Source organism: Chrysemys picta, chromosome 1 (genome assembly GCF_011386835.1).
Source record: "Chrysemys picta bellii isolate R12L10 chromosome 1, ASM1138683v2, whole genome shotgun sequence".
In the NCBI taxonomy this organism is placed as follows: domain Eukaryota; kingdom Metazoa; phylum Chordata; order Testudines; family Emydidae; genus Chrysemys; species Chrysemys picta.
In genome coordinates this window covers 273,731,423-273,853,318 of record NC_088791.1, presented here as the reverse complement: position 1 = coordinate 273,853,318, position 121,896 = coordinate 273,731,423, and the positions used below count along the sequence as shown (strand labels likewise).

The following is a 121,896-nucleotide window of genomic DNA, read 5'->3' as shown; positions in this document are numbered from 1 at the left end:
TTTCTCTGATAGACTGAAAAGCCCGTTATCAGATATTTGTTCCTCATATTTTTATAATGGAGATATCCTATCTCCTAGAACTGGAAGGGACCTCGAAAGGTCATCGAGTCCAGCCCCCTGCCTTCACTAGCAGGACCAAGTACTGATTTTGCCCCAGATTCCCAAGTGGCCCCCTCAAGGATTGAACTCACAACCCTGGGTTTAGCAGGCCAAAGCTCAAACCACTGAGCTATCCCTCCCCCCAATCATGCATGATTTTAAATATGGATACTCTAACAGTATCAAGTCATTAATGATAAGCTGTAACCCCATCTAGCCCCAAAAGGCACACCTGGAGGAGTATGCATTCTTTACTTTTCATGCATCTGTGATACAGGCTATGTGGGTCAAATAATGCCCTCAGTTACAGGTGTAGATTAAGAAAATGCAGCTGCACAAGTGCCTCTGAGAGCATAATTTGGTTTTATTATTAATATTATTGGTGATGATGATGCATAAGAAGGAAACAACCCTCTGTGAATGTTAGAACTGAGGTTGGGTTTTCAGTTGTAGCATTTAGGGGCAGGTGGGAGGTTAAAGAAATTATTTTAAAATTTGATATGGAATTGATGAGACAAAATAGAAACCCTCCCCTCCCCCCATAATCCATTATTGCAATCACTTTTCACAGTGCAACTGTACTTTAAGAATATCAGCAGACCTTGGCCTTACCTTCTATGTTCTGATTTTAATGCAACACATCCCTTTGTGTAATTAAGACTGGATTACTGCAGGGCATTCTATCTTGGGTTGCCTAAGAAGCAGCTTCAGGCTGCAGCTATTACAGAAGAGAGCAACATGCTTATTATCAGGGATGGGCAGATGGGATTCAGTCTCCCTGCTGCTTTGTTCTCTGCAGTGGGTGTCTATTGGTATGTGTTTTAATGTAAAGATTTGTACTATACTACATGAAGACTGAAGTAGTTTAACTCTACCAATGTTTTGACATCCTTTGGGCTATCTTACTCTTTCAGGACTGGGAGTAGCAGGTGGTAGGCACACATTACAATATTATAAGTTTGAATCAGACAGATTGATCAATAAATAAAAAGGGAGGAAATATGAAATGACAAGGACTTCATTGTGGTATGGTAAAGTTTTTTCTGTTGTCCAACCTTGTTGGCAAATATTGGGTCCCTGACCAAAGCTGTTGATCCCTGTTGAGACATTAGTCACGTGAATGCTGGAAAAATGTGCTAGGGTACAAAATGTGTTAACTGCACTATTTAAAGAATATGATGGTAAATATGATTTTTGTCATGAGTGTAGACAAGGACATGTGTAGACAAGCACTGAAGCCCCCATAACCACTGCTCTAGCACAGATATTTATTTCTGTTTATAAAAACGTGCCCATCCACAGCTCTGAGTGCATGCACAATATTATTAAAAATAAACACACATTAAAAAGAATGGTCAGAAAAGAGCAGAACCTCTTCCTTACTCAATGCATCCCTTTAAGGAATGCCTGGGAAAATAAATAGGCTGGCTCTGTAATATTCCTTAATGGTCAACAAATTCAAGCTCTGCCCAAGAAAGGGGAAAAGGTAGGTCAGTGAATTCCAAACTTGAGGACACTTCCTGGAAAAGAACCTGCCACAACACTCCTTCTGTTTAAACGTGGGGGCTTTTAGCTCCATTGCCTCTCGCTGTGGTGTCACACGAGATGGCATCTCCAAGGCTGTCTCTGCAATGGTGACAGCATTAGTCCAGTCTAAGGGGGACCATTCATGTCATGTCCATACTGGTACCTCTCCTTCTTGCTACCCTGATGGTGCTGAACTAGTGGTAACAATGGTTGGAAAATTTAGAAAATGTCTAATGCAGAAAAGAGCTAAGGTAGTCAGATATTCAATAATCTATTCTCACTAGTTGACTAAATTGCTTTGGTTGTCTGGTTCAAGGAGAAAAGTTCATTTTCTATTTCAGCATGCCTATCCACACACACACACTCCTTCCTGTTTCAGAGCAGTAGTCTGTTTTTGTTGATACAGACTAACACATGAGGAGTCCTTGTGGCACCTTAGAGACTAACAAATGTATTTGGGTATAAGCTTTTGTGGGCTAAAACCCACTTCATCAGATGCATGCAGTGGAAAATACAGTAGAGAGATATAAATACACAGCATATGAAAAGATGGGAGTTGCCTTACCAAGTGGGGGGTCGGTAAGGCAACTCCCATCTTTTCATATGCTGTATATTTATACCTCCCTACTGTATGTTCCACTCCATGCATCTGATGAAGTGGGTTTTAGCCCACAAAAGCTTATACCCAAATACATTTGTTAGTCTCTAAGGTGCCACAAGGACTCCTCATTGTTTTTACTCCTTCCTGTGTGTGCACTGCTGATGTTAACACTGATGTTTAGTCTTTGCCATTGACTCACATACACTTCTGGTTGTCTTGTGATAATTTTAAAATTCTACTGGGTTAATACATGCATACTTCTGAATGTTGGTGCTTACTGCTTTTGTTAGTGGTTAAATGCCTAATGGCAATTGATGCATTCCTTTGTCCTTGAATATATTTCCATTTCTGCTTCTCATAGAAGTGCATGCATAACTGAACAATTTTAATGTTACTTTTTGAGTTAGTGCAGAACAAAGAATAATAGCAAGTATTATAAACAAAGAGGTGCTCACTTTTGTTCTCATACTAAAAATGGCTAGTTAACACTTTTAGCAAATTTTGATAATTTCTTAGCAATTCAGTAAGTTACTTTGACATCTTCAAGTCATTTGACCTTAGTAATATTAACACCTGCTTTTCCAGATAGGATTGTGTTTTCTCTGATGTTGATTTTATGATTTGGACCCTAAAATGCTGCTGAGATTTTATTAAAGCAATTGTCTTTGAAGAATTGTTTTAATCTCACTACCTCTCCAACCTCAAGTTTTAAGATGATGAAATTTGTTAACTGTCAGACCAGTTCAAAAGTATCTAAAAGTGAGGAGCAAATTTCATGACAGTATAAAGTGGATGACAAAGAAAGACCATCATATGAGAGATTTCAGAAAAAATAGAAACAGTATACAATTTGCCTTTTTAAATTAGATAGCAACTGCTGGATAGATTACTTGAAGGTAAATGAGAAAATCAAGTATAAAATTTATTGCAGTATAATGAGAGATCAGCAATTTGCCTGGAGCTTGCATCTATGCATAGGCAGATATGTAGGAGCTTATTTTTCTTCACCTAACTGGAATAATGATTGTACCTATTAGTAGCTGAGAAAACTGGAATGTATTATTCACTGTGAGTAAAGATGGCAGAATTGGGGCCTCAGTAATTTTTTTTTCTATTAATATTTTGAAATGTCCTTTACGTAAGGAGTAGAGAGTATAGAAAAAAACAACACCCTTTTAAGTTGCTTGTTTTAAAGGGTATCTTGGTACTGTCCCCTACACTGGGCATTATATTCATCCTACAATGATAAAACTTACAGTATCTGGCAGTCAAAAACTTTCAGAACCTGTCATATCTTCCCTTCCACCCAATTACAGTTACTGTTGTTGTTGTTATTTGCATCACAATAGTGCCTAGGAGCCCAAAGCAAGATCTGGGGCCAATTGTGCTAGGCGCTGTACAGGCATAAATTAAGATAGTCTGACTCCAAAGAATCTAAATAGACAAGACAAAATGGTGCTGGACTGAATGAGTCCAATGTCTACTTGGGTTCTGGACAAGGAAATTAGGGTCAATCCTCTCTTCAGATCAAATCCCAGGTAGGAAGTTGGCACTGTTAACATGCAGATTAAAATAAAAATATCATTGTGATTGCAGGGTACCCATCAGTGCTAATCTGTCCAAAAAAGAGGTGTTGAATGAATGGGTAGCTGCCACTTAATTATTTTTAATAATGTGCTAGCACTTGGATGTATGCTGCCTTCAGCAAATCTTGGGTTTGTACTCCATGTTCATACTTTAGGAAACGTCTAGCTGTTCATATAGTAATATATCTGGTGTAAACTGGTATACATACAGCATGGTTTGGACATATTTGGCTCTATAAGTAGCTCCTTAAGTGACCTTGGGCATATAACATCACTACTGTTGCTTTCTCATTCTATAAAATGGGGTAGTCGTCCTAATTTACCTAAGAGGGATGTTATGCTGATTAATTAGTTTAATGTTTGTTCAGTGATTTGAATAGGTCAAGTGCCATTTAAGTGCAAAGCATTATTCATTTAACTATTGCTTAATAGTACTGGTGCATAGCCAATAATCTTCACTGTTAAGAGTGAATGAGCTGGAGTTAGTTTGTATCTGTGTGCTCTTTAAATTTCCGTTATTAGACTCCCTAAATGATCGCTACCTTCCATCTTGGAAGGGCAACATGCAAACATACTCACTACATTTTCTGAGCGCCAGCATTCAAGTATACTCCCATGTGGAACAGGCATAAGCTTTCAGTCCAACTGCCAGTAGGAAGTGAGTAAAGCAACAATAGTGTGGTTTAAACACTGAACAAATTCCGCTCTATGAAAATTATCATTAATCATCCCATTATTAAAACAAGACTCAAAATGTTGTATAAGATAATCGAAATGTTTTGAGCAAAGAAAGGAAATCTATCTCGCGGGGAGGGGAGGAAAGTTAAAATCAGTGACTCTGAAATGTATAAATAGTTGTTTGATTATTTAATATTTCACTCAGACCCGATTAAATTTCTTTCCAGCTTCATCTATGGCTACTATTTTTTCTCGACCACATACTTGCACATTCCTTATGACCAACTCAAAGACCCTAACTCACTCCAGGCACACAAATACATATATTCTCCCACTCACCCATATACATATACGTGGCTATAGTGTGACAAATGAACATCTGGTTAACGCATTTATTTCAAAATAAAGGCTTCTATGTGTGATTTTTTTCATTCCTACCAAGCTAAATCTGCAGAATTATAACCCCCACGCTCCCAGACTCTAATTATATAGTTTTATAAAAAAGGAAATGCCAGCATAGGAGCCACCCAATTCGGAAGCAGAGTCGGGGAGTAGCTATCACAGCTGGGTAGATAGGCTATTGTTTGAAAGACTTGGGTTTTAATACTTCCCTATGGCCGCGGGGATGAACCGTTTAATTCTATTTTAAACTACCAGGTAGTTTGGCCCGAGTGAAGACTGCAGGCTCAGCGTGTTTAAAAAACAACAACAATAAAAAAGGCGGTGTCCTTCCTAGCAGGTCCATTGAGGGTGGAAGTTTCAGGGGCTAGATACAAGAGCGCGGGGGGCGTGGCGGGGCCCAGAGTGTAAATCGGGGCAGAAGCTGGGTCAGCGACAGATCTCCCCCACGATATTGTTTTGTGCCCATGATTCAACAGCTGATGTCAGTGTCTGGTGTGTGCGTGTGTGTCTAGGGAGGGGGTAGGGATACAGGAGGCTGCAACCACATCAAAGCCTAGGTGGGTGATTTGGGGGCGAGGATGCTGCCGGGCGTGGCTCCCGCTCCCCTGCCTCTCTCTAGCCCCGCTCCTCCTCAGGCGCTCGCTTTTTATCCCCCCGCGGCTAATGGCTCTGGAGCCGGGCCGCTCTTTGTTCCCATTGTGCGGGTGCCTCTCCCGTGCCAGAGTGGGAGGGGAGCCCCCGGGCTGTGTTGTCGCTGCTGACAGGAGGCGCAAGAGCAGCTGAGGCGGCTGCCGCCGACCAGGCTGAACGCGAGCTGCAAGGGGGAGAAGCCAGAGCCGCCGCCAGTAGCGGGACCAGGGAAGGAGGCGAGCGGCCGAGGGAGCCCGGCAGCCTTGCGGCGAGCAGGTGCCCGCGGGGCGGGGCGGGGCGGATGGAGGCTGCCTGGCTGCAGCCGCCGGCGATGGCGGAGGTGCAGGCGGCCGGGCCCGGGGCGGGCTCGGTGGTGAGCGCCGAGCTGGAGGTGAAGAAGCTGCAGGAGCTGGTGCGGAAGCTGGAGAAGCAGAACGAGCAGCTGCGGAGCCGCGCAGCGGCCGCCGCCCCCCCGGCCCCGGCCAGCCCGCACCTGCTGTTGCTCCCGCCGCCAGCCCCCGCAGCGGCCGGGCTGGCCTCGAGCGGCAGCCCCGGGGCCCTGTGCATGCCGAGCCCGGCGCCCACTCTCCTGTGCACCGCTAGCCTGGGCCCGCCGGAGCCCTTCGTCTATTTCAAGCCCGCCCTGGCTGGCCTGGCCGCGGCAGCAGGAGGCGGGCAGGAGGCCGGGAGCATCCCCGCGGCGAGGGAAGCCACGGTGCTGGACGAGGTGGAGGTGCTGGACCTGGAGGACGGGGACTGCAGCCAGGACGAGGACACATGGTACATGACCCCGATATTGTCTGAGCGCCCCAGTCCCGGGGTTGGCCGCTCCTGTGCCCCAGGGCAAATCCCCCTCGCCGGGAGCACCAGGGGCCTTGGGAGGGACCGGACAGCAACGGGATCCTGCCCCCGTTAAGCATGGAGAGCCCGGCTGTAATAATGCAGCCTGGCTAAGTGCCGCCCTCCCCAGTCTTCCCTAATTCTTACACAGCTGGTGCTTTCAAGTCGCTGATTAGCATTAACCCTAAAATCCACTTGATCTTATTTTGCTGAATCTTAAATCTGCTTTTTTTAAACGTGTCATCTGGTTGGTGTGATTAACTCTCTCAATGAAAAGGGGCCGTTTCTGAGACCTCTGTTGTCTCCTTCTCAAGTCTAGAGTTTATCTCCTAATCGCCCCTTTATGCTCCATCTCCTCTGCATGCCTAATTTCAAGCCTATCTATATCACTTGGGAAGAGCAGGACTACAGGCTGTCTCTGCTTCTGTAACCTACTCAGTAATGATCCAAAAACCAGGGAGCAATATTTTGCACTGAATTTTATTGTTCCTACTAAGCACATTTATCTTCTTTGCTCACCTCTCACACTTGACTGAGCTTCTAATATTTGGTGACCTCCCTAGCCATTCATTCAGGACGTTAAATTAACACTGTCACAAATGTGGCAATTATGAAGTGGTAGATGTCAGGAAGGAAGAATTAAGGTGAAAAATCTGGTTTAGGTTAAAACCTAGCTGGGTAAAAAATAATGAAAAGATTTTACTGAAGAGCAACATGACTGGTAAGTATATTGGTTTTTAGTCTTGATACTAAGGCTTTTGTTGCTTCCTTTAAAATGGATTTACTACAGTCATTTTAGGAAGGACTAAGAAAGAGATTACAGCCTTCTTTAAAAAATAAGGAATGCTTTCAGTTCTACTTGTACTGGTTATACTCTCCTTAAAATGCTACCCTTTCTCAAGTTGAATTTCAGTCCTCAGCAATATAGTGGGGCTTTGGACTTTTGGGCATTGTTGTTGTGCAGTTATATTGTTCAAATATGTACATGGTTCCAGAATAATGTATGAACATGTGTCAATAAACTGGAAGAAGCAGAAAATAAAATCGAACTAGGGGAATATTTGTGGCTGGTTCTTTATGCCCAGGAAGGGAAAATGATAGACAAAGATATGCAGTGTTGTTGTAGCTCTGTTGGTCCCAGTATATTAGAGAGAGAGTGTGGGTGAGACAATATCAAAGAAGAGCCCCATGTGAGCTCCAAAGATGCTTCCTCTCTCTCTTTCACCAACATAAATTGGTCTGGAAAAAGATATTACCTCACCCACTTTGTCAGACCAAACATACTCAGAATTGTCTAGTGTCTTGTAACTTGTATATCTCAACAGCTTGTGTAGTAATCCTCAAGAGTGCTAATAAATATTACGGAAAATGACCTGAAAGGCCGGATCTGCACTACAGAACTAACCACATTTAATCGTGGTTGTAGCTCAACTGTATTAAAATATGTCAGTGAGAAAAAGAATGTTATAATTATGCTAAAGAGCCATATATTAGCCTGGGTGTCTATCCAGGTGATAATGTTTCCTTAACATGTTCTAATATAGTTTTTAAATCCATGCAGATAAGAGCATATCATGATATAATGCAGTTGAGCCAGAACCATGTTTAAACATAGTTATTGTGGTAGTATAGGTAGGGTCTTAAGACTCATCAAAATGTGATTATCTCTATAAAGATTTTTAGATAACAGGCCTAATTTTTGAAGCTCTTCTCTTGGGAATCACCAACAATTGTAGATAGTTAGTTTATTAGTGATTATTATACTTGACTTATCAATACCAGTTGATTCTGCAGATGATTAGATTGTGCTGGATTGTTTTGGGAACATGACTGGGATGAATCAGTTTTATAATTTCAAACTTCATTGCTCATGACTGATAATATGATAGGGTGTTGTTTCTCTGGTATCATTTAGTTGATTTGGGGTGACCACTTTGCTTGGTTAGTTGCATTTAATAATGTTTTGTACATGCTTACATTTTAAGGCTGTATTGGATCGGTATTATTGCAAGTCTTGCAGTCCAAATGTCAATTGTGATTATCAGGTTTGGTTTGCTCTTTGGAAAGAATCTTGCTATTTGGAGACAAATTCTACCTATGTATGGTATCACCGGGGACTGAATGTATGTATTGAGGTGCAGAATTTGGCCCTTGGTAACTCTGAAGGACAGTTACTTAGTTTTATTAATTTAAACAAGGCACATTGCATATTTCCTTCAGGGATGAATCTCTAATGACCTGCATTGCTGGTCAGTGGTAGTTTCAGTTAGCTGCTGTGGGGTTATTGTTTAAATCTTTTTTTAAATAATGTGTCAAATCTAGAAAGCCAAAGGCCAGTGCAATCCTAATTGTTGACTTTTTAATATTGGGTCTAACTGCTTTTGTAATATTGTTCTAAAAAATTGCAGTTCAAAAAGAAAAAATACCCTATGTTACAAAAAAGTAAAAACTTTTTTCCTTGGTTGTCATCTTTCTGCATAAACATCAAATTATTTGCAAAAAGAAGAACAGGAGTACTTGTGGCACCTTAGAGACTAACAAATTTATTAGTGCATAGGCTTTCGTGGACTACAGCCCACTTGCTCTAATAAATTTGTTAGTCTCTAAGGTGCCACAAGTACTCCTGTTCTTCTTTTTGCGGATACAGACTAACACGGCTCCTACTCTGAAACCTATCAAATTATTTAGAACTCGTCAGTCACATGTTTTACTTTCAAAATACTGCTGAAAGTTAACAATGGAGCTGAGACGTTATTTTCAGTACATATGCAGCTCATCCTGGTTTTTAATTCTGAGGATTAATTGTGTAGCCAACCATTGTATTAAGTGAGAGGAGGTCAGCCCTATTGTCCAGCCAATTCAGGTCTGGAACTCTGCTGGGATTGCAAACAAGGGTACCGGTTGTGATGAGGACACTTGTCCATTAGGAGCTGGATCGCAATTTATCTCCCAAACAGTAGGCTACAAAGCAGGCATTACATAGCAATAGCTCACTACTGAGCTGAGCAGGTTTTGCACCAATAACCTAAATGTGAAGGGCTCTGTCGCTAATTAGTAATCATCTGAGACTTAGTCCCTTTGTCTTGACTTTAGCCTTTTTATATCTGCTATTCACATTCCACTTCCTGGCCGGTTGTGCCTTTTTGCCCTACTTCTGATATTCTATTTAAGAGTTTGTATAACCACACTGTGCTTTAGAAACAAACAGGGTATGGTGTCCAGTGAGGAAGGTGAGAGCTGTCTTCAGCAGCTAATGATATTTCATCCAGGAAGATGTGTGCTTTCCCAGGTGAACCTATGTGTACATGCATGTCAAAATCTGCGAGGACTCCAATAACAGTGGACACCAGCTTAGAGAATTTAGCTGTGAAAACCATCAAGCCCCCTACTGTGAGGTGGTTTAAACACCGGTAGAACCGTAAACTCTACCCCAGGGGCACAGAAGATGATCAGATACTCAAAAAGAAGAACAGGAGTACTTGTGGCACCTTAGAGACTAACAAATTTATTAGAGCATAAGCTTTCGTGGACTACAGCCCACTTCTTCGGATGCATATAGAATGGAACATATATTGAGGAGATATATATACACACATACAGAGAGCATAAACAGGTGGGAGTTGTCTTACCAACTCTGAGAGGCCAATTAATTAAGAGAAAAAAAACTTTTGAAGTGATAATCAAGCTAGCCCAGTACAGACAGTTTGATAAGAAGTGTGAGAATACTTACAAGGGGAGATAGATTCAATGTTTGTAATGGCTCAGCCATTCCCAGTCCTTATTCAAACCGGAGTTGATTGTGTCTAGTTTGCATATCAATTCTAGCTCAGCAGTCTCTCGTTGGAGTCTGTTTTTGAAGTTTTTCTGTTGTAATATAGCCACCCGCAGGTCTCTCACTGAATGACCAGACAGGTTAAAGCATTCTCCCACTGGTTTTTGAGTATTTTGACTCTGAAACCTGTCAGATACTCAAATATTCTTGTCTCTGGTTAGCTGCCTATTGTATTCCAAGCCCAGACAAAAATAGAACAGCTTCTCCTACACTTCTTTTTCTGCACGTTGGTTCATCTGGCTGGAACCAAGAGTGTAAAAATCATCATCATCATCCAGCAAACTTTTTACATTTCCCAAATCTGTATGTAATGTACAGTATAATATATAAAGTCTTTGTATCATGTGGGAGAGATACTGCCTGTGAAAACTGTAATATTATATCAATTCTGACATGATTGGGTAAATCACTGAAGGAAAGAATGTAAAAGATGTTACTATGAAGTTCTTAAATACAAAATTAACCACTGCAATGATTTAATCTACAGTGAGTATTAAATATTCACAGAAAATATTATAAAATCTGTCTCTTTGGGGTATGTATACTGTTTATGAAAACTGTACTATTACATCACTTTAGTGTTAGAAACATGAATTCTTAATACACAGTCAATCAAGTATACAAAAATATAAAGCTTATGTACTGTGTACATGCTAATATTTCTGCATATTTTAATTGAGGTTGTATGTCTCGCCTACTAAGACCCTCACACCACAAGAGAAATCATTGAGTCCTCTGCAATGGTGTAGACATATTCTGGATCATCCCACTCCTGAGATAGAAGCTGCAAAACGTTCCCTATGCTTTAGACTGGAACAAGGTAATCCTATGATCTTTTTACTTGTTATATTTCTTTGAATTTCATAATTAATCAGTTAGCATTTGTGCTTGGCATGCAAGTTTGAAGTTCTATATGCTGATCGGTTTCAGCAGTTTTCTGTGTTTAGCAAATGGTAGATGCATAGTTTTTGTAATATAAGTACACTGCTACCTCGATATACCACGACCCGATATAACACGAATTTGGATGCAACGCGTTAAAGCAGTGCTCCGGGGGGTCGGGGCTGCGCACTCTGGTGGATCAAAGCAAGTTCAATATAACACGGTTTCACCTATAACGCGGTAAGATTTTTTTTTTTTGGCTCCCGAGGACAGCGTTATATCGAGGTAGAGGTGTATATACAACTCCCTCTGTTACATGAGTGGCAGCTATATTTTTAGTTTTTGCTTAGTGTGCATTTTTAAGCAATCTCCTTTTTCTTCTCTTCTTTTTCCTCCACTCTCCAAACCCTAATTTTTAACTATCTTATTAATTTTCAGATGTCCCCATTTCCTCTAAATAAGGGCCCATAGACTTTAATGGGAGAAATCTTGGTCCCTAACTTAAAGTATCGATCCTGCAATGAGATGTCCACAAAGCACCTCTGTACTTGCACAGAACCTCATACATTGCAGTGGGACTCTACACAGGGAATGGAGTCTAACTGCACACATCTCATTGTAGGTTCAGGGATTTATTATTTATAGGACATGCAATAAGAAATCTAACTTGATCACGAATAAGACTGTGTAGGACTTTCTATTGCTCGAATATTGGGGGGCCATGTTCATTGCTAGCATAAAATTGCTCAGTTCCAATTAACTTTGTATGGAGTTATGTCTACCAGTGGTGAGTCTAGCTCCCTGGATATATTACAGTTCTAAATAGAAATCAGCTACATTATTATTTAATTATTTTATTCATTTGTTGTATCAACCCCAGACCCCAGTTAGGATTTCAGTGTGTTAGATGCTGTACAGTTGTTTGGTTCCTGCCCCAAAGAGTTGATAATCCAGTTTTAAGCAAAACTTGACATGGGAGTTCAGAAAACAATTGGGGGGAAGCAGGGAGGAGAGGAGAAGTAAGACAAGGTTAATGTTAATATAGCCATATAGTTTTATAAACTAGCTATGGCCATGCACCTGAAAAGCACTTAAGCACATGCTTAAGATTATGCATGTACTTGTGTGCTTTGCTGAACTGGAGCCTGTGAGTCCGATCCTGTACCACTGAAGTCCATGGAGTTTTATTATTCACTTCAGTGGGAACAGGATAGGGACCCATATTTACAACTCTATGTTTTCCAATTTGTTTGAAAATATATACGTTTTAAAATTAAATATTGGATATTCCTGACTATCCTTCAACCTAGCCATACTTAGTTGCTGACTGAATGTGTGTGTGCACACATGTGTGTACCAAAGCAGTAATAAGTCTTGGGGAAGTATTTGAAATAGGAGATGGTAGTGTTCTAATGGATTAGTTCAGGAAGTTTGTACCCTGTCCAATAGTTTACTTAACAATTCTATTGATGATGCACGAGCTGGAAAGGAATCCTATTTAGACTCCAGTTTTGGAAAAAAACATCACAGAGCAGATTTTAATTAGTAGTAGTTTTACATTTAAAAAAAATTAAAAATACAGATGCAATACAAACTGTCTTCTGCTGCCATTCTCAATTTTAAATAATAATGCGCAACAGAGGCGGCACTCAAAGGTAAGACTGCAAATTCATAAAAAAGTCATTCACTAAATTGTGTGTTAAAACCTGTCAGAGATGGGTAATCTATTTTTTTTCTCCAAGGCATTGTTTACATTTACTAGGAAAGCAAATTGCTTTCACATTTTTCTGTATATTTAAAATGTAAGTGAATTGCTATCTCTCTGATTTTAGTTTGTACATTTTTCAACATCTGAGAGATCATAGCAAATTTTAATGTATAATGTAATATTTTATTCAAGGCTACCTGTGACAGAGTAATTTTACTACATATTCTAATTATGGTTATTGCTCCATGAAGTTCCATTATTTTAAAAATAATTTGAGGATTTATATTCTCTTCAAAGGCCATGTGTAAATCTCATCTTGGGAGCTATGTGTTCAAGGAGAGAATTGTCTCATAAATGTTTTTATTGCAACGGTTTTATAATAAAATTGTTTTGTTGTTACTAATTAACTACCTTTGCTCAGATATGAATTTTTTTAATTGGGCCATTCCCCTATAAGTAATAGTTAATCAACAAATGTCAGGTATTAAATATTAACATTCATTTCTAATTGTATTAAGGTAGGATTCGGTTTTATAGGAGTCTTTCCCCCTGTTTTGGAGCCGGATGAGACAATTGGAACAACTTAATAAATCTGTTTTATAAAGTAAAACTAACTTTCTGTAATGTCTTTTCTTGTTTTATTCCTCATTTTGTATCCCTGTCTATTGATGATCCCTTTTATTTATATATTACAATTTGATTCTTCCCTAAAAAGTAACTGTGAAAATGGCATTATGGATTTCCACAATAGTTGTATTTCAAGTGATAACATATACAGTTTACTCAGTTTAAAGGTAAAAAGTCTTTCCCCCTTAGCTACCAGCCCTTCAAATTCACCGTGGTATCAGAAAATCAGGTTGTGCTCTTTCTAGCTTGCACGTCACCACCAGTAACCCTGATTCAGCTGATGATTATTATTGTGTACTCAATGTGCAGTAACAATGTACAAATCTGTACTCTGAGATAAAGTTTGCTGCTGGAGTTTACTTAATAATTTTGTTGTTGATCCATGAGCTAGAAAGGAATCCAGTGTAGCCACTCATAGCTATCTTAGCATTATAGTGGTAACAGGAATGAAAAGCAGCAAAAACTTATTTTTGCCTTGGCTCAGTTGTTCCTTCTGCTCTTCATACAGGCCCTAGTACAGCAAGTTAGATGCAAGGACATGCCCAATTTTAAGTGCATGAGTAGTTCCACTGAAGCAAAAACTACTCGGACTTGGTGAATACAGTGCACAAGATCCAACTGCAGCTCCTGGGTTCTCTTCCTGAGTTTGCACATCACTCAGGCTTGTAGCAGTGTCTTTTCTTTTCTGGGTGTAATGGTTGCAGCTCCTCCTTATAACTTTATATTGTGGGGGAGGGGGGTGAATAGTGCTCATGACGTTTTAGAGGCATTTGGGCCTGAATGCACAAAAGGAGTTAGGACTGGTGATGCTGAGTGCCCTAATGCCTAACTTTTAGACACCTAGAAAATCACTGTGATTCACAAAGCCTGAGTTAGGTGTCTAGGCTCCCATACAATGAATGAGGAGCTTGTGATTCACAAAAGCCAGCATGTTAGGAAGGGAGCTGCCTACACTAGCCAATGGGAGATGCCAATGAGATGGATGCATGCTAAACCCTCCTGCCCGCAACAGATGCCTAAGTCTGGGCTGCAGGAAGACACTTATCTCTTCCTGGGATTCTCAGCTGCAAACCCTCTCTTGGTGTTAAGCATCTATGCTATTAGCAAGAAGCTAGGGGAGAGGAAAGGAGAGGAGGAAGACTCTTAAGAAGTTGTGTGTGTGTGTGTGTGTGTGTGTGTGTGTGTGTGTGTGTGAGAGAGAGAGAGAGAGAGAGACTAACTCTATAATCTGGTGGTTAGAGTGCTCACGTGGGAGGTGGAAGACCAGATCCATTTTCCCTTTGTCAGTGACTCTCTAATTTATCCATAATGCATCAGCTTCAACAGGGAAGATTGAGGGAGCAGCATATCAGAATAGCCTATAGCCCCGTGGTTAGAGCACTCTCTGGAGAGGTGGCAGATCCCTGTTCAAATCCATTCTTCCCCTCAGGGGGACTTGAATCCATATTCCATGTGAATAACTTATAGCACAGTTGTTAGGGTGAAAGGAAAGTCCTCTTCCCCACTCCAGCTATTTTGTGTGAACTCACCTTCGGGGCCTAATCTGTTTGATGCCCTCTGAGCATGCCTAGTGGATTGGGCCCTAAATGTGATTTAGATGGAAGAATGTCTATTCCCCTGGTTTGTGAATAGCTCTGGGGCTTCCAAGAGGGTAGGTGGTTGGGCGCCTACAGTGAGACAGTAGTTTGCATGCCCAGAGACAAAAGTTAGGCAGCTAGGGAACTTTTACTGCAGAGATTTAGGCTCTGAGTTTAGACAGCTCCAGGGATCGGTGGGAGTTTTGTGCATCACAGTGGTCCCAAAACTGAGACTTAGGTGCCTAAAACAGAGATCTGGGCACCTAACTCCTTTTGTGCTTTCAGGCCTTGCTACCTTTTTACACTTCATAAATTTCTCCATGTCTTAAGTTAACTTGTTCCACATGTTGATTTGTCAGTCAGAAAATTGTACCACGTGGGTGGAGTGGGTCGAACAGTACCTTTCCAGGCGAGATTTGCCACTGCAATGCTGTAGCCAAAGTACAACAAAAAAACAAATGTCCCAATTCTGTAGTGTATGGAGACTGAGGGAGATGTATGGTTCTGAAGACACTAAGGCCTGTAGTGCAGTCATGACATAGGACATATTCTAGAGTAGGGTTACCATATTTAAAAAATAAAAAAAGAGGACACTCCACGGGCCCTAGCCCCGCCTCTTTCCCACCCCCGGCCCCACCCCAACTCCGCCCTTTCCTCGCCCCTTCCCCAAAGTCCCCGCCCTAACTCCCCCTCCTCCCTCCCGGCTCCAGCTGCTCTGCTCCGGTGGCGCAGGGTCCGGAGGCACGGGGGCTGCCCGAAGCCGGTAGCGCTGGCTCGGGCAGCTTGGCTCTTAAACAGAGCCGAAGTCTGAGTCCGGGGAGGAGCAGAGCAGCCGCGGGAGAGGAAGTGCCCGGCTGGTATTTTTCCCGGACATGTTCGGCTTTTTGGCAATCCCCCCCGGACGGGGGTTTGATTGCCGAAAAGCCGGACATGTCCGGGAAAAACCGGACGTATAGTAACCCTATTCTAGAGTATTTGCTGATGTTTCATATCTTCCCTGATTGTGCAGTTTGATGGCTAAAAAAATCAATCTTTTGGAGGCCTAAACTTAAGAATTGGCAGTAGATCAAAGATCATTTATAAGCTGTGCAGATAAGACTGCTGAGCCTCACTCATGTCATCAAACGTTTATGCTCTATTTGTCTGAGATATGCTTAGCAATGGAAGACTTCCAACTGAAGACTGTTAGAGTTTGGGGCCAGATTTCTAGTGGAAATTTACATGTGGGGGTGGAGCAGAATTATAAGAATCCTGTATTTTCCCATTCACCTTGCTTTTTCTATTTTGTGTGTGTTTGTTTCCCAATTGGGAGATTCCTGCAGAATCCTTTCTAACCTAGATAGTGGCATAGAACACATACAGTGCAATGCACAGAAAGAGCAATAGCACGAAACAAATTAGGATTGAACAATTCTAGTGAATTTAATGGTGCTGGGGAAGCACTGTATGACTGTCCTTTTGCTGCAGTGGGTGGAAAGGTCAGATGAGCAAGGAAGAGACATTCAGAAAAAATAGGAAAAGGTAGGGTGAGTGTCATATTTTCGCAAGGAAACTATTTCTCTTTGATCCTTTGCTTGTCTGATGCAGGGCCGGCTCTAGCTTGTTTGCTGCCCCAAGCAGCAAAAAAAAGCGCCGCGCCCCCCCCCCCCCAGCCGAGCGCCGCGCCCCCCCCCCCAGCCGAGCGCCGCGCCCCCCCCCCAGCCGAGCGCCGCGCCCCCCCCCAGCCGAGCGCCGCGCCCCCCCCCAGCCGAGCGCCGCGCCCCCCCCCCCAGCCGAGCGCCGCGCCCCCCCCCCCAGCCGAGCGCCGCCGGAACCCCCCCCCCCAGAGCAGCGCCGCGCGCCGGAGCCCACCCCCCCTGTGCTGAGCGCCGCCGGAACCCCACCGAGCCCCGCGCCGCCCCCCCCCCCGCCGAGCGCCGCGCCGCGGGAGCCCGCCCCCTGCCAAGCACCGCCGGAACCCCCCTCCAGCGCCGCGCCCGCACCGCACCCCCACCGAGCACCGCGTGCCGGAACCCCCCCCCAGCGCCGAGCCCTGCGCTGCCCCCCCCGCCGAGCGCCGCGCCGCCGGAGCCCGCCCCCCGCCTAGCGCCGCCGGAACCCCCTTCCAGCGCCGCACCCGCGTTGCCCCCTCGCCGAGCCCCGCGCAACCGGAGCCCGCCCCCCCAGTGCCGCGCCGCTGGAGCACCCCGCGGAATGCTGCGCCGCGCTCCCCCCGCCGCCCCTTACCAGGTGCCGCCCCAAGCATGTGCTTGGGTGCCTGGTGCCTGGAGCCGGTCCTGGTCTGATGGTTTCCTTTGTTTGGTCTGCAGCAATTTGTTATCCACTTTTAAATTTGTACCCCCATTTTTAACACTGCTCTCCACCTTTTTGATTCTGTCAAGTCACCAGGACCACATATTAGCCTTAATAGTGTGATGGAGTCTGTTTTACATGCTGTTAGTAATGATGGGAGGTTTGGGAAACTGCTGTTTAGTACCAAATCCTCTGAGGAGGAAGATGTGATGGGCAAGCTTCCCATTCCCTATGCTGATTTACACCAGCTGAGGATTTGGCATGTAGCTATACTGCAGGAGCATGCCATTGAAGAGCCAAGTAGATAAATTGAGGAACTTAGAGCCATAGCAAAGAGTCACTCTACAGGAGTTCAGTTAGTTTTTGTGGAGGGCTTGAAACTCAGCCTTCCAGACAGCAGAGCCCATAGGATCTGTGTCATGCCCCAGCTTTTAACAGTCCTTTGGTATAGTGATATGTTTGTGGAAGATTATATTTTGGAGATGCTCCCTCATAAGGGACAGTATTATGAATATAGGAATTTAGAGACGTGCCCTGGAAACTGGGGTTGAGAACACAGAGTAGCTGTGCACAGCAATTCACCACAGAAGTGCTCTTAGTTTGTTTTTTATTAAAAGTGTTATTCCTTTCTTCTTCACTGGTTTGTTGATTAACTCCAAGATCTTTACACTTGGAGGAACCCCTGCAGTGTGCCAGACCTTCAAGGGGGTCTCCCTCTTCCTTAAGGGTAGGCCAGACAGCCTCAGTGCCTCTGAGACTCAGCCTCTGGACTGCAGCACTCCTGTTTCACAACGTGAGCTCTTCCCAGTGAGTCCAACTGAGATAAAGTCTCTGACCAGGAGTCTCATATACTTCAGGGACCAATGCACCTCTGCAGTTACTTGTAGTGACACCAGGAGGCTTTTCAAAATAGAGTAGGTTTTATTAGTGAACTGGAACACAGCATCAGGAAGTCCTTAGGTTAGCATAGAGAAATAAAAGTTTGGGGCACCTGGCATTGGCCACTGTCGAAAGACAGGATACTGGGTTAGATGGACCTTTGGTCTGATCCAGTATGGCCGTTCTTACATTCTAAAAGGTTAAGACATAGTCCACTGTGGCCAAGCCAGTATTCCACCCAGCCAAGCTGCTGTGGAATCCATTTTTGGCCCTCTTTGTCAGTCCCATGTGAGAGCTAATGTCTTTCCAAAAGCTAGCTGTGTTCCAGCCACTTGACACCTTTCAGTCCGTTGTCCAACTCCTGTAGGCCCTGTAGGCTCCAGAGTTCACATTTTCCACCTCCTGAAGTTTCCTTGTTAGGTGTTAATTGTTCAGTCCTTGGGACTCCATTGTCTTTGCCATTTGGATCCTCCATTGATGCCGCCCTAGGATTGGGCGGAATGCCGCCTCGAACAATCTGCCGCCCCAAGCACCAGCTTGCTCAGCTGGTGCCTGGAGCCGGCCCTGGTTCTAAGGGCAGCTTTTTAACCCATTGCACTCAAAGGAGAACAGTGCAAAGGACAGAGGGAAACTCGGGCATGCAGAGGAATAATAAAAGTACAGAAAGCTCCCACTTTGTCACAATATAAAATACCGTTTAAAGTACACAGTTCATCCTAGATTTGTTCTCTTTTAAAGAAATGTTGCTTCAGCTGTTTAAAAACTATAGGGTCCAATCTTGGTTCTATTGAAGTCAGTTGTGGAAGTTTTGCTATTGCCCACAGTCTTCTTTTATGGTCTCTGTTTTTTTGTTTTTGTAAATGATAGAAACAGTACTAAGTGTATTATAATGAATAATGTGCCTCCAAACTAAAAAATACTGTCTGTATGTGATCTTTTTAAGGGAAGGCGTATTGTGACACTGAAACAACTATTCAGGAGCTTGTTTCCAATGGCTTACGATCCTGCCAGAACCTCTCAATTAAATTATAGACTTTACCTGCATAAATATAGTAAACACTATGTTGTGTATCAGTTGAGGTTGCCCTGAACATAACATACCTAGCACAAGACTTCAAAAACAAAGAAATGAAAAGCTAAGCCATCTAAGGATATGTATCGTTTACTCCTCCATCCAGCGACACATACACCTTACCACTAGCACAACCACAATGTACCACAACCATAATTTAGTTGGGATGCTAACCTTTCAGCATCCCATTCATCAAACTTCCTGCCACCACAGAAACAGATTCTGCCCCTCCTCTCACCATTATCCCTTCTTTACAGTTCTGGGAAACCACACTCAGGTAATCACAGTGCACTTCATATAATTTTGACTCTTTAAAATACAAGGCAATATTTGTGAGCAGTTAAACAGTTTAATGATATGGTAGCTCTTTGACAGCAGAATAGAGCAGAACATATTGGAAGGGAGCGAGAGTTGTATTTTACGTGCTTGAACTGAAGCAATACTGTTTGAATTGCAAACCATTTTGATTTTCATATAGATTTAATTGATGTTCTTTCAGACATTGGAGTGTACAATTTTATGGAACTCAGGAACTGATTGAGATTTAATGCCATTTTATCATACATATTTTTCAGATGAGATGGGGATTGGAATCTTGAGCAAAATGTTTTCAGATTATGAAGAGTAGTGTGCTGAAGCATGCGGTTTTCAGGATGGTTGTTTCCATCATAAAGAATACAGAGAATATAATTGTAAAGCTCTAGAAGCAATCGAAGAAGCTGCAAGACTGATGCAGTTACTTTATGTCTATGGATCTGATACTGAGTGCCCTCAACTCCTATCAGTATCAGAACTGGTGCTCAGCGTCTTGCAGAGGCACTCCACATCTTGCAGAATTGGGCCTGTAGTAGTCTCTTGCGTAAATGCAAGGTCTTGTTCTCCAGGCACACAGTATATTTTCAAACATCTGAGTCATCTCTGCTTAGACTTCATTAATTTGGGAGACCCATTTACTGCACATGCATAATTCCAGTCAGTTATTGGAGTTTTCACAAATGCTATATTACTGGATTTTTAAAAGCAACTATTGAAGCTGTTTTGCTTATTTTATTTATATGAAAAAACTCTATCCTTTGATTTCTACAGAGACATGTTTTTTTCAAGTGTTTAAAATAGAAAATTTCTCTCCAGCTTTGCAAACGTGCTGCAAGATAGGTTTTGCAATAGAATGTTTCTTACAGCAGTGAATGTATGTAAAATGAGAGATACTGACCTTAAATCTTTCTTCTAGGGCTGTGAAATGACTAAAAAAAACCAAAACATTAAAAAAAAAAAAGTCGTGATTAATCACACGGTTAAACAATAATAGAATATCAATTGAAATTTACTATAAATATTTTGGATGTTTTTCTCCCTTTTCAAATATATTGATTTTAATTACAACACAGAATACGAAGTGTACAGTACTCACTTCATATTATTACAAATATTTGCACTATAAAAAAGATAAAAAGAAAAGAAATAATATTTTTCAATTCACCTCATACAGGTACTGTAGTACAATCTCTTTATTATGAAAGTGCAACTTACAAATGTAGAATTCTTTTTTTTCCATAACTGCACTCAAACAAAACAATATAAAACTTTAGAGCCTACAAGTTAAAGCATGAAGGGGCATACACATTTTTTTTTAGCATATCTGGCATGTAAATCCCTTGCAACACTGGCTACAACAATGCCATGCGGGTGCCTGTTCTTATTTACAGTGTCACCTGAAAATGAGAAGCAGGCAGCATTATCTCACGTAAATGTAAACAAACTTGTTTGTCTTAGCAACGGGCTCAGCAAGAAGTAGGACTTAGTGGATGTGTATGAGGTGAATTGAAAAATACTATTTCTTTTGTTTATCTTTCTTAACATGCAAATATTTGTAATCAAAAGTAATAATATAAAGTGAGCACTGTATACTTTGTATTCTGTGTTGTAACTGAAATCAATATATTTGAAAATGTAGAAAAACATCCACAAATATTTATAATAAATTTAAATTGGTATTCTATTCTTGTTTAACAGTGAGATTAAAGCTGCAAGCAATCGTGACAGTTTTTTAATCTAGTTAATTTGTTTTGCATTAACTGCAATTAATTGACAGCCCTACTTTATTTGCAGATAACTTTTCTTCTGATCTTACAATCGTTCTTGAATATCACACCTACTTTTTTCATGACATTATAACTAATACAATACACAATCAAATGATTTCGTGTTTTGGAGATTGATAGGTAGGTAATTTGTATAATTGATAGGTAGGTAATTTGTATGAAAAGGTTTTCTTAACCCTCCATTTTTCCATCTGAATTTGTGTTTAGAGAAGGTGCTGGATTTGCAGACTAAAGTCTTATATTTACTGGGTGGTATGCAAGCAGCATTATAAATAACTTCACACCATGCCCATCCAATCCTTGAATGAAGGTGCTTATATAGTGTCCACTGCCAACTGAGCTGAGACTACCATCTTACCATGAATAGGTCATAGGACAGCCAGAAATTGAAACGGTCTTTGGTATTACCATTGGGTTATGCAGTCACTTTTTTGTTCACCTCATGTGTTTGAGTATTGTTGCATGCTTTCATGAAAATAAGAATGTATGCATGCAGTGTATTTTCAAGATCTACAGCAGACAATGGAAAGCAATAGTAATAGGATCAAGCCTATCAATTATCCTGTCTAGGAGTATAGGCAAGATATTATTATGCAATGTAGCACAAACTATGACTTTTGTTTCCAAAATCTACAAATAGCTTTTATAGAGAGAGAATACAAATAAAACGGATTTGTATTAGGAGATAGATGCATTTGGTGGTTCGTCCTTTGCAAGAGAAATCATTCAGATGCTATGGTTTCTTCCAAAACTGAGCTTCATATAGTTTACGTGGGGGACACTACCTTTTAATTTTCTTTACCTGTTGACAGTGTTCCTAGCATTTACCAATCTTCAAATCATCCTTATAGCTCTTCTCTGAAGTCTTTAATTTTTTTCAGTGTCCTTTTTTGAGATGCATACACCAGAACTGGACATCTCCTTACTCTGACTCTGTATATCCCAATATGTACATCCAAGGATTACATTAGTCATTTTGTTTATAGTATTGCACTGGGAGCTCATGTTCAGTTAATTGTCCACTGTGACCCCTAATTCTTTCTTTTTCAGAGTCACTGCTTTCCAGGATATGGTTCACCATCTTGTGTGACTTACATTTATTGCTAGATGTATGACGTTGAATTTGGCCATATTAAATTAATGTTGTTTGCTTGCATCCAACTTACCAAGTGATCAAGATCCAGAACATCTGTCATTTTCCTGCTGCCAGAGGGCCTGGAAACATTAGTTTCCATAAGGAATTTGGGTTAACCTTGGCATCTGTACAGATGTTGTTAAACTGAGCCCTAAAAGCGATGAGATTCTTTCTTTTACAGTTATAGAAACTTCTTTAAATGTTGTTTTGTGTGAAAGTTTACTGTGCCTGATATTCCAGATGAAACTACTTTTTTTAATACGCCACGTGTTTCTCCAATCCTTGATAGAACCTAGGTATTTTGTAATGGGGTGCTAAATAGTGCTACCTTGGGGCTATGATTGAATTATTCGAGTACTATAGAACTTTTAGAGTGTTAACAATAATACTATAGTACTATAGCATAACTCTATGCAGAACAGAGATGCTATTGCAGTTTGTAAACAGTATTAATTGAAATAAAAATATATGATTTAAAGGCCTTGCTATAAAAAGCACAAAAGTATTTCTAGGCAGATTTAGAGGTTGGTTGATGGCTATTTTATCATCTTTTTCATTTAAAAAAAAGTCATGGGCATATAGTTGGCAAAAAGGACACGTGCTGTGATAAATGAAGAGACTTGAATGTAGTAGTTCCCATACCGCAATTAGGTTTTGTAAATGCAATCTAACTCAGGATGAATGAGAGATTTTACCATCTCTAGAAGAAATAAAGTTTTCCTAGGGTTCATTTGACTAGTCCTTTGTGTAATGGCAGTGTTGATTTCCTGCTTTCTATTAGTCTTGCATGCAGCCTAGGATTTAACTTGTCAGTACACGAAGTTCTGATGTGATGTGTTTCGGCACTGATCATCCATTTAGAAAAAAATTCTAAAATATCAAGTGGTGGATTTAAAAACAAAAACAAAACAAAACAGAATCCATGATTATCATGACAGACTGTGCAACCTCTAAGCCGAAGAAGAGAGACGTCATTTCAAGTTTATTTTGGATTTGATAAAAATAGAACCTCCACACAGGGGAATTTTGTCTTATGTCCTTTCGGACTATGTTTAGTTCTTATATTCATAGATTCTAGGACTGGAAGGGACCTCGAGAGGTCATCGAGTCCAGTCCCCTGCCCGCATGGCAGGACCAAATACAGTCTAGACCATCCCTGATAGACATTTATCTAACCTACTCTTAAATATCTCCAGAGATGGAGATTCCACAACCTCCCTAGGCAATTTATTCCAGTGTTTAACCACCCTGACAGTTAGAAACTTTTTCCTAATGTCCAACCTAGACCTCCCTTGCTGCAGTTTAAGCCCATTGCTTCTTGTTCTATTCTTAGAGGCTACGGTGAACAAGTTTTCTCCCTCCTCCTTATGACACCCTTTTAGATACCTGAAAACTGCTATCATGTCCCCTCTCAGTCTTCTCTTTTCCAAACTAAACAAACCCAATACTTTCAGCCTTCCTTCATAGGTCATGTTCTCAAGACCTTTAATCATTCTTGTTGCTCTTCTCTGGACCCTTTCCAATTTCTCCACATCTTTCTTGAAATGCGGTGCCCAGAACTGGACACAATACTCCAGCTGAGGCCTAACCAGAGCAGAGTAGAGCGGAAGAATGACTTCTCGTGTCTTGCTCACAACACACCTGTTAATACATCCCAGAATCATGTTTGCTTTTTTTGCAACAGCATCACACTCTTGACTCATATTTAGCTTGTGGTCCACTATAACCCCTAGATCCCTTTCTGTCATACTCCTTCCTAGACAGTCTCTTCCCATTCTGTATGTGTGAAACTGATTATTCCTTCCTAAGTGGAGCACTTTGCATTTGTCTTTGTTAAACTTCATCCTGTTTAACTCAGACCATTTCTCCAATTTGTCCAGATCATTTTGAATTATGACCCTGTCCTCCAAAGCAGTTGCAATCCCTCCCAGTTTGGTATCATCTGCAAACTTAATAAGCGTACTTTCTATGCCAATATCTAAGTCGTTAATGAAGATATTGAACAGAGCCGGTCCCAAAACAGACCCCTGAGGAACCCCACTCGTTATGCCTTTCCAGCAGGATTGGAAACCATTAATAACAACTCTCTGAGTAGGGTTATCCAGCCAGTTATGCACCCACCTTATAGTAGCCCCATCTAAATTGTATTTGCCTACTTTATCGATAAGAATATCATGCGAGACTGTATCAAATGCCTTACTAAAGTCTAGGTATACCACATCCACAGCTTCTCCCTTATCCACAAGACTCGTTATCCTATCAAAGAAAGCTATCCGATTGGTTTGACATGATTTGTTCTTTACAAATCCATGCTGGCTGTTCCCTATCACCTTACCACCTTCCAAGTGTTTGCAGATGATTTCCTTAATTACTTGCTCCATTATCTTCCCTGGCACAAAAGTTAAACTAACTGGTCTGTAGTTTCCTGGGTTGTTTTTATTTCCCTTTTTATAGATGGGCACTATTTTTGCCCTTTTCCAGTCTTCTGGAATCTCTCCCGTCTCCTATGATTTTCCAAAGATAATAGCTAGAGGCTCAGATACCTCCTCTATTAGCTCCTTGAGTATTCTAGGATGCATTTCATCAGGCCCTGGTGACATGCAGGCATCTAACTTTTCTAAGTGATTTTTAACTTGTTTTTTTTTTATTTTATCTGCTAAACCTACCCCCTTCCCATTAGCATTCACTATGTTAGGCATTCCTTCAGACTTCTCGGTGAAGACCGAAACAAAGAAGTCATTAAGCATCTCTGCCATTTCCAAGTTTCCTGTTACTGTTTCTCCCTCTTCACTAAGCAGTGGGCCTACCCTGTCTTTGGTCTTCCTCTTGCTTTTAATGTATTGATAAAAAGTCGTCTTGTTTCCCTTTATTCCTGTAGCTAGTTTGAGCTTAGGGACACAGGAGAAGAGAAACCAAAGCAAGGAGTGCCTGCAGCACCACACTAGGTCAGGAGAAGGTGCCAAAGGGCAGCATGCTCTACGACACTAAGCATTTTAAATGGGTTTGACCACTAGAAAATTCTCTTTTGAGATTTTTGTACTATTGATGTGACTTCTTCACCTTGGCACAAGATAGCCTGTGTCACATGGATGAGCTAAATGACTTTTTTGTTTCAGTTTTCACCAAAAAGTTTAGTAGTAGTAGCAATTGGACATCTAACATAGTGAATGCCAGTGAAAATGAGGTAGGATCAGAGGCTAAAATAAGGGAAGAACAAGTTAAAAATTACTTAGACAAGTTAGATATCTTCAAGTCACCAGGGCCTGATGAAATATATCCTAGAATACTCAAGGAGCTGACTGAGGAGATATCTGAGCCATTAGTGCTTATCTTCGAAAAGTCATGGAAGATGGGAGTTATTCCAGAGGACTGGAAAAGGGCAAATAAAGTGCCCACCTATAAAAAGAGAAATAAGGACAACCCAGGGAATTACAGATCAGTCAGCTTAACTTCAATACCCAGAAAGATAATGGAGCAAATAATTAAGCAATCAATTTGCAAACACCTAGAAGATAATAAGGTGATAAGTAACAGTTAGCATGGGTTTCTCAAAAACAAATCATGTCAAACCAACCCAATAGTTTTCTTTGACAGGGTAACAAGCCTAGTGGATGGGCGGAGAGTGGAGATGTGATATATCTTGATTTTTTAGTAAGGCTTTTGATGCTGTTGCATCATACATGACCTTCTTGTAAACAAACTAGGGAAATATAACCTAGATGGAGCTACTGTAAGGTAGGTGTGTGTGTGTAACTGGTTGGAAAACCGTTTCCAGAGAGTAGTTATCAGTGGTTCACAGTCAAGCTGGAAGGACATATAACATGGGATCCGACGGGAATCGGTTCTGGGTCCAGTTCTGTTCAATATCTTCCTCAGTGATTTAGATAATGGCACAGAGAGTACACTTATAAAGTTTGTGGATGATACCAAGCTGGGAGGGGTTGCAAGTCCTTTGGAGGATAGGATTAAAATTCAACATGATCTGGACAAACTGGAGAAATGGTCTAAAGTAAATAGGATGAAATTCAATAAGGACAAATGCAAAGTACTCCACTTAGAAAGGAACAATCAGTTGCACACATACAAAATGGGAAATGACTGGGTAAGAAGGAGTACTGCAGAAAGGGATCTCGGGGGCATAGTGGATCACAAGCTAAATGTGAGTCAACAGTGTAACACTGTTGCAAAGAACACTGTGACGGGGTGCGACTCACCACTCCAGCACCTCCTGCTGGCTGTCCTGGGAATTAGCACTGTATGCCAGTGTGTCCTCCTCTGGTGGCCTCTTGCTGCTGTCACTTCTGCTCCAGGGACCCACATTACTCCCAGGACCACGGCTTCCTCTTCGTGACACAGACCTCCGGCAGTGCCACACTCTGTGCTTCCCCCTTCCGGGGGACAGTATTGCAGTCCCTCAGTCCAGCCACTTCCTCAGTGACGAGTGGGGGTGGGGACCCAGACCTGCCCATGCTCCAGGTCCCAGCCCAGGGACCCTGTAGATTGCTGCCACTTGCTGCGTCCCTTCCAACTCCTCTGTAGACCTCCCTGGGCCAGTTCCCCGTGGCCCCCCAGCACCCTCTTTGCCCTTGCCGCAGGGCCTCAGCCTGCAGATTCCTGCAGCCTGCCAGGAGCAGCCTTTAGCTCCTTGGGTCTTTGCCTGCAGCACTGCTATTTCCAGGGTGCTTGCTACCCTCCACCTGCAAGGCAGCCATTCCTCCTCCTCAAGTTCCAGGGAGTGACTGAAGGTGCTCTGCTCCCCAGCCCTTCTTATATGGGCAAGTCCGGCCCTGATTGGCTGCTCCTTGCAGCCCCTCTCTAATTGGCTGCCTCCTGCACAATCTCCTTAGGGCTCTATTAACTCCTTATGGGCCAGTGTGGGGCAGACACCCCATCACAAACAGGAGTAACATTCAGGGATATATTAGCAGCAGTGTTGTAAGCAAGACATGAGAAAGTAATTCTTCCACTCTACTTAGGGTGACCAGATGTCCTGATTTTATAGGGACAGTCCCAAATATTGGGACTTTCTCTTATATAGGCGCCTATTAACCCCCACCCCAATTTTTCACACTTGCTGTTTGGTCACCATAGCTCTACTCCACTCTGATTAGGCCTCAGCTGCAGTATTGTGTCCAGTTCTGGATGCCACATTTCAGTAAAGATGTGGACAAATTGGAGCAAGTCCAGAAAAAAGCAACAAAAACGATTAAAGGTCTAGAAAACATGACCTATGTTAGGAAAAAGAGGACAAAATTGGGTTTGTTTAGTTTGGAGAAGAGAAGACTGAGAGAGGATTGTTTTGGTTCTATACTGTAACCTCTCTTGATCAGTGTGTGTTATGGCTGTTGGCAATAAAAATGGTGAGACTGGGTGAGCTGCGGCACCTTCAGTGTGTGGATGGCTCCCAGATCTAAATGTCCATTTATCAAAACCAAATAGTGCTGTTGAACAATTTACTCCATGTCTGGCTGGAAGCTCATTGTCCTTGGATGTCGTGTGTGTGTTATGCAAATTCACCAGAGTCAGTATGTTTCTCTCTGCTATTGCACGCTCTAGGGTGCCTTCACTTGAGGGAGTTAGAATATTGATGGAAAAACCTGCTGAATTTCTCTTGTTCCTGTTTAATGCAAATGTGTGTATTCTGTTTAATTTTTTAATAAGCATTTGAATTTACAATGAAATGTTGAATGTATATGTCTCTGGAATTTAATTGCACTTACCCTGCATGTAGCTGTTTAATGCCTCTTCTATTTGTGAGAGTTTAAGGGAAAGCATTTTACGAGTTTTTGAAGGGGAAGTTGTAATTTGTTCTAATTATTCAGTCCTGGATTTAGTTAAAAGCTCTTAAATTATTAGTACATTGAGATGTGGTTGTCAAGATTTTGTGTACCAGCATTTGACATAAGGCAATGTATGTTAGTTTGTTTTTGTTTTGTTTTGTTTGTTTTTCAGTGTACATAAAGAAGAAAAGATCTGTCTTGCTTACTTAAAACTTTAATATTATATTATTATTTGTCATAGTAGGACCTCAGTTTTGTTGGCCTGTAGGTGCTACCACAATATAAATGTTAAATGTGCCTGAAATAATAAAATTCCTAAATAAATCTTTGGTGCATGATTGCAACATGAGCTATTATTTAATTTTTAGAAGTATTTGGAATTTGTGTATATATGTGCATATTTGTGAATTTGACCTAAGATAAATCCTACTATTTCTATCAGCCAACTCAGCCTTTTGTGGAAATACTAGTAAATCCTCTCTGCACACACCTATTCACCCCATTACATCCACTTCCCAGCAAAATGATAAAGCTTTCCCTAGTTGGAAATGGACTTACACTTTTTTTATCATAGTGGAAAATTAAAAGCACAGCTATTTTCTGTGAAGCAAAAATGTATTCCTATAAAGCACTAAGGGTCAGATCCTGAATCCTCCCAAAAGGTGCTAAGTACCTCGATTCCCAAGACAAGGCAAAATAAAGTGAGGAAAGTACAACAAACATTTTTTTCATTTCAGAATGTGTTAAACTCTTTTATACAGTATTGTGAATCTTCGTGATTTTTATCATGAGTCTCGTGATATTTGGTTTTTATCCTAAAGTGTTCTGCAGACAGTTGATTACCTGAGAATCTAACTTTTTTTTTTTTTTTTTTTTTTTTTTTTGGTAATGATAGCTAAGTTTGTAGCCCTCATGGTTGGAGAGAAGCTTGAAATTGTGCCTGACAGCACATGAAAGGCAAATAAAATGAATCCCCAATAAATTATTTTAGAAACTTTTTGGCTTAAAAAAAATCTAGTGACTCTTGTGTTTTGGAGGGCGGGGGGGCCTAACATGTGACTTTTGATGCTTGGGATTGGCAGTACTCCTTTGTATAGTCTCCCAAAAGAACTGCAATTACTTTGAATTAAGCTTGCTGGACTCTGTTTCCTACCAACAGCTTCAAAAGCAAGGAAATAAAGAGTTTGTTTACTGAGGATCCTCTCATCTCCACTCATTGGTTCCCCTTCTTAGCCTCAACTAGCTCCTTTCCACAACCCTCAGCCCATATCTCCAACGCTCATACCTGATTTCAACTTATTTTCGTTATATGTTCATGTATTTTGGTAATTAATACAGGGTTAGCGTGGCTTTAGGAAATTACAGTGCACATGATTCTGTACATGGATTTATTCTGAGGTGTGTAAGTGAGGTGTAATGTTGAAAATGGCAGTGGTAAGGTGGTTTTCTGTACTATTTAGGAAGTTATGTGAATCGATGATCTGTGGTGTTAATGATCTAAATTGGGTATTAATTTTTATGCAGCAATTGTAGATATGTGTGTTTTGTGATAGCCAGCATTGCTGCACATGTGTGTTTTTGTGATAACTAGCCAGCTATCTATTGGTTGCCCACGGATGAGGGTTAATGTATGTGGGTGCTGGATGTCATAAAGGAGGTAGCAGCAGGCTCTAAGTGTAAACTCTGGGGGGGGAAAAAACCTCTCCTGCTTCACTAGAAAAGAGGATTGGGAACTATAAGTATTAGTTATAATTAAGCACATAAGATAAAAGGACATGAAAAAAGTAGGAAGAGAATCTTTTTGAGAGTTTGCTTTGACCTGTTCCTGGATGGCTTGTGTTGTCTCATTTGTCACTTCAGCCTAGGCTGTTCTAGAGTTTAGCGCATCCAACATTAAATCTGGTTCCATCGTTGTTTTTATTTCTTTTTCAGCAATGGGCATGATAAACTTTATTGTACTTGAAAGTCAGTTTTTAATTTAAATATATATTTTGAAGACCTGGTTTTCTGTTTATAATTGGATAAACATGTTTCCAGTGTGTTGGATTTAGTTAAGAAGAGATTTTTTTATTTAAGACCTGTGTATGTGAGGAAGTTAGATGGTTGTGTGATGAATCTAAATATCACTTGATACTTCTGAGATTTTTGTTGAGATGAATTTGAACAAACATCCCATAATGATATAAAATGAACATGGCACACATTAAATGGATTAAAAGATGGCTTATTTGGTAGGTCCCAAAATGTAATTGTAAGTGGGGAATCATCAACCTCAAGAGGACGTTATTCTAGTGTTGTCCCTCACGGATCTTTTCTTGGCCTTATGCTATTTAACATTTTTTCAGTTACCTGTAAGAAAATATAAAATCATCACTGATAAAGATTACACAAAAATTGGGGGAGTGGTTAACAATGAAGTAGACAGATCACTGATACAGAGCAATCGGGCTTGCTTGATAACCTGGATGCAAGCAAACAATGCGTGTCTTAATACTGCTAAATGCAAATGTATACATCTAGGAACAAATAATTGTAGGCCATACTTGCAGGATGGGGGAATGCGATGGAGTGTCTGCCCCACACTGGCAAGAGCCCTGGGGGGGCTGCACAGAAAGAAGCCAGTAGGTGAGGGGCTGTGAGGAACAGCCCATCGTGGGCCCAGCCATCCATATAAGAGCCGCAGGACAGAGCAGAGTCAGTAGCGGCTTGGAGTGTGAGGAGGAAGAACTGTGTTTGGAGTAGGCTGCAACCCTGTAGCAGCTCGGACAGAGCAGTGCAGGAGAAAAGAAGAGAAGGAACTCCGGATGGGCTGCTGAGTCTGAGAAGGGTGCTGTGGCTGTGGGTAAATGGTTCAAGGAAATGCAGTGATAGTAGAGGAAGGAAATAAGGTGTACATTTTTAACAGTGAGAGTAATTAACTATTGCAGTTTTCAACCTGTGATCGGTCGACCCCTGGTGGTCCGCAGACTATGCCTTAGATTTCTGTAAGGGTCCACTCCTCTATTAAATTTTTTTGAGGGATCCGCAAGTGAAAAAAGGTTGAAAACTACTGAATTATTGGAACAACTTACCAAGGCTCATAGTGGAGTCTCCATCACTGGCAACTTTTAAATCAAGATTGAATGTTTTTCTAAAAGATCTGCTCTAGGAATTATTTTGGGAATTTCTATGGCCTGTGTTATGCAAGAGGTCAGACTAGATGATCACAATGGTTCCTTCTGGCCTTGGAATCTATGAATCTATAAAGTTTTTAGCTCAGGCCTATCTCTAGTCATATTGGAAATGACTAGAAAGACTGTGGTGATGGTAACTTTTAAAAACCCTTAAAATAAACTGCAGAGTGGCTTTTTCTCAGCAAATGTCACGGGAGTAAAAGGATTTAGCAGCAGTGCATTAACTATATTGATATACTTCAGGAGTTGGACAGCAGAAACATTAATATGCAAATGTAACTTTATCAAATGCATGATGCCTACAAAAGAGTTGACAATGTTCAGCAGCTAGTGTGCTGTGACCACTGCTTATTGTGATGCTCTAACGGTCTGGTGATTATGCTGTGCTCCCCAGCTATTTGTTCTATCCATCTTTTGTCTGTCCTATGATTAGACTGCATGTTTTTGGGGGCGGGGACTGTCTCTTTGTTGTATGTTTTATGCAGTGCCTAGTACGATGGGATGAGAGCTTCTGGGCATTGCTACAATACAAATCATGATAATGCCATATTTCATCCCTCTGATCTACTGTTGTCTTTCTTTCCATAAATGCCAACAGATCCATACTTAAGACTTGAAAATGGTGTCAGTGAGAGACGTGTGTGTATGTGTGCGAGAGAGAGAGAGAGACCTGATTATACCCACTGGTATTGCAAATACATTCTCACTAAATTTAGTAGTCCTTTTAGCCATCAAGGTTTTTCTTTAGCCTAGACTTTCATGATTTTTCACTGTTTGATGTTTAGAAGTATGAAAATCAGATTTTACAGACTTTTACTTCTGACATTTCTAGAATGGATGTGCATTTTATGCACATTGCCCAGTTTGATTCTTATGAGAAAGTGTGGAGATTTTTTTAAGTACTTCACTGTGACACCAGTTATTTTTAGCCTAGGAGCACTGAGGGTGCCATAGGGCACTGCTGTACATTCACCTGGATTTGAGTTTAACTTCTAAATCTTGCAGTTTGGTTCAGCAGAGACATCAAGTGTTGTGTAGAATAACAAAGTATGTGAGAAACAGGGTTGCAGACTCCAAAACCCTGCATAGAGTATTCAGGGCTCTCTTGCTATCAGGGACTTGAACCCTGCATAAAGATGCTGAGTAATTACTGTTAAGCCATAAGGGCAGCTGGATCTTGTGGTTGGAGTGTGTCTCTTGGAGGGATCTTGGGACTGACCTGCACAGAAGTTGTAGAAAGAGCTATGCTTAGGGAGAAAGCTTATGCTGAGATTTGATACTTTATTATTGGAATTACTAAGAAAGCTAACCCCCCAGCAAAGGGGTGAGTTTGGATTAGGTGCAGTATGTGAATATATTAAGAGAAGGATGGGAATTCCACCTGCTTACAGTATTATATTGGGGGGGGGGGGTCATTCTATAATGCAGGAATTTTACCTTGGGCTCCAGATCCTGCAGTGACTCCCATCTCTCTCTGTTTTTGGGGCAAGCAGGTCTGGCTGCCTATAGCAATAGTAGTGGTAACAATGCTATTAAAAGTAGCAGAGGAAGTACTAGCTTTAGCAGTGCTAATAGCATTAGTGTTAATGTGACTGTAATGCTAATAGAGATGAGGAGAGCCACCTCTTGGCTGAGATATGCACATGATCACTCACATACATATCTCCACTGTCACCCTTCCTTGTGGCACAGTTCTCTCTGGATGTGCAAGGAGGCTTCAGCTGCAGGGGAAGGGGTGAGGCTGAGGGCTTGTCTTCACTATGGGAAGATCGATGTTGCTGCAATCGATGCAGCTGGTGTCGATTTAGCAGGTTTACTGAAGACCTGCTAAATCAGTAGTTCTCAAACTTTTGTAGTGGTGACCTCTTTCACACAGCAAGCCTCTGAGTGCGACCCCTCTTATAAATTTTATATATTTAACCCCATTATAAATGCTGGATGCAAAGCAGGGTTTGGGGTGGAGGCTGACAGCTCATGACCCCCCCATGTAATAACCTCGCAACCCCTGAGGGGTCCCACCCCCAGCTTAAGAACCCCTGCACTAAATCAAGGGCAGAGCGCTCTCTGGTCAACCCCGGTATTCCAGCTCCCTGACCAGAGTAAGGTAAGTCGACCGGAGAGAATCTCCTATCGACGCAACGCAGTGAAGACACCGGGTTAAGTCGACCTAAGCTTCGTCGACTCCCGCTACGTGAATAACATAGCTGGAGTAGCGTAACTTAGGTCACCTTATTCCAGTAGTGAAGACAAGCCCTGAGAGTATAAAACAAAAGAATATTACAACAGCACCACCACAGCAGGAGGCTTAATTAGTGATGTTTTACCAGGAGAACAATGATACCTCTCTAAACTTCGATTTGAGTTGGTAGTAGCTTAATCCCTAAAGAGTATAGGACCTGCCTACCTGAAAGACTTCTCCCAGTTCAGATCTTGGGCCTCTTCTCTCTCCTGTTTCAAGGTGGAATCATGCAATTCTTTTGCTCTTAGATTGGGACTTGGGTATAGGACCTGGTGTTTACCAGCCTGCTATCCCCCTGCAGGTCCAACTGGGTTTCAGGCACCTGTGTTTCTTCCCTTCAGTAGCCTGTGACAAGTGATATAGTGAACAGCCTTCTTAAAACAAATAATTTTTTATTTAGCAGTTGAATAAAGCATTAAAGAACAAAGGATTTTAAAACAGCGAACAGACATATTTAGTTTCATATAAACTTATGCTTCACTACAAACTAAGCTAGATAGGCTGCCCTCTTAAGTTACAGGAAGTGCAGAAGAGAACCAACTTTTTATTTGATTGTGTTGCTGTGTTGGTCCCAGGATATGATCCAATATCTTTTATTGGATCAACTTCTGTTGGTGGAAGATACAAGCCTTCGAGCTTCGCAGAGCCAAGTTGGTCCAATACAAAATATTACCTCCCCTATCTTGTATCTTACATTCTTACATTCTTTTAGGAAGCCAAGGAGCTCTTCAGAGCCAGCCTGGTCTCAGTTTAACTCCCAAATACTCTATTCCCAGTCTGTTTCCTCTGAGTCCCCACCCCAGTGTATGTCTGGGCTCAGTTACCATGTATCGCTCAATGGATTTTGTTACAAGGCCCAGGTTTGATGTCTTCCTTTTGTATCAGACTGTTTTTTCCTAATCAGGCAGGCCAACTGGGAGCTTGCCCCTGTGAGACAGTTAGACTCATTCAGCCTTAGTGGCTTGTGATCAGTGGTCTTGTAACAGTATGTACCTGTTGGGGAGTGTGTTGAAATTGTCTGTTCCCCTCTCAAAGACCAACACACTATCTCAGAAGTTAGATACATGAACCATATTGAGGAACAGATCTGTGTTAATTATCAAGCACTCCCACATTCATCACAGTGAGATTTGTGATTTTTTTTTATGTCCGTGTCCCCAGAGCATTGGCTGGACACACATTTATAATCCTAAAATCAATACAATAGCCTAACTTTGCCAAAAAAAAAGAGGGGGAAGGGAGGAGAGAGAGACATAGAATTAATTCATGTGGTTTTAAACAAAACAAAATCTAGGTGGGAGGTTGGGGGACGGGAAGGGACGGTGTGTACTGAAAATTAAATCCCCAGGCTTTTGCCAATTACAAAATCAAAGAGATTAAAAAAGAGAAGCGTAATTTTCTCCGGGGGAAAACAATTGCCAAAATTCCTTGGAAAAGGTATTAGAAAAGGGCTATGATACACATTTCGTTTACAATGTAAAGTGGGGGCTGTTTCTGTCATATGTGAAAATTGTTTGCCTGGAAAAGAGGCTACAGTAGACTAATGCTTTCTGTAGTATACCCAACACTGTGCTCCAGTCTATGTACTCTTGTTATACAACAGACAGTCATAACTTTGAATCTGAACAAGTCTCCTTACAAATTTTCTTTCTGACAAAGGCTTTTGGGATAAAAGAAAACCTGTAGCCTGTATGGGACTGATTTTTTCCATGGCTTAAATGGTGGTTAGAACTTAAGTACCTGGGGAATTTCTAGTACTTAGGGTTGCCAGGTGTCCGGTTTTTGACCGGAAAGTCCGGTCAAAAGGGGACCTGTGCAGCGTCCAGTCAGCACTACTGACTGGACAGCAAAAATATGGTTACTGCAGTAGGCCTCTGCCACTGGGAGGGTGGGAAGAACTGCTGCTGCTGAAGGAGGAGGGATCCTGACAGCACATGGCATTTGAGGAGCAGGGCTGATGGTCAGGCTCACTGCCCATGACAACTTGTCCTACCTTCTCAGTCTCCTGGGACCCCCGGCTCTCTCCGGCCCCTTACTCCAGAGACTGACCCCTGCTCTGACCTGTTGTGCCCCGATTGGATGGACAGGCAGGCTCCCCATCAGCTCCTCCCATCCCAGCTTTGCAGGCAGCACGTGAGTCCCAGGAGAGCGAACGACTTTGAGGGGAGTGAGTGATGGGGGGTGGGTGGAAGTGAGTGACGGGGAACATGTAGTGTCTGGTTTTGAAAAACTAGAAAGTTGACAACCCTACTAGTACTCAAAACAGACATGTTGAGACTCCTAGTTATGCCACTCCTGACTTCTCCTGCTGTCCATTCAATGTCCATGATTAAAGCTGCTACAAAAAGGACTTCCCCCCCCCCCCCCCCCCCAAATCAATGATGTTGTGACTACTTGTGATTGCATTACAATGCAAAAGCAATAATATGTACCATATAGAAAATGAATGGGAAAATAAGTACTGGTGGCACTGATAACTCTAGAACTAGCACTCTGGAAAAAATATTAGGACACTGGGGATCATAAAGCAGCTGTTTCTCAGGGGGTGATAAATAATGTTGCCGAAACTATGGAAAAGGCCATTACAGACAAAGTGCCATCATTGTAGGTCTAAAAACTGTTTCTTTGTCCGACTAAACTAAACCCTCCCAATAAACAGACACAAGAGATTAATGAGGCTTCTGTCTGGAAAAAGCAAATGAACAAAAACCCCTAGTATTGATAAGGAAAAGAGGCCACATACTTCACAAACTATGGCTAATGAAATGTGGGACACTTGATTCTTAGATATAGAAAGCAAACCGATGACAAGATGAAGACCTCTCCTGGCTTGAAGATGAAAGCACATAAATAGGCATGCAGAGAACAATCCCTTCATGCTTGCTTAGTTGATCCAGAGGTCATGTGAGTAGCTTAGTGCCCTCAAGTTGAACAGAAGTTGGAGGGTATCCTGCACTTTGCAGACTGGGCTTCAAGTAGCTAAAATTCAAATTGGGTGTCAGACCCTTTTGTCACCCTTACTGGACCCTGGGCTGGAGCCCAGTGGAGTGGAAGGATCCTGGCTCCCCTACCACAACCACCTCTGCAGGTCAAAGGGCCCATGGGCAAAGACTATCACGACTTGGTGGAGAATGCGGGCAACTTTCCCACCTCTGGAGAGAGGGTGGACTGATGGATCCAGACGGACAGACAATCCCAGATCAGAAGACCGGGGTTTGGGAGGTCAGTCAAAATGACCTAGAGTGTGTACTTAAGTGGATGACTGAGAACCAGCAGCAGGAACAGGTAGCCCAGCAGCAACTCCTGCAGTAAATAGCTCCCCCGGAAGCAGTAACAGCTGGCCCAAGATTTAGGGGCACAACAGCAGGAATAGCAGCAACGATTGCACAACAGGACATGGCCTTAATGCAGGACCAAGGTCCTGCCAAAGCTTCCCCTCCAGGGGCTATAAGCCCGAACCAGGGGACCCCTCCCATATCCATGAAACTCACAAAGATGTGCCTTGAGGAAGACTTAGAGGCCTTCTTAATAACATTTGAATGGGTGGTAATGGCAGCCCAATGGACACCTAGCCAGTGGGCCACTTGTTGGCACCATACCTAATGGGACCAGCCCACTTGCAGCATCTGTCCAAGATTGTGCCTGGTGAAAGCAGCTATATTGGACTACCTCAGCATCATGGAGGAGACCACCTGACAGAAGTTCTGAGGGAGAAATACCCCAGGGGAGCCCGGCCCTGCATGGTTGCCTAGAAACTGAGGGACCTGTGCTGGTGGTGGTTGAAGCCAGAGATGCAGACTGGACTCAAGGTGTCCAAGCTAATTCTGGTGAAGCAGTTCATCTGTCTGCAGATAGGGACTGGGTGCTTAAACACCAGCCAGAGTCCCTACCTGACACGGTATGACTAATGGATAATTACTTAGCAGCAGAGACAGCCCTAACTGCCTTGCCCGAGCAACTGCCGGAGGCCATGGGATTCCCTTGTCTCAAGGGAGAGTACAACCTGGGGAACTGGTGAGCAGACAGGGTGGTGCCTGAAGGACAGCCTCTAAGAAGGCCAGCTGGCCACCAAGCCTTCCACCCATAGGAAACCCCAGCCGCTCTGACCCAAGCCCGGACAAAGGACCCTGCGACCACTGTGGACTCTCCTGCCTGAAGGCCGGGAGGGAGAGCTGGACAAGGCAGCTAGGGAAGGGTGCCCCCAGATATCAGGCCCGTGGCCAGTGGCTCCTTGGCCCCTTGGCCAAGTGCAGGGGTATGCTTTTCTCATGGGTGCCTGGGTCACCGGTATCACAAATGCTTCTATAGGGAATGCGACTGAACAAGTGTGGATGGCAGAAAGCCATGCCCATAAGCACACCCCAGCGAAAGTAACAGTCCCTGTGCAGATAAATGGATCTGAGGTTATGGGACTTGTGGATTCTAGATGTGGGCATGCCCTAGTCTGCAACAACTTAGTCTCCCCGGGGCCTTCATGATTTGGAACCATCTTCCTGCAATGTATTCATGAGGACGTTAAATCCTATCCCAGTGCACGAATGCAGTTGACTATTGGGAAGAACGTGAAGTTCCTTGTAGTGAGGCTGGCCTCAACTCTAACCTACACCATTATCTTTGGTTGGGATTGGGAGTTTTTCTCTGAGGTATTGACCATCTCCCGAGACCCCAGAGGAAGTAGCCGAGGAGATCTGGGGAGATGGGAGCCCACAGCTGATGACATTGGCCAGTGTAGGTGAGAGCTGGACCCTGACGAAGGGGGATCCAGCCACAAGGAAACTCTGCCAGAAGGACGTCTTAATTACGAGGTCCTATTGACTCTCTTACAGGAGGGGGACATTCTGACCAGAGAGACGGATGTCATAAAGGATCAGAAGGAGGACAAAACCTTAAGCTGGGCATGTAACCAACTGCTGGTAGCTAATTGGGAAGTGATAGACCCACCAACGAGTGGCACAGTAACCCAAGTTTGAGCTCCAGAGGAAGTGACTGTACCAACTGTAGAAAGCCCTACTGACCGGGGAAGTTCTGTTGCATCGCTCGTCCCCCTGATGCATTGGTGCAAAGTCACATGACTGGCACACACTATCCCCTCTGCGGGTCATCTCAGACACAAGAAAACCCTGGCCTGGATTTTAGATTGCTTTTGGCTTAGAGTGCATCAGGAAGTTTAAAAACTTGCTGCTGCTGCCCTGAATGCCAACTAATGGGACCAAAAACGGTGGGGAGGGCAAAAACCCTTAATAGAAATACTTCTGAGAAGGGTCACATTCCTGGATCTCATTAGGTTTGAATTTTGTAATAACTGAAAGGTTCCAGAAACACCACTGAACGTATTGCTATGCAGTGCCAAATAAAGGTGCACAAATAGAACAATTTAGACAGACATTCTGATTATGCCTTTCCAGGAATGTTATATTATGCATATTAGGTCAGATCCTCAGCTGGTATATCCATGGACTTAAATGGAGGTACACCAGCTGAGACTCAAAGTTAATTCTGAGGCCTTATACAACAATTTTATAAAGCAATTGACTTATGTGTAATAACATCTGAAATAACAAACTTCTCCAGGTACTCCCATCTTTTATGTGCTCTAGGACAGACAGTTTTGTTTTGTTTTTTCAAAAAATGTCTTTGTACAGTTAGAACTGAATTGTTCTTTTAAAAACTTTTTCTCAGATATCTCCTAACAAATATTCTTTAGCTTAACTAAAGTTGAAAAGTCATTTCATCAAACATGTTCTACTGTATTTGAAGCTGTATTTGACTGTACTTGATTATATTAAACTAGTGTGGGAAGAGGATTTTACTCCCCCCCCCTCCTCCCCCCCCAGCCATAGCAACCTCTAACTTTACTTGGATAGAAACTTCCCTGGGTACTTAGAATTTTGGAGGTAAATTATGTTGTTGCAAATGAGAGAAACAAATACAGGGATTATTGTATGGTTCCTCAGTAATCAGACCGTCTGAGAGCCTGGGGAATCTCAATATTTGGATGCCGCAGGGATACGTGCAATATAAAAGTTGGAGAGTGTTTATTCTTAATAGTTTCATTTTTAACAGCTTTCAGTTTGGGGTTTAGGCTACAATAATATAATTTTCATCTGAGTATACAAAAAGTGCTTTGGGATACAATTGTTTTGATGATTACTGCAAAGAATTTAATTTTATGTTTGAAAAAATATTCTGTAACGCTTTGCTTGTCATGTCATTATGACCATAGATGACTATGTATTTGTGTATTCAGCTGCAGTACAGTTCTGGAAAAAAACACAACAAAAGCAGGCTTTAAATGTAGGCATACTTAACCTGTTGTGGGAAACAAAACAACTTTTGACTGGGCCTTTTAATATAGAAAGTACTCTTCAGTGTAAGTTGCACTGGCTAAAGTTGTGGCAGTTAAATCTAATAGGAATTACACTGTCTGTTTAAAATAAAAATACAGATGTGTCAAATATTTTCTCACTGTGTTTTACAGGCTGTTTCTTTGACAATATCTATGGTCATGCTGGATTGTTATAGGTGGTATACAATTGTTAGGTGGTTCAGTCTTTTTAAAAAAAAGTATTTAAAGGCATAGAAGAGGAAGGATGGTCCAGTAGTTAGAACACTAACCAGGGCCATACAGTCATTTTTGGGGGGCCTGGGACAAAATATGAAACTGAGTCGTCGTCCCCCCTACTATTGAAGGGAAGGGAGGGGACTGGGTGGGTTGGAGAGTGAGCTCAACCCACACTGACCTGACAGTGGCAGCTTGGCTTCTGTCGTAATGGGCTGGACCAGCCTCCACACTCTGGGTGTTGTGACCTGGTGTGAAGGGTTGCAGTGCCACTCAGGTTTGGCCTGGCTGCTCCTCCATCGTGAACTCCACTGCCCCTGGGTCACAGAGACGGGAAGATGCCCTCCACCGCCTTTAACAACCCAATGAATTTTTGAAATGCCTTTTCCTGATTACCTAATTTGGCAAGCACACCTAGAAGCTCTCCCTTGTTGTGTGCAGCTGCCCAATCGACCATGCGAGCTACACAGTCCGGATGTGATCATGCCTGGAGTAGACAAGAGATATTGGATTTCCTGAGCTTGTGGAAGGAAGATGCTGTGCAGGCACTGTTACGAAGCAGTGGTAGAAACATGGACATCTATGAGCAGATTGCCCAGGAGTTGCAGGCAAAGACATACAACAGAGATCAGCAGCAGTGCTGTGTGAAAGGAACTGTGGCAGGCATACCAGAATCCAGTGCCAAGATGCTGTCCTGCTGCTTTTACAATGAGCTGCATGCTTTACTTTGTGGAGACTCCGCCAGCACCCCTCAGAACACTGTGGGTACCTCAGAGGAACCCGAGCCACAACCCCCCCCTCCCCCCCGCTGTGAATAGCAAGGTGGAGGAGGATGGGATACATGCCAGTGGGGGGTCCAGCTATGCTACAAGCCAGGACCTGTTTGGGACCTCAATCCAGTCAGTCCTGGCAGTTTAACACAGACAAGCCTGATGCAGGGGAAGGAACCAGGGTAAGTTTGTATATGCATTTCCCATTACAATGTTTAATGAAAAAAAAAATCAATAACTATGTCCTGCTATGTGCCTCATCAGTACATTTAATTTACTTGTACTAGAAGACGTAGTGGTACAACAAAGGAAGGTAGAGCTGTTATCTGCTTTTCATTCCCCTCTAGAGTTAGGCGAGGAGGGGGATACAGAGAAGGTTGTTTATGTATTGTGGCACGGTACCTTCTCAGTCTCACCAGCCTTAGCTGTTTTTAGCCTTGCTGAGACGGACTTGGGTAAAAGTCCTTCTAGGATGCACAGGGGCAGTCCATTCTTTCTCTCCGCCAGTCTCTGGGCTTGTTTCTCTTCCCTTCTGGGAAGGAATGCAGCCTCCCCTCCTGGAAAGGCTCGCTGTCTTGCTGCACCTAGCCTACTGGCAACTTGACTCCTTCTCTCTCTCCCCCTCCCACCCTTCTCCCAACAGGGGAGAGTTTAAAGGGGTCTCAGGCAGCCCTTAGTTGGAATCAGCTGATCCTAATGAACCTCAGGTAACTCCTTCTCATCTGATCCTAATTGATTCTCTGATAACCCCTTCTCAGCTGAACCTGATTGACCTGTAGTTACTTCTCCTCAGTTGATTGGGAGGAAGGACTTTTAACCTTCTGGAACTGTTTTCTACCCTCCCCGCCCCCCACAGCTGTCTATCACAGTATACAGCGATGTCCATTGAATCATCCTGAGGGAACTTAGTGAAACTTTCATGGAGGTACTTTGCAGTCCTTTCCTGAAGGTTTCTAGGGATGGAAGTTTTATTTCTTCCTCTGTGATAGGACACTTTTCCACAACACAACATGATCACTTCGGCAGGCACCATTGCAGCAAAGAGGTTAGTGGCATACGATCCCAAGTGGCTTTAGGACACCAGTAGCAGCTGTGCTCTCTGTCCTTTGTCGCCCTCTGGAGTGAGATCTGCTAAAATCATCACTGTCTATGGAAAACAGTGCCAGTATTCAGAACTTTTGCCCTATACTTGTATTGTTTCATGCAACTGAAGAATTCCCTCCTCTTTTCTCCTCCACCCCCTTCCCTCTGGTGGGCCATACTTATGGCTGGTACTGTGAGTTGTGTGGTATGCAAGCGCTCCATAGCTGAACTGTCAATAAGCACAGGGCCATCTTTACCCATACGCAAACTATGCAGTTGCCTAGGGCACTAGGAAATTTGGGGCACCAACTTTCCTGGTGCCCTACTGCTGCTCCAGTGGTCAGCCCAATCCCCTGGCTGGCTGAGCCAGCCAGGAAAGCTGCTCTCACCCCGCGCCCACTCCACTCCTTCCCCTGAGCTACGTCCCGGGGGACTGTAGCAGGGGTTGGGCGTGCCCTGCACTCACCGGGCCGCGGGAAGTGGAGCAACCCGGCCCCAACCCGCTCTGCCAGCTTGTGCTGGGGCGGATTCCCCCTTCCCTCCCAAGAGGCCTGGGGCCAGCGTAGGGCACCACAATGTCTAGGGACGGCCCTGACTAAGCATGCCTTGTTTAAAATTTAGGGGCTCAAGGGAACAGAATTTTGCAATGTTAACTTATGCTTTCAGTTGTGACTATACTTAAAATGATACCTCTGTTTGTTTTGTCTATAGCTAGTGGTGTGGCTTTGAGTGATTCCCCCGCCCCCTCATACTCGTGGAATGCCTGTGCTAGATTAGGAGGAGAAAGAAGCGGACTCAAGATGACTTGTTCAGTGAGATCCTGCAAGCTAGTGCTGAACAGAAGGCCTGGAGGGTGAATATTTCAGACACTATGGAGAATATTTCAGACACAGGAAAAAGAGAGGGAGATGGCCAGGGCTGGTGCAAGGATATTTTGTGTCCTAGGCAAAACTTCCACCTTGTGCCCCCCCTCTCCCTGGAGCATGTATGTAGCAGGCTATATCCATAGATCTCAAATACTTTACAAAAGCAGGAAAGTTTCATTATACTTGTGTTACAGATGGGGAAACTGAGGCACAGAGCCACCCTGACTTGTCCGAGATGACACAGTAAGTCAGTGGCAGAGCTGGGCACAGAACCCAGGTTCTACTCATTCCCGGGTCTGTACCCTTTCTACTGAATCCTGCGACCTGCTTCCCTCCTGGGTACAGTGTTGGGAAGAGGGAGGTGATCTTCTACTTTTCCCTTGGTCTCTCCACTGCAGCAATGGGGCTGTTGCCGGGTTATTTGATGAGCAGACCCTGGCTCTCTCCTCTGCCCCAAATCATTTATAACCGAATTAATCTGGAGACAGGTGCGGTCTGTCCTTCAGGCCTGATCCAAAGGCCAATGGAAGTTCTGGATCTGTGTCTTGGGGCTGGTCTACACGGGGGGACGGGGGAGAGAATCTAAGATACGCAACTTCAGCTACACTATTGCGTATCTTAGTTCGACTTATCTGGCCGTCCTCACGGCGGCAAGTTGACCGCTGCGGCTCTCCCGTCAACTCCGCTTACTCCTCCTGCTGAGGTGGAGTACAGGCGTTGATTCAGGGATCGATTACTACCCATCAATCCGGCAGGTAGTGTAGACGTGGCCTTGGTTACTCGGCAAAGCCACAGATGTCCTAACCTCTCCCCACACATCAGCCCCCCCCCCCCTTTCCACACCGCCCTCAGCCTGTTGGGCTCCCCAGTGCACCGGGACCTGCCCCTGTCCCCATGACCTGACACCACGTGGAAGGCAACGCCCGGCTGGGACCCGGGCTGATCTGCAGCGGCCCCTCTCTGGCCAGCTGCGCGCTGGCACCCCGAGGCAGGGACCCTCCCGCCCCCAGGCGGCCCCAGCCCATGGGCGGCTGCAGCCGGGCACCAGGGGATGTGAGCGGCCGGGCCCCCTGCCCAGCTCACTGGCCGCTCCGGGCTCCTCTCTGTAGGCCCCAGGCGGAGCTCGCCTGGCTTGGGCTCAGGCTCGTGGCGCCATGGCCTGCAGGTCGGGCCTGGAGCCTGCACGCGACCGACTCTGACACGCCATGTGGCCCTGTGTCCGGGGTGGACTGAACCACCACAACCTCTAGCAGGGAATACAGGGCTGCACTTCCCGTCTTTCCCCCGGCTGGAGAGCCCTGCGCTCAGTTGGTTGCTGCTCTTTGGGCACCGCTTTTTGGTGCCCCTAAATCTTGGCCCCCTAGGCAGCCGCCTAGTTCGCCTAGTGGTTACACCGGCCCTGGAGATGCCCCAGGATGTAATGGGGCTTCTTCAGCAGCAAATAGATGCTGTAGACTCTTGTGCATCTACGGGTTCAACAAGCACAGGCTCGATTCCCTTTGCACTCAATGGAGAACTCCATTTTAGCACCTCCTTACACACCACCCCATTCCCCATCATTTGATGTGGCATCAGGGAACACATCTCTACCTCTACTACTCCACACCAGTGGACAGAAAGGACAATCACAGTTTCACAAAACCTGACCACTGAGAGTGAAGCCAAAATGTGTAGCCAAAATGGATTGAAGTGGACATGAATATTTTTTTGCCTTGTTTAGTTCTGTTCCTTTAATTTATTTCTGAAGTTTTGATTGTATTTGTTTTTTTAATCACACACAATTTCTATGTACTGGTTTTGGTACACAATAAAAAAATGATATTCCCAAAAATAGATTTTATCTTTATTTCACAACATATGATTCAGAATACCTAGAGCTACTGAAATAACCCAGAACTCATGGGATTAGTGACAAACACAGACTAATAATTCTAAAGGTACAGGAAACACTGCAAAATGAATAGGTAGATTAACAAACAGTGTTATAATCATAAAGGTACCACACAATTCCTAAGGGCCCCCCAAACTTAAGGGTCAGGTGGAGCACAGTCTACCACATCGTATTACTGTGGCTGACTGTTAAAGTGCCTTTCCAGACTTTCCATAGCTCCACATTGAGCTCTTCTAATAGCCTTTAGTGTCTGGTTTTTCAAACTCGGATGACAGCCGCTCCACCTCTGTCCTCTACCCAAATGGCAACTTTTCCCCCTTTGTCTCAGCTATTATGTAGGACACAACAAGCAACTATAAACATTGGGATATTTTTCTGAGAGATTCAATTTTGTGAGTAAACACCGCCACTGTCCCTTCAATCTACCAAATACACGTTTGCACCTGCTGAGCTGGTAGTAGTTGAATCTTTCCTTGGTGCTGTTGACATGGCTAGTGTACAGCTTCATGAGCCAGGGGAGCAAGGAGTAGGCTTGATCTATTAAGATCACTATTGGCAGTGCAACATCTCCAAAAGAAATCCACTGCTTGGGAAAGAATGTCCCTGGTTGCAGCTTTCTGAACAGTCCTGTGTTCTTAAGGATATGAGCATCATGCACCTTTCCTGAGCAGCTAAAACTTTTGTCAGTGAAGCATCCCAAACTGATGTTTGCATAACCACAGAAAAATAGCCCTTTCTGTTGATGTACTCTATGGCAAGGTGAGTTGGTACCAGACTAAAGGCATGGCTACACTTGCAGATGTAGGGCGCTTTGAGTTAAACCTGTCTTCGGAGAGTGCAGTAGGGAAAGCGCTGCAGTCTGTTCACATTGACAGCTGCTCGTGCACTGGCGTGGCCACATTTGCGGCACTTGCAGCGGCATTGGGAGCGGTGCATTATGGGCAGCTATCCCAACATGCAAGTGACTGCAACGTGCTTTTCAAGTGGGGGTGGGGGTGGGGTGGAGTGTGACAGGGAGTGATTTGTGTGTATGTGGGGGAGAGAGTGAGGGTTTGGGGGGGTTGAAAGCATGTCAGCATGCTATCTTGTAAATTCAGACAGCAGCAGACCCCCCGTTCCCCCCCCCCATCTCTCTCTCACTCACAGCATTTCACACTAATGGCTTGCATGCCAGCTGTCAGAAACAGAGCTTTGAAAGGGCATTTCCGCATTCCTACAGGAGTTCAAAACAATGCCAAGAGTGGCCACTTGACTTAATGGGATTATGGGATGTTTCCGGAGGCCGATCAGAGCACAGAACCCAACACCTCGTTCACACTGATGCCCGTGCATTGTACCCAAGGCGCAGCAAACGTTATTCCTCTCACCGAGGTGGAGTACCAGCAGCGCTGTAGCCGCGGAGCCTTGCCGGTGTGGAAAGGGAGTGAGCTAGGGCGTCCGGGGCTCCTTTATTGCGCTGTAACTCGCAAGTATAGCCAAGCCCTAAAGATGGTTATCTGCTGTTAAGTCCCAAGCAGACTGCGAAGAGCTACAAAAGGATCTCTCAAAACTGGGTGACTGGGCAATAAAATGGCAGAGGAAATTCAATGTTGATAAATGCAAAGTAATGCATATTAGAAAACCTAATCCCAACTATACATATAAAATGATGGGATCTAAATTAGCTGTTACCACTCAAGAAAGAGATCTTGGAGTCATTGTGGATAGTTCTCTGAAAACATCCGCTCAATGTGCAGAGTATCAGAGGGGTAGCCGTGTTAGTCTGAATCCGTAAAAAGCAACAGAGGGTCCTGTGGCACCTTTAAGACTAACAGAAGTATTGGAGCATAAGCTTTCGTGGGTGAATGCCCACTTCATCAGACGCAAGGGACTCAATGTGCAGAGGCAGTCAAAAAAGCAAAAAGAAAGTTGTGAATCATTAAGAAAGGGATAGATAATAAGACAGAAAATATCATATTGCCTCTATATAAATTCATGGTACAGCCACATGTTGAATACTGCATGCAGATGTGGTTGCCCCTTCTTAAAAAAGATATATTGGAATTGGAAAAGGTTCAGAAAAGGGCAACAAAAATGATTAGGGGTGTGGAACGGCTGCCATATGAGGAGAGATTAATAAGACTGGGACTTTTCAGCTTGGAAAAGAGACGACTAAGGGCACGTCTTCACTATCCGCCGGATCGGCAGGTAGCAATCGATCTATCGGGGATCGACTTATCGCGATAAAATCAATCCCTGATCACTCTGCCGTCGACTCCGGAAATCCACCGCAGCAAGAGGTGGAAGCGGAGTTGACAGCGGAGCGGCAGCGGTCGACTTGCCGCCGTCCTCACAGCCAGGTAAGTCAACCTAAAATATGCAACTTCAGCTATGCTATTCACGTAGCTGAAGTTGCGTATCTTAGGTCGCCACCCCCCCCCCCCCCCGTAGTGTAGACCTAGCCAAAGGGGGATATGATAGAGGTCTATAAAATCATGACTGGTGTGGAGAAAGTAAATAAGGAAGTGTTATTTACTCCTCATAATACAAGAACTAGAGGTCACCAAATGAAATTAATAGGCAGCAGGTTCAAAACAAACAAAATTAAGTATTTTTTCACACAATGCACAGTCAACCTGTGGAACTCCTTGCCAGAGGATGTTGTGAAGGTCAAGACTATAGCAGAGTTAAAAAAAGAACTAGATGAACTCATAGAGGATAGGTCCATCAATAGCTATTAACCAGGATGGGCAGGGATGGTGTCCCTAGCCTCTGTTTGCCAGAAGCTGGGAGTGGGTGACAGGGAATGGATCACTTGATGATTACCAGTTCTGTTCATTCCCTCTGGGGCACCTGGCATTGGCCAGTGTTGGAAGACAGAATGCTGGGCTAGATGGACCTTTGGTCTTACCCAGTATGACTGTTCTTAATGGCCTCACCACAGTTCTGGAACCCCACTGCTGCTAATCCATCAACTATGTCCTGCGCATGGTTGAGAGTCTATGTCCTGCACAGCAGGTCATCCTGGACATTTGCATGACACTGGCCCTCGCCTCTAACTAGTAGCAATTTGGTGTTGCAAGCTTCCAGAGTGGTGATTGCCACTCGCTTCTCAACGGTCAGTACAGCTCTCATTCTGGTGTCCCTGCGCTGGAGGTCTGGGGTGAGCTTGGCCCATAGATCCAGGAATCTGGCCTTTTGGATGTGAAAGTTCTGCAGTTGCTGCTTGTCATCCCAAATGTTCATTACTATGTAATCCCACCAGTCAGTGCTCATTTCTCAGGCCCAGAAGTGGCACTCCACTGTCTGCAGCTGCTCCATTAATGCCACCAACAACCTAGAAGTGGTTTTTGCTGTATCCCACAGTGATCTCTCCTCTGTGAAATTGTCATGTTCCTCGCTGCTGTGGCGGTTCTTGTGGCTCTGCAAATACTGAAGGATCGTGTGTCCTTTGTTTGCAACACTCATGAAAAGATGCAGAGCTTTGTGGGATCCATGCTTCTGTCCAGTATGGCGGACAGTGACAAGTGCTGTGTGGGTTTGTGGGATTTTACAAAGAAGAGCGAAAATTATGGGATAGGGATGGCATTATGAGATGGTTGCATGATGCAAATTTGACTTCTCCCTCCCAGTCACTCCTGCACACTTGTTTCTGCCTCACTATGCATTGCCTGTATTTCCCAAAAGACTGTGTGCTGGATTATGGCGAGTTGCACACTGGGATACCTACCCATGGCGCACTGCACTGGCATTGACACCAGTACTCCTGGCAAGCAGGTGCAATGCTGGTGCAAAGAGGCAAATATGTACCTGCATGAGCAATATACTGACTGTGGTGGCTTTATGCTAATGTAACTTGCATTGACTGAAGCTTGTGATATAGATATGGCCGCAGATTTAGGTGGCACCGAGAGCCACAAAACTCACTGCTTGGCTGTTGCCTAAACTCACTTGGCACCTCAATTTTTGCTTTAAAAGTTCCCAAGGCACCTAAGTTTTTGCCACGGGGATATGTACTGCTGCCTCAGGCAGGCACCTGGATGCCTGTCTCGCATGTAAGGCCCTGTGTGATCCTTAAATCGGATAAAGATACATATTTCTCTGCTTAGCTCACTGGCAGAGCCTGATTCAGTAGGTGTGCTCAGAGGACACCTAACTCCACACAAAATGGGTGAAGGAGGCCGCCTCCCTTATAACCTTTAGCTGTCTGATGAGGAGAAGGGATTTGAACAGGCAGTTCCCACTTCTCAAGTGAGTGCCCTAACCACTCAGTCTCTGCTGACCCAATTCATATTTAGTTATTTAATACAGAGCAGAACAGCTTCATCAAGAGAGATGGAGGAAGACCCACATCAGATTATCAGATAGAGCAGCTGAGATTTATGCTGGGGTTATTTTAGTTGTGTTAGCCTTGCACTCAGGAAAAAAAGGCACTTTGCATCTTCTGAACAAAAAAGTGAAAAGACAGGAACATCAAGGAAGCCTCAAGAGGGTTGTGTGGGGTGGAGAGAGAGTTGGAGACAATGATAGATTCAAAGTGACTGCAAATGTGCATGAAGCAGTTGAAATGTGGCTCGCTGCTGATGGCAAAGTTCCTACCGCTAACTAGATGGCGGAAGAAATTGTTGCTATGGTGATGAAAGTACTGAATAAACTTCTAAAACAAAGCATAGAGGCTACCACATCTGATGATAGTTGAGATTATTAATCTGGAAACACCACTGCACTAGCTAGAATGTCAAGATACTGACTATGTGAACATATTGATCCTGATGAATTTAGTATATGTAAGTGCCTCTGCCCAACTTCCAATTTTACAGGTACAATTTGGTGTCTGCAAACAGCAGCTCTAGCAATTTTTATCATGAGTTTCACAGTGTTTTTTTTCTTTTCTTTAAAACCCCAGCCCATGGAGGCATTTAATTAGTGAGAATCTAAACTTCCATTTAAAAAAAAAAGTTTCTAGCACTCATGGTTGCAGAGAAAAGCTTGAAAACATGGCTTGAGTGTACCGCAAAAATTAACAAAACACAACAAACAATAAAAAAAACAAAAACAAACCCCAGAAGGTGTTACAGTCCTGGCTGTCCCCCTTGTGGACAATGACCAGATTGCTGTATTGGACCCAACCTTTGGATTCCACGTGATTTCACACTCCCTGGGTCTTACTCCTAGGCACTCTGGCAATACAAATACTGATGATGATGATGATTACTGCTCCTAGTCCTATGTCTCTCAGGTGTGCTTCCCAGGTGCAGACCTCATGTCTTGACACCTCTTTTGGTTGCAAAACAACATAGCCCAGTTGCCTTGACCCTGGAACTAGTGCTCAGCCCTCCCAAGCTCTTTCCCACCCCCCCTAATAGTTTATGCATATCTTTCCAGGGTTCTACCCTCAGTGACCTCTGGTGTGCACTTTAGCTCTTTGGAGATAAAGTGGCAGAGATAGTGTAAGGAACACACATGCTTTGCAGAGGAACTTGTTTAACATTTATACACTTTAGTCAGACAGCACAACATATTTATAGATCTATGAAAAAACAATCACCTGAATACAACACCCTTCCTCTGGACTTCTAACCGCTCCTCGAAGTCTTGGGGGATTTGGTTGGTGTCCTTCAGCAGGGACCAGTCCCACTTGCCTAGAACTGACTGAAATTCAGAATTTCCTGGGCTGCGTGATTCTCATGGCAGCTGGCTCATCAGGCTGTAGGAGTCAAGCAGGCCAGGAAAGTAGCTGGCCTGGGAGTCTGGAAGCGCTGAGGAATCTGGCCCTAGGGCAGTTGAGATGGCTGGGCTGCTCAGAGCCACAGACCTTGAAAGCATGGAGTCCCTAGCAGCCCACCAGACAATCTGACTGAAACCAGACGGTTCTGATGGAATCCTGCATGTGGTTTGTCATAAGGTCATAGAACCTGGTATGTTTCCACAAAACTTTTTGGGTTTGATGAATTGGAATTTTCTGATGAAACTCCTGCCTGTTCTGCTTCTCTTGCTAGAGAGCCTGTCTCTTTCTAAAACTAGTCTGAGACACTTTTTCTCTTTTGGTCCTTCTGCTGGGGTTTTTCCATTCCCCACCCCCCTCCACTGTGGGCTGTTGGCATAGAGGGTTGTTAACAGTCAATGACTCTGCCCCCATTGTCCCATCAGGGCAAGGCTAGTCAATTGTTGATAGCTCTTGAATGACTCTCTCATTCAGGGTCAGTGACAGCTAGGCACCAGCCTCCTCCACTCCTCAACAGAAAAGACATGATGCAATCCAAGAGGATGGTTACACAGTGTACAGTGAAGGACAGAATCAAGGTTATATCCAAAATGGAGCCTGAAATACAACATAGTTTTCACAGAATCAAATTGGGGACACAGACATAGCCCCCAAACTATCATAGAAAGCAAATATATATATATATATTTTAAATCTCATGATTTAAGGTGAACTTATGATTTTGGGGGGCTTGACTCATGACATTTGAATTCTTGGGGCTGCCAATACTGTAAATGTACCTTCAATTGTTGGCTCAAATGACATTGTAAACAAGACGTGGGCAGCGGTTCGCTGTTCCAGGCCAATGGGGGGTGCAGGCCGAGGGGATGTGCTGGCCGCCACTTCCTGCAGCCCCCATTGGCCTGGAACGGTGAACCACGGCAAGTGGGAACTGCGATCGGCCAAACCTGCGGACGCTGCAGGTAAACAAACCATCCCAACCCGCCAGCGGATTTCCCTGATGTGCTGTGTGCCAAAGGTTGCCGATCCCTGGCATAGACCTAGAATACTACGAGCTGTCTGTTTACTAAATACAGCCCAAGACCAAAAACCTCAAATCCAAATAATTTGTAATTCCAATTTGATTTGAACTTTGTTGTTTGAGGCATTTTGAGGTTATTATCTAGTTACAGTACTTTAACTCCTTTAATTTCTGTGTGCCATGTGAACAGCTTAATCCATCAGCACATCTTCTGAACCTTTAGAGTATACTCAGGTCATTTTTTCAAGCTTTTCTCTATAGCCATGAGGGCTGGAAACTTGCTTTCATTTTTTAAAATGGAAGCTGCACTTCTCACATAATTTACTTTACTCTGAGAGCTGGGGCTTTAAGAAAAATACCAAATATAGTGTGAGACTCATGATAAAATAATGAGAGTTGGCAACACTGCATCAATGCAGGATCAGGCCTAAGCATTCTTCATTTCCTTATTTAACATTTTATCTCCTATTCTAGGGTGGAAGACTGCCTATTGGAAACAGTTAATGAAGTGCAAATCCTTGCATGCTGTAGTAGTTTTTTATTATGTTAATCAGTGCAGCCTCAGAATCAGTCTAGGGTAAAATCATTACCTATTCCAGGTTTTTGGTGAGTTTATAAATTTTTAAATTAATTTCACATTTTCTCACACATTCATACCCCCCCGTTCCTCCAACTCATCTATTTATGACTTCAGCTTGATATGTGAGTTCTCTGAACCTTGCTCTGTTGTCTTTGTGAGTACTGTGGAAATATTTATTTTGTGTGCTTTGTTTTGACGTTGTTTTTAAATTCAACTGTAATGAAAACTTGTTGTAAATTTGATTCTAAACAGTGGTGCTTACTAAATAAACATAACCCTAGTGAAGTTTAAAGGCTATACAATGATTTTTTAGCATATGGTGATTAAATGTTCCAAAACAAGCAACATTAGTTTTTGACCCTTTTCCATCTAAAATATATTTGTTCCCCCTCCCAGTTTTTCCTGAGATCACATACTGAAGGAATAATGTGGAATCATCTTGTTTGCCATAAATACTAATTGTGTTCTTAATGTGAGTTCTACCCTCAGAGTTGCAATAACTGTAGCTTTGTCCTTGGTGGGCCTGTTCACAGTAGTTATTGTACAAAGTAATGAATGCTATTTATTTGTGCTGTATTGTTGACCGCATCTGTGGGTGAGAACATGCAGGCGGCAAATTGGCCTGGCAAATGATCAAACTCTTACAAAACAGTATCTTTTGTTAGGCAAGAGAATAGAATCACAAGAACTGTTAATATAGCCCTTTGCTATTGAATCATGACTTTTAACTAGAGGTACTAAATGTTAGAGTTAAAAAATTACAGGTACAGCTGCCTTGTGCCTTTTTAAAAATGTATTGCATATTTTAACTCCTTTTGAGTGAAATTGGTGGGTTTCAGTAACTAATGCTAAGGACTGCTAGCACTGGCCTATCTAGAGTTAGGAATGATGTTGCTAGGCATTTTTCAGTGGTCTGTGTACGACACTGCCAGTGCACCTATCACCTCAGAGCTTTATTTTTTTTTTTCTTTTTGAGGGGCGGATGAAGTGTATAATCTTGCAAAATGGAGAGAGTAGCAATAATTCCTAGGGAAGGGGGGGGGGAGCAGGATTTTACTTTGTGCTATTATGCCCTGATCAGTCTCTAGTCTAGCTTTCGTTCACTGAGGGAGGGACTCTTGGGCATTGCAAATCCTTCACCCCCATGCCAGACTGCTTTGTTCCTCTTCCTGGTAATAATGAGCTGTTTCTTTTTTCTCTCTAGCAATGCTGTCTCTGTTCTATGCAACAGCAGCCCTAGAGGGAGCGGTTCAGTACTGGCCCCAGTGGGTGGTGCAAAAGGCCCAAAATTCCCTATATGGCCCAATAATACCCTTTGATGGGAGATGGGAAACTGGGGGTCGGGAGGAAGAGGGAGCGGAATAATTTTGGACAGCTGACAAGCCACTTGGACCTGTAGAGTTGAGCAGGGGGACTGAAATTCCCTCAACTTGGTACACTTTCTTCCCACCCCATGAACCACCCACAATGGTTATGCTGAGAAGGGGGATGTGGTGTTTCATCATACTACTTGACTGCCCTGCAAAATAGTTCCCTGCTGCATAGAACTATCAAGGATAATGGGTGGATGGGCTGAATAGTGTGTAAAGACATTACACGGTGTGGAGCATAGATATATCTCAGACCTTCTGAGTGTCAAAAGGCCCCTTTTCTCAGTGGGTCTGGTAGAGTCACAATAGGCAGAGGCCTGTGAAAACTTAAGGCATACAATCATGGTAGTGCCTCCCCTACCCCTGCCATGCGGCCATGGGAGAAAACTGCAGAGAGGTGCCAGCCGGAGACGCCAGCTGGTAGGAGCAGTAATGGTCAAGGCAGGGACCTCTGGCCATTCCGAGACTATTCTCAGTCCCACTGAGCCCTCCCTTCAGTTTCCAACTAGCCTCTCCCCTCCTAAGTAAACAAACAAACAAAAAATTGTAGACTAATATGCTGTTTGCTGCCATCATTTTATTTAATCTGCTTGTGTGTTAGACCGCTTCCCTCATTCTGTGCCTCTCCTGTTTATTTAGAATAGATTGATAGCTCTTTGGGGGGGACCATCTCTACTAGTCTTTGTCTGTACAGTGCCTAGCACAGTAGGGCCCCATTCTTACATGAGTAATAATTAAATTAGTTAATTTAAAATCCTGGACCTGCAGGTCCAATTTGGTTACGGCTTTCATCCCAAACTCTACAGCAGTGGTTCCCAAACTTGTTCCGCTGCTTGTGCAGGGAAAGCCCCTGATGGGCTGGGCTGGTTTGTTTACCTGCCACGTCCACAGGTTCGGCCGACCGCGGCTCCCAGTGGCATATTTGTGATGTCAACTAACATTTATGATAGTTATGTTATATGATGATTGCAAAAACGTAGTTTTAGAACATACGCTTTTTACTTGCAACTTAAGCCAGTGTCAAAAGCTGGTCTCCAAAGGTGAAGACTAGTGCGTGAAGTCTCAACCTAGCAAAGTACTTAGTTTTAAGCATGAAACAATCCCGATGACCTCAAGGTTAGCCACATGGTTAAGTACTTTGCTGGAGCAGGAGCTAGCTCCCTGATTTGTTTTTGTCATAAACGCTATAATGTTTCTCAAAACAAACTCTCGTATTTTTTTTTTAAATCAAAAGTACAAAAAAGTCAGTATTTTTCATTTTTCACCTTGTGCCACCTTTCTGCTTTTCTCGCTTCTGAATGTTTGATTCTTCATTGCAATTTACATATTTTCTTTTAAAAAAAAATATCTTGTGTCTGTAATGTAACATAAGTGGTTGCAGGATTTACTTTCTTAAGGTCATATAGATAGTATTTATTTTACTGTTAAAGGACATACCTTTAAAACAAAACAACCACAAAAAACCTCCAAAAAACCCCACCAAACAAAAACCAACCCTGCCCCAAACCAATTTAATTCAATTTTCCTGAATAAGTTTTTCTTTTCTTTTCTTAAGTGTACTGAATAAGCTTTGTTGCCTTTGCCTATTGTGGGCTCCCTCTGATGTTGCTGAGCAGACCAGATACAGTACCTTGCAATCTTCGTTAAGAAATCTATAGAAAAATAGGTGGCCTGTTTTGTAATTTGTTTGATTCCCCCCCTCCCCCCCCCCAAAAAAGTCATGCTTATGTAACCAGGAATTTAATACAGTAAACGGAAGGAAAATGTATGACAAGTAGCTTAAAAGCTTGGAAAGGGATTACAGTTGTTTTTAACACTTGATGGGTAAGTGTGATTTACTATTCTGTATCTGAACTCTCATCGCTAATAGCTTAGTTGCATGACAGAAGCAATCTCTTGCAGAAACTCTGCAAATCTCTTTGGTAAATTTTAGTTGCTTTATTAATTGCTGTGGCTTTGATTTTCTCATGATGTTAGTGTGTTGACATACAGTAGGCTAAATATCTACTAAAAATGGTATATTAGAAAAATTTAATATGGGATACATTGGTTAAAAAAAACTCCTCAAAAGCCACAATCCCATTATTAGATGTTGAAGGCTTTTGCTAATTCTCTGTTTTGCTACTGAACTTCAGACAGTTTTTTCCTCGTACCTTAAACCAACAAAATAGAGTGAACAGATTATGGTTTGACTATTTTCTCTCCCTAAAACAATATTCTATTTATAAACTAAAATTGTTCTTTTCTACATCTGTAACAGCTAGCCGATGGCGGAGCCTCTTCTCTACACCTGTTTCCTTGGCCTTTCCCTATAGTCCTGTTGCAAGACTCACCCCATATAGCAATGGCTTTAATACTCCCAGCTTCTGTAAAACCTCCAATAAAGCAATACTAACACCTGAAAGACCAGGTAATCCTTAACTTTTTAGTGATTTATGATGCTTACAAAATTGCTTTACTAAATCTTATCTTGCTGTACTTTAACTGCAATACATTGTACCTGCCTAGGATGTATAAGCTATTAGCTTACTGGTGAGATTTCAAGAATTTTAGGCCTATCATTTAATTTAATTATAAAATGATCATGTAGTGGAGTTCATCCTTTTATTTTATACAATGAGGTGGCTTTCCTCATCATAAGCAGAGTTTCACTATAACTAGCAAAGATTTACCTGACCTAAAAATTTGTCCCCACTTGTCTCCCCCTTGAAAGGGGCATGGATAATTGTGGGTGGCTGGGGAAGAGGAGCTTGGGAAGTACATAACTGCATTTCCAAGTGGTCAAAGGAGCAAGTAGCAAAAAGATAGTGTTGTTCCTTTTTCGGTGCAGGGATCAGGAGTTCTTCCTCTGCTAAACTGCAGTGGGGGTGGAGGAGATAATCCCCTTGGAATGAGAAATTTCACATTACTGGTAGGTGGTGACAGCTGCAGTCCAAGGGGATTAGCACCAGAAGGGCATGTTGATCTGCACTGGCTCCTTTTCCCTAAGATCCCCCAAATCAGGGTCCAGCTAGTGCAGAGACAAGCTGTGGGGCTTGGTCATTGTCACAAGGAGACTGAGGAGCAGTAGTTCTTTACACGGAATGGAAACATGATGCATTCCAGAGACTGACCTCCTACTCTTGCTCTTCATGACTGGGCACTGGAGAACCATGAATGGGCCCTAGAAAGATAACTGACACCTGTGGTTACAGAAAGACAGACAGTAGCCCATCCTGTTGCTGTGCAGTTGTAGGCAGATGTCCTGTGGGTGGCTAAGGCACCCGTTCATGCAGAGAGAATTGATTCAGGCACCTCCTTTGCTGCTTCAGCTGTAGTAGGCTCCCCTCTGGCCCTACTACCGTCTAATCTGCTACTGTAAGCTCTTTGGGGATTGTTTTTTTCTCCTCTGACCTTCATAGTCCATGTAATAGTTTCCTCTGAGGAAACTAGTCAAGAAAATGTGTAAGTTTAAATTCTAATTTTGGGAATCTGGAACAAGCGAACCTAGTTTGAGGCTGAGAACATAGTGGTGATGGTTGACTATTGTTGTTACACAGTGGCAAATAAACTAGTTTTCCCCCACAAAATTCATTATGACCTATAAGCTTTAGGTCCTATGCTTAGGACCATAAGCATTATGACCTATGACCTCACAAACTCCAGCCAGACTGCACGTGGAAGCATTGAGTATACCCCAGCCACACCATAGAATCCAGAAGAAATAGAATCCAGCTTCCTTTCCCATTGTGTGGTGTTTGTGGAAGGGAGTGTTGTCCTATGTATTTTTACAGTGCACTATGAATCCCCAGTTGTTGTTGTCTTTTGGTGCTACTGTAATTATAAATAATTTAAAAAACAATAACATTTAAGTACATGAATATGACTTGGAATCCATACAAGGAGCTAATCTGTTGAAGCTGGTGATATATTTACACGGTTACTTTTCAGAGTAGAACTACACTTTAAATAGGAAGGGCTCAAATTTTTGAAATGTGTGGGGATGCAAGCTAGCCCAGTCAATCAAACTGTGTTGGATTAATTGTTTGTTGTCTTGGCTGTACCTAATTTGGGAACAAACGGGGATTTGCACTCCAGGATTGTAGCTTCACCTTTTCAAGAGCACTAAATTAACTAGCAAAATGTTAGTAGAAAGCTTTTTATAGTAAATTTCCATAAAGTTTCAATCTGTACAAAAATATTTGGAATGCAGACCCTTTGTGACATAGATAAGGTACATATTTACTGACTAAAGAATCTATTTTATTGTATAGGCTACATTTCCAGAAGTTCTCCTCTCAGCCCCCAGTCATCAATAGACAGTGAACTGAGCACCTCCGAAGTGGAGGATGATTCCATCTCCATGGGATATAAACTACAGGACCTCACTGATGTTCAGATCATGGCTCGACTGCAGGAAGAGAGTATGTGGCTTTTTTCTTAATTTTTTTTTTTTTTATTTCAGTCACACAACTTTCTCAAGCAAATTTACCATTTGAGTTGAAACTTTTCATGCTTGGTCTCTGCCAAGTGTAAATTTAATAAAAATGTCTTATCTGAATGGCAGGAAGAGAAGTGCCTTTCACCTGTGAGGAAATGGTTTGAATTTGTTGTTGTGCTTGGATAACTGGAAATGAATCTTTTAGAACTTCAAACATGATCTGTGTGTGTTGAGTGGAGGCTGTCACCTTTGTCTCATTGGAAGAAACTTGAATGTAGGTGTGTTACAATCTCTTTTTGTTAAAGCAGCACAGTGATGAGGTTTTTATGATGGGGGGAGTTGAGGGAGGACTAAATCATCCCCCCATGCACAAAATCTGTGGAAAGGGGGAAAATACACTTCATGGATTTTTGGTTACCTTGTAAGGTTCTGAAATAAATTCTCCCCTGACCCTAACGTTTGAGGTATTCAGGAGCTGAAGTTTTGGGTTGCGTGCACTGTGGGATTTATGCACAAGCCCCAGAGAACAGCATGGTAGTTTTAGGCCACAGGTTGAATTATTGGCAGTTTGGAAAATATGTATCTTTTTAGTCACAAATAATAATAAATTTTACATGAAAATCATTGAGAGATAATAAACATAGCATTGCACCACCCCCTTTTTTGTGTCAATCAAGCTAGGTAGATGAGAGAAAGGGAGATAAAACAGTAAAAGGTAATGAGAGAAAAAAGGAGACCATAATATAGGGAAGAGGTATGTTGAAAGCCAGATGGGAGTAATGGTGAAGAATGGCTAAATGAGAACACACAAGTAACGCAGACGACAACACTCAATTAAATCTGGCTGGAGCAATCAGACTAAACAGGCAAGAGCAATCAGAGTGGTGAAAATAGGAGAACACAATCACACCTCCAAAATCAGGCCACAGGTAAATATACTGGAAAAGGGAAGACTATATTTTCCCTCTAATTCAATTTTAATTATCTTAAGTATTAGTGGTAACAACAGCAGGTACAAAATTTTCAGATAAATATGATTTTTATATTGATGGCTGTTCCTTTAATCATTTGGAAACAGGAGATGTTATGCGCATGCACAAACACTCACAATCACTTTGTCACGCTCTCTTTCACATTCATTTACAGAGCTCCCATTTGAGGAAGAATGCTCAAGATGTTATGATAGCAAAGTCATATGTCAAATCTGAGAGCTCTTCATAAATCTAGGGAAAAGTACTTTTCAAATTCCGAATGATCTAAGGAACATTTACATCCAGTCATTCTCAGAACTTCTTGACTCCCAAAATTGTGTTTATGATACGTTCTCCACAGCAGGGGTTCTCAACCTGACACTTGCAGAAAAGTGTCAAGGGCTCACAACCACTTTGTCCTACACATAATGTGAAGAGCTTCCTGGCATGAGTCATGGTATGGAAAAGTTCAAGAACCACTTGCTCCAGAGTACTCATTTGGTTACAGATTTAGGAAATATTATTGTTCTGCCTGTTAACAATGCTACACTATCTTAACAGCTTAATGATAACCATTTAAAACATTAAGGACCAGCTCTTCAGCTGGTGGAAAGTGGTAGCCCCATTCATTACCTTGAATGAAGCCGTGCCAGTTTACACTAGCTGAGGCTCTGCCCTAAGTATAGTTCAATGACAAGTATTGATCGTCTAGTTAAAAAACAAATATATCATGTTCTTAAAATTTACAGGTCTTAGACAAGATTATGCTTCTACTTCAGCATCTGTATCAAGACACAGCTCAAGTATCTCTCTACATTCAGGAAAGAAAGGGACGTGCAGTGATCAGGAATATGATCGCTATAGTCTTGAGGATGAAGAAGAGTTTGATCACCTGCCACCTCCACAGCCCCGACTTACTCGCTGTTCACCATTCCAAAGAGGAATTCCACATTCTCAAACTTTTTCCAGTATTCGGGAGTGCAAGAGAAGCCCCACTTCGCAGTATTTCCCTCCAAATAATTATCAGCAGCAGTATTATTCTCCTCAAGCCCAAACGCCAGAGCAGCAGCCAAATAGGATTAGTGGAGGTAGGTTACATGCCTTTCTGATTAGTGTTTTTTTTCTTTGTCCCTCTGTGCTTTTACAAAATTGTCAATACTACTTTAAAGGTCAGATTAAATAAACCAGTGAAATGTGTCTGAATTGCAGCAGTGAAATCTGTCAGTGAATTATTGTGATATGATATTTGATCTTTGTGGACAGAAATTTAAATCTTTTAAAATCATTGTGACTTTGAATCATTTTAGGTAGATTATTGTTAAATACCTTGATGTAGAGTCTGGTTCCTGAACAGGTTGTGAAAGTGGTTGTTGTCTAAAACAGTTTTAAAATGCTGCAAGTATAGGCACAAGGGAAGAGGCTGGGAGAGATTTTTATGTTCCCCCTTGATTTGATTTCTTTCTCTAGTTCTATAACTCACTTTCCTTACCTCCTGACTCTGCCTAAAATGAGGAACATTATTATTGCTGTCATTCAGAATTGCGTAGTGGTATCCTAAGACCCCTCTGTTCAGCCCTCTGCTCTTCACTCTGAATTTCAGGCATGCTGGGGAGCATTGATAAAACAGGTAGGTAAGTGGTGCTCATTACTCCCAGACTGCCAGCAGCCATCACTGCTTTTGTACCATGCCTAAGGCTGATGTCCTCCAGAATCTCTGAAAGAGACTTTTCTGGGGCTGCTGCGGTATTAAGTTTTGAAACTCTTTGTTGTTTCTTCTCACCTTTCTTTCCATCATTATCATGGTGCTGTTGCATCTCCTCCACCCCGCTTCAAGATAATCAGTGTCCAGTTTCCAGTCAGGATCTTATTTGTAACATCCCAGATTATTTCCCTCCCTTGGGTAAGAAAACAGACATTGTGTCCAAAACAGTTAGTTATTTAGAGTGCTACAGGTACACATGTTACTTTACTGACAAATAGTACATGACAGGTCTCTGCCAAAAGCACTTTACATTTAAGTTGGACATGGCACAGGAAGGAGAACAGGTAAGTGTGGAGAGTGTAAGGGAAGGATGAGGTTACAGCCCTATTAAATGGTGTGTTTGCTTGTTTGTGCAACATAACACATCATGTTAATTTTAATTTTATTATTTTTGACAATTAAGGGCTTGCAGGAGTAGGAATCAGCATTGAAAGGCTAACAGAAAAGGGTGACGGAGAGGAAGAGTGTATGGAATCAGTGATGAATGTGCATGGGATGTAGTGCTATGCATATTGAATATGTATGCTCCCCAGATCCCTTGGCAATGTCTGTTTCATGTTCCATGCCAAGGTTAAGGATGTCTCATAAACCACTTACTCTTGAGACACTATGGCAAAGTCTCCTCTATGCCGTCCAGCTAATAAGTGAAAAGTCACTTGGCAGATGCCAGCGCTACCACCTGGGTGGCCTTCCTGTCCAAGAGTGTTGATGTGCTGCATGATCTACCAGGTCACTCTGTAGATAAGATACAGCTTCAATAAGCTGTATAAGGCTTTACTGTCTCATAGAGCCGCAGATCTGTTGCAGCCTGTGTAGTGTGGAATTCTAACTCCTGTTTCAGCTGGTATATCCTTCATCATATGACTCTTAGGCAATTATAGTCCAGATAAATTGAAAAATATCTGTACTGAGAGGCTCTTACCTTTTGGTTGTTTTCTGTTAAGAGGCAAGGGATAATGTTACTTGCCTTCCTTTGTAAATTGATTTGAAATACATAGCTGAAAAGCAATATATAAGAGTTTAGTAGTGTTATGGCCACAGATGTCTGTCAGCATTTCTCAAAATTCTGGCCATGATTTCATTCTCTTACCAGAACTCCAAGTCTTCAAAATTCAAGTAGTGGGCCAAATAAGTGTTTGTCAGGGTCAAACCAGTGTCAAACACAGTATGTGGCTTGTTGGTGTTGTTACTGGATGCCAGGAACATTGGGGAGAGAGTGATGTAAGTGAGGCAGGAGCTGGTAAACCAGCTACATGTCACTTGGGAGTGTGGCAGATCCAGTGCTGCACATAATTTATCAAAACCAAATAAGCAGTGTGCCATGTTGCGGCAGGTCAGCAAAGTTGCCTTCCCTCCCCTTTCCCAAAGCAGATCGGTTGGAGCTCTGGCACATGAAGTCAGTAGATTGGCTACTGGTTAACATGACTAGCAGCTGAGCTGACTAGCAAAGGAACATTGCAGTGCGGCCCACAGAACGTGGAACTGCTTTAAGACTGCATTTCTCGAGAATTACCTGTAATTTGGCACTTTCAGTTTGGGCGTGTACATGCTATTGTGGCTTAGAAGTCCTAGCCTGCTACATAAGGAAGGCAGTAAATCAACCAACAGCATTATATTCAATTTGACATTCAGCAAGAGAACTCTGGGGTGACTGATGGCATTTAGCCTCCAATCCAGTGTTTCACCAGGAGTTGGCTGGGTCTTCAGCATGATTGTGATCTTTAGCATTTGCTAGAGGAGACTGATGGTGATGACAAGCAGAGATGCTGCTGCCCTACCTGAAGCTCCGATTTTTTTGAAAAAGAATATAGTATCCAGACTGAAATACCTGGTCTAACTTTAGATCTTTACTTTTGCAAAAATCAATGAATTAGTGTTGGAATTTTTGCCAACAGCACAAAAAGAAACACAGGAACCTCCGCCTTCACTGCCTGCTGCCCTCTTTACTTGCACAAACATGAGGATGCTCTGCATGGAAACATAAATCTTTGACTCTGTGGAAGGATTGTACTTCTGGAAAATTGAATTAGAATTCTGCTTTATGTGAGAACTCATCCTCAAGTGTGGCCTTGGTATATCTGATCCAGTGGGGGGGAGGGGAGGTTCAGACAGCTGGGGAGCTAGAGGATCTGTTGTGACTTCTGGAACAAACTTTCAGAGCAAACCCACATAGTTTTGGGGGGAAAATGCTTCCCTTTGTGACAAAACATTCCCAGGTAGAACTGTGTCTCATGAAACCACACTAGTTTCTTTCAAATCAGTTAAGTTTAATGTAACTTTCTTGAGACATTTTTGTTTTTCAGTGAAACTGCCCCCTTCCTCTTTATAATTAATACATTTTGATCTGCTAATGTATCATTTAAAGGCCTAGGAATTGGGAGACATGGAGGAGTAAAGGAATACTCCTCAGTGTCTATTTTAATTACTCCTAAGCACATACTTATGGTATGTCTCCACTACGTGATTACTCCGATTTTACAGAATTTGATTTTTGGAAACGGATTGTATAAAGTCGAATGCATGTGGCCACACTAAGCACATTAATTCAGCAGTGTGCATCCGTGTACCGAGGCTAGCGTCGACTTCTGGAGTGTTGCACTATGGGTAGCTATCCCATAGTTCCCACAGTCTCCCCCGCCCATTGGAATTCTGTGTTGAGATCCCAATGCCTGATGGGGCAAAAAACATTGTTGCGGGTGGTTCTGGGTACATGTCGTAAGGCCCCCTCTCCCTCCCTCCATGAAAGCAACGGCAGACAACCGTTTCGCACCTTTTTTCCTGGGTGAACTGTGCAGGCGCCATACCATGGCAAGCATGGAGCCCGCTCAGCTCAAGACAGCAGTCATGAACATTGAAAACACCTCGTGCATTATTGTGCAATTTATGCTGAACCAGAACATGAAAAACCAGGCGAGGAGGAGGCGGCAACAGCAGCGCGGCGACCAGAGTGATGAGGACATGGACACAGAATTCTCTCAAACCGCGGGCCCCGGCGCTTTGGAGATCATGTTATTACTGGTGCAGGTTCTAGCCGTGGAACGCTGATTCTGGGTCTGGGAAACAAGCACAGACTGGTGGGACCACATAGTGTTGCAGGTGTGGGACAATTCCCAGTGGCTGCGAAACTTTCACATGCATAAGGGCACTTTCATGGAATTTTGTGACTTGCTTTTCCCTGCCCTGAAGCACCAGAATATCAAGATGAGAGCAGCCTTCACAGTTGAGAAGAGAGTGGTGATAGCCCTGTGGAAGCTTGCAATGCCAGACAGCTACTGGTCAGTCGGGAATCAATTTGGTGTGGGCAAATCTACTGTGGGAGCTGTTGTGATGCAAGTAGCCAAAGCAATCACTGAGCTGCTGCTACCAAAGGTAGTGACTCTGGGAAATGTGCAGGTCATAGTAGATGGCTTTGCTGCAATGCGATTTCCTAAGTGTGGTAGAACGATAGATGGAACCCATATCCCTATCTTGGCACTGGAGCACCAGGGCAGCCAGTACATAAACCGCAAGGGGTACTTTTCAATGGTACTGCAAGCACTGGTGGATCACAAGGGACGTTTCACCAACATCAATGTGGGATGGCTGGGAAGGGTTCATGATGCTCGCGTCTTCAGGAACACTAGTCTGTTTAAACGGCTGTAGTAAGGGATTTACTTCCCAGACCAGAAAATAACCGTTGGGGATGTTGACATGCCTATAGTTATCCTTGGGGACCCAGCCTACCACTTAATGCCATGGCTCATGAAGCCATACACAGGCAGCCTGGACAGTAGTCAGGAGCTGTTCAACTACAGGCTGAGCAAGTGCAGAATGGTGGTAGAATGTGCATTTGGACGTTTAAAGGGTCGCTGGCGCACATTACTGACTCGCTCAGACCTCAGCCAAACCAATATTCTCATTGTTATTGCTGCTTGCTGTGTGCTCCACAATCTCTGTAAGCGTAAGGGGGAGAATTTTATGGCGGGGTGAGAGGTTGAGGGTGATTAGAAGAGCACACCAGGAAGCGCTGCGCATCAGAGAAGCTTTGAAAACCAGTTTCATGACTGGCCAGGCTACGGTGTGAAAGTTCCGTTTGTTTCTCCTTGATGAAAACCCGCCCCCTTGATTGACTCATTCCCTGTAAGCAACCCACCATCCCCCCTTCGATCACAGCTCGATTTCAAAGGAAATAAAGTCACTATCGTTTAAAAATCATGTATTCTTTATTAATTGATTATAAAAAGAGGGAGAGAACTGACAAGGTAGCCTGGGTGGGGTTTGGGAGGAGGGAAGGAAAAGGCCACTTCAAAATTAAGACAGCCTTTTGCTTGGCTGTCCACTGGGATGGAGTGGCAGGGTGCACGGAGCCTCCCCCCCCGCGTTCCTGGGCGTCTGGGTAAGGAGGCTATGGAACTTGGGGAGGGAGGAGAGTGGTTATACAGGGGCTGCGGCAGCACTCTGTGATCCTGCTGCCATTCCTGAAGCTCCATCAGATGCCGGAGCATGTCCGTTTGATCACACAGCAGCCCCAGCGTTGCATCCTGCCTTCTCTGATCTTCCTGCCACCACCTCTCATCTCGAGTGTCCCTCCTGTCTTCACATTCATTGGCAGCTTTCCTGTACTTGGATACTGTGTCCTTCCACTCATTGAGATGAGCTCTTTCATTGCGGGTCGACTGCAAGATCTCAGAGAACATTTCATCTCGCATGTGTTTTTTTTCGCCACCTTATCTGAGATAGCTTTCGGGACGGAGGAGGGAGGCTTGAAAAATTTGCAGCTGCGGGAGGGAAAAAAGGGAGACAAGTATTAAAAAAGATACATTTTACAGAACAATGCTTATACTCTTTCACGGTGAACAACACTATTCACATTACATAGCACGTGTGATTTCGGTACAAGGTCATATTTTGCATCTTAATATTGAGTGCCTGTGGCTTTGGTTAGAGATCACAGACGCAGGACCGGGCAACAGAATTCGGCTTGCATGCTGCCATGGTAAGCCATTGTCTATCGGCTTCTGCAACTTTCATAAAAGCAGTGCCCTCCTTTCCCATACCAAGCAAAGCCTGTTGAGTGCTGCAGTTTTCGTGTAAATGTGCAGCAGCAGAAACCAAACTAACCCCCCCCCCATCCAATTATCTGGGATGATCGCTTTACCCCTCCCCCCACCGCGTGGCTGGTATCAGGGAAGATTCCTAATAGCCAAACGTGAAAAGCTCAGCGCCAATGCCCCCCCCCCCCCCCACAGTTATGACCATTCTTAATATCTCAGTGTATGGTTTATGGGTCTGTGGTGTCATCAACTGATACAAGAGAGAGACAAAAAGTACAAGGTTCTGAACTCAGATCCTAGTAGTTAGAAAGAATTCTTTCAATTCACCTTTAAGAAGCATTTATTTGTCTTTTTTTTTAAATATCTACACTTGCGTTCTGTTAATTTTTTTTAATACCTCATTTTATTTAGAAGTATCATTGAATTACAGGCTGAAAACTGCCTCCACTGTTAGTTAAGAATAGTTGTACACACAAAAGAATCTTCCATTACCCCTTGTGATGGTTCTCGGGGTGCCCATGACTGTGAGTCACACTGTTACACCCCTGCCTCCAGCGAGATAGAGATTTGCTTGTGCTTAACTGGGTATCAGCTTCCTGACAGCTCCAGCCTGTCAGCCATCCAAACAATCTCCTCTGGGCTATGCCAGTCCTTACTTTGCCTTGCAGGTTAACAGGTGTACTCCAGGCCCCAAGTTCCTTCAAAGTATTCCCCTGTAGTGTCCAGACCCTTCTCCACTCACAGAAATAACAGCTCTGCTGTCCCCAAGGGAACAGTGCGCGCACATTCAACTCAGGATCAGCTCCTTGTTAACACCACAGCACCAAGTTTGATAATAAAGATCATGATTTGAGAGACTAAAAGTAAGGATAATGGAGACAGCAGGTTACTAGAGCGTTCTAGAGACTAAATTTAACAGGCTAACCTGCAATCTAAATAAGTTCAGCTCACCCCAAATGCCCTTTGCAGTGTTTTCAAGAATGTAGCCACAGGGCCCCTATTACTTCCTAGGTGCAGGATAATAGGGTGCTTTCCTTATTCCGTTGTTATAGTCCAGTAAGCCTTTGAAGTGCACCCCCAGACAAGGCTCTTTCCCCCCAGCTGTTCTTCTCTTCCTGTAAAATCTCATAATCCTTCATCTGCATTTGGCTCAGACTGGAGATTGTGAAGGAGACAATACCCAATTTGCATTTCAACAGACAGATGGATGAACACCTCTGGTCAGGCAAGAAACCAGTTTTTCACCTCTGCTGGTGACTAACACCTTGATTCAAACTATAAGAACATATTTCCAGTATATGTATGTATATACATACACACACTTTTTACACAGTATCTGTACATGCATTTCACAATAATCCTTGCTTTCATTTAAGATCTTACATGGCACTCTGATGGATCAGAATGTACATATTGGGATCAAAATGTTCTTGTAACCCTATCTACCAGCTGGCAGTGGATTTCATTGAACATGACTGAGTGATAAGGGAGTAGGACCACCAGCAACAGAGGAAATTGTTTGATTGGCTGCTGGGTGTGATGGCCTGCAGGCAGCAGAACATACCAGCTCAGACCTTGCCCTGGTCCAAGTCCAGCCTGCTGTAATGGCCTCCCCCCTCACTATCATATGGTACAACCACTGGACAATTCTGGGGAGTGAGCCAATTAATGCAGTCCATGAATGGAAGTGCACAAGGGCAGATGTACCCAAAGCACTGCATCCTTGCGTATCCACAGGGGACAATGAACAAGTACACTGACGATATGGAATTCCGTTACATGGAATGTTGCACTTCTTGGCTTTATTTTTATTTTTTTTGTATTTATTGCACTTTGGGTTTGTTTGCACTTTCTTATTTCACTTTCTTTGGTTTGTGGCAGCTGAACTGCCTGTGTTGTTGACTTTTAATAAACTGTTTTGCTATTCAGTTCTTCAGTATGTGAGTACTTGGGAAACAATAAAGAAATCTCAGATCAGTAGTGTCACCGAAATATTGGGTCCACCTAGCTGAGAGCCAATAACAGCCAGACAGGGATAAGGAAGAGTTGCTTTATTCTGCAGAAGAAAGGAGAGCTTTGCACTTTGGTACAAAAACTCTGTCTTACACACATTTTACAGGTCCTTTATAGACATTCAGACAAAGGCCCTTGCCGTGTTAACACTTGATTGGTGGTTGTCAGACCCGTGCTTTTGCTATCTGGTCAGTGAAAACCGGCTTGGGACCAGCTCCAGCTCCTTAAGATCTTGAAAGGGAAGACAGTTGAAAAGTTCAGGCTACTGTGTACTTGAGGTGTCTGCTTCCCCCTAATGGCTGCTGGCTGACATAACGGCTGCTAGCTGTTAAGGGGGGTCACCAGTAACTTTCACAGTAGTACATAAAGTTGATGCTCTCACAAGTAAATTGATAGAGCACACTGATTTTGTCCTCACATTTCCCCTTTCCTCATTTCCCCCTCCAAACCCAAGCTCTGGGCATACAAGGCATATCTTATTTCCATTGTTCTGGACCCAGCCCCACTTACCAGAAGTGCACTTTCTGGCTCCCTGTACTGTGCCTGTGAACCAGTCAGGTATCAAACCATGCCTCGCTGTATCTTCACATATATTGTGCAGTGCATAGCATGCTCCAGTAACATGAATAGCATAATACCCACTACAAATGGTTTTGTAGGCAGCACCATCTTGCCTTCAGTCAGCTAAATGCATATTCCACCCATCCTGCAACCTCTCAGTCTAGAAGTTAAACCTTCCTCTGCCAAGTGCTCTCACATCTGGGTAGGGCTTAATTAGCCTGTACAGCAGAGGATAGGCTGGGTCTCCCAGAATAACAGTGGACACAGACTTATCCATATTATTGGGCACAGATTGATCCATGGTGATATCCATTTTAATGGGTGGGAATAAAGATCCTGTTTGAAAATGCCAGATCTCTGGCGTATCGTGGTGGTATGCATCCTGCCGATGCATTCCATGTTGGTGTCCATGGACCTCCCTCTGTTGTTTACCAAGGCCCGCATAATGAGCAAGTAGTATCATTTCAGGTTTACATATTCATGTGCACCATTTGGGGGTAGGGGATGGACTATGGGCACATGTGTGCCATCGATGGCCCTAGAACAGTTTGGGAAGCCCATATGCTCAAGCCCTGCTATTATTTTGGGACCATTAACCATCTTCACCACCCGTGGATGAATCAGAGCAATAATTGTCTTGAAAACATCCATCACCATAGCACTGACAGTTACCTTGCCAATGCCAGCCTGGTTAGCCACTGACCTATAGCAAACTGGGGTGCCCAGCTTCCAGACAGGTGATCAGCTGGATTAACTCTGCAGTGAAAACATACGCTTTGAGGTAGTTCTTCTAGGTCAGGATTGAGATCCACTTGCAAGAGATTGTGGAAAAACTTTACCATGCCTTTAATATGGCTAAATAGTGGTCTTCAATTTTCAGGGCTCTCAAACAGCACCTTCAATTGCATTAAATTCTTTCCTATCCAGCCTCTTATTTAAGTTTTGCTTTCTAAATGATAGCATTATACGTCAGTAAGATTACTGAATTCATAGTGATAGTTAATGCTAAGCTATTGCCTAGACAAACATTGCTTTTTTGTGTGAAGTAAGATGTGTGGAGACCTCAGAACAACTTTGATAACGTGAGTAGCCTATTTTGGTGGGGAAATGTTTTTCAGTGGTGTCCTCAACTTATCCTTTCAAGGTGGGAAAGGACAGCCAGGGGCCAGTAAATAGCAGTGGGGCCAAGAGACACATTAAACAAATTGGGCCTTTGAAAGCACAGGGTTTGATGTGACTCCACCCAGGGCCCTGTTTTTGAAGTTGTTATAATTGGTAAATTAATAGTTGATACTATAGCACCTGTTAGTTCTGTGTACTGTAGTTATAAAGGCAATAATATTACAGTTACTGTTAGTAACTATTAATAAAGTGGTTAGACAGAACTCCATTGTCACTGTTTGTCTCCAGTTAGCAGCTTCAAGGATTAGTAGTGCTCATGCTTGACCTAAATTGGATCTGTATTTAAGTGAAAAGAAGAACAGGAGGACTTGTGGCACCTTAGAGACTAACAAATTTATTAGAGCATAAGCTTTCGTGGACTACAGCCCACTTCTTCGATATGCATCCGAAGAAGTGGGCTGTAGTCCACGAAAGCTTATGCTCTAATAAATTTGTTAGTCTCTAAGGTGCCACAAGTCCTCCTGTTCTTCTTTTTGCGGATACAGACTAACACGGCTGCTACTCTGAAACTTTTTATTTAAGTGAAGTGATCAGTGGAGACTGAATTATGACAAAGTAACTCAATTCACTGTGACTGTGTTATGGGCTTGACTGTAAATCCTGAAATTCTTTATCCATGATTAAGCTGATTTGGAATGATATGTGAATGGTTTGCTATGTTAATATATTAGTCAGAAGGGTTCAAGCAGTAAACAAACAATATTTAATTTTTATCTTCCCCCATGGAGACAACAAATTTATTGTTGAGATAATTTTGCTAATTTAACTGTCTTTAGAAGTCTGTCAGATGTTTGTGATGGAAATCTTGACGTGACTATGGAAATGATTTGCTTTTGCTTCAGATAAACTTAGAAGAAGCATGCCTAACCTAGCTCGGATGCCAAGTACTCCTACCATTAATAACAATGCTAGCTCGCCAGTCTGTGTGAGGAACAGTCAAAGCTTTGATTCCAGTTTACATGGAGCCGGTAATGGGATTTCAAGAATACAGTCTTGTAGTAAGTATACATCTTTTACTGCTCGTCGTTGTGCTGAAACTCACTGCTTTGTGTAATTGTGGAATATTTTACCCAAAGCTGTATAGGTGGTGCTTTGATGTTGCATCCTCAGGCTTCAGACCATGAGCTGCAGATATAAAAATTTTATTAAAGCTAATGTTAAAAAATTATATAGTACACAGGTTAAGAAGAGAGTGTATGTACATCTGGGTATAGTGCTTAGATTATCCAAAAATACAAAGTTTGTTTTAAAAGTAATAAGATGCATATAATACATAATCAGCCATAACCCAAATTTAGGTGAATAAATTTAACAATACAGTTTAGATATAAGCATCCAAGTATTCAGGTACTTCGCTCATGAAAAGTTATACAGAGAGTTGGTTGTGGAAAGTGGATATACCAATGAGTGAAGATTATCCCTCAGTAACTGAGAATTTAGGGTAGGTTGTCCGTTAGAAAATAATGTTTAGTGCCCTAGCAGGAGCCCCTCTTAGCATATGTTTGTGGACCCAGGCTGGGAGGCTTGTACCCAGATGAAGTATAGACATACCTTAGATCAGTGGCTCTCCACCTTTCCAGACTACTGTACTACTTTCAGGAATCTGATTTGTCTTGCATACCCCAAGTTTCACCCCACTTAAAAACTTCTTGCTTACAAAATCAGACATAAAAATATAAAAAAAGTGTCACAGCACTCCGTTACTGACAAATAGCTTTTTCTTATTTTTACCATATAATTATAAAATAAATCAATTGGAATATAAATATTGTACTTACTTTTCAGTGTATAATATATAGAGCAGCATAAATGTCATTGTATGCAATTATAGTTTGTACTGACTTTGCTAGTGCTTTTTATGTAGTCTGTTGTAAAACTAGGCAAATACCTAGATGAGTTGATGTACCCCCTAGAAGACCTCTGCATACCCCCAAGGGTACGCGTACCCCCGGTTGAGAACCACTGCCTTAGATGTTTTAAATACATGAGGTCCCTTGGGTGTTTAGTTTCTATCTTGTGGATCATAAAATGTATGCGGTTGATGCACACCAGAGGGCAGAGTTGTGTAGAGAATCTCTCTCTAAAGCAGGGATTGGCAACCTTTCAGAAGTGGTGTGCTGAGTCTTCATTTATTCACTCTAATTTAAGGTTTCACGTGCCAGTAATACATTTTAACGTTTATAGGTCTCTTTCTATAAGTCTATAATATATAACTAAACTATTGTTGTATGTAAAATAAATAAGGCTTTTAAAATGTTTAAGAAGTTTCATTTAAAATTAAATTAAAATGCAGAGCCCCCCCCCCGCCCTCCCCCCCCAGACTGGTGGCCAGGACCTGGGCAGTATGAGTGCCACTGAAAATCAGCTCGCGTGCCGCCTTCGGCACCCGTGCCATATGTTGCCTACCCCTGCTCTAAAGCTTTTGGATGTTCCAGCACTCATTTGAAATGATAGTTTGTGTAACATTGTATGTGGAATGGACTGTTATATTCAGGAGGCTTTTTATAACTTTTGTCTGTTTTTATACATAAAGCGTATATCTGTACAACCTTTTTTGTAATGCCAAAATAATTGTCTTATTACGGAAAAAGTAGCATGTGGTTTATAACAACTGACTTTTTAGTGATCTGGGGAAAAGAATAAATTATAATTTCAACAAGTCTCATGTTAAAGCTATAATTACATTAGAGGGATTTGGCTTCTAGTTACCTAGAATAAATATTAACAAAGAGTCCCGTGGCACCTTATAGACTAACAGATGTATTTGGAGCATAAGCTTTCGTGGGTGAATACGTGCGTCTGACGAAGTGGGTATTCACCCACGAAAGCTTATGCTCCAATACATCTGTTAGTCTATAAAGTGCCACAGGACTCTTTGTTGCTTTTTACAGATCCAGACTAACACGGCTACCCCTCTGATAGAATAAATATTGAATCATTGCAGAGCAAAAGAGGAGTGAAGTAGGGGTGGGATTTTTGTCTGATGATCTTATTTTTGTTTGGTAGTGGTGTTTTAAAATGTTTACTTAAATTGGACTAACAGATGCAGTATGTATTTGTATTGGATCTAAATATTTAACCTGTTTTACAGTTGGTTTTGATTGAAACGAAAGGTCACCTCCTCTAATGACAAGTGCATTCAGCACTGTACAGACTTATTTAGAAATAAGTGCTAAATCTGGTAATATGTGTTGTGTGCTGACATTGTATACTATTGTTACCATCCTTTTACAGTTCCATCTCCAGGACAACTTCAGCACAGAGTTCACAGTGTGGGACATTTTCCTGTGTCTGTCAGACAGCCTCTCAAAGCCACAGCGTATGTAAGCCCAACTGTACAAGGCAGCAGTAGTATTCCCTTATCCAGCACCTTACAATTATATTCTAACAGTGGAATCCCCATGCCAAACAAGACTGCAAATCCTGGGACTGTAGGACGTAGTGCTCTTCCAAGACCATCATTGGCCCTAAGTGGGAGTAGTATACCCAGGAGTAAAATTGCACAGCCAGTTCGAAGGTAAGAGAATGTTCTTATTAATTAAAAGAGCTAAATGCACCTCCTTTACACATAGATAGCCTTGGCTTTGAGAACTCTTTTCTTTTTTTCTTTTTTAAAGAAATCTGAATTAAGGCTTTTGAACAGAAACACTTTTACAGGCTACTGATGCTGGGCTGAATTCTGTCCTCTCTATACATGTCTTTCTCTCTAAGCAATGAAAACTGCCCATTCATAAACCCCAGTGAACCTTAACAATTAATGATAACTACCCAGCAATGTTAAATAATCACATACGGGTAACAATATAATTCAGTGAGCCAACAGTAAATTAAAACAACTCCCATTTTACCTCCCCTCTCCAAGAACAATCTCAACCTTCCTCCCAAACCCTATCAAATAATAGTTTGTGCAATGTGCCCCAAAGGTAATCCAGTTCCAGTTATTTTGAATAAATGATATGAGCAAATTCAAATGTCCCAGAGTCCCCACAGAGAATGGCTTGCTGAGAGCCCCCTCCTTTTTAAAACAAGAGGGTGGCACCTCTGACTGCAGCTGTGGCAGAATGGCCCAGTGAGAGAGGCAGTGTGTCAGGTAGGCAGCTCCCACACCATGTAGGATTGTGCACGTCATGACCAATACCTTTTTAAATTCCATCTGGAGTCCAATAAGCAACTAGTGCAGATCCAGAGCCCTAATGTCATCTGTTCCCAGAGAAATGTTCTGTATAGCAAGTGAGCTGCTACATTCTGCACCAACTTTAGTTTCCAAATGGTTTAAAGGTATAGCCCATGTAGAGCAAGCTTGAGGTGATAGTCTGTGATGTGATGATCTATAATAGCAGCTGGGGGTCTAAAATAAACCTTTAGTTATGAACTCTTACGACTGATGGGAGATGGATTCCCTCAAAAATATTTTTGCCATCTCTTCCAGCTGCTTCCGACAACCCACTGTATATCACCTTGGTCTTGTCTGGGTTGAGCTTTGCCCACCTAACTGATCCAGGCCCGAACCTCAACTAGGTATTGGCTAGATCCAGAAAAACACTTTTGCTTCACAGTTTTGCTTCAGTGGAGTTACTCTGGTTTTACACATATGTAAATTAAAACAGTTTGGCCCAGTGTGTTGATACAAAGGGGACTTCGAAAAACAACTGACAGTTTCCTCTTTCGTGAAGTGTGTACCCTTAGATTTCCAATGTAACCATTTATTTTTGTTGTTCCCTGATGGAGGTCTCTCTTTCTCTCTCTCTTCTGGAATAGGAACTGTTTATTGTAGAGGTCTGTCACAGGGCAAGTATACCCCGTCACCTTGGTGGGGGGAGGGGCAAGGGCATGGTAGCCCCACGATTAAGTCAATATGGCTGCCCTCAGCCTCAGGGTTATGTTGCCCAGTGGCTGTAGTCAATAGGACTACCCCTGGCTGCAGGGAAGTGCGGCCTCATGGCCAGAGTCAATAGGAGGAGGTCTGGTGGGCTGCCCCCCAAAGGGGGCAGCCAGGGTAGCAGGACCCAGGTCCACTAGGTCCCAGCCTAGGGCCCTGGTAATGGCAAGTGGGTTTGCCACTAAGTCAGTGCAGAATTTGCACATAACACACAGACTGCTGCAGAGACACTGGCTGGTCCCTCCCTGGGCTAATTCTTATTGTGACTTCTACAGTTGAAGTCAGGGAGTATTTGGAGTCTCCAGGCTCATCAGATAGTGACTGCAATCTCCCTGGGGCATTGCAGATACCTGAGCGCTTGTCTGGGCCTTGGCATCTCCTGCTCTCGCGGTCCGGGATCCCGGCTGTTCCTCAACTGAAGCTGGCGAGATGCATCCTTCCTCCTCGGTGGTCAGCACAGACTGAGCTAGGCTGCTCCCTTTTATACTGCAGCAGGAGTTGGAGCATGCCCATCAGGGATGAGGGGGTGTGGCTTCTACCACCAAGAGGTGCTGTGTTAACCCTTTTGTCCCCAGTGTGGGGCAAGTACAACCTGTCACAAGGTCTCAGTCTCCTTTCTAGAACAGTTAGTCATACTTCCCTTCCATGTCTCTTGAGAAATATTCAAACAACTTATTATAGAGAAAAGTAAGACAAGCCACATGTGAAGCTTTCTGGAATAGCTCACAAGTGTGAGTGCCTACCTCAGGCCAGAGGGTCCAGAAGGAGGACATAAAGCCCAAATTAGTTGTGAGTTCTATACTTCAGATTTCGCCAACCAAGTAACAAGTGTGAATACTTCAAGCAGTATAGCAGCCTAACCATGGAGTCACTGACAGTCCCCTTGGGTGCTCCAGTCTATCTTGCCACCCAGACAAACTTGCCTTTGTGATAGATGGTCCCTTACACCCCAAAATCACAACAATATTCAGGTTACTCTCCGACCCAAGGGACTTAGACCTTAGACCTCACACCAGAGACAACGCTTGTAGCCAATCCGAAAATAAACCAACTAAAGATTTATTAACTAAGAAAAACAATTAGTTATTTACAAGGTTAAAGCATGTAAACATACTCACACAAATGAGTTAATCTTAGGTTCCAAAAGTAATAGAAACTGCTGCAATATGCAAGCTTTCAATGTCCTCTAGAGCTAACCCAATCCAAGCAGCTTTGGGATCCCTTGCTTATGCTAAGAAATATTGCCCTCTCCAAATTCCAAACAGCAGAGTGATACAGTTCCTTCTAGTCACAAATTTGTATGCCCTTCCCCGTGAATTTAAACTGATGGGAGAAGTGTTTCTGCCCCTGTGGTCTTCATGGGCGGGGCGGGGGGAGGAGGCAATCAACAAAGTCTTTGTCCTTTGATGTTTCACAATGGCTCATTTGGTTTCAGTGGGCCTTGTTGTGTGCAGGACCTGCACTAATGCTTCTTTCCTATTTGGTGAATTACACAGTTACAGAGGTTTACAGTGCAAACACTCAATATAACTTTTATGGCCTGGGGTGCAGACGTTATAAGCGAGATCAATACATGCAGCATCCTACAAGCATTTCATCAAGTCTAAACACATTCTTATAAACTTAACATCTATTTTAACAATGCTAACACAGATGAGCCAGACTGGTTTCCAGCTATGCATTTGTCAGTGAGGCCCAGGGGCCTTCGTATGAACTGGCACCTGGTCTGCCAGCATCACACCACATTTTATTGATTTTAATAGTAACCTTTAGAGATACTCCACTGGGGTAGAATTGTGTGAAACCAACTGGGTTTGCCCAAATTTCACCAGATCTTTCTGGTGGGTTCAGTTGTCTGCACTCCCCTGGTTCATCTGAAACATAAAAGTGAACCAGATGAAACTCGCCGAACCCAGCAAGCTTCCCTATCCATCCCTGCTAAGCAGATAACCTGCCCCATGTACCCTGAATCTTCCCTTTATTGGGCCCCATAGGGCTGGCCTGGTAGCCTTCTAGCTCCTTCCTGCTGGTGTCTCTTTTGGGGGAGTGAGCAATTGGCTGAACTGCTCTCCCTTTCAGCCCCTCTGGGAGAAGATGCTGGCTAGCTTGCTTTTCCTCTCACAGTGAGTACGTTTTATGTAAACAATCATCATTTTTGAGAAAATGAAAGCAGCTCTTTTCTGCTTACAAAAAATGCAAATGCTTTGAAAGCTGCTAGCAGGCTGTTAGTTATGGCAGTAATTTTTCCTTTGAGAGAATTCTGATTAAGTGATTAGTTTAATTACACAAAGTGCCATTTAATAGTTCTGCATCCTTTCTAATAGTGCTGATAGGTTAAGTAATGTGGTGTTGCTAAACTGTACACCTCGGTAGTTAAAGGTTGAGTCCCACCAAATAAATTATTTCTCTTTCTTCTCCCTAACCCCAATGCCTAATTAAAAAAGAATAGTTCACATAATTCACCCTAAATTCCATACCCTCTTTGCTGCCTTATTGCAACTGTGCTGGGAATTATGGTGCTGGAAATGCTTAAACTGCCAGGAAGAGTCACAGGTGACATTGCTTGTGTGTAAGGGACATATCTTCTGCCTGGTGCCCTAAAGCTGAAGCGTGGGAACGAGGAGGGAGCATGGCATCCTAGGGGGTTGGACACTGAGAGGGAGAAGAGTGTGTGAGGGGAGCCAAACGGGTTATGAAAGAAAAGGAAACTGATGGAAGTCCTGTTCCACCTCCTAGTAATGGTATAGGGAGAGCTCCTGCTGCTGTTTCAATCTACTTTTAACCACTAGAGCCACTGTCTTCAGAGAAATGCAAGAACCGGCACTGGTGGCTGCTGTTTACTTACTGGTTCCATCTTCCTTGCAGCAGGCTGCCCCCTCCTCCAGCCCAGGATTCCTGAGGGGAGAGGAGCCAGCAGAATCAGCAGTAGTTGTGGCTAGAGGGGGAGCAGGGAAGGGAGAGAGCCAGGACCTGAGAGGATGAAAACTGGCTTTACAAGAAGCAGTAGCAGGGAACTGGAGCTGGCTATGGCTCCCCCTAGTGCCTGTTGATGGCTGCTGGTGGCTCTCTTGGCAGATTTCATATCACCATATCCACTAGCATTTCCAGCCTCACCCCGGCCCCTCCATTTAATTTCAGCAAAGTGATGTAATCAAAATATGGTGGGTATAAAATGTAGCCCTCCTGAAATTGTTAAAGAAGCAGATGGAGCAGAGTTGGATACTGTGTCAAACTAATTGTCCCAGGCAGGTTTTCTTTAAATATCATTTGAAACAGCTATCCTCAGTAGTGTTTGGAGGTTTGGGAAATAGTTAATTGCTAAGGAATTTATAATAAAAATTAAGGTGGCTGTTATATTATGGTGCTAATGTTTCCCAGCTTTTGTTTTCTGATAATATGTTTTTAAAACTTGGAATAGGTCAATTTCAGGAAGGCTTTCTCTCCCCAGGACAATACTTATGCTGCCATTGGCAGGAAAAAAACAGGTGCTATTTTTAGAATGCACAGATTTGTTTTTTTCAAATGCATGTTGGGTGCAACAGTTCATGTGGGGGAATGCCCTTCCCCTTTTAAACTGAAATTATTTTCTGCAGCCTGTTTGTATTGGGACATAGCTACTGTTTTAGTGACAGAAATGTATTTGCACTGCTTTTTAATCCTATTAATCTTGCAGAGCCAAAACAGTTAAGGGAGAGGGAGGGAGGTTCTGTTTGATCTTGTGCATCATCAACAGAATTGTTACTAAATCCCTCGCCTGTCCCACCTGTGTGAACCTAATGAAAGAGGTGAGATTTCACAGGTATCACAGAGGGCCTCCTTTGCAGGACTTTTATTACTGGTATTATGTGAGAAGGAAATAGTTTTTATGGGCTGGGGGAGAACAGTGGGGAGAGCGGAAAAGCAAGAAGTGAGCTTTTTTTCTTTGTGTGGGTAAGAATGGAATGAGCAGGGCAAAACATTGGAGTGAAGAGAGGAGTTGGTGGGGGTAGGGAGGAAAAGAAGAATTGGCAGTTTGACATTTTGTGTAAAGCCACATTGTTCCTGCATCAGGTCAGAACCACCTCCTACAGTTTAGAATTGAAATCCTGGTCTCATTGAAGTCAATAGCAAAACTCCTATTGACTTCAGTATGGTCAGGATTTCACCCCAAGTCCTGAGTTATGCCATTTTATAATATATTAGCATAGAGCTGGAAATATGCCATGGAAGAGTGTACATGCATGTGTATATGGGAACACCTACAAGGCCAGCTTCATTACATATGTGACTGATGCATGTCTTACTGTTCTCTTACCTGAAATGTGGCTTATTTTTTAAAACAGTTTTCTTCAGCCTCCAAAGCCTCTTTCTTCTCTTAGTACTCTACGAGATGGAAATTGGAGAGACGGCTGCTATTGATGTCGGATGCCCCTGAACAATGGAAAAGAAATAATATGGTTTCTACTACCCAGCTGGCTGGGTAACTATGTTACAGGAAGGGAAGGTCCCACAACACTATTTTCATTGAGTTTTAATATGTAAGAATATCTGTTATACCCTGTCATTTTTAAAAAAATGAACATTATTAAAGACTAAATATTGCACTTAGTCATTTGCCTGGAAAACTGCAGTGTTATCAAACTAACAGTTGCGGTACTGTCATTTAGAACTTAAGAAATTTTTATATATGTGCAAAATATCGGACGTACTTCCTTTGAGAGAGCTAAGAAATGCCACTATTTCAAACAGCTTTGCCATATAGTAGGATAATTTATTCAGTGTACTCTGTAAAGATGATATGCATTTTTGTTGCAACTTTGGGGCCTATGTTATAAGCTTGGAATTTTTTTTTAGTGTTTCCAAGAATTTTATTTTTTGACTTAATTTCTTTCACACTTGCTTGAACCACAGAGAGAGGATTTAATTTTTGTGTGTGCCATAAATAATATTTTCGTGGTAATGTACTATTTTTTAGCACTAGGAACATATCCTTCAAAAACAAACTATGGGCAATATGAAAGCAGTAATTTTTATGTTCCAAAGCACAAAAGAGTAACATTCACTGGAAACTGCCATACAGCTGGGTCAACATAATTTTGTCTTTCATCCATTTGTTCACATGTTAATTTATTATCATAGTGTTTTGTATTTATAATGGCAGCATAAACCACATTTCACTTAAAAGGTGCAATGGTCACTAAACTACAGTTCGTTTTTCAATACTATATTACAAAAAATAAAATTGTAATGTTTTAATAATGGTTGCTTATGGGAAATGAATGAGTTTTAATGCAAATAAATCTTTTTGATAGACCTTTTACAAAATCCAATTGCACTAATCAATGCTTTCTTATAATGGCATATGATTGAATATTTGATTACAACTGTGTATACTGCTGTTTTGGAATGTTTCAGAAATAAAGAATCTATTTCAGCAATATCATGCTGTGCTTTAGTGTGCAATGCAAACATTGTGTTCGTAGCTGGTTTTTTCCCCTATCCATGGAATAACTTTTTATTACAACACTTAGTTACTGAAGATTTTATTATTCAGCCTTTAGAACTCACTGAATTTTTTGCAAGAATATGCAAATCTCCAAGGACCATAAAAATTGAATCTCTTGTAGCCAAATGTTGCTTAGAAGACATACAAATTTCTTATTGCCTTAAAATTACTTTTGGAAAATATAAAATCTCTTGAACCAAAGCAAGGTCTGCAAGTATACTATTATAGTAGTCCTAATAAGAGTCAGAGCCCTATGTAGTGTGATTCTGCTACTATGGAACTTGTCTCAGAAATGTGCATCAGAATATCTGGCTTCCTTAATTTGCTTTTAAAAGGTAGAAATTTATACTTATGAGTAAAATATACCAAATGTGAAGTGAATATATAAAACTGATGGCGTCATGTCTTCATACAGCCAAATACAATAGATCAGAGGTGCAAAATTAATTTTAACTATTACAAATCCCAAATGGAGGAGCATAGAATATTTATTCACTCAATCATTGAGTTTCACTCAATTTTTTTAAAGTCATCCTACAGAAGATAAGATCGCGAATGGAAAATTTGGGCTCCGAAGGTACATGTTTTGGAAATCTGAATATGTGGAAATCATTTTGTAAGACATTAGTGAGTTTATTTCAAAGTATTGGATGACAAATAAAATATCTGTTTTTTTTTTTTTTTAAATGTGTAGTAGAAATTGCCTTACAAATGGTAATACTTCTGTTGTACACAAGAGGACAGTATGCACTCTGAAAATACTTTACTTTTATTACGTAAACCTTGTGTGTTCCCCAGACTCTTGGTTTAAACTTTATGCCTTTTTGCCAGTGCTGTTATATATGATATCAAATTACCCAGTTGTTTATCATTTGGATTTTAAAAAAATCACATTAGCATATGTGTAGAGAACTGGAGAAACAAGCATCACTACTATTATGAAACTTATTAACTCTTAGAGAAAATGGAATAGGGCACTGTTTTTCAATTCTTTCTTGAACTGCTCAAGGTTTATTTAGCACCCGCAGTTTAGCAATGCATCCCTTACTCATGTAAGGGTTCTCTAACCTTATAAAACTATTGCCTCCTAGTCAGAAAAGACATTGAAGGACTAACTCTGATACTGCCAAATAATACTCACCAAGAAATCCAGGTTACAAAGAATTGGATCTGTTCTAATCTGCACCCTGTTCCAGTCCACAGAAGCCAGCATTACTGTTTTCTCCCTGTAGCTGGCATCTCCTGTGAAACTAGTAATGACTAACCAGGTATTGAAGAGTGCACAAGCGTGATAGATACTTCACCATAGCAACCCCCTGGAAGCTAAATGCATGAGATCTGCAGCACAAAACCACCTCTGTCACTCTTAATTTTGCATGAATCAGAATCTCCCCCAGGCAATGCTGAATGCTAACAGCTTGACCGTATAGTGCTTGCTATCTTAAAAAGTCAACATTTACCAGTTATTGCCTGTTCCAGAGAAAGGAAAATTGTTTGGCATCTTTGTATGGTAAATATTGATGAATGTTACATTTTTAATATGAATAGATGTGTATGTACAATTATGTGGTATATGTGTTAATTGCCCATTTCATTTCAAGTGGTTTCTTGCAACACGTGTTAACCCCTTCTGCTTAACAATCTGTTCCACCTTCTATTTAGCTGTCACAGTCTGGTTACCTTTCCCAGACCTGAAGAAGAGCTCTGTGAAGCTCTAAAGCTTGTCTCTCTCACTGATGGACATTGGTCCAATAACAGATATCACCTCCCCACTTGCCTTTATGTACAATTAGGTAATTTAGGGTAGTGCACACTTTTTTTTTTTTTTTTAAATTATCTTTGTTATATTTAATCATAGGGCAGGAAATATATCCGTATTAGTGGGAAATTCTTGGTAAGAAAGGAGAGCCCCTTAGTGCCACAGCCAATGGGACTTACTGCAGCTCCCTCAAAAATTAAGCAGTTAGAGCTGTACTGAATTAATTAGTGCAGAACTAAAGTTAAAAGTGAACTGGAAAATATTTGTACATACTAAGCTCTCTGTTCATGATAACCTCATCTGGAACACACTTGTGTTCCGTGATATAAGCAGACTTGCAATTGCTTCTGGGCGCAATTCAAGGTATTGGGTTTGACCTATCAAGCCCTAAATGTGTCTCTTGGCTACCTGAGAGATTGGTCTCTCCTTGTGTGCTACAGCAGCCTTTGACAGAGCAGCCCAAAGGAGGAATGAAGCCAGTGGCTGGATATGTTCACTCCCCTTTGGTCTGAAAAAGCTTGAGTCAACTGGCCTTTGTGGCAGGCTGCCAGGCCTCATTGTTCTCCCAGGTGTGGAAGAAGGAGCTGGGCTAGGGAGGGTGGTGAGTGTGAATCCTGTCAGATTGGATAGGTGAAAAGAACAAAATCTGCTATTGGTTTATTTTTCTAAGATTTGTAAATACAAGTAGCATAGAATGTGAACTTAGATCTTGACAAGTAAATCAAAAACAACTAGATTTCAGTTTTTGGTTTTACGTATAAGTAACTTTCTTAGTTTACACACTACCTGGATTAGAGTATAAAATGAGAGTTAAGGCCATTTTGGAGGAATTGGCATCATAGGCTATGTCTACACTTCAAACTGGAGGAGGGGAGGGTACGATTCCCAGCTCGAGTCGATGTATTCACACTAGTTCTCATCAACCTAGAGTGCTCAAAATAAAATACTGCAGTTGCAGGATAGGTGAGCTTCCCCCACTGCATGCCCATCCAAGACTCTGGGCATTCACTCAGAGTGGCTAGCCTGTCCTGCCACTCACTCTGTCATGGCTATGCTGAGAGCTAGCAGGAGTAAGTCTCCTCAAGCTGGAATCACATCTTGAGCTCCAAGTGTAGACACACCCTTAGAGAGTAGTTCTATTTTAATATACTCCCAAGTGGGAGTAGGAGCAGATGCAGACCTGTAAAAATGACACTTTTTCTCAGGAGTAGGCTGGGCTGCATAGACCATTGCAAGCTGGTTGGGCAGTGAATGGAGGAAAATGGTGTCTTAATGTAAAATGTCCTTAAGATGTGGAGGATATGAGGGGTCCATCCCTGCTGATGATAACCCGTCCAGCAGTTTAAGGATTGAAAGGAGCTTGTGTCTCTACAAAGCCAACTTGAAGCAAATACCCACAAAACCTTAATTAAAAATAAAATCCATGGAACTAACCATATGTGTACACGTTCTCACTCTGGGTAATCTACAAAGGAAAAAAAGACCCCTGCGGCAGTGAGGATCAGACCGAGGTCATGGCACTGGGTTTGCAGGGCTCACGCGGTGGGACAAAAAATAGCAGTGTAGATGTTCAGGCTTGGGCTGGAGCCGAGGCTCTGAAACCCAGCTCTGGGAACCCAGGCTCCAGACTGAGTTCAAATATCGACACTGCTATTTTTAGACCCGCAGTGCAAGCCCCAGTAAGTAGCCCCAGGCACTGAGACTTGCTGTTGCAGGGTTGGTTTATTTTAATGTGTAGATGTACCCTTACATTTCCTTTGCTTTTATGCTATATTCCATTCCCACACTCTTCATGTATTTTTGTCTTTTTAAATTGAAAGTTCTTCAGGGTCGATACTGTGTCTTCCTCTGCCTTTGGCAAGTACTTGGTGTGTTTTGGGTCTTAGCACTATCTAAGTGATGATAATGGTCCTGATCCAGCAGTTACTTGGATACATTAGCTCAGACCCTGTTCTGTGGAGAGCTCCACTGAAGTCAGTTAAGCTCCACATTTGTGCAGTGTCTTTCTAGTGGATCCAATTGCAGGAGCAGACCCAATAATGATGTAAAAACTCAAGTGAAAATTAGGAAAGGGTTAATTACTGGGCCAGAGAGAGCAAGTTCCTAAATACAGATAACTCAAGCGTATTGTTTTTCTTCCATGGTCATAGCCAAAGGATAACAATCTGCAATGTCAATCACATGTTCTTTCCACTTCGTAGAGATCTCGCTCCATGTTTACATATTTAAAAGGTTTTTTCTCCTGTTCATATGGTCTTGATTTTTAAAAAATATTTAATAATGTTCCTGTTTTTTTACTTTCCCCACCCACTTCATTAGATTTTCTTGTTGGCATATGTAAATAAAGTGATATTGTTTCACCTCATAACCTGCCCTGTTGGATTTATTTTAGAGATGGACCTGAAGCAAAATCCCAGAGTGGAACTCTGGATCCACCTCCATGTGTCAGTCAGCGGCTGCAGAAATATTCCCAAGCTTGGGGGTGTGAGATCTGGACACACAGTGAACTTCCCAAAATAGCAAAGCATTAGCATTATTCAGTCTGTGATATAGAGAAGAGATTCAAGTGGCAAAGACAGATCTGAACCTGGATCTGTGCTGTGGTGTCTCCACCATAGGAATGTTTGGAAGCGTTTTTCTGCAATAGTTGAGGTTGTAGTATAGACAGTGCAGTGGTGTTTTCACCACTGCTTTGTCTAGCCCTGCTTAGAGGATGTTATAATGACTTTGTTTTCAAATACATTTGGCAATTTATTCCTGAGATGTACTTATTCCTACTTGAACTTTCATATTTCTGGGCTAACAAAAATGCTTGAAATTCTGTTTTAGGAAATCATTTGTGAATACTAATCTCTATATAAGGCTTTGTTGATTTTAAAATTGAGGTACTCCAATCCCAAACGTATTAATACAAAGAATTTCCCTTAATATAATGCTGCTAATGTTACGTTAGGGAAAACTCAAGTTTCTTTGAAATGTAAAATAATTAGAATTGTTAGGCAGTTGTATTATATCAATATGAAAAGGTAGTTTGGGAGAGAGGCATTTTTCCAAGCAAAAAGGACAGTATATATTTTAAATAAATACATAATACTCTCTACAGTCATTTATACTGCATTATACAAATCGATATTACAAATAATACATTATATGTATTCATATTATTTGTGAGGATGTGGTGTGTGTGTGTGTGAGGCCTGTCAAGCTATTAATTTGGATTAATTGCACTGTTAATAATAGAATACCATTTATTTAAATATTTTTGGATGTTTGCTATGTTTTCAAATATATTTATTTCAATTACAACACAGAATACAAAGTGTATAGTAGTCACTTTATATTTATTTCTGATCACAAATATTTGTGCTGTAAAAATCAAGAGATAGTATTTTTCAAATATTGTAGTGTAATCTTTTTCATGAAAGTTGAACTTACAAGTGTAGAATTATATACAAAAAAACCCCTGCATTCAAAAACAATACAATGTAAAACTTTAAAGTCTACATGTCCACTCAGTCCTATTCCTTGTTCAGCCAATCGCTGACAAACAAGTTTGTTTACATATGCAGGAGATATTGCTGCCTGCTTCTTGTTCACAATGTCACCTGAAAGTGAGAACAGGCATTTGCATAGCACTGTTGTAGCCGTTGTCGCAAGGTATTTACATGCCCGATGCATTAAAGATTCATATATCCCTTGATGCTTCAACCATTATTCCAGAGGACATGCATCCATGCTGCTGACATGTTGCAGTGACGCCAGCCCCATGCAGGGAGGGTGTCTCGAATGAGCGGCTCGGGCCAGGCCTGTGCGTGGGGGGAAGGGGGGAAAAGGTTCGGACTAGCCCCGCTTGGTGTCTCATTTTCCCCTTTGGGAAATACGGTCACCCTAGCCATATATAGGGTTCAGGAGGTAATTGTCCGGCTCTTTTGGGCAAGGGTAAGGCCTCAGCAAGAGTATTGTGTCCAGTTTTGGGTGCCACATTTTAAGAAAGATATGGACAAATTGGAAAGAGTCCAGAGGAGAGTAACAGCAATAATAAAAAATTTACAAAACATATGAGGAAAGGTTAAAAAAGTAGTATGTTTAGTCTTGAGAAAAGAAGATTGAGGAGGAATCTGATAAGTCCTCAACTACGTTAAGAGCTGTCATAAGGAGACTGATGATCAATTATTCTCCATGTTCACTCAGGTAGGATAAGAAGTAATTAACTTTACCTGCAGCAAGGGAGGTTTAGTTTAGATATTAACTATAAGGTTGTTAATAGAATAGGCTAAAGGAGAGTATGGAATCTCTGTCACTAGAAGTTTTTAAGAACAGGCTGGACAAATGTGTGTCAGTGATGGTCTAGGTGTAGTTGGTCCTGCCTCAGCATAGATGGCTGGACTAGAAGACCTCTTGAGACTTACTTTCTTCAAATATAGATATAAAATCCACCTAATCTGTTCATTGTTCCGACCATCATGGGCCTTTTAGATTAAAAATTCTTTGGGTCAGGAATCTGTCATTGATTTCATCCATCTTATCTATCAAATTATGCCATGTGCATAGCAGCTAGCTGACAGGAGAGGTGCTGTAATAATGTAGATGCAGAGAAGGAGGGCAACTGTGCTTACAATAATTGGAAGAAAATATGAAAAAAGGAGATTTTTGTTTGCTATGGACAAGAAAAACGTGTGTTATCAATACATTTAAAGCTATAATGGCTTGGAGGCTGAGGTACACCTGAATGAGCAATGCTTGGCATACCTTGGTGTGGGGTATAGCTGGCTTTTCTCCACCTTTCCATTTCTCTCCCTCAGTCCTAGAAGGTGGCTTGGTGCCTGACATGAATTAGAGCCCTAGAGCAGCTCTAACTTGTTTCATCTGGAGCGGTTCCCATGAGGCTTTTCTGCCAGTCCAGGATTGCCAGAGCACAGCATGCTTTGGCCACACAGCCCCACCACCTCCTCTTAGTTACCCTGGCGCATCCTGGAATATCTACTAAAGTGAAGGATGGGGACAGGGGCAGGAGTGGGTTGTATAGAGCAACTTACGCTGTCTTTAAATCACTCAGGGCTACCTGTGTTTAAGCTAGCTTCCCGGCAGTTTAAAGGGGTGGGAGCAGGGCTGAGGATCTGTCTCATAGTCTTGATTTTATTGTTCTATTAAATTTTGAAATTACAAGTAAAATGAAATGAATTATTGCTTCCTCTTCCCAAGCCCCTGCTTCTGGTGTATGTAATTAACAGGTTTATGCCTCCCCCATAGAGGCTCCCACTGCTCAGGGGACCTAGATCAGGCAAATGGTGACTTTTCCTCTTTGTCACATATGGAGCTGTTCAACACTTGCCAGCTAGGAACAAAGTTGTTGTGGACTTCAGAAAACCATCTCTCCCAGTTCTCCTCAGTGACACGCATGGCATTGTTTTTAGGCTCTTAATCCACAGAGATAAAGGCATGGGTGGTGGTCTAGGGAAAGTGTGGCTTCAAACAGTTTCCTGTGAGAGGATTTTAAACCAGCAGAGAGAACCAAAATTGTTGGAAGAAATGACAGATCAGTACCTGCTGTGCAAACTTCTGTTCAGTTTCTAATGAGTACCATTCCATTAATGTTTCTCATACTCTTCCATTCCTGCTGCCCCCACCTTCCTCTTCTGTTTGGCTTATTTTATTCCATGACACAGATATTAGTTTACCTAGTGTACTGGTCTACTAGAAAAAGAATAAAACTTCTGAAGTTTGACGTATTTCCTTGTGGATACCTTGCAAAAAAGATTACCCCCCTGCATAGTCATAGAACATGCGACCTAAGAGGTTTTGTTTTGAGGACACTAATCATTATAGGAGCCCATCATCCCTTCCTTTCATACAAGAAAGTTCGTTAGAATTATAGTTAATTACTTAATGACACTTCAATGATTACAACTATCTGCAAGCATAAAAAAAAATATTATTTGTATAACAGTAGTACCATGATCATACTGGTAGGTGCTGTACAAACACATGGTAAGCTTTTCAGAGCAAGGACTGTTTAAATGAACAAGATAGATGAAAAAGAAAAGTGAAGTGAGCAGATCAGTGGTTGAGCGAAGAATAGATCCCAGGGCTTCTGAGTCCCAGTCTAGTGCCCTGACTCTAGTGGACTCTTCTCACCAGGAGGCAGGATCTCTTTGGAGTTCATTGTCAGTTGGAACAGCTATTGGCATGACAAGGTACACTCATTTGGCCAAAGTTGTTGTACTTAATTTAAGTAATGTACTCTCCTATATTGTAAGCTCTTTGGGGACAGGGACTGTTGTGTTATGTTTGTACAGCATCTAGCACTATAGGATTCGACCCGGTTGTAATATAAGCATTAACTAAGTGGGTGTATATAAGATGATGGGTGTTCACTGTGCTAGTGGGGTTGTATACAATGCATTCATTTTTATTACTTTCTGTCTGTGATGCTGGAACGCACCATGAAGCAGTTTCTAGGGCCTCTCTTTCTCTCACAGTTAATGAAAAATTGTTACTTCACAGCAAACAGACCTTCTTTGTGGAATGCAGTGTAGTTGTAGCCATGTTAGTCCCAGGATATTAGAGAGACTAGGTGGGTGAGGTAATATCTTTTATTGGAACAACTCTGCTAGACATGAAAAGCCATGGATTGAACAGAATTACTGGATTTATCGTTTATTACAAAAATCTTTAATCCACTAATCCCTTCTTTTTGTCCCATGACTACAGAGGAGTTAACACTTCACCTTGAATGGCCCCTTACAATCTGTACTAACTACTTATGCTAAACAATCTGTCCCATTATGCTGTGACATGGGAGTACTTTTCCCAGACCTGGAGAAGAGCTCTGTGTAGCCCGAAAGCTTGTCTTTCTCACCAAAATAAATTGGTCCATTAAAATTTATTACCTCATCCACCTTGTCTCTTCATTGTGGAAATGATGAGAAGTTTCAAAATTCAGGCTGAAATTTGCACTGTTTATTGCTTCAGAAAGGATTAAGGGGGATATAGATGAGATATGCTATGCACGTCTCCTTGAAGGAGTTGGTCTGTTTTTACGTAAATTGCCTTTTACCTTGCTATGCATTGATCGCAGTGAGGATATACAGTAGACAGGATATCAGCTGATGCTATATACTGAAGCAGAAGGAAATGTAACCTTTTTTAGCATAACATCTTATTTGTTTTTACACACTGTTGAAACTACTCTGGTTTTCCACATTTTAATCTGTTTTTTGGAAGTGTACTGGTGTTTATATAAACCTGACAAACTATTATTTATATTTTGAATCCTGCCTTGAGCAAAATTCTTGTGCAAAATGTTGGTTTAGTCTATAAGGAGTCTGTAAGCTTACTCTAAGGAACTCTGCTTAGACATAGTGTGACTGAGTTCTTGTTTATCACCAGTGTCAGTGTCTCTGGGGTGTAATATGTGTTATATAGTTAACAGGGACTTTTATGAATATTTGCACTGACACTCAATTCTGTTTTGACCAGTTGGGTGTTGGGGGAACCTGTCATACTAGCTGTCTTGAAATGGCTCGTCAAAGAGTCAAGAATTCATCTTAACATTCATGGAAAAGATGTCACTGAAAATATAAACCACATGTGAAAGAATAGCTGCATTGGAATATTTACTCCACTATATTTTGAATTCCAGAGAAAGTCTGGTTCAGGAAAGAATATCCTTATCCATATGGTGAATGCTGTTCCTAATGATTTCACTCAGAGGCCTTGGCTACACTTGAAGCTTCACAGCACTGCGAGTGTAGTCGCGCTGCCAGCGCTGCGAGAGAGCTCTCGCAGCGCTGTATGTACTCCACATCTCCAAGGGGTGTAGCTTGCAGTGCTGCGAGGGAGCGTGCAGCGCTGCAGTCTCTGATTACACTGGTGCTTTACAGCACTGTACTCGGGATTGGGGAGGGGGCGTTTTCACACCCCTAAGCGCAGCAAGTTGCAGCGCTGTACAGCGCCAGTGTAGCCAAGGCCAAAGTTCTGACAGAACATTATGTTGAGCTCTTACTATACACTTCTGGTAACAGAATGCATGAAAAGAAAATGTAGTTAGGCTCCAATTTTTAGAGGTGCTGAGCTGAATGCAATGGGAGCTCCAAGTGCTCAGCACCTCTGAAAATTGGGCCTTTATCTTCTCAAGGCCCATGACGGGCCATCATTAAATTTGATTCTCTTCATTGTGCAAATGCACTAAAACTGTTTACTATGCACATAGGAGCTAACCTGTGTGCCGAACTCTTATTGAAATCAATGTAGTCTCCACACATGAAGCAGCTCTAGGATAATCTGCCAAAATCGTAACTGGGGATCATCTAGAGAGACTGTGTAGTAATTATTTAGCTGTTGTTTACACTCTAGCAATTGTAATAATCTCTGGGGATCTTGAAAATACACCAATGCATATGCTGATTTTAGTTACGCAGGTGTAAATCTGGCATAATTCCACTGACTTCAGCTGATTTATTTCAGATTTACACCTGCGTAAATGAGATTAGGGAATGTGTGACAGGATGAAACAGCCAGGAAAGGATTAGGAGCTGCCTGCCTGCCACATGACACAGCAGGGGATTGAAGAGCGACTGTCCTTTTCCAGGGCTGAGCGGCAAGGTGGAAAGTCGCTGGGAAATGCAGCCTGCTTTGGTCAAGGGAATTGCTTTGTTTTGTGTCACGTTGTGATTTTTGTGTGTTTGAATAAATTGTGCCTGAGGCAAGGGCCAGCAATGGATTCGGGTGTAGCAGTGGTTCTTGCCGGGGAATGTGAGAGAGTCCACAAGCTTACAGCATGGCTTTCATTTTTGCTGCCTACTTTGTCTGTCCCAATCCTCCACATCCTCAGCTGTGGGCTCCTACTCCATGCTGAGTCCCATGAGGTAAATTTTGGTCTGGAACACCGTGACCTTGTAAGTACAATAATCAATAAAAACAATGTATGTAGCAACTGTCACCATCAGCACTTTATAAAAAGAGGCCTCACTGGAAGTTTTGGGTACTCAAACAGGGCAGGATCAAGGTAGAAGACATCATTTCATCAACCACCGTACTACAGGTTTGTAATGAAACACTACATCTGTTTAATAGTGCTAAAAGAGTCCTCGGGTATGTCTACACAGCAATTTAAGCCTAGGTTTGAGCCTGGGCTCAGGGCATCACCCCCTTTCATCCACACTGCAATTGTGCTAACCTAGGGCTCAGACCCAGAGTCCCAGAACCCTTCAGGCCTGGAGGGTGCGAACCCATGTTAATTCAACACCTAGAGTCCAGTCCTGTTGCTTTTCTGTTTACATGTGGCCCCAGGTTGACTCTGGTCCTGGGAGTCCTCCAAGCGAATCCCACAATTCCTGGCGGCAGAGTAGCAGTGCTGCAGGCAGGCAGCCAGCGCAGTGGGCTGGAAGTGCCATTACTGCCTGGCTGAGCGTACTCTCCCTTCCAGCTACTCCCGTGGTGATGGCAGCAGCTCTGGCTCCTCCTCACTGCTGCACGGAGCTTGCCAAAGTTGCAAAACACGAGGCAATTCCTGACTGCTGGGATGCTGGAGCGTCATCCCTCCAAGGGCCGGGTTGAGCTAAGAGCTTTGCTGCTCCCACTTCCTGCAGGGCAGCGTTTGGTCCCTGCTCCAATCTCTGGCCCTTGCTCCCAAGCTTCCCCTGCCCTCCCTGGATCTGCGTGTGCATCCACTGTCAGGGCAGTGAGTGGGAGCCAGCCCAAGAACTTCCCCCACAGCCTCCTGGGGTTAGGGCTGGCTCTAGGCTTTTTTGCCACCCAGGCAAAAAAATGTATAACTGCCCCCCACCCCAGCCCTGGTCTACCACCCGCAGCCCTCTGCCGCCCCAGCTCTGGGCCTCCCACCACCCACACCCCCTGCTGCCCCAACTCTGGGCTCACCCTTTCCCCTCCCACCATTACCCCCCCACCCACACACACCCTGCTGCCCCAGCCTTGGGCCGTCCCCCGCCAACTGCACCCTCCTTCCACCACAGCCCTGGGTCACTGGTAACTCACTCCCAGGGTGGGTCACTCAGCAGGAATTTTAGATGTGCACAGAACACAGACAGGATTGGTTCCCATATGGTTACAGAACTCTAGTAAAGTGGAATAATTTTCAGCTTGTGTGATTGGAGGATATCTGGATGCATATTATAAGACTGTCCTCCATAAATGAGGAAAAGTTGAGGTGCCTTTATTATTCTTTTGTTCCACTCTTTCTTTCTATGGGGAATTTGCCAATGCAATATCACTGTCTTTTAAACAAATAAAACTAAAAAAAAAAAAAAAGCAATGGCTGTTGAAAGTAGCAATTCCAGTCCTAATAACCACTGGGAAGCATTTCTTGCTCAATTTTATCCTACTTTTTCTACAGCAAGTTACAGTGGATCAGTATATTTGATTTGGGAGAAATGAAGTAACAGCTGCCCAAATTGAGCTTGAGCACTCCTGAATTTTGAGGTGTTCAAATCTGGAAGGCAGGTGCTAGATTCCCTTTCTGAATATTAGCTAAATCTGGAAAGAAAAAGTCAATTTCTGCTTCCATGGCTCAGAAGTAGAAATCCTCCTACGTGGCTGGTACTGTATCTAAAGCTGCCCAGGTCCAGAGCCTCCCCTTCCTTACTTTTCATTTTACATTTTAGTGGGATCCACGTACCTCCCTTGCTAGGCTTCAGATAGAGAGGGGCACTGTCCATTTAGTCCATCCAATTCTTTCTTTGGGAGCTGCAAGATGAGGTCACACCAGTATCCCTAATCCAGGCTGGGGATGTCTTCTGAAGGGGATATCAGGGGCAAAGCCTTCTACTCCTTGGGCATACTTGTTCCCCGTTTACAGTGCCAACCCATTCTAGCAGTGAGCTCTCCATTCACAGCAAGCTGCAGCATGAGGTTTCGGCTACCATAGTCCCTCCCCCTTCCTTTCCTGTTGATAGCGGCCAAGGGAATGCTGGGAAATGTAGTTATTTCCCTGCTCCAGGGCTGGCTCTATAGGTAGGGAGCTAACCAAGGAACTACAGCTCCCAGAACCCCCTGTTGGTTCTCAGCTCCCATGCTGGCTCCCTGCCAGCTGCTGCCCCTGCAAATGGGCTGCCCCAAGCACCTGCTTGCTTTGCTGGTGCCTAGAGCCGCCCCTGCCTGGGGTGCAGCAGAGGCAGGGCTAAGGGATCCCTGGCGGGTGCTGGAGCACCCTGTACCCCAAGCCCTGAGGATGCATTTCACCACTCCGTAGTCGGCAGCAGCCAGGCTGGGATGTGTGTTTTTTTTTTCCTCTGATACCTTAATTTTATGTCAAACTTCAAAACAAACCAATAAAACCAAACACACCTTCATTGAACAGCCTGTTTGAAAAATTAAGAATTGCAAAGTTTCATTTTAGTAGTTTGATAGCCCTGGAGACTGATGTCCTAAGTATCCTCAGAACAGATGCCCATGGGCATTTTCCTGCCAGTGTGACTCAGCCTCAAGGTGGAGAGCCTAACTCTCAGATTAGATGGTAATTCAGTATAAAGCCATCTCAAACTGTACTCATTCTACTGAGACAGCCACCAAAGGAGCTAACTATGCAGTTTGTGTACTCATGTGCTCCTTATGGCACCTGAGTCCCATCAATAGCACCGCTACCATTAGGAAACAGGTGGGCTGTAGAGTTTTCCCACAGTGCACCATGTTCCTAGAACTAGAGTGTCGACATTTAGGGTGGGGGAGGCACTAGACAATGTGGGATAGGGTTACTTTGACTCAGGTCGGTGCACTGCAGTGTGGATGCCAGAACCCTAAGTTTGAGCACAGGTCAGAAAATGCTTAACCTCGGGTTAAAATGCAGTTTAGACACTCAAGCCCAGACATGGGTCAGCTGACTCAAATCCCACTAGCCCTAGGCTTACATTGCTGTTTAGACATAGCCCAAGATACCCTTTGACCCTTTTCTCTGTTTAAGGATAGAGCTGATTGGGCTCAGTTGAGAGTTCCTGTTCAGTGATTACTAGAACTGAAGTCACTGATGAGCAGGTGTAGTGGGCTAAGCCTTGGAGCTGGTGTGGAGACAGTAGGGGAGTGAAAAACAACAGAGGGACAGCAGCCCAGAGGTGCCCTTCTACCCAGCGAAATTACTAAAAGCTGAAATCACTAAGTGTTGGGCTAAGAAGGGGAACCTCAGAATGCAACATCACAGAAGGGGCAGTGAGTGACAAGCAGTAGCAGAGCTAATGGTGGTAGTGAGCAGCAAATGTAACAGTGGCAGTAAAAAATGAACAGCAGCAGAAATAACAATGGCAGCAGCACTGAGCCAGTTGTAGAGGTGGTGGCTGGCAGCAGCAGAGGCATTGCTCAATGCCCTCCAGCTTTCTGGGTGGGGAGGTGGACCCATGTGAATGCACCTCTGAACCCTGGGGCTTTACTGATTAAGGACAATCAACTGTGACTGAGGTGCAGCGGAGGGAAAGGGAAATGGTATGTTAAAGGGATATTCCTTCATTGGACTATCATGCAGGAAGGTGGGAAACTGAGGCAAAGGACACTGTCGAATGTACTGTGGGGTGGGTGTTTGTTTATGGCTACATGTTTTTGAATCATAGTTGTGATGTTTTCCCAAATAAATGCTAGGTTCCCATTCCCTTTTAATAAAAGTATTTTTTTCCTTTTGTTATACACAGACTCAGTGCTTGCAAGAGTGGAAGCATTGCCTTCTAGAGGCTCCAGGGGAGATGTTTAATTTTTTTCCAGATTTCTAAGTAGGGGCATGAGCTGGTTTGGTTTTGTATTGTTAAGAGGAGCCCCTAGATATTGACCCCAGCCCTTGTTGCTGCCTGCTCCACCTGACAGAAGGGTTACAGAGATGTTAATAACTAGCACTAGGAGACAGACTCTGTGGCTTCTGTTCAGTCTCTTGTTCTGAATATGGCTTATCCTTTTACATGAATGGTACTTATTCTTCCAACATGTGATTGAGGGGAGGAGGGATAGGGCTTAAAAGGGAAAATGAACAATCTTAAACAACAGCATTAATGGTCTGATTTTGCTATATTTAAATGCCAAGTGGCTGAATTGCTTTCTACTGTATAATAAACAATTGAAATGCTATAGAAAAATGCAAATACAATCATCTGCAAACCTTGCCTTTTCACAAAAGTATTTTAAAAAGACTTGTGCTCAATCATAAGTTGCCTCCAGTATTCACAGAGCACAGCTCAGGTTAGGAGCAGCAAAGAAGCCATTTTCAGCTTCCTGATTCTGGGGTGAGTGAAGGGGCAATTAAACACCTGGTTAAACTATGGCCTGGTAGCCTGGGTGCCTCAGGTTCTATCAGTCAGCCAAGGTTTGCTAGAACATAGCAGTACTCCAGCCACAACCCTTCTCTTGGAGTCCCTTTTACAAGCTCCTGAAAACATGGGGTGTTCAATTCTATGAAGCCAGCCGGGGACTCCCTCGTGCCAGGGGAATCCCAGCTGTGGAGATCCACTATCTCTAGTAATTGAATGACAGTGGAATATTAATTGTTGTTTGCAGTGTTGTTGTAGCACTGTTGGTCACAGGATATTAGAGGGACAAGGTGGGTGAGGTAATATCTTTTACTGGACCAACTTCTGAAAGAGAGGAGCTTTTGAGCAATTGTGGAGCTCAAAAGCTTGTCTCTTTCCCCAACAGAAGTTGGTCCAGTAAAAGATATTACCTCACCCACCTTTTCTCTCTCAATGGAACATTGTATATTCTAAATAGTCAGCATCCTTTTTTAGGTTTCTCTTTAGCTTTCATGATCCAATCTTACATGTCACATTGTCATATTTTACTAACCTCCTCCCCTTTTTTGAAGCCTCTGCCACCAGCTATCCTTATTTTCTCCTTTTAGGGCTCTTTCTTCTACTTTTCTCTTCCTTCTAAGGGCTGGTCTACACTAGGGGGGGGGGGGGGGGGGATCGATCTAAGATACGCAACTTCAGCTATGTGAATAATGTAGCTGAAGTCGAAGTATCTTAGATCGACTTACCTGGGGTCCACACGGCGCAGGATCAACGGCCGCGGCTCCCCCGTCGACTCCACTACCGCCGCTCGCTCCAGGGGCGTTCCAGAGTCGATGGGCAGCGCGTTTGGGGATTGATATATTGCGTCTTAATGAGACGTGATATATCGATAAATCGATCGCTACCTGCCAATATGACGGGTAGTGAAGACGTACCCTTAGACACTAATGCCTTCTATCCTCAACAGCGTATCTACATATCACTACCACTGCTCAATGGGCCTTTAAAAATAGCACAAAGGAATCCTGACAACTGCCTGTCTTCAGACTTCAGCACTAATTATGGTGGGGACAAATGTTCTCAGTTGAAAACTCACAGTGGCTATTATGGTACTGAACTGCAATTTAGTTGAGTAAATTGTCAGGTAATATTTGGCTAAATCAAATAGGCAACTGTCAATTTACATGCTAAATTCTGATTTTCAGCTCACAGCAAGAATTAATGGTGGCTGCTGTAATATAATGAGTCCTAATGTAATTGTCCTGTCTCTGAGCCAGAGGCAACACATGGGAGGGCATGCGGGGTCACGTGTTTTCCCACCTCTCCCCCCACCCCCCCGATTTGCTGCTTGGCTTGTACTGAGCATGCTCACATGGACTGAAGCCATAAAACTGCTGAAACTGGCTGCCCTCACTCTGTCCTACCAATATTGGCAGGTATGGGTCATCTCTGAGCATTCAGAACTCACCTAGCCTAACCCAAATTCTCATTTTCTTTGCTACATCTGTGTCTCTGCCTAGATTTTGATGTTTCAACTTCCTGAACCTTAACTGAAACCTGAACTCCACAAAGTCATCTATCAATTCTGGATGGTACCATTATCACTGCTGCACAACCCTGTCATGACTCTAGAGATGGGATGATCCAAGTGGAAACAGTGCTAAAGAACATACCTCTGCATCAACAAAATATGTTTCTACTGCTCCATGGGAATGAATTTTTGAGACTTAAAATATTGTTTATGGTTCTCCATTCTTGATTTTGGTGAATTTGGTGAATTCAACTCAGTATTTACAGAGCATTTACCCACATAGGTAACAATCCTGAGAGCCACTGAGTCTGATGGTTGTTCTGTGGACTCTGTGAACTGATGTAATGGGTTCAGTCTAATTCCCAATGGGCAGTTGTCCAAATTACAAAAAATAACAGCACAACTGGTGCTATTATTTTTGAGAAGGTTGTGGCAAAGCAACTCTGGCAATAAGTGGAGTCCTCACATTTTCTTGACACCTTTCAATCTGGTTTTGGGCCTACTTATGGCACAGATGATATTTTTGTTTTGTTGGGTGAAAGTTGAACATTGTGCTGATGCTAATTGTTTTAGACCATTCTTATTATCATTATTGTGTTGTTTTTTTTTTTAATTATTTTCTCTGGAGTCTGGACTGTGACACTACCTTGACCAAGAAATTTGGACCTTGACAAAAAATAATTGACTACCCCTGGCCTAGATAATACTTTGTCCTGCTTCAGTACAGGGGACTAGACTAGGTGACCTATCGAGGTCCCTTCTAGTTCTACATTTCTATGATACTTGATTGATGAGGTTTTTCTATCACAAAGAAAGAGCAACTACCAATGCCATTGGAGGACCTCACAATGCTTTACAAGCATTAATGAATTAAGGTGTACAACAGTCATTTGAGTGACAGAGATGGGTATTATTACCATTTTACGATAGGGGGCAGAGGTGGTTTGTCCAGCATCATTCTGTGAATCAGTGACCGGGAGGAACAGAATGCTGGTCTCATGACTCTCAGCTCTGTGCTGAGCACTCTGTGTCCTGCAAAAGCTGTATTCACACCATATGTTGTGATCAAATGCATGCATAATATCTACCCGTTTTCCTGTTCGTGAATCAAAGCAAGATGCTCAGGAAATGTTAACGTGTCTCCGGCACAAATATGATGTTGATGGAGCTAAATAGTTTCTTCTCCTCTGAGAAAAGTTGTAGCAAAGCTATTAAAGAGTTGCCTCAAATCTTCTTTCAGGAATAGTTTGCTGATGAAAGTGTTGGCTTAATTTTTATCTGAGAAGAGAATAAATGTTTGAGTTGAACTGTAGTACAAATGTCCAATTTTTTTACTATAATGAAGGAAAGGATGCTTTTGATAACTTTTGACTTTTGTGTTTGAGTCCATTATGTACTAGTTAATTAGATATTGTTGATGAGATTGGTAAACTGAATTCCTAAAATGCACTCATAATTACTGCTATCATGCATGAAATAACCAGAATTGGCCATTTGGATAACTGTCTCCCTAAACTGTTTGAAAATCTACTCCCTAAGAAATAGATGATAAACCAATAAAGATAAACTTTAAAACCATGAGTCTTGAAGTAGAAATACAAGCTCATCCTTTGTTTGAACATATGCATTATAGCAACTATGTCTTTTGAAAATTTCCACACAAGACAGATGATGGAATAAAATGGACAGAAAAGCAACCAAGTAATTCACGTGCATGTAACTTAATCAAATGGCTCCATGTTTGTATGAACCATCTACAATAACATTGCCCATTGTCATGGGACGCTTCTTTAAAAAAATCTTATATTATTCCTTGGTGAATTCTGCACCAAAAAAATAAAAATTCTGCACACAATATTTTAAAATTCTACATATTTTATTTGTCAAAATAACACTATATAATCATGCCAGTTTCAATTATTTTGATAATTTATTTCAAAATACCTGTCAGCAACTATGTCTGTAACAATACAGACACACACAAATTCCCCCAAGAGTAGAGAGTTAATGACAATGACAACCCAGTTCCTGTTTCTCTGTCCCCTCCCCCCCCCCCCCCCCGAGCCTAGCTCGGGTGGGGTGTCAGACACTCACACCCCCTCTCCCCCAGAGACCAGCCACAGGGGCACCCCAGCTCAGACAGCTGCATCCCCCCCCAGAGCCCAGCTGTGGGGCCCCCTCCCATCCCAGACACTCACACCCCTCACCCCCAGAGCCCAGGGATCTAAAGGGAGAAAGAGCCTGATGCTGGATCTCGGGCTTGTGTGGAGATTCCTATGTACTGCCACCTCCTTCCTTCAGGATGTGCCAGGAACTGCAGCTGCCAGGAATTCTCTAGCTCCCTTCCCCATAGCAGTGTCTTCTACAGCAGTGCTTCTCAAAGTCGGGCTGCCGCTTGTTCAGGGAAAGCCCCTGGCGGGCTGGGTCGGTTTGTTTACCTGCCACTTCCGCAGGTTCAGCCGATCGCGGCTCCCACTAGCCGCAGTTCGCTGCTCCAGGCCAATGGGGGCTACAGGAAGGGCGGCCCGCTGGCCAGCACATCCCTCGGCCCGCGCTGCTTCCCGCAGCCCCCGTTGGCCTGGGATGGCGAACTGCGGCCAGTGGGAGCCGCGATCGGCCGAACCTGTGGACGCGGCAGGTAAACAAACTGGCCTGGACTGCCAGGGGCTTTCCCTGAACAAGTGGCGGACTGGCTTTGAGAAGCACTGTTCTACAGTATATGTGAGCTTGGCTCTGCCAGGTCCAGCAGGCTCTGCAGCCCATATGTCGGGTGTGGGGGGGAGAAATTTGGCACTGGACATTTAATTCTGTACAAATTCTGCATTGCACAGTGGTCCAGATTTTCCCCAGGAGTAATATTATATACTTAAAAAATCTTACACAACTTTTTTATTGGTATAAATATATTTTTGAAAAACATCAGAGTTGGGGTATTTAGTAAGTTACCACCAATGGTTTAAAGTGCATTTTCAGAGAGAACAAGACTGCAAGTTATCTTTTCATAGGGCAAGGGGAACCTCCCTTCCTTTCACACCAGTTACTCTTGAAGACTAAATTGTCTTTCTGCTTCCTCCCTTTTAGATTTCATTTTTAAAGCTGCCGAAAGTTAAGATAAACAGGAGCTGTCACACTAAAATATGACCCATTGATATTGCAGTGCTTCATTTTCTACTCTTGGGCCTATTTGTGCTGCCAAGGTTTGTTGATGTCTTAAAATATAAACAGCTGGGTATTGCTTCTTAATTAGAATTGATTTGCTCTAAGCAGAGTTGCTTCCCAGGCTTACACTTTAGCCATGGTTGTCATTTTTTATACCACCAGAGAATTTATGCAGAACTTCCAAATCTCTTCATCCTCATTATGCTTTTTACATTTATATAGTGACTTTCATCCTGAAGGATCCCAAAGCTGATGTATACAATGCTGCAGAGCAGTAAGGGGAGAGTTTTGGCCAAGCCAAGGATAAAAGAACAAAGCTCTATTTTTGTGAAATGTGTCACAGGATCTTTAATGTCTGCTTGGAATAGACAGGACCTTGTTTTTAATGTCTTGTGTACAAGACATCTCGCACACTCTCTCAAACATACTATAAACTACATAGAACTCAATGTATCTATCTCAGAAAGATGAAGGGCCAAGTTAGCACTGCCAAGATCTTAACCTATAGTTCCAAAAAGCCAGCATATTTCAAACTGTATGCTTAAACTATAAATCCCCTCCCCTCCTTTGTTTTAGTGAAACTCATAATGTCAAATAAAAGTTCTTTTCTAGACATAAAGGACATAAATTCAAATCTGGTGTCATTCCATTGTCTGTAATAGGTATGCAGGAGGGTTAAATTTGGCCCAGTGTAAGCTGCGTGTTTTCATATCCACTTATTGAAATCAATCACATTTTCTTAAAGGGGGGGAATATCTTTTCAGACAAATCCTTTTCAAACCCTGTCTGAGTTTGGGGCTTGGATTATGGTAAAATGGCTGAAAATCAATCTAGATAAGTCTGGGGTTATGTTTGTTGGCTGGGGAAAACAACCTGATGAAACATTAAAGGTTATATCCATTGCCTTTGCCTAGGAAATTTGCTACCCTTTTGTTTTACTTGGGTTTGTAGTGTGAGAGTTTTATTGAATCTCAGCTGCTTCTGGAGGACTGCAAAGCAGTGATAGTCAAGAAGGCTTTTTATCTTTTCTATGTCTGTGGCATGATTTAAAGCCCACTGAAATCAACGGAAAGATTTCCATTGTCTTTAGTAAATCTTGTGACCTGAAGCCCTCCTAGCGAATAGCGATTTCTGCTCACTACTGACACCTGTTGGTGAAATGGGAGACGTGTGACCCAGAGTTGCTTGAGAATTCCCCTTGGGCAGGGATTCTATAGTGGAAGGGGCTGGTGAGTAATGGGAAATGACTGAATGGGCCAGGCTTCATTCGCATTTCAGTTATGTGATATTTTGGGATATTTTGGTTAAATTACAGTTAAGTTGTGAGTTTGGGCACAATAAAATGCTGTTGTCCCTGTTGGGAAATGAAAGAACAAGATAACTGCACCAAATATGCCCAACACGAGGTGTCATCCTGAGACTGTGGTTGGGCACAGTTGGATAGCCATGAGTGAAGAGAGAGAAAGGAAAGGAGCATGGGGTTCTGATTTTTTGTTGGGAGTGCCTCTCTGGTGACCCTTTAGACAGCAAGGAAGCAAGTGCAGACATATTTATGTGAGAAGTAGACAAGTGGGCATTCAAGGCTGACATCACTGGTAGCAAAGGGGGCAGCACAATAATGCTGTGAGTGCCTCTGGACAGACATCATCCTTCTTAAGTGTTTGGAATGTGCCTAGCAAATAGTGGACAGTGTTCTGTTCTATATAGATCCTTATGCTGTGCTTATCAGAGTATCTGAGTGCCTTCTGGTAGTGCATTAAGCAACGTGACTACATACCTCTCATGGATTGTTTGTTCTTTCATCTTCTCCCCGGGGGGGAGAAGTGTGTGCAGTGGAGTGTCTTGTTTTGGTAGGGTTTTTGTTTGTTTAAGTATACCTGTTGCTATGTGTTTGTTAGAGAAGAAAGGTCAAAGAAATGCACTTTGCGCTTGGAGTAGAAAGTGGTGAGATTAGTAATGGGCCTTAGTTCTTGCGGGGGAGTTCATTCTACAGTAAATGACAGCCACTCCCAAAGAAAGTTCTGTCTCCTGCACAGATGAGTTTAACTCTTATTGTTGAAAGTTCCATTGTGCCAGAGGAGGGGAGTTGTGGATCACAGTCTTTATCCTGTAGTTTTAGACTGTCTTTTAGGTATCCTGGGCCCAGGCCATGGTGTGTTTTGAAGATAAGGACTGAGTCCTTGAACTTGATTTGAAATTCTATGGGAAGCCAGTGTGGAGAGCAGCTAAATAAATAAATAAATAGTATTAATGATAAGAGATAAGAGAAGGGGAATAGATGGGGCAGAGTTGTGGAAGGCCTTCAAGGTGGGGAGAAGCTTGTGCTTGATACTGTGAAAAATAGAACCAAGTGGATTAATCAGTAGGGGCTTGGGACAAACTCAGAGTGACAGGCCAGGAATATGGTCTTAGTAGCTGCATGTTACTTATCTGAAAAACATTGATGCCTGATTTCAAGAGATTAATTTCAACCTTGAATAACCATCAGTCCATGTTGCTAGAGATCCCACATCAATCAGCTCTAACAGACGCTTGGAGTTTACTGTCAGATCCTAACTAAATAACAAAGGGTTAATTTATCTACTTAAACCAAAGAATTTTTCATTTTACATTCAACTCTTTCAACTGCTGTCTTTTGGAATTACTCCCAATAATATTAACAACATTCCCTCAGCTCATTCATCATTTAAACATATAAACCAATTTACACGTTAATTTTGCCTAGATTTTGAACTGCATTTCTCTGTATCTTTATATGTAGTCAGGCAAATAAATAGTTGAAAGTCAACAAATACATCTTTTATGTTAATATATGCAGTGTTTAATATATCCAAACACTGACAGAAATGAAATATTGCAACCATTTCCCCACTAGATTGTGAACAATGTAATTTGCAAATGTAATTTGAGGTTTAATTAGCCATTTCATTTCAGGTTGCGGGAATGATACAAAGAAGACAGTCATTTTTGTATTGTTCCCCAAAGTAACTTTGTCAAATTAACAGACATGAAAATAAAATGAGCTCACTTCCCTATGTGAGAAATGTAAACTACAATGAAAAGATGGAATCTTGCTATCTTTAAGCCTTTAAAGTATCCATTGCTGTAGTATCTAGATTACCATGTAGTAATATAATTAGTTTTTCCTTGATTCTTTTCTGCAGGGCCGGCTCCAGGCACCAGCCTAGCAAGCAGGTGATTGGGGCGGCCGCTCCGGAGAGGGGCGTCACATCCAGCTATTTGGCAGCAATTCGGTGGACGGTCCCTCACTCCCGCTCGGAATGAAGGACCTCCCGCCGAATTGCCACCGCCGAATTGCCACCGCAGATCGCAATCGCTATCGCGGCTTTTTTTTTTTTTTTTTTTTTTGGGCTGCTTGGGGTGGCCAAAACCCTGGAGCCGGCCCTGCTTTTCTGCATGCTGTGATAGAATTGCATCTTGTCAAAGAACTCTTCCAGACAGAGAACTGTCTGTGAGGCAGGGCCGGCTTTAGGCCAATTCAACCAATTCCTCTGAATCGGGCCCCGCGCCCAAGCCCCGGTACAGCATACCCGTGTTGCCTGGGTTCCCCAGGGGGCAATTTAAAGGGCCTGGGGCTCCCAGCCCTTTAAATTGCCACCAGAGCCCCACTGCTGGAGCCCTGGGGTAGGGCTGCAGGGCTCTGGGGGCTATTTAAAAAGTCCAGGGCTCCCACTGCCTCTACCGCCCCGGCCCTTTAAATAGCCCCTGGAGCCCTGCTGCTTCCCCAGGGCTCCCGCGGCTATTTAAAGGGCCGGGGTGGTAGAAGCAGGGGAGCCCCGGGCCCTTTAAATAGCCCCCAGAGCCCTGGGATAGCGGGGGCTCAGGGGCTATTTAAAGGGCCGGGACTCCAGCTGCCTCTGCTGCACCCCCTGCCCGCACAAACCCCACACCCACTGCCCTGCCCGCAGCCAGCCCTGCACCCCCTGCCCGCAGCCAGCCCCTGCTGCACCCCCTGCTGCACCCCGTGCCCTGCCTCCAGCCCTGCACCCCCTGCCTGCACCAGCCCTGCACCCCCTGCCCACAGCCAGCTCCTGCCGCACACCCTGCCCTGTTTCCAGCCAACCTCTGCCGCACCCCCGTGCAGCCCTGCCTGAAGCCAGCCAGCCCCACACACAGCCCTGCCCACACCAGCCCTGCACCCCCGCCCTGCCTGCAGCCAGCCCCGCACCCTCTACCCAGGCTCCAGCCAACCCCTGCCACACACCCCTGCCTGAAGCCAGCCAGTCCCGCACTCCTCTGTCTCCAGCCCTGCCAACCCCTGCCACACACCCCTACAACCCTGCCTGAAGCCAGCCAGCCCACCCCACACACACCTGTCTCCAGCCAGTCCCACAGCCCTTGCCCTGCCTGCAGCCAGACCCTACCTCCAGTCAGCCCCTGCCCTGCCTCCAGCCAGCCCCATGTCCACTGGTGCCCTGCAGTTCCCAGGGCAGTAACCCTGCACACCTGCTTCAATGAGGGGGGCAGGGAGCAGCTGGGACCCACACATGTGCACACCAGACCCCCAGGGAGTGGCGGGGACCCACACATGTGAAACAGAGCTATTAATAATCGATCAACAGCATATATGATGCAATGTACATAATATATACTTTTATTATTTATACAGTTATGGAAAGTAAATAATACATGGAAGAAATGAAAAGCTTTTTTTTAATGTTTTTTGTTGTTGTTGTTGTTAGTCATCCCTGCTGGGGCCCCGCCAAAAATGTTCGAATTGGGCCCCGCACTTCCTAAAGCCGGCCCTGCTGTGAGGGATATTGCGGACAATAGCATCTTGTGTTTACATGTGCCCCTCTTATAGTAAACACCACACTTTGAGGAAAGGGAGAGAGATTTTTTTCCTGAATATGGGGCAGGGTTTGTGTGTAATTCTTGCTTTCTTTCTGAAATGCTACTGTCTGAGTTATCCCACAATTTTCCTTGCCTTTAATATGAGACTAGAAATGACAGATGTCTGGAAGTCTCCTAAAATGATGTTGCTAAATAAACCATATGTTTACAAATATATTTCCACACTTTATTTTTTGGTAGCATCACATGGTTTATATTCTCCCTTCTCACACATTTGTTGCAATCTAGAAAAAAAAAGCAGAGATTTGATGTGTGTCCTGCTGACACATGTGAACTGCACTCTTGGGCTGCTCCTGGATGGCGATGAGGAGGTAAAAATCTTTTGTCAATCTGTTTACCTGTGATGGAGCTGTCCTATTACAGGCAGCTGGTTTACCTATGTATCTTCTTAGCAACCAGGTTTAGATATAATCCTTTTCTGATAACGTACATCTTTGCCAATATATGACTTACTTTCTACCATCCTTGTTCTTCTAGGTTGTTTTCTAAAAGCACAAACTGTTAGCATTTCACCATGTTTCCTGTCTAAATGGAATCTTAAAGTAAGGAGCATCCATTAAATTTGTTCAAGCAAGATTAGATCTCTCTCTATATATATTATCTGATATGTGCCAAATAACCAGCAATGATAAACGGTGGTATTCATCAAAGACTGGATTGCGGTACAAGAAGCTCACTTGGGAAATAGATGCTGGGAAACACAATGATGAAACGTAAAAGAGTAATAATAAAACACTATAATGAGAGTTAGAATAGGGAGACAGGTCTATCTGGAAACTTCTGGACACATGAGCCAGTTCAACAATATATGAGTCACCTTTTTGAGAAACCACAAAGGGTTGTCTATTATCATTAATAGTATATTTTGCATGTATGTAGCACCTACCCTCACGGGATCTCAAAGTGCATCACAATATTAATGAATTGAGCTCACAACATCTCTGCCATGTAGGAGATTGCTATCCTCACTTTAAAGATGGAGAAACTGAGGCATAGAGAAGTTAAACAATTTGTCCATTGTTATACAGGAAGTCTGTGGTAGAGCCGGGAATAGAACCTACAGAACATTTCCCACTTCCCAGCCCTATGCCTTAACCATAACCATCCTTGAAATGGGCTAACTCTTAAACAGTATGGGTCAGATCCTCAGCCGTTGTAAACTGGCATAGCTCTATTAACTTCAATGAAGCTATGTTGATTTATGTTAACCGAGGATCTGGCCCTATTTTTCCATAGTGATGTACTGCATTCCACCATGTGGATGACCTGACTCTCTCTCTCTCTCACTCCAACATTTGTCTAATGCAACACTACAGACAATTGACTATCTTTTGTTTTACTGAGTAAATACATAATATAAAATGAAATAATTATTTGTAGAAGGAATTGGATTTAGGGAAATAGAATGGTACGTGGTGGCTTTCACCTCTAGGTCACTGGTTAAGCTTGGCCCAGCCTGGTAAGAAATCAAAAAGCATTTTGGTAGACATCTGGTAGACTTTTAGTGACCTATGTGACATGAGATGGTGGTTGGTGCTTGATCAAAAATGGCATTAAAATGCATCCTTCTAAAATAGAATCTGTGTAGATTGGATATACATTGAATGGACACAGGAATGAGTTAACCACCAACCCAGCACCCAAAGGTCCTTCCACCTCAGAAATGAGACCCATTAGTGGCATGGGGGACATTGCACTGCCACTGAGCATGCTGTAGCTGTAGCTCTTCTATGGACAGAAGATTTCATTTTTCAATACTTTTTCAGCACTTTTCAGAAGCACTAAATCCGCTTTAGAAGATCAAAGAATAAACCTTTAAATTTTGCTTTGGGATTTCAGACTCCTGGGTTTTGTCATTTTTTTGGCTAGCTCTGATATGGCTCACATCAACAAGTTTCTAGGCACGTTTCAGGCACTTTACTCTTGTGACTGTTGCTTTTAACTCCCATTTAATTAGCCTCCTCATTTTTGTGTAGTTCTCCTTTTTGAACTTAAATGCCACTGTGGTGGATTTCTTTGGTATTTTGCCCCCTAGAAAGATGTTAAATTTAATTACATTATGGTCACGATTATCAAGTGGCTCAGCTATATTCACTTCTAGGACTAGATTCTGTGCTCCATGTAGGACTAAATCAAGAATTGCCTCTCCCCCTGTGAGTTCCAGGACTAGCTGCTCCAAGAAGCAGTCATTACTGGTGTCTAGAAATGTTATCTCTGCATTCTGCCCTGAGGTGGCATGTACCTAGTCAATATTGGGAGAGTTGAAATCCCCTGTTATTATATGGTTTTCTGTTTTTACAGCTTCTCTAATCTCACTGAGCATTTCATAATCACTGTCACCATCCTGCTCAGGTGGTTGGTAGTATGTTCCTATTGTTATACTCTTATTATTCAAGTATGGAATTTCTATCCATAGAGATTCAATGATACGGTTTGATTTATTTGAGATTTTTTACTATATATGATTCTGTGCCTTCTTTCAGATATAGTGCCACTCTCCCTCCGTCTCCTCTCCCCCTCTCCCCCCAGCATGACCTACTATGTCATTCTTATATATTTTTGTATCCTGGTATTACTGTGTGTGACAGAATGTACCCCTGTATTCACACCCTACACATTATTGTAATAATCTTTATACAAAGTATGTGTTGTGTGGTATGATTTTAAAACTCATAATTTGCTGGTCATTATAAAATATGTGTGGCAACATTGTGTGTGAAATCAGATTCCGCTGCATGGTGATATTAACACATGTTCCAAACAGAAGTTGGCAAACAGGTCTCTCCTAAACAAAGGAATGTGTGTGCTGCTTAATTTGCATTTAAGCAGTAAACAGAGTCCTCAAGCAGAAAGGGAAACAAAGAAAGCACAAACAGGTGAGAAAAAGAAGCAGGGAACAGCCTGCCATACAGGCTATGTCTACACTACGGACCTCGCAGCAGCAAAGCTGTACCGCTGCACCTGTGCCACTGTAAGGTCTCCTGTATAGCCACTCTCCTGCCAGTATAATTAAATCACCCCAAATGAGTGGTGGTAGCTATGTTGGTGAGAGAGTGGTGCGTTCAATAGGAATGTCTACAGTGCAGCTGAGAGTGAGTCTCCCGGCCTGGGTAGCCAGACTCATGCTAGCAGGGCTTTAGCTAGCACACTAACAATAGCAGTGTGGATGTTACGGTTCAGGCAACAGCTTGGGCTCTCAAGCTCACCCGACACTCTGTGCCAGAGCACAGGCAGCTAGCCCAAGTTTCCTTAGGAACCACATGAATGTTGACTGCATGTTAATTGTAACCATTAGTAACAATACAATATTGCTGAAATTAGATGACTCTACAACATTTTCCAAGATTATGGAAAATTACATTTTATTTTATTCAATATAAATATGTAACTTGACCTGTGTGTACTTTCCAACATAGAAAGTATTGTTAATACAGAACAACTTTCTGAACACAAACAATCTGCTTCTTATGAGACTTGCACTTTGGTCAGCTAGTCAAGAAACCACATTTGTGAGTTTTCCAGAAACTGAGTTGTACTGCTGAGATGCTGACATTGTGCTGTGGAAAAGTTATTGGACTGGGCATATGTGAGAAAGGGAATCACAGGCCTCATCTACACAGCAGCTTTTAGCCATGGTATAGCCAAGTTAGAGCATAGTTGCAGACAAACATAATTTGCATCTGTGACACCATGGTTCTGCTATGGTTACAGTCCATGCATTAAAATAATATTTTAACTCTGATCTGTACAATAGTTTTTATGCTACTATTGTACTCTGTTACTCCTATGTACATGGGAATGCAACACCATTCCTTGGAAAAACAGCTAGACGGTCTTTCTAATTGCCTTCGCTCTCTGGGAGTGGTCTCCCCATAGCACTGTGAAATGCTTCTTATGGAGAGTGCTTGATAAACAAGCCCCCTCCCCAGCACTCCATCCCCTGTGTCAGCCATGCCACAGGGAGTTCTGCCTGTATAAACAAATAGGACTTTGCCAATTTATATTTTCTATTCCTTGTTGCAGCTAGAGCTATCTGCTATGGGTATGCATAGACTGCACGCTAAGCCCTGGCTCTGACTCAGATCTGAGCCCAAGCATCCCTTCTCTCCACACACAAATCAGTCTGACTTGGGTCAGCAAGCACTCAGGACCTGGGTTGTAGTAGGACCCCACTAAGGGGGTGGTCAGTGCTCGAGTACTGATGTGTCTCGGGTCCAAGCCCTGTTGTTTTACAATGTAGATGCAGCTCAAGCTGCAAACCTGAGTCAGAACATCTGTGCAGTGCAGGATGGATGCGTTAATGTGGCTGAGAAACCCAGGTCCAGCAACTGTAAGCCCAGGTTTACAAGGCAATGTGGACGCTCAAGCATGGTCTTGGAAACACTGAGCCCACAAGCCTGGGTCCCACCTGGGGTTAGAATGCAGTGTAGACATACCCATTATGTGCTTCACTGCCAACAGCCACTTCTGGCTGAACTGTGGTGTTAATAATAGTTGTTCTCACTCATGATACATTTTGTGAACATGTCTATGATCCAGTCCATGCTGGTGTGAGGCCTCTCATTGCTGTCTGGGGTGAAAAGATCATCCAGGCTGATAAAATGTTTCTACAAGGACTGTATCTGCAAGGAGAGAAATTCACTGGTGGGTTGCTATTATTCGGCATAGGACAATGACCAAAACCATGGTAATGAATGAACCATCTCTTCATTTTATAATGAACTGGATGCTACTATTGGCACTGCTGATCCAGCCTATCCTTTGTATTAAAAAGCTGTGCACGCTCCACTTTTTGGTCTTGTCTAAAGAAGGAAAAATATGCATTAGCTACTATATTTTAATTAAGTAGTGTTGAAAAACGTGTTAGCACCTACTATAAGAAAGGATTTATCACTGTTGCAAACACGTTAGCTGGTCATGGTTACTGCTAGGATTGTTAACTTACAAAGCAATTAAACAATATGTTCAAGAAGTCTCTGGGAAGTTTTGCACACTAGCATGAATTGCTGCTACATTGGCCTCCATGTTGAAATTCCCTTCCATGCTTATCACTTGACAGATTCTGAGATGAGAATTAATTCCCCCAGAATGTTAAGTGACACACACAAAACATCCACAATCCCCTGCCCCAAATATGAACAACAGAGACACTGCTCAATAGCTACTCAGAATTCATATATGTGGGACACAGGTACCACACTGTTATGCCAGAAATGGTGTTGGTGAGACAGATCCTCAGCTAGTGTAAATCAGTCTCACTGATATCAATAGACTTATGACAATTTATGCCAGCTGAGGGTCTGGCCTAATGGCTAGCTGTACTAAACTGAATTAATTAAAATTAAAATCAACAATTGCAAAGCACCATTAAACCTAATTGTAAGTGGCTGAGTAGATGCGGCCAAGGATAGAGATGAAGAAATACAGTAGGAAGAATATCACTGCTCAGACTTGCAGTGGGGAAAAACAGTGATTACATGCAACCTCTTCATCAATTGGCTAAAATAATAACAGAATCAAACTATCAGGTTAAAAAATGTATGATGAGTATCTCTGGGGTTTGTTTTTAGTCATTTAACAGCACTTTGGTTTATCAAAATGTTGTTCAATGAATATCCACAATAGGTTTACTGTAATGGAGATGTATTGGTTCTGAATGTATTATCTGTTTCATAGGGAAGCAATATTTGCATCTTGATTAATCCATCTTCTGGTTGAACATGATAAAGATCTGAATTAACTGACAAAAGACAAATTGCAGTAGGCATGTAACAGCCACTCCTATCTCTATTAAACCTTTGTTAATGTGTGAAAGAGTAAAAACAAAGAGCTACTGTGCTCATTTTAAAGCATCCTTAAGGGCAGATGCAGCTTGTAAGAAACCATTCTTTTGCTAATGGAGGCTGAATTACTGAGAGAGCCCAGTGTTGTTAGTCTACTACAGGATCTAGTGACTTTCTAATGACTGTCAAACATTTGCAGCCATCAAACAAACAGAAGCTTTGTAATGACAAGACACAAAACTGTGGTTACATCTGCCAGGAGCATAACTGTGATGAGCCGTAAGCACTCCAATGACTTCATAAACAAATTAGAAATTTGACTCATGATTCAGAGTCACTTCACTCTGTGACTTTTTCTTTTTTGGGATAACTTGAGTGTTATTAAGACAACGTCTTGTATTGGTCTAAATATTTTTTCCAGTAAAATTGTCTAAGCTTTTCAAAGTCCTCAGCATTTTCTATCATGCTAAATCTTTTCTCATCTGAATCAATACATACTACCATCAACTTACCACCTGCAAAACATAATGACTTTAATCTTCATCACACTTAGCCATACATTTACTATGTGAATCTAAGGATTATGTTTGGCCTTTACAGTATCTGAGAGGTGCAACCATGCATGGTCACCCAAAGAGGAATTTAGTCCAAGGCACACGTTTGATTATACTTTTCAAAAGAAGACATGGGGTAGCATTCATTTTCACCACCTAATGAAAAGACAGACTTGTTTCTATGCTATTTTAACATTTTGTTCTCCTCAAATATGGATCAGGTGCAAGAACAACACTGTAATACTTTCTCAATGTGTTGTTTTACAATTTACAATATATGAGTCACATCATCACTTAATCCCTATCTGACCTCAGTTAGTTACAAATCATATAACTATCTCACTTGCATATCAGGAGTTCCATCCTGCAGCCCCTACTTGGGCAAAACTTATTGAAAGGAGTTTGGGCTACCCAAAGGGATCAGGATCTCCATTTATAATGTTCCTTCCCAGAGTTGAATATTCAGCATCATCCTTTCCTAGATAATACAATATTTCCAGATATATAAAAAAAATATGGTTATAGCAAAATCAGTGGGTTGCCTGAGGAAGGATCGTAAGACCATGCCCAAAATGACACTAATGCATATAAACACAGATAGCATGCCAAAATAAAATAATAATAATATAATACAAAAAACCCTCAAGATATAAATTGGAGAATTTGCAAATATTTCTAAATATCCACAATTTTGTCAAAAGGTTTATGTCAGAATAGCTCCAAAAGACTAATTGCAATGTAGATCTTATGTTTCAACATGCAATTGAAGCAACAGTGAAGTAGACAACTTTAATTGTTTGGGGGAGAGGGGGAGGGCAGGAAGAGGACTAGATTTAAAAAAATAATAAAATAGCTGTTGAATATAGTTTGTACACTATCTAATATGCCTCTGATAACTCAGTTTATTCTCTTCACCCCAGGATGGGTACAGTCATCTGATGGTATTGACTGCTTTAAACCCATCTCTTTTTCCCATTAGCTGCCATCTTGGTTGCCAGGACTGAGTTGAAGTTTTCTCCTCCAGCAGGCTCTGGCTCCTTTCTTCCCTGGGTAGGAAATGGCCCAGCAAGCAGAATCTCCTCTTCTCCATGGCTGGTGGGTATTAAAGGCCAGGGCAGGCTAAGCCATCCCTGCCCCTCTACCCTGAAGTTCCAGCTGGTGACCAGGAGGTCGGGCCTGCTGGTGGTCAGGGACAGTGCTCGGGCCAGCTTGGGGGATGGGGGGAGGTGGGTCCCGGTGCTGGTGGGGCTGGTGACTTGGGCTGGCCTGGTGCTTGAGGGGGTGGCAGCTCAGTGCCTGGGAGTCTTTCCGCTGATTTTAGTGGAATTTGAATCATGCCTTTACTTCTTGGTTTCTCTGTTGACTGGAGTGCAAATTATAATAGTAGCTTTGTGATGTAGATACCACTGTGCTAAGAACTGAATGGGGACAGTCAATTTAATTTACATTATAGACCACTGGACAAGATACATTTCTGTAATTTCTGTTAGAGCATAACAGTTTGTATCCTTCAAGAAAAGAAAGTGAAAATTGTTAGAAGTGAAAATTTGCAGGCCTTTACTCTACAACTTTGCCACATATAGACCATCCTGGCATTTCTGAAAATAGAAAGAGGTTATTTTAGTTTAAAGACAAAGCTGCTGTTCATAATTCATAGAGTTTAAAACCAGAAGTGACCAGAATAATAATCTAGTCTGCTTTTCCATGATGCAAGATATACCTTTTGGTTCAATCAGAGCATATCTTCAGGTGATGGAGAATTCATCGCATTCCTTGTAAATTGCTCCAGTTGTTAATTATCCTCACTGTTAAGTGAGGGTGTACTTTCATCTGCCTCAGTGAAAGTCTGTATCTGGCAAGATAAAATATACAACCTAATACTTATCATTAGAATCTTCTTGTTTTCCTCTTTATTCTGAGATTAATGAAAATTTAGCATGTCATCAATTTTCTTTGGGTCTTTTAAAAGATGTCAGCTGCCTCATAGTGATACAAAGAAGTGTGCTACCTCTCAAAATTGTTTTGAGCTCTTTTCCAATGAGAGAATCCTGACTCTGTGAAAGCTACATCTGTATATTTAGACAAAAGTAGGTTTGTGCTTCACACCTGTACAACAGTAGAAATCAAATACTCTGTCACTAGCTTCACAACGATGGAGCTATTGAAAATCATCAAGCCAGCATGAGCAGAAAGAACAGCTTTGTTTTCCAAAGCTACACAGAGGGAAAGATTTCCATCCTGGTGGTTGAGGTATCTCAAAAATGCTAACAGTATCAAGCAACAGGCTCTGGCTTCATATGAATTTGGAAATTGACCCATTGTCTGATTGACAATTACACCAGTTATACCAGTTTTATACCAGTGCAACTCCATTGAAATCCAGCATAAAACTAGTGTAAGTAAAGTAGACAACCAGGCCTCTAGAGTTCAGTCACAGACTTGCCACAGCAGGCAGCCAGTCAGTCAAGGGAAGGTCTTTCTTTTAAAAGTGCAATACACAGAAAACAGAATTGTAATATTGTCATGTAACAACATAGCCCATAATAACCTGCTTTTGCCTAGGTTGCCTACGAAATTTGCCCCCAAGTTATAATTTCATACGTTCAGGCCACTTTCTCTAAAACATCTGATATTGGCTGCTATTGGATTCAGGACTCCAGACTAGCTAGGCAATTAATCTATTCCACTATGGCAATTTGTATGTTCTTAATTTACAAACATAAATATCTGTTTTTTTTACCAACACAAATCCTTTTGTTACATTCATAATACTAAAACCTAGGTATACTTAATGAAATACAACGTGGACCTGCAATTTTACCTTAAAACATTTGATCCATATTTTGTTTTCCTATATTGTCATTTTTTTAGTATAGAGTTTGGCAAAAGAGCATATAAAACATTTCAAGCATTATGTTTTTTACTATCTTAATAAAAAACTGGTTTAAATATTTATTTTGTACAATGATCATGTTAATATCCCAAAATAAAACTTAAAACAGACCTTTACAGTCATGCCTATTAGTGTTGCTGTAGTTAAAACCAGATAATTCAGAACTTCAAAGTAGCCTCCCACAGCATATTCTGGCTTTTGGTGAATTCAGTCCCATTTATAATAATCTTTTTAAAAAAAAAAAAAAGTAAAAGATAATTTGTCCATTAGCAATTCTGTTTCTCTGTATATTGATGCCAGATATGAAAATGACTCTTTTGCTCTTTACCCAACATTAAGAATGTGTATTTAGAACTCATTTCTATCATGCCTTACAACTTTGCTACTTAATTAAGTTTGCTCTAATTAATGTATAGATAGGAATATCAATAGCAGTAGATTAATAATTGATTTCAGAGTTAAATGTTTTTAACAGATTAATGATACCCTTACTATATTACTTTTAAATGAATCTTTGAGTGGGTACTATTTTGACATTGAAAGCTAAGCAGATTGTTTTCATTACTTTTTGTATTCTTTGCACTGAAGTATTCCAAATTATTGCCTTATTTTATTTTATTTTATTTTTTTATTCAGGACTTAGTGTACAAGTTAATAAGAAAAGGGAAATCGTGAGAGCAATCAAATGCTAAGTCTTGCTTTAGATGTCAAGACCAATGGTACATCATGATTTGTGAGGGAAGATGTTTTGATGGACTGGAGGTCATGTTCACATATACTGTGTTTTCTTCCCCATTACTACCCCAGAGGTATAAAAAATACTTCTTAATATTATATTAAATGGGGCCTGATCCAACTCCCACTAGAGTTATGCCATTGATAACACTGGGAACAGGCAAGGGAGGCAGGTTTGTATAATTTTTGGTGATGCCCAGAATGGGTACAAATTTCACTCCCCCCCAACTCCTGCCTAAGGCTCTGGGAGGGAGTTTGGGTGTGGGGGGGGAGGGGTTGGGCTCTGGGAGGGAGTTTGGGTGCAGGCTCTTGGTTGGGATGCAGGAGGAGGTGCAGGGGGTGGGCTCTGGGAGGGCATTTGGATGCAGGAGGGATGAGGGGTCGGGCTCTGGAAGGGAGTTTGGGTGTGGGCTCTGGGCTGGGGCATGGGGTTGGGGTGCAGGAGAGGGTGAGGGGTTCAGCGCTTATCTCAGATGGCTCCCCAAAGTGACCTGTGCCTCTCTCTGGCCATAGGCGCCAACTTCTCCTGGCACCGGTGGGTGCTCGCTCCTCTCTGCTCCCGGCCCCACCCCAACTCCACCCCTGCACCACCCCGTTCCAAACCCTTCCCAAAGTCCCTGCCCCAACTCTGCCCCCTCCCTGCCCCTATTGGATTCCTTCCCCAAATCCCTGCCCCAGCCCTGCCTCCTCATCTGAGCATGCCGCCTTCCCGCTTCTCCCTCCCAGAGCTTGTTATGCCTGTTTCGCAGCAGCAAGCACTGGGAGGAGAAGCGGGCACGGCGCGCTCAGGGGAGGAGGCAAAGGTGGAGGTGAACTGGGGTGGGGGGCGGGGTGGGGAGCTTGGTTGCTGGTGGGTGCAGAGCACCCACCAATTTTACCCCATGAGTACTCCAGCCGCAGAGCACCCATGGAGTCGGCGCCTATGCCTCTGGCAGCAGCTCCTAGGCTGGGGCCAGAGGGGTCTCCACATGCTGCTGCCCACAGGTACCTCCTCCGGAGCTTCCACTGGCCGCAGTTGGCAGAGTCGGCGCTCGGGGGTGGAGGCAGCATGCAGAGACACCCCCCACCAGGGGCCGCAGGTACTTGCCGGCTGCTTCTGGAAGTGGAGCAGGCGGGCAGGAAGTTGCCTTAGCCCGTTGCACTGCCAGTGGTGGCAGCCAGGGCCCTGGGCCCTTTTAAATAGCACAGGGGTGGCAAGAGGGGCTGGGGGAGAGACTCGGCCCTGAACTTTGGTGGAGCCGGGCCCCCATGCTCTCATATTGGTGGAGCACCACAGGCCCATACAACTCGTCACCCCTGGGAACAGGAACTGGGTCCATAGTTACCAAAATTGGTTATATCACATTTAACAATTCTCCACTACAACAGAGTTTCCAATAGACAAAGTCCAAAATATTAAACCAAAATATTTTTCATCCACTATTTACATCACGATGGTGTGCAGTGATGCATAAATAATGTGTATGCAGCACTTGTATTGATTTATGTTAACTGTGATATTTAAAACTGTGTTTATTATGATGATATTTGCATTACCTACTTTCCCTCACTTTGATGGTTGTTCAGGATGGCATGTTCCCTTTAGCAAAAAAAAAAACAAACCAAAAACATATAGAACCAGGGGGAAAAACTTTTGTCAAAACATTTTGACAAAAACAACTTTTTTCACAAAGTCACGTAGATTTTGGTGAAATTTTGGGTAGAAAAAATTGGAAAACAAGTTCCAAAAATGTTCAATGTCTCATTTTGACATTTTTGAAACAAATCGTTTTGATTAGGGCTGTCAAACAATTAAATATAATTGCAATTAATTGTGAGTAAAAAAAGTGATTAATCGCAGTTTTAATCACACAGTTTAAACAAAATAGAATACCAATTTAAATTGATTATAAATATTTATGGATGTTTTACCACCTTTTCAAATATATTGATTTCAATTATAACACAGAATATAAAGTGTAAAGTGCTCACTTTATAGTATTATATTTATTACAAATATTTGCACTGTAAAAAAGATAAAAGAAATAGTATTTTTCAATTCATGTCATACAATACTATAATGCAATCTCTTTATCCTGAAAGTGCAACTAACAAATGTAGAATTAGTATTTTTTTTACATAATCGCACTCAAAACCAAAACAATATAAAACTTTAGAGACTACAAGTCAAAGCAAGAAAGGGCATAAGAATGTTTAGCATATCTGACACACAAATCCCTTACAATGCCGATTACAACAGTGCCATGAAAACACCTTTTCTCAGTTTCAGGTGACATAAATAAGAAGCGGGCAACATTATGTCCAATAAATGTAAACAAACTTGTGTGTCTTAGTGATTGGCTAAACAAGAAATAAGACTGTGTGGACTTGTGTCTATGTTGTAATTCAAATCACTATATTTGAAAATGTAGAAAAACATCCAAAATATTTTTAATACATTTAAATTGGTATGCTATTATTGTTTAACAGTGTAATTAAAACTGATTAATTGCAAATATTTTTAATCTAGTTGATTTGTTTTGTGTTAATTGCAAATATTAACTGTGCTTAATTGACCTAGTTTTGACTTTTCATTTCAAAATGGCTTTTATTTTGAAATTTATTTTATTCTATATAACAAAATTAAAAATAAAAAAGGCTGAAATAATAATGAAATTTTCAAATTTATCAAAAGAAAACGTTTCAATTGACCCAAAATAAAGTTGTTTTGGTATTTTGTTTTGTGAAAAATTTTCGCTTTTCATCTCCATTCAAGCCAATTTTTTTTCAAAATCTTGAAATCTTTTGTAAAACAGAAATTTTGTTTTCAGCCCTCTAAAAACAGGAGTTCTATGAAGTTGTGAATAAAGTGTAATCTGTAGTATAATCTGGCTCAAGCCAAGGTGCAAGTCATATCAACTTAATTGGAAACTGATGACTGTTTTCCCCTGGGGGACTAGTATGGAGTCATGGAAGGCTTCACCACTATGGCCTATTTCTATGTCATTTTGCTCCTTATTTTGTTATTTTGGAGCTTCTGCCTATCAACAGGAGTTGGAATGAACAATTCCATTTCAAATCAATACTAGTGGTGTTGTTTATACCCATGGTTTGATGGATTTAAACTGATATGTAATTTATTACTTTAGTCCAATTAGAAGTTCCATTGCTGGCAATCATGTTTGCATCAGATAATCCTGGTTCATGTCCGCTAAGACTGTAAACTCTTTGAGACAAGAACTTTACACTCATATGTGTTTTGAACACCACCGATCACAATGGAATCCCCATCCTGATTATTGGCTCCTGACAGTACTGTAATATAAATATTAAATAAAAGATGATGAGGCAAACAGGGATATGGCTTTCACTGGCTGATGAAGGAGCAAGGAGTTAAAACGTTCACCAAATGGCAGGATGAACACAGTGCTATAAATCTAACCTTGAGGTGACAGATGTATAGTTAACAATGGTGAAGTTTTTATCAAAAAGAAAAAAACATTTTGCCAAATGCAGAAAAATAACCTCCCTATGTGACCTGTGAGTCCGATAGTTGCTGCAAGCTAAAAGGACCTACAGGCTATGAGACATAGGAACCCCATTAGTCAGCTGTGCAAATAGACTTTCTACCCTTTCTGTTGGTTGCTTCCACTGTCCTAAAAGTTTTTCTGATTGTAGTAGTATTATTATAGCAAACATTAAAATATTAAGTGATAATTAATGCATGTTAATTAATACAAAGCTTTATTTGTTTTTTGTGCTATTTACCCTTGTTATGAATTATTTTTCTTAGCTCAGACATAAACTCTAAACTATAAAGAAGCTTGTAAAATATTAAAAATTGATTTTAAAATGTTCAGGAAAAGATTCCCATAGTATAGTGTAGAAATAGGAATGGCCCGTGAGATGATTTTTAGTAAGCATGTAGCATGCTCTCTGGAATACTGGAGGATGCCACTGGTTTAAGCTTTGTAATGAAACTGCCCTAGTGTTGCCTGGGCAACCCTGACTCACATGACCAGTTCTGAATTAGGTAGGTAAAATTATGCCCATCCTTAAATGTTTGCAGGATTGAGGTTTTTAGTCCCTGCTCCTGCATAACTTTTCTCATATTAATAATCCCAGTGATTTAAAAGAGAGCATGTTTCATGTGTTTAAAGTTGCGCATGTGCTTAAGTGTTTGGAGAGAAAAGAAGGGGCCCAGCTTGAGTAGCTCCTCTTTTGATTTTTCTTTTAAATATACTAGATCCTGGCTGATAATAAAGCCAGTAATCCAGATGCACTGACATCAAAGGGAACGGAACAGAAGTCTTTTTGTGACAGTCACAGGAGGGGTGGGAGAGGCACAGTGGAAGGAAGAGGAGCACTTTCAAGATGGGATGATAACTCTGGTATGTTTAGATTAAGCAAATAGGTGTGTCTCTTTCTGTATCCTGCTGGTCTGCACATGAGAATGTTTGAAGAGAGGGTACAATAAAAGGTAGTTTCCAGTAACAGAGAAGAGAATTAACAATGTTAAAGTCATTATGCAAAAACAAACAATGGAGGGCCATTAACATTTTTAACAAGGCTATGATGTAAAAAGGAAGCATGTATATTGAGAATTGAGAAACTTAACTGTTTTTCAAAGCATTGCTGGTTGTAATTTACTTGTGGTTTAGTTACATGGACATCTCCCTAATAAATATAATGCAAATATGTCTAGCTGTTGTTAACAGGTCACATTTGGCAGTCCTTACTCAGGCAACACTCCCATTGAATGAATACAATGATACAGGAACCAGCAAACAGAGCTGAAAAACAGGGGTGTTTGTGTGGCAATCAGCTGGAGAAGGGAACAAGGCTCTGTTCCTTCCAGGCAATGAGTTCTTGAGAGTGTGAGTGTGTTGCTTAGTGGTTTGTTTTCAGTTTGCAAAGTCTGACAGGAGGCAGTGTGCTGTGAGAGAGGCAGAGCCTTTGATCACAGCTGAACCTTGAATAGGGGGTGGGACTTCCCTAATCAACAGGCCTATAAGGCAGCCACCTGGCCATCCAGCAGCACAGGAGGCAGCAAATATAATTGAAAACAGGGGAGTTTGAGTGGAGGTTTGTAAGAAGAGTTTGGGTGTGTGTGTGTTTTTAGTTTTTTTCTTTTCATTCCTGACAGGATGTTAGGCGGGATGGCTATGACAACTACAGTGATAGTGACCCAAAGAATGGGGGAGAGAATGAAGATGATTGGAGGTAGAAGCTGTGGGATGTACGTTATTCTGAAGAGGGTAACTGAAAGGTGTTTCATGTGTATGCAGTGCTGCCTATAAGATCTGATGGAAGAGGAGATTTGGAGATGCAGCTAGAAACTATTGTTGATGTTTGAAGGGGATTTGAGCGAATGATGGAGGGAAGGAGAGAGGAGGCTGAAGAGAAACCTCAAGACTTGTAGATGCATGCTGGACCAGAGAACTGTGAGAGTAGACTGCTTGGATGAGGAAAGTGGCCAGTGGAAATATGTGAGTATGTGAACAAGGCAGAGGGAAAAAACAAGCTAGTGAAGAAGAAATAGAGCTGAGGAACAGCTTCACTGAGTTCAAAACTGAAGGGGAGAGGCAGGCTGTAACAGAGAATGGGAGATGAAGGAAGAAGAGAAGAGCAGCTAGTCCTACAAGAAGAGGGGAAAAGACAATGGAAATATCCAGAGTTCGGAGCCCTATAAGGATAGAGGATGAATCGCAGAAAATTGCAAGTAAGAACGGAAGACCTGAAGACTTGCCGTCAGAAAGAACAAAAGGGGGAAGGCCAGAGAATCGCACCAATACTAGGAAAGGGCAGGTCTACATGTTTGGGGACTTTCTATTAAGAAGAACAGACAAGCCTTTAACCAGAGCTAATCTGAAAAACAGAAGGATGTGCTATCTGCTGGGAGATGAGAGATGGGTTGAGAGGCATCTGAGACTGAAGAGGATCATAATGGGAGCATGAAAGAATTCACTGTTTGATCTTCATGTGGGAACAAATGATACTGATAGATTCTTGCTGGGATGCATCAAAGAATATTACATTAGTCTAGGGGAGATGCTTCAATAAATGGAGGCTCAGGTGATCTCCAATGGTGCTTTGGGCTCTTTGGGACGTTCTCATGTGGTAGACTCCACCTGAGTAGGAAGGGAAATAGACTTCTGGGATGTAGGTTGACACAATTGTTTAAAAGAGCTTTAAACTAGGAATTTAGAGGAGACGGTTGGGAGATGCTCATGTAATCTTCATGCTTGATTCTAATACTGAGCAGGAGGAAAATCAAGTAAAAAGGTTACAGCAATGGAGAAAAGATTAACAGAAAGTAGGAGAATGGAAAAACAAGAGGAAAGATAGTGCTAATGCCACTGACAGTAACAATCAGGTAGGCAATACAGGCAGTAAAATGACTGTAACTAATCTGGCAAGGAATCTGGGTGAAGCCAAGAAGAAACAACTAAGATGGCTGTATATCAATGCAAGGAGCTGGGTAACAAAATGGAAGAACTAGAACTACTGGTGCAGGAAGTGAAACTAGATATTCTAGGGATGACAGAAATATGGTGAAATAATAGTCAGACTGGACTAAGGTATTGAAGTGTATGTGCTGTTCAGGAAAGACCAAAATAAAGGTTAAAGGTAGTAGAGTAGCACAGTATATTAATGATGAAGTAGACTGTAAAGAAATTAGAAGTGATGGAATGGATAAAACTCTGGATCAAAATCAGTTTGAGGAAGAAAGGTTTTGTGTGCACCTATTGAGTGACACTTGCTTTAAGAATTTGTAATAACAGCAATAAAAACAAATTATATGTGCATATAAAAGTATATATATCCCTCTCTCCTCACTTGTCATTTATCTTTTTAGGTCACAATCTGCAAACACTTATACATGTTAGTACCTTTAAAGATGTAGGTAGTCCCACTGAACTCAATGGGACTACTCACATGCATAAGTATTTTCAGGGTCAGGTTTTTAGATTATAAAATCTTTGGGGCAGAGACTATGTCTTCCTGCATGTTTTTATAGTTCATAGCACACTGGGGCCCAGATTGGGACTTCTATGTTACTGCACTATAAATATGAACTAATAATAAATATACTTTCTCAGTGTAAGAATATTGCCCTAAATATTGCAGCCATACTTTTGTATACTGCTGTAGTGTATTTGAAAGGAATACACAGAGAACATATGAGATAATTATCAGAAATTTTTATCTTATAAAGGATGACACAGTACTGAGCCTGTCACTTTCCCAGAATAACATTTTTTTTTCATCTGGGTTTTCTCCAAGGGGGTGGGGGGGGAATGGAAAAAGTTAAAGAAATACAAATGCATCATATTTTTAAGTTAGAGCCAAGCTATGATTAACCATAGTCTGTATTAGGAAATTATTAATTTACTTTCCTATATGAAATAGTGGTTCCCTATGTTATCTTTGGTGCATGACCCCTGAATACCTATCAGCCATTAAATACTCCTGCTAGCACTTTATAAAGTCCAGACCTGATCTACAGACTGCAGAAAGGTAATAAAGGGATTCTAATAATTTAGAAGTGCCTGTACAGTAGAAATGCTTCCCACAGAGAAATATTTCTCCTGATCTC

General features: G+C 42.5%; 1 protein-coding gene across 5 annotated transcripts; it reads left to right on the top strand.

The window, feature by feature from the left end:
- The first annotated feature begins 5,308 nt into the window (after positions 1–5,308).
- SLAIN1 (SLAIN motif family member 1) lies at positions 5,309–79,743 on the top strand. 5 transcript variants are annotated; one of them, XM_008178533.4, is made up of 8 exons: positions 5,313–6,303; positions 10,876–11,015; positions 55,766–55,915; positions 57,759–57,908; positions 59,646–59,984; positions 70,290–70,445; positions 72,682–72,964; positions 78,649–79,743. In XM_008178533.4, exons 1-8 carry the CDS (start codon positions 5,825–5,827, stop codon positions 78,722–78,724), a joined length of 1,773 nt encoding a protein of 590 aa, XP_008176755.2. In that variant the 5' UTR covers positions 5,313–5,824; the 3' UTR covers positions 78,725–79,743. The 5 variants fall into 5 exon arrangements, with proteins under 5 accessions (XP_008176754.1, XP_008176755.2, XP_008176756.2 ...); XM_008178534.4 differs by having other exon boundaries at positions 5,321–6,303; positions 74,673–79,743; XM_065581072.1 differs by lacking the exon at positions 5,313–6,303 and adding an exon at positions 6,775–7,084.
- The last annotated feature ends 42,153 nt before the right edge of the window (positions 79,744–121,896 follow it).

What these genes read in the sequence shown, in the direction of transcription:
- SLAIN1 (XM_008178533.4), top strand. Translation starts at nt 5,825, where the DNA reads ATGGAGGCTGCCTGGCTGCAGCCGCCGGCGATGGCGGAGGTGCAGGCG. An exon ending in ACTAACACCTGAAAGACCAG is followed by an intron (nt 55,916 to 57,758) that starts GTAATCCTTAAC and finishes TTTATTGTATAG; the next exon opens with GCTACATTTCCAGAAGTTCT. An exon ending in GCCAAATAGGATTAGTGGAG is followed by an intron (nt 59,985 to 70,289) that starts GTAGGTTACATG and finishes CTTTTGCTTCAG; the next exon opens with ATAAACTTAGAAGAAGCATG.